Source organism: Maylandia zebra, linkage group LG6 (genome assembly GCF_041146795.1).
Source record: "Maylandia zebra isolate NMK-2024a linkage group LG6, Mzebra_GT3a, whole genome shotgun sequence".
NCBI lineage: Eukaryota > Metazoa > Chordata > Actinopteri > Cichliformes > Cichlidae > Maylandia > Maylandia zebra.
The window spans coordinates 118307-262485 of NC_135172.1; the positions used below are offsets into that span (position 1 = coordinate 118307).

The 144179-nt window shown below is 42.8% G+C and overlaps 6 protein-coding genes across 9 annotated transcripts in view; 2 read left to right on the forward strand and 4 right to left on the reverse strand.

The window, feature by feature from the left end:
- Window positions 1-16451: 16451 nt before the first annotated feature.
- Window positions 16452-46593, reverse strand: slc43a1b (solute carrier family 43 member 1b). The gene is made up of 15 exons (XM_014407288.4): window positions 46465-46593; window positions 44429-44587; window positions 44031-44214; window positions 43779-43834; window positions 43506-43582; window positions 37201-37293; window positions 36695-36828; window positions 35551-35693; window positions 34682-34828; window positions 34121-34156; window positions 22169-22301; window positions 21813-21942; window positions 21657-21730; window positions 19221-19344; window positions 16452-19126 (listed from the first exon to the last, which is right to left on the reverse strand). Exons 2-15 carry the CDS (start codon window positions 44580-44582, stop codon window positions 18905-18907), a joined length of 1707 nt encoding a protein of 568 aa, XP_014262774.1. The 5' UTR covers window positions 44583-44587; window positions 46465-46593; the 3' UTR covers window positions 16452-18904.
- A 3012-nt stretch (window positions 46594-49605) lies between these two features.
- LOC101463566 (tryptase-like) lies at window positions 49606-51118 on the reverse strand. The gene is made up of 4 exons (XM_014407265.3): window positions 51110-51118; window positions 50683-50923; window positions 49981-50126; window positions 49606-49908 (listed from the first exon to the last, which is right to left on the reverse strand). Exons 1-4 carry the CDS (start codon window positions 51116-51118, stop codon window positions 49606-49608), a joined length of 699 nt encoding a protein of 232 aa, XP_014262751.3.
- A 3513-nt stretch (window positions 51119-54631) lies between these two features.
- On the reverse strand, window positions 54632-75926 carry si:dkey-28b4.8 (sarcoplasmic/endoplasmic reticulum calcium ATPase 2). 2 transcript variants are annotated; one of them, XM_014407285.3, is made up of 24 exons: window positions 75616-75926; window positions 72638-72757; window positions 70829-70846; window positions 70637-70719; window positions 70278-70382; window positions 68842-68980; window positions 64725-64891; window positions 63191-63346; window positions 62965-63106; window positions 62569-62735; window positions 61939-62027; window positions 61716-61818; window positions 61437-61568; window positions 61043-61168; window positions 60748-60969; window positions 60528-60639; window positions 59039-59277; window positions 58743-58963; window positions 58454-58656; window positions 58216-58301; window positions 57027-57160; window positions 56838-56955; window positions 56624-56758; window positions 54632-56537 (listed from the first exon to the last, which is right to left on the reverse strand). In XM_014407285.3, exons 2-24 carry the CDS (start codon window positions 72753-72755, stop codon window positions 56355-56357), a joined length of 3198 nt encoding a protein of 1065 aa, XP_014262771.1. In that variant the 5' UTR covers window positions 72756-72757; window positions 75616-75926; the 3' UTR covers window positions 54632-56354. The 2 variants fall into 2 exon arrangements, with proteins under 2 accessions (XP_014262771.1, XP_014262770.1); XM_014407284.3 differs by having other exon boundaries at window positions 75309-75926.
- A 454-nt stretch (window positions 75927-76380) lies between these two features.
- Window positions 76381-82019, reverse strand: pold4 (DNA polymerase delta 4, accessory subunit). Its single transcript, XM_004562252.2, has 5 exons — window positions 81886-82019; window positions 80452-80587; window positions 80073-80150; window positions 77284-77395; window positions 76381-76587 (listed from the first exon to the last, which is right to left on the reverse strand). The coding sequence occupies exons 2-5, from the start codon at window positions 80558-80560 to the stop codon at window positions 76563-76565; spliced, it is 324 nt and encodes a 107-aa protein (XP_004562309.1). The 5' UTR covers window positions 80561-80587; window positions 81886-82019; the 3' UTR covers window positions 76381-76562.
- A 16445-nt stretch (window positions 82020-98464) lies between these two features.
- Window positions 98465-136327, forward strand: p2rx3b (purinergic receptor P2X, ligand-gated ion channel, 3b). Of its 2 annotated transcripts, XM_076884487.1 has the most exons (13): window positions 98469-98566; window positions 98654-98872; window positions 103656-103791; window positions 103870-103941; window positions 106939-107011; window positions 107147-107240; window positions 114655-114732; window positions 116576-116717; window positions 117273-117409; window positions 123099-123192; window positions 123455-123520; window positions 125906-125983; window positions 135883-136327. In XM_076884487.1, exons 2-13 carry the CDS (start codon window positions 98751-98753, stop codon window positions 135994-135996), a joined length of 1206 nt encoding a protein of 401 aa, XP_076740602.1. In that variant the 5' UTR covers window positions 98469-98566; window positions 98654-98750; the 3' UTR covers window positions 135997-136327. The 2 variants fall into 2 exon arrangements, with proteins under 2 accessions (XP_024655809.1, XP_076740602.1); XM_024800041.2 differs by having other exon boundaries at window positions 98465-98872.
- A 3910-nt stretch (window positions 136328-140237) lies between these two features.
- Window positions 140238-144179, forward strand: part of LOC106676865 (uncharacterized) — a 10574-nt gene continuing 6632 nt past the window's right edge. Inside the window, exon 1 of one of the 2 annotated variants that reach the window (XM_076884488.1) lies at window positions 140238-141224. In XM_076884488.1, coding sequence (XP_076740603.1) covers window positions 140882-141224 — 343 coding nt within the window. In that variant the 5' untranslated portion in view covers window positions 140238-140881. Of the gene's footprint in view, window positions 141225-141256 lie in introns of those variants that run through there. The other variant, XM_024801787.2, reaches the window with a different exon arrangement.

The window sequence follows — 144179 nt, forward strand, 5'->3', positions numbered from 1 at the left end:
ATCAAACCCTTAAGATTTTGTATAAGCCATCTCTGTCATCTAAGGTACAGTCATTATTCTCCCAATAGGTGTAATCACATGCAGAGGCTTGCTCTTGTATGAATTTTAAATCAACATTTGTGTCTAAATAGTCTGGGAGTGTAACAAGTGGCAGCTGTAGGGGCACAGATAATACTGCCTGCGGCGGTGGGAGCTGCAGCCTTGGCTGTCACGTCTGCTAGAGCATTACCTGTTGCTTCGTCTGTGTCAGCTGTACTGTGTCCTTTCGTTTTTACAACTGCAACGGCCGATGGTAGCTGTATAGCCTGAAAAAGTCTTTGAACAAAATCAGAATTTAGCAATTGATTTTCCATCAGCAGATCTAAATCCTCTCTGTCTCCACAATGTGCCAAAGTCATGCACAACGCCAAATGCATAGCGGCTGTCTGCGTAAATTGTCATACGCTTATCCAAATGGAGCTCACAGGCGTGTATTAAAGCCATGAGCTCTGCTTTTTGTGCTGAGTGAAATGGTAATGAGTGAGCCTCTAGTATTATGTCAGGCAATGTGACCACTGAATAGCCACAAAGAAATGAGTTGTCATTCGGCCTTGAACAGGACCCGTCCACATAAACCGTGGCTGAGTCTGGGATAGGTGTTTGCTCTAAATCTGGACGTGGTGCTGTGGATTCCTGTATACGTGTCATGCAGTCATGAACATCAAGCCTGTCTGAGCCATCCTGTCGGTCAGAAGAACACAGCATAGGATCAATAAATGTGCTGGCGAATCAGGTGTGCTGCTCGCTTTTATAGTGAGATTTGCATATGTTGTGTAGTTATGTTTGCTAGAATGGTCGTGACCTGGTGATTGGTGTGTAGAATAGTGTCATGTGAGAGTGTAAGCTTCTCGCAGTCCCTTATCATGATAGAGCAAGCTGCTACTGCCCTCAGGCAGGCCGGCATTCCTGAACAACCACGTACAGCACCTTTGAGTGGCGGAGGTCAGCACTCCCTGTAATGCATTGAAAGAGGCAGTCATTTCTGTGGACCACAGTATTCGAGGAGGCTTCTCTTTTTTTACAACAGTCACGCAGAATGTGGTCATGAAAAGAACAGTCTGGTATCCACTGTCTGCAATAGTTCACCATGCCCAGGAAGGACAACATTTCCTTCTGTGTAGTGGGACGAGGGACGGAGGTCACAGCTTTGACCCTGTCTGCAGTCATGGAACGTTTTCCGTGAGACAGTGTGAATCCCAAATATTGAACAGAAGTCTGACAGTACTGCATTTTCTTTGCTGATGCTTTGTGGCCAGTCTTTTGGAGGTGCTGGAGAAGCATGTGTGTAGCAGTTTGACATAGTTTTTCACTTTCAGCACAGAGGAGGAGGTCATCCACATGTGGATCAGGGTGCAGCCCTGGAGGAGTGAAGCTGTCCAGGGTAGCACGGACCACCATTGAGAAAGCAGCAGAGCTGTCTATCATGCCTTGGGGCAAACGGGTCCAAGTGTACTGCTTATTTCTATGTGTAAATGCAAATAACGGCTGTGTCTCTTCATGCACAGGCACTACTCCTGTAGTCAATAAATCTCCTATGATGACATCTAGAGCTGTGGCTTTTTCCGTGGAAATGGGACATTGCTTGACATATACTGGCTTGTTGTTTTTCATGAGCTGTGCGTGATTAGGTATAAAGCCAATATAAGGTATAAGGTAGATCTATGTGTCGACATCGTTTAGTTATCGTAGCCTATGTCTGAGTTATGTGACAAAATCACTGTTTGACCTTAGAGAAACAAAAGTGTGGCTTGTTGTATTTGTACACGTTTTTTTTTTTTTTTTTTTTTTTTTTTTGGCACAGTGTGTGACGTGGAATACCAGAAAAAAGGATGTTGAGTTCATTCTCTGCTGAGGGTCCAGCTGACACAGAGGATGTTCCTTCTCCATCATGTCGGTACATAGGGCAGAGAAAACATAAGCTGTTATCAGTGTCAGCAAACATTTCACCCTTTATGTTAAATGAAATACACAAATTCATTTTTGCTCTGGGTGTCTGCGGCTGCTGGAAAACTGAGCCACAATAAAAACACATATCTCTACTCTTATCCTTCCGTCCTCTGAAACTTCCTTGCTGTGCTGGAGCGGGTAATCCTGCATACATTAGTTTCTCACTTTCCTCTGAGCCTTCTACATCAAAATTCAACTTTATCTTAACACTTTTAGCTTTCGTGGTAGTATCTGCACTGGCCTTCAGTTTTACTGACCTGTTTTCTGGCGATAATCGTTCGGGATAGGGCTCCGGAAATAAATTAGAATGCATTGAACTTACAGTCCGTAAGTTGTAAACAAAGTCAGTCACATAAGCACTTCCACACGTTCTGGATACGTGATCATGGACGTCTTCACCGATTCGCGGACGTAGGTTACACGTAACCGGAAATGGGAGTTGTACTGAGCCGTTATTTGAGACTTTATTTTGTATTTTATTAATTTTTGGTTTTACAGGTACTTTAGATTTTTTATCGGACCTGTCTGTGGTCTTTGAATTATTCTGACCCATGTTCAGTGATTTCCAGAGGGGTTTACACGCTAGGAGGATTTAGGTTAGTATTTTCGCTGCGGCACAGCTGAGGTCACTTTAAATTTATTGCTAGCAATTTTTGTTTGGGTGAGCAACTCTCACTTAACGAGCAACTTCTCGCTTAACGAGCAACTTCTCGCAAAACAACAGGCAACTTCCTGTGTCTTTCTGCTTTTAATTTACTGCTTTTAACCCTTGAGACCCGTGTTTTGTTTTTTGTTTTTTCAAAAGAAAAATTAAACAATTAATTATTATTATTATTTTTTTTTACGTATAAATGTGTTGTGTCTTTCCACTCACTCCACTTGATTATAACTGATTTATTTATAACATTTTATATAAAAGAAAAACGAGAAGCACATTAATTCATAGTAATTTAACATAAAATTGTTTGATAGTGTTAATTTGGAAAGCCACAACTCTAGCGGGTCCACCAACACCACACAAGGGTTAATTTACTTTATTCGGGGACTGAGGAAGTCGTCAGTGTATCTCTCTGGATCACTAAGTGAAACTTCGTCAGCATATCCCGTTTTTTTATGGATCGATCACTGAGAGAGGTATAATACGGTCTTTATATAAATATGAAAGACGCATATTTACCTTCTGTCAGTCAATCCCACTTCTGACATCAAATTGAAGGAAAAAAATGTCCATCCCGGTTTTCCCTCCAAGGCACGAGCGATAAGCAGAGTTCTGTCCTTTCCTTCTAAGATTCCTAATTATTTAAAGTAACACTCAGGTATGCCATTCAGCGTGTTAGTACGAGCTTGGGAGCAGCTTGGGAGAACAAGAAAACAGAGACTGCTTCAGGTTGCCTTCCCAATCGACTCAAAGGTTTATTTAGTACATAACAGCTTATATAGAGGAAAAAAAGGTTCGTGTGTCAGCAGATTCTCAGTTCAAACCGGTACAGACCAAATAAGGAAACGTCTTCCTGCCTTGTGAGCAAAGAAGTATCCTGTGTGTAGTTTATCAGTTCAGCTACAATTTATGATCATCCCAGCAAAATACACTCCTAGACATAAAATACAGAGTTCTTTCATTAGTGAATTCTGAAACGAACCACCTGGCCTTTAACAAGCCTTTTTCTAAGAGATAAAGAAAAAGGGAGGATGGGAGTAAGGGAGTGATCTCTGTGGTGTTTTCGACCTTGGGGTACCATCCTGTGAGTCTTACACATTAATTCTTGGGTCAGAGAGAAAGAGAAAAACAACTAGTAAATGGGCCTTATTGAGTAACAGTTTCATGTATGATATCACTATAAAACAGTATCCTGTAAATGCTATCATGGTATCAAAATATCACAACATGCGCGTACCCGTGTGTCTATGTGAGTGCACGTGAGTGAGTGTGCATGTAGGTGTGGGTGCGTCATAACAGTCAAAGCACTGCGTGTGTGTCTCTGTGTATGTGACTTCCTGCAGGTCACAAAAGTAATCTCCTCACCCAAGCTACACCAAATTCCTCTACACAACAGAGAAAACAGAGTTAACATATTACAAACACGGAGACCCCCACCCAGGTCTCCCCTGGGGAATTTCCACTCAACATTAACTTCTCTTTGTCTTACTGTCACAGTTCAAAGTGGGGGAGGGCCTCCTAGAAATCTACTCCCAAATTCATGACACACTCAGGCCTTTATTGCATCCAGGCAGTGTCAGTGTCTCTACAATAATTCTACATCCTACCTAACACATTTCTAAACTCTCAAATAAGCACATCTTCAAGCGTCCTATTATATATCAACTACGCCATATCAAGTTATTTGTGGGTGTTGTGTATTCGATTAGATTTTACAGCATGTATGGTGCCTAAAATAAAGACACTTTAGTGAGTTTAGTCTAAGGCACTAACACTAAAGCATGTCTCACATACACAAATGTACATACGTACACCTCTTATCTTTGCAGTGTTATCACTTTTTCTGTTCACTCTGTACAAGCTCTCTGGACTTTACCAGACATGACAAGACATAGTCTCAAGTAATTCTATATTTCTACTGATAGACTCTAATATGTGCTGTTGTGTTCCGAGTGTTGTTTACTGTGTTTTCCACTGTGTTTAAATCCCGTCACATTTGTCTGTGCCTGCACAGAATAAACATTAAAGAAGGAGAGAAAGGAGGAGGAGCTCTTGCTGATGTTTTACTCACAGCTAAACCAAATCGTATAATACTGTTTATGGCACTGATGATTAGTATTTAATCATATGTGGCTGTAGCTCAGGTGGTAGAGCAGGTAACCTCTTGATCCAAAAATTGGTGATGGCCCGCTTGAAGCGAGAAGGGTCTGGCTGCAGCCACTGTGGAGCTCCACACTAGCCGGAAGCACGTGACCTCCACAGTAGCCGGAAACACGTGACCTCCACAGTAGCCGTAAACACGCATGGATACCGTGGAAGTCTTGCAAGTTGATCGCAAAGGTTGGTTAAGTCTTTCTTAAATAAATTTGCCGTTAGTGATTTTATAATTCTAGGAATCGTCTAGTTTTCTTACAATGATCATGTTGCCACTTTTTTTGCGTTACAACAACATTCCTCCTTATTTTAATGTTTTTTCATCGTGCTCCATGGCAGAGAAACACACAGATATGCTTTTTCCTGGGCCTGGTTTAAGTAAGAGAGCTGGATTAACGGCTTCTGTGGGCGAGAAGAAGCAAAAACCACATTTTGCATTAGAGTATGATTTATTGTTGGCGTCAGAGATGCAAAATAACGAATACTTCAATACTGTACTTAAGTAGAATTTTCTGGTATCTTTACTGCTGTACTTTTTTGTGCCTACTGTATACTTCTTTATACTTCTACTTCTCACATTTTAGCACGCGTATCTGTACTTTGTAATCCGTACATTTGTAAATCAGCACGCGTGCTTTGGACGCAAGATTACTTCAAAATTTTGTACATAAATGATATTTTAGACCCTGTACTTCTTGCTTCGACTTGACTAAAAAGTCGAGTCGGTGCTTTTTAAACAGAGGTATCTAAACTGTAGTAAGGAACGTGTGTACTTGTGACACCTTTGGTTAGCGTCAACACTGTAAATTTCATCACAAACAGATTTATATATTTATCAATACTTCTATTCATTATTCTTTTCTGTACAGCTTTTTTATTGCCCAGATTTTAGTTAGCCTCTGTTCAATTGACTGTTATATGTCAATAGAAACATGTCTCACAAATTAAAGTGTCTTGTAAAATACTTGTGGGGTTTTTTTCAAGGATTTTCTTCCCAAATCTATTACATGCCAACTGTAAATTGTTATTTCTGCTAAAACCTTAACTTAAATGTGTATATGGTGTTTATCTGTTTCTCTCTCTGTTTTAGATGCACACATCAATCTGAAATTCGGGCTTAAAGCCAGAATTGCAGGAATGCAACACGTGTTGCAGAGGACTCTTTCACTGCCCTCTGTGCCCCACTTTCAGCCCTACTGTCAGGGCAAAGATTGAGGAGCATCTAAGTGTGCATATAAAAAATGCTTTGCCTTTCAAAGGTATGTTTGTATTAAATATACTTTATAGTTATAAATATGCACTTTTTTAGGCACTTCTGCAGTATCTTTGTTGACTTAAAAGTTGCTGTTGATATTGTACAGTTCAGTGCATTCATCTGCAACAAAAATAGTGTTTTTATAAAATATATTTTTATTTACTTTTCACCACTTTCCTAGACATAAGTTTTGTGATCCATACCATTTTGCTTTCATTATTGAGGTTGGCTTGGATGTTTTTGTTAACATGTACAATCTGATTGTTAGACAAATTGATTGCATTCTATACAACTACATTTAAATTACATCTGTTTGTTTGTTTGTTTTTTTCTCTTACAGATAAAATGATATGCCGGTGCAGGCTGCCTTGTAGGACAACGGGACACTTTCACTGCCCTGTCTGTAAGATTACAATCATACGGCGTGGGGATATGGCAAGGCATTTATTGTCTTGTCAGCATTCTTCAATGCCAAGTCAGCCACCATTATCAGGACTGCTCCCCGCTGAACTCTCCGAGGAGACCCGTATTCCTCCGGCAGTACTCTTCGAGGAGCCCCGTTTCCCCCCCAAGGTTTTGTCTTCGGTATCTGAACCATTTTCTGAGTCTTTGTTAGAACATTCATTGGCTCTACCCTCTGAGTTCAATAAAACTGCTGCTGATGGAAAGTCCATGAAAATGACATGCCCTCACTGTGGCCTTACTCTTCATAGCTCTGGCAAGCTATTTGCAAACTGGAGAGAGGAAGCCAAAGCTGTGCTTGAAGGACAACACGTGCCCATTTTCAGACTGAAAAAGCGCAAGTTCCAGGAAGTCAGTCAGGTCAGTATTCACTTTAAACAGTAGTGTAATTACATGGTTAGTGACATTTGAATAACTGTTAAAAAACTGTTCTGCAACAGAGAAATAACTATGTTTTCATCCCCATTTGCCTGACACAGGAGCCAGCAGTTGTTGAAGATCTGCGTCCTGCTGTGCAGTGGGTTGTCCAAAATAAGGCACTTTTCTGTGGACATGTAACAATGCCCAAATATGTGTCCTTAAATCAAGAGGACCAGCAGAGGGTCTTAATAGACATGTCAGAGGAAGAAGACACTGGAGCAAGGGACTTGTTCCTCTTTGTTTTTCAGTTTGCAGAGGACATGGAGCTCTTTTTGAAAGCATGTGCTGATGAGCAGGGACTAAGGGTCAGTGCTATGTTTGACATGTGATGGACAAATGAAGGCACTGGCTGTGTTTGTTTGTTTAATATGTTGTTGTTGTTGTTGTTGTTGTTTGCGTAGTACAAAATTCCAATTAAACTTATTTCAAAATGTTGTTCACTTGATTCTGTGTCCATACTTATAATAAAGGATTACAGTGTAACAGCATTAAATGTAAATGTAACAGCATTTTTTTAAACTTGTAATTTCAAAATAAAAAGCTTATTGTTGATATTAACAGTAAAGAATTGCAATCAATAATATTTTTATACATTTTAAACATTAACACTCTGGGCTCTATCCTGGCCATCTGTGGACACTTCACTTATTCTTTTTTTTGACTACTGCACTGCAGTGGACCAAAACAATGACACGGGTTTGATCTTAAGGATCTAATAGTTGTGTGTGTTGTGCATGACATTGCCACACAAATATGTATTTGCAAGATAGAGTAGAATAAATTATGACGCATGAAATATTACATAGGCTGCAGGGAATTTCTGTTGATACAGCCTATTGCCCACGGACCGGTCCCGGTCCGTGGGCCTATTAGGGACCGCTCCTGTACAGGAGACACTGGACTAGATTGATTGACAATGGTCTACAGCAATCAGAACGCACAACACGATGTACTGTAAAAATAATAATAAATCAGCAAAACAGCAAGTGTCACTTTTGGCCACGAACAATTTAGGGGATGGTGAATTTTTTTTGAACAAACCCAGAGTGTTAAAAAAACACCCCACTTAAAACCATTTTATAGTAACAAAAACGCAATTTAGTTGTCGCTGTCAAAGTCGATTTAACCGAAGTTACGTGTTTACGGCTAGTGTGGAGGTCACGTGTTTCCGGTTACTGTGGAGGTCACGTGTTTCCGGTTACTGTGGAGGTCACGTGTTTCCGGTTACTGTGGAGGTCACGTGTTTCCGGTTAGTGTGGAGCTCCACAGTGGCTGCAGCCAGGTCCTCTTGCTTGAAGCTGACGCTCCGGTGCGTGTGTCACAAAAATGAACACACAGCTTCAGAAGCACTGTGTCGAAGCTTGATTCGTTTGGCCAGAGTCACGTGATCAGTGACGTCAGAGCTTCAGTTAGAGCCTAACTGCTTCGGTGTCTGATTCAATGGTTTATAAGGAAGCGAATCATTCGCGGGATTTGTGGAGTGTTTGATGGTGACAGAGAGCGAACCACTGATCATTCCACTGAGAGATTTGGAGCCAGCGAGGAATAGAGGAGGTTCTGTTGTGTGGGAGGATTTGGAGTTGATTTTGGTCGATCGGGTGGGTTTTCCAGCTTTGTGTTCTGGTTGTTTGCTTTTGTTTTGTGCGTGTTTATTTTATCTGACAACGGGAAAAAGGTAAAATGTCAAAAATCCTATTTTCATAATATAAATATCATTAAATAACTTTAGAAAAACTTCCATTTTACTCTTCACATGTAATGTTGTAAAAATATATATCTTATTTTTTTTAAATTAATCTTAAAATGTTAGTCTGCCAAATGTGCAGCAATTGAATTTATTTATTCTCTTTAGCTGATAGTTTGTGGGGCCCAGACTGTATAACTGCATCTCTACCAGTTTCTCTGCACTGCAGCCTCCTCTGTGCCATGTGAAGAGAAATTATCTCCACGAAAAGGAACAGGTTCGGCCATCGCACACTAGAACAAATTCTCTTTTTAAATAAAAATGAAAAAGGGTTGCTTTAAATGCATCATGTTTTTAATTTGCAAGTTCATAAGCATTTTCCTTTTCCAGTTCACAATCAATTCTACCCCCAGGTCACAAATATGTATAGGAAAATGTCCCTAACATAATATTATTTATAAATATACCCGTCCGGCGATTAATTGCACAAGTACAAGGAGGCGGGACCTCAGAGCAGAAGCATACTCCATAATGTGTTGTACATTATCATATGTATATTATATGTAATGTGGTATTTTTCAATTATTGTAACCAACATCAAGAAGTCACAAGCAAAGAAAGACCACACCATGGTGCATGTTTAAACAACGAGAGTTTACTGGTCAAAATTATGTATTAAAGAAATAAACAACATTTTTTTCACCCCCAAAAATACATGTTTAAAGCAACACAGCGGTGGCTCAATATCAGACAGAACTCCACTCTGTCGAGTGGGCAGTCATAATGAAGCGGTTGGTTTTATTTTGTGGATTCAAGCTGCTCTTCATATATTTGGCCACCAGATGTCACCAGAGAGGACTGTGTTGAAAAGCTTCGAGTAATGAACCGTTTTTCAATACAAGCTTCAGAAAGCTTCATTTGGCCATCACTAGTGGTTTGATCCCAGTCTGCCTGCCAAATATCCTTGGGCAAGACACCATTTACCATCATCAGTTCAATTTCTGTAACAAAATTTCCCAAATATGGGGTAAATAAAGAAAAAAGCCTTACATTGTTATCATCTTCTGAATCCTTCATTTGAGAATGAAGCTGCTTTGTTAGCCTAAGACAGGGGTGGGCAGCTCCAGGCCTCGAGTGCCGGTGTCCTGCAGCTTTTAGATATCACCCTGGGTCAACACACCTGAATCAAATGATTAGTTCATTATCATTAGTTCACATTCATTTGTACGCCTCTGGACAACTTCAAGACATGTTGAGGAGGTCATTTAGCAATTTGAATCTGCTGTGTTGGATCAAGCACAGGTCTAAAACCTGCAGGACACCAGCCTGAGGCCTGGAGGTGCCTACCCCTGGCCTAAGAGACCAGAGAGAGAGACTCTGTGGGTTTGCCTGAGCTGGAGACAAAGAATCATCTGAGTATCTTAACTTTGCTTTATTATCGAACAATCACTGTAAATAAACGTGCTGAGCTTAACCTCCCACATCTTGACTCCTCAGATCTCCTTAGTTATGACCAGTGTTGGTGAAGTTACTTGAAAAAAGTAATCAGTAACTAATTACTGATTACTTCCCCCAAAAAGTAATCCCGTTACTTTACTGATTACTTATTTTCAAAAGTAATTAATTACTTAGTTACTTAGTTACTTTTTAAAAACACGATTTACAACCTGAAGAGGTGATAAAGTGATAGATCTTTCAGCCCAATTCTACTTTTTCTGCATAATCCATCATACAAAATGTAATCAAATGGAAAAGTCTCTTTTTAAAACTTGTTTTATTAGTTTTAATCTTTTAACTTTATGCATCAAGCAAAAATTTAATTATATGCAACATTCTCTGACTGGAAGAAATTAGTTTAACATTTAAACCTATTTTCTGCACATTCCAGCACATAAAATAAAATATTTTTTGTGTTTACACTCAGTCTTTCAAATAGATGCAAGTAAAACACAGCAGAAAATAAATAAAGTCAAAGACTCAGCGGTCCTGTTGCTCTATTTTCACCTGTAAAGCAGGAGTGGGGTAGGCGGAGGTTTACCCTGGTGCAGGTGTGAGTTTCTCTGTGAGTTTCCCATTACGTCGTAGCTACTCGGTGCTTGCTTGGAGGTTTAGGGTTTTTTTTTCGCTGTAAAAAGAAGTTTTCTTCCCACGCACAGCGGACACTAATGTTTTTGTCACTTTTTATGGAATCAAACTCAAAGTAAGGTCAGTACTTCCACGCTTTAAACGCTGCACGCTCATACTCTCTCCCACAATCGATATATTATCCACTTTCAGTGTTGGGAAGGTTACTTTTAAAATGTATTGCATTACAGAATACAGAATACATGCCCCAAAATGTATTCTGTAACGTATTCCGTTACGTTACTCAATGACAGTAACGTATTCTGAATACTTTGGATTACTTAATATATTATCATGCTTTTTACAACAACGTGAATGTACTATTGCTGTGTGATTTATTACTATTACTGAAGGTCCGCGACTCCGAACTGTAGTAAAGGGACCTCTGACTAATACGGCGGGGTCCCTGTCGGCTCGTAGCCGAAAAATAGCTTTACTTTGTTGTGTGGGTCAACTTTTCTTGCGAGAGACAGAGAGAGGCGTTGAAAGGCTGCTCCAACGGAAATTATTGTTTTCGGAGGAAAACAGGAACACGGTGTACAGTCGAGTCTTAATAGCTTACTTACAGCTGGGCTCGTCAGGCTCTCTTCTTGGCTGCAGTGGTTATTATTATATTTACATGCTTCCAGCTCCCGTTTTTCCTCGATGACAACTCGTACCTTTCCACTCCCCTTTTTCTCCCTCCTCGCTCACAGACACATAACGTGTATGGCAGTGCATTCTCCCTGCAGCACGGACTACACTGAACATGATGCTACATTCTTTAGAGCTATGCTTGTAGCATTCTGCCTGTTAGCTTAGCACAACAACAACAACAACGAAAAGGCGCTCTCTCACCCAGGAAACACACAGTCGCAGAGAGAGAGAGAGAGCGTCGCCCTGTAACCATGGCAACCGTAACGCTGCCGCCTGGAACAACAGAACGTAGCTGTCAAACAAAACCCAAACAGTCCTGACCCGCGACAAAATGAAACAGGAAAGTACCGCAGTGTAATCCATTTATTTCAACAAAGTAACTGTATTCTGAATACCACCTTTTTAAACGGTAACTGTAACGGAATACAGTTACTCATATTTTGTATTTTAAATACGTAACGGCGGTACATGTATTCCGTTACTCCCCAACACTGTCCACTGTTGATCTGCACACAGCTGTTGTCACAAACGTCGCACTCGCTCACGTCACTGTCATGAGACATTCTCGCAAAAAAAATCACGGTTTTAGTAACGCAGGAACGCAGCGTTCCTACGGGAAAGTAACGGTAATCTAATTACCGTTTTTGCAATAGTAATCCCTTACTTTACTCGTTACCTGAAAAAAGTAATCAGATTACAGTCTGTCATAACCCATCTCTGGTTATGACAGAATGATTTAGCCACATCTCGACCCAGACCTGAATTTGCTGCTCCCCTGTCCTCCAAAAAGCCCAGCTGGATATACATAGGGACTACTCCACCATGTCTCTGGCCAACAAGATGCCAGCCTTCAGAGTTGAGGTATGTCTGTTTCCACTGTCCTATCACCAGCACGATCTGCTGCCCTGGTTAGAATAACCCCAAGTTCTGGTGGAGTTTTCCCGGAGGACTTCCTGAAAGGTGTGACAGAAGTTGGCCAGGCGTGGCTTTCTCCATTTGAGAGACACAGAATAATCAGAGAAGGTGTCATGGTCCCTGTGCCCCCCCCGGCCAGCCCAGTGTGGCCACAAGTGCTTGTTGTTTTTCTCTCGCTCGGAGTGTTTAATAAAGTGTTGTTGAACCGTGCTACTTCAGTCTGCACCTGAGTCCGTTCCACCTCCGTGACAGAACGGGGGTGGAACGGACTCAACAATTTAACAACACTTTATTAGACACTCCGGTGCGCTATGTACACGTGAAGGGGGGGGGGAACACCAGGGTCCCGGGGGTCAACAGGGGGGAAACACACGTCTTCACACTCGCTCCGCTCCTCGTCCAAACACTCCTCACACGGGCAACCCACTCACACTCACGGGGTCCAGGAATCAAAACGGGCAGGTCCAGATAAACCTATCAACATAGACGAGGGTAAGTCGGCGGCAAGCACGGGAACAACTAATTCACAATGAAGCCAGGCAATACTGACGAGGGTCACTCAATATTCCAGCGACGAATAGCTCAGAGCCCCAGCCTTAAGAGCCAGAGAACTGCAAGGTGCGTGGGCCAAGGGCGGGAGCCCAATCAGAGCTCTGCCCAGGCAGACAGGTAGGAGAGAGAGAGTGAGACAAAAACAACAAACACTTGTGGCCACACTGGGCTGGCCGGGGGGGCACAGGGACCATGACAGAAGGTGAGTTTTTTTTAAACAGATCTGCGGCATATAAAAGACAACACCCCTCAGGAAAGGTGGGGATACTGGTGGGCACGTTAAATAAAGGTAAAGGGGGTGGCACGGTGGTTAGCACTGTTGTTGAAAAGCAAGATGGGACTGGGTTCAGTTCCACCATCAGGCTGGGGTCTTTCTGTGTGGAGTTTAGCATGTTCTCCCCGGTTACTCCGGCTTGCTCCCACAGTCCAAAGACATGCATCTAGTGGGGATAGGTTAATGTGAATAGGTGTGAATGGTTGTCTGTGCGTTAGCCCTGCAACAGACTGGCGACCTGTCCAGGGTGTACCCCACCTCTCGCTGGGATAAGCTCCAGCAAACTCTGAAAAGGATAAGCAGAAGCAAATGGATGGATGGAAGTTAAAGAAACATTCCCTGCCAAGATTGTTGTTGCCAGATAAACTTGTTTCCCGGTCTATTTCATATTTTGTCCAAGCCTTAATTGATTCTGGAGCAGAGCAGAATTTTCCTGAGTAGAACCTGACTGCCACACTCAAGATTCCCCTGGAAGAATTATCCAAACTCCTTCAAGTTTCACAGTTGGACTGGACATGTCTCCTGGAAATGATCTCTCTCTCTCTATAAATCCAGTGCCCACTCAGAACATATCCAAGTATACTTTTGCAGTGCTAGTGTTAGGATACCCTTGGCTGAGCAAACACATCCCTCACAGTTAAAAACAAATATCCACCGCCTCTGTTATCATCAGCATTTGAACTGTTGTAGCGACCCACAATCTTTTCAAAACTTGATTTATATGATGCAAATCACTTGGTGTGAATCAGAGAAGGAGACATATAGGCCCAGGTAATGGGCCACCTCTTTTTGTCCCCTCTTGTGTCCACTCCCAGGTCATCCACTGAGCTCATACCTCCGAGTTTGCATATCATCCCAGTAATAATGTAATTCTTCAAGCTTCTGTTTTGGTTGCAAACATAAAAAAGATAAAAGATCCATCGATCCATCTTCTTCTGCTTTTCTGGGGCCGGGTTGCAGGGGCAGCAGCCTAAGCAGAGAAGCCCAGACTTTCCTCTCCCCCGCCACCTCCTCCAGCTTATCCGGGGAAAGACCAAGGCAAGCCGACAAATATAATCTCTCCAGCGTGTCTGCCCCAGGGCCTCCTCCAGTTGGCACATGCCCTGAACTCCTCACCCAGGAGGCGCCCAGAAGGCATCCTTATGAGATGCCTGAACCACCTCAACTGGCTCCTTTTGATGCGAAGGAGCAGCAGCTCTACTCTGAGCCCTTTCCTGGATGGCCGAACTTCTCACCAAATCTCTAAGGGAGAGGCCAGCCACCCTTCAGAGGAAGACCAGTTCCACCGCTTGTATCCGAGATCTCATTCTTTCAGTCACTACCCACTGCTCGCGACCATATGGGACGGGACGTAGATTGACCCGTAAATACTCGTTGATATCTTGATAAAAGATGAAAAAAGAATGCGTTGCTGCCTGTACAGTGTGTGCTCAGAACAAATCTTCCAGGTCTCCTTCAGTCGGTCTGCTCCACCAACTTCCAACTCCTGGAAGTCCTTGGTCCCACATTGAAGTGTATTTTCTCACCGGCTTGTCCCCTTGCTCTGGTAACACAATAATCCTCACTATTGTTGATCATTTTTCAAAAGCTGCACACTTGCTTCAGCTCCTGGTAGACGATGTGTTCATTGAATTCGACTGGACATAGTTTCAATCCAGGGTCCTTAATTTACAGCACTTGTATGAAAGAATTCTGCTCCATCCTCGGTGTCCAGGTGAACCTTTCTTCTTCTGGTTTCCATTCACAGAACTGCATCACTTCCCTTAATCAGTCCACCCGGAGCACGCAACTCACCTGGATTAAGTATGCACAAAACACCATGACACCATCAGCCCCTGGTCTCTTTCAGTTTGAAGCACTCCTCGGGTATCAACCTCCACTGTTTCCAGCAATGCCAAATCCTCTCCGCTGCTGTCAGCGGATCTGGAAGGCAGCTCGGGCAGCACTATTGTGGACCAAGGATCGAAATAAAAGTCGTCCAGACCAAACTCCAAGTTACATGCCGAGACAAAAGGTTTGGTTATCAACAAAGAAAATTCCTCTAAGAACGGAATCTGATAAAACGTCTCCAAACTTCATCAGACCGTTTGAAATTGAGGCTCTGTTTAATCCTGTGTCTGTCAGCTCAAAATATGAGAATCAATAACATGTTTCTCAGATCAAACCCACTCTTGGTTGGTTCAGCCTCAGTGAGCCAGCCTTTACTGGCCAGCAGATTATGAATGTTCGACATCGCAGGAGAGATCTACGATATCTGGTGGAGCAGGAGTGATATGGCCCAGAAGAGCAGTTGTGGATTGGTGTCATGGTCCTTCAGTCCTCCTGTGCTGGCTCACTCTTTCTATCTGTCGCTCCTCTCCTCTGTCTGTGGGAGTGTATGTTTGCATTATTCACACCTTCTGTTGTGGGGTCTGGTCCTCCTGTTTCCCCCCCTTCAGTCCAGCATGCCTGTGTTAATTAACTTACCTGTTGACAATCCTGTGATAGGCCTGGCTGCTGTTTAAGACCTTCATTTGACACTGAATCGTCAAGCAGGAAACAATCAGTTTTGATGGCTCATCTTACTTGATGCACCTCTTTGTTCTCGTCTGCTCAGGATTCCTGGATGTCCTCCTGATGTCAGTTACTGAGAGTGAGAAAAGATTTTCCTGTGGGAAGAGACTCTTTTCCTGAGCTGGTGCCGAGGAATCCTCTGACTACTGCCCATTCACTTTGCATTACGGCATTTATTAACATTTTTAACATTCACTGTAAATAAATGCACTGAACTTAACCTCCACATCTTTAGTCCTGCACATCTCCTCAGTTATGCCAGATGCACATGTTGAGTATTGTTTCTTTTGATTCCTGTTTATTTGGTAATGGTAAATGGACTGATCATTATAGAGCGCTTTTCTACTCTCCCGGAGTACTCAAAGCGCTCTATACAACATGCCTCATTCACCCAATCACACCCACTCATACAAGCACTTCCTTCTATACATAAGTGCAATCTAACCAACATTCATACACACTGCGATGGATGCATCGGAGAGCACCAAGAATACTTGGGCATGCAGACTGGGGAAGCCAAGGATCGAACCTGCTCTACAACTGGCTGGGTGTTCTGCTGGTAGTGGGGATTTTTCTCCTAAGAAACACTGGCCTGAACAGAGTAATCTGTTATAAATACCCTCAAACTGGGATAAAGTACAGCAAAAACAAACCACCACCAATGAGAAAGCCAGTCTGACCGGAAAAGCACAGTACAGTCCTAATTCCCAAGGTTTTAAATACTAGTGTGTTTGTGTCTTTTAAAATGTCAGCAATAAATCACATGTATGCAATGTAACAGGGTACAACAGCTAACAGTTTATTTCTCCCCACAACCTTTGTCTTTGCAGCAGGAAATCATAATACCAACTGGGTTGAAAATTATTCTCAGGATAAGTTTTTGTGACATGCTGAGTATTACAACAACAGTTTCTGATAATAGAAGAGTTAACTGTGGTAAATAGTTGAAGATCACACATCTGCAGCTGTTTACATGGGTAGAAGTTCACATTCAGTTATTACATATGCACTCAACAGCCTTCATGTTCTACAGAAATACACAACAAACTGGCAGCCAGTCGTGTCCTTTGAGTTGTGCTCATTGACAAAGACTCATTCACTAATGGCAATGTGTTCGCAACCTGTCCGCATTTAAGGATTAGGAAATATGAATAACGATGAGGAAACAAGGGGAAAGCAAATCCCCGTACCTGCATCGGTTAACCAAACCGACACTACAGTTACACTTGGTCCTTGGTCCTAGGATTTGATGAAGTGACCATACTGAAACAAAATATTTATGTTTCACACGTTTCCACACCTGTGTGTGCTCAAAGTAAAGAACATAAACTTCACTCACGTTTAAAAGGTAAGATGAAGCCATCCTAGTTACAAGCTGCCATCTGGCAGTCAGAGACAAGCTATTGCTTTTATACCCAGTGTGGGATGATTGTCAGTGATTCATACACATTATTTAATCCTGCTGCTTTCATGTTAGAGCCAGCAGTAGCTACTTCAACATAAGGAAGTGCCGACTGCTCAATCCTCGATTCATTTAGGAAACATCAGCTAAGAGAACGATTTCTCCACTTCGAGCAAAAACTCGTCTATAAAAAATGACTTAATTATGCTGAAGATGATCTTCTAACAGCGTGAAAGTTATTTTCATGAATTCTGTTACTCTCACTTCATAAAAATAAGACACTAACAAATCCACAGAAGAACTGAAGGAAGTTCTCCAAGCTGATGGAACAAAGGAACTGCCAAGTCCCTAAGGGCTGAGCACTCACCAGGTCAGCTCTGGCCTGCTCTTAGGCACAGGGCGAGGGTTGGCTTTGTGTAACTCAGATGTTACAGTCAAACAATCGCAAAGATTCAACAGATTAGTCATCTGACATGTGACATTTTGTCACATGTCATAATTGTTTCCAGCATGTAATGTTAGCACAGAAGTACTTCGGCCATGACTAGCCTTCAGTGCTTCAAGCCATAACCTCAAATGTCTGTATTTTAAATATAACTAAAGCCCAGAGCACAGACATTTATGTCTTCAAAATTAATTTCTCTGGAATTTAACTAGACCCTGTTCTTTGCAGTGGTACTGACTTCCTCCAAACCTCCTAGCCTAAGGGGACAATGAAATGTGCATGCTCATGCTAAACCTGGCTAATGTTTCAAATAATGAGCTCAGCAAATGCACAAGTAATCTCTGTAAGCCAAAAGCTTCGACTGCAGGATGCTCTAAACACTTTTCTTCTACAGTTTTTTCTACTCTCCAACCTGTATGATGTCACAGAGAGGGCAGGTCCCTAATATGGTCATCACAAGCACACACGTTTGGCTGTGAGCATGAAAGCACCACCCACCTGTGTTTACAAGGTCATCTTTCATGGGCACAGGTGCTCACTGCAATGATGCAATGACATTTCTTGTGCGTAAGTTCAGCAGTCTGTGTGCAGAGAGTCAGCAGCCACACACACAAAGACGCCATCATGCATGCGAGTGCTGCAGTGAATTCAAGCTCACGCAAGGAACTGTTGTTGAAACTAAATTCTGCTCACTCAAATCAACCCGACCACAAGGTTGGAGGGCGGGACCTCAGAGGAACAGGCGCCCTAATGTGATTGGTCAAGAGCTCTGTAACAGTTTACTGTGTCAAACCACGTTACACAGTGGCAGCAGCAGAAGTTTATAATTCTGAAAATAACGTTTGTGAACTATCAACAGTTCTTTTTCCATATTACCATTAACATAAATTATTTTCTCAAGATCGTAACAATATTGTCCATAATTGTCCTCAGTTACCAGGAAACAAGTGACTTTAAACCCACTTTAAATAACTAGAATATTTAAACAAACCAAACAAGCTCATAACTTGTGTAATAAGCATTTCATATCTGCACGCTTGCTTGAATTTCTACACTTGCATTGCTTTGTAAGCACAAGCCCACAGACCACCGTCACAGTTTAAACTACAGCTGGAAATGTTCTCATAAAACTGCTGCATGTGGTGAACAGGATGAAAGGATACAGGATGTTTCCCACATATTTCCAGGGTCATATGGGGATTGAAGCTCTTCTGAACAAGCCGTTCGTCACAGCCAACTCTTATTCTCACTCACGGAGTAATGCAGGATGTTATTTTTTGAAATATATGTTTTCTTTGGTTTGTGTGTGTTGTCCTTTTCATAATCAAGTTTGATTTATATCCTCAAAAATGAGCAAACTACTTACTAAGTTATTCATTTCATCTTAAACACCATTTGGCATGAGTTCATTAGCTGCATCCCCATTGGCTAGGGTCTTAGCAGTTCCACCGAATGACTGGGTTAGAGCAACATTTTCAGTCTTCGATTGGCCGGCAGCTGTCCTATCGTGTTCTGCCTTTGCCCTGATCAGGTTTCTCCGGTGATAGAACAGGTAGCCTGGCAACAGGAAGCCAGCAAGGGAGAAGATGAGAAGGCCCAGATTGATCTGTGGTAAGGAGACAGCGTCGGTACATGTTTCAAACCAAAGCTCTTCTAAAACCCGTTGTTGAAAAACTCCTCTCGGTGTGCACGTGTCCTACCCAGTAAGGATTTCCACTGAGGGGTCCCACCATCAATATGAACAGTGGTTGTTGAAGCAGGGCAAACGCAGCACTGATCATTGACTGCATACCTGTCAGTGTCCCGAAGTGGTTGGCTGGATATCTAGAAAGAGAGGTAGACGAGCTTCTTTTTCTCGTTCATTTGTATTCATTCATTCTTAAATTACTGCTAAAGTACACCGAACCCAACCCAAGGGACTCTCATGTATTAATGTATTACAGACAGAGCTCATGAACTCTGGCTGACTCTGGCCCTTTTCACAATCATACAGTCATGTACAGGGAGTGCAGAATTATTAGGCAAGTTGTATTTTTGAGGAATAATTTTATTATTGAACAACAACCATGTTCTCAACGAACCCAAAAAACTCATTAATATCAAAGCTGAATATTTTTGGAAGTAGTTTTTAGTTTGTTTTTAGTTTTAGCTATTTTAGGGGGATATCTGTGTGTGCAGGTGACTATTACTGTGCATAATTATTAGGCAACCTAACAAAAAACAAATATATACCCATTTCAATTATTTATTTTTACCAGTGACACCAATATAACATCTCCACATTCACAAATATACATTTCTGACATTCAAAAACCAAACAAAAACAAATCAGCGACCAATATAGCCACCTTTCTTTGCAAGGACACTCAAAAGCCTGCCATCCATGGATTCTGTCAGTGTTTTGATCTGTTCACCATCAACATTGCGTGCAGCAGCAACCACAGCCTCCCAGACACTGTTCAGAGAGGTGTACTGTTTTCCCTCCTTGTAAATCTCACATTTGATGATGGACCACAGGTTCTCAATGGGGTTCAGATCAGGTGAACAAGGAGGCCATGTCATTAGTTTTTCTTCTTTTATACCCTTTCTTGCCAGCCACGCTGTGGAGTACTTGGACGCGTGTGATGGAGCATTGTCCTGCATGAAAATCATGTTTTTCTTGAAGGATGCAGACTTCTTCCTGTACCACTGCTTGAAGAAGGTGTCTTCCAGAAACTGGCAGTAGGACTGGGAGTTGAGCTTGACTCCATCCTCAACCCGAAAAGGCCCCACAAGCTCATCTTTGATGATACCAGCCCAAACCAGTACTCCACCTCCACCTTGCTGGCGTCTGAGTGGGACTGGAGCTCTCTGCCCTTTACCAATCCAGCCACGGGCCCATCAAGACTCACTCTCATTTCATCAGTCCATAAAACCTTAGAAAAACCAGTCTTGAGATATTTCTTGGCCCAGTCTTGACGTTTCAGCTTGTGTGTCTTGTTCAGTGGTGGTCGTCTTTCAGCCTTTCTTACCTTGGCCATGTCTCTGAGTATTGCACACCTTGTGCTTTTGGACACTCCAGTGATGTTGCAGCTCTGAAATATGGCCAAACTGGTGGCAAGTGGCATCTTGGCAGCTGCACGCTTGACTTTTCTCAGTTCATGGGCAGTTATTTTGCGCCTTGGTTTTTCCACACGCTTCTTGCGACCCTGTTGACTATTTTGAATGAAACGCTTGATTGTTCGATGATCACGCTTCAGAAGCTTTGCAATTTTGAGACTGTTGCATCCCTCTGCAAGATATCTCACTATTTTTGACTTTTCTGAGCCTGTCAAGTCCTTCTTTTGACCCATTTTGCCAAAGGAAAGGACGTTGCCTAATAATTATGCACACCTGATATAGGGTGTTGATGTCATTAGACCACACCCCTTCTCATTACAGAGATGCACATCACCTAATATGCTTAATTGGTAGTAGGCTTTCGAGCCTATACAGCTTGGAGTAGGACAACATGCATGGAGAGGATGAAGTGGACAAAATACTCATTTGCCTAATAATTCTGCACTCCCTGTACTTATCCATTTTTTTAAACTGCTTTTAAAATTTGGGGTCTCTTTCTTCTCTAAGCTTCAACTTAAGGATGTTCCAGCTGACTAATTTGCTTTTCCACAGTGGTCTGATGTCTGTCTGTGTTAACGGGAACGTGAAGCTCAGTGATGTTGCTTGTTTGGTTAATCATAAGAGAGGAAAACAATGTTCTGTTGAAAAAACTGCTTTAGAGTTTCAGGGTTGGGGGATGGCTACAGCCTATCTCAGCCATAAACCCTGGAAGGTTTTGGCATTTTAAGTATGTTTCGATGGAAAAACATTTGTCTTTTAGTTAAGTAAAGAATCCAAATACTTGTCACAGCACTCGGCGATGCAGTTTAACAATATAAAACAAAGTTCAGCTGCCTGTGTGGTCATTTTCCACGTACAGTTGTACCGTCTATATGAGGGCACAGGACCCCATGTTAGGGCTGAAAATCAATATTTTAAACTCTGATTTCCTTGCCCATGCCTTCCTTACAGGGTTTCTAACTGTAAGCAAAATCTCTCACATTACATATGTTAATATATAAATACTGTAGCTTTGTAAAAGCCCTGTTGTTACCCACACAGCAGCATAGAGACCTCCACAGCAGGAGTGAACAAATCCTCTTACTATGGTATGCAGAATGAATGACACCATCTATCAGAGAAGCAAAGTCAGATGTTAACAGTGATACTCGGATGTGTCAGTGAGGACTTCTGAAGCTCAGGATTTTGCTAACCTGTAAGGGCAAATTGTCTATCAGGGATGTGATGCCAAAGGTGACCAACAGGAGGTTGGTGAAGATGAAAGCTCTCATGGCATTAGTGAGTTTCTGGATCTTCCTGTTCCTCTTTGAGGCATTCAGTTGGCTGAGAAGGACAAAGTTCAAGTGTCAAAAGAGGCTCATGGCTACACAAAAAGTTTGAATGTGGTGAAATCAAGATGCAGAGGTACACTGTGATGTTAGTGACACCACCAGGCTTCTCCTCTTTTATATCGCAATCCAAGTTCAAAGTTAACATTAAACCCATCCTATGTACTAAACACCAGCCTTTGGGTCTGTCTGTAGTATCTTATCCTGAACACTTTTCATACCAATTGTCTGTTTGTGTGTTTGGACTTTCCTCTTCACAGTCCTTCATCCTCCAGTCCATGATGTAGCCAATCAACGGACAGGTCAGTAGACACAGCAGCTGCATCGTACCGAAGACAGATGAGTAGAATCCAACTGGAGAGGACATTTATAGAGAGGGGGAGTCAATAAAAAGTGATTTACATGGGTAATATCATTTGCCCCATGGCCAGACACAACTTGAACCTATACAATGAAATCCATCAACAATACGTTAACATTAAATCTTTGGCACAAGCCATATCTCTGAGCTGTATTACTTTTCTTTACCACCAGTACTACAGCTTTTATTCCCGTCTAACAAACGTTGTGGGCCAATAAGATAAGATAAGATAAGATAAGATAGAACTTTATTAATCCCTCGGGTGGGTTCCTCTGGGAAATTCGACTTCCAAAAAAAGCACAGCAACGACCGAAGTTACAGTTACAGAATTGTTATATATATATACATATATATATATATATATATATATATATATATATATATATATATATATATATATATATACACACACACACACATATATAAATACAGAGACAAATATAAATAAAATATACGAAGGGGATAAATAGAATAAATAGGAATAAAAAATAAAAATACAAGTGAATTGCACATTTCAAGTATTGAGTCTATTGCACTGTTGACTATTTACAAAAGTATTGCACAAGGTATTGTACAGTGAGGTGAAGAGGCACTACAGCTTAGTTGTTCCCCCCTCCTTTGTCCTCCTGTTTCCCCTCCCTCTCCCCTCCAGAGAGGAGTTAAACAGTCTGATGGCGTGTGGGACAAAGGAGTTTTTAAGTCTGTTAGTTCTTGTCTTGGGGAGAAGCAACCTGTCACTGAACAGACTCTTCTGATTGTTTATGGCCGTGTGCAGAGGATGTCTGGCATTGTCCATAATGTCCATCAGTTTCTTTAATGTCCTTTTCTCTGCCACTGTCACCAGAGTGTCCAGCTTCATGCCGACCACAGAGCTAGCCCTCCTGATCAGTTTCTCCAGCCTGGATGAGTCCTTCTTTGCTGTGCTGCTCCCCCAGCACACCACAGCATAGTAAAGTACTCCAGCAACCACCGACTGGTAAAACATCCTCAGGAGCTTCCTGCAGATGTTAAAAGACCTCAGCCTCCTGAGGAAGTACAGTCGGCTTTGGGCTTTTTTATACAGGTGCTCTGTGTTGCATGACCAGTCCAGTTTATTGTCCACCCACAGCCCGAGGTACTTGTACTTGTTGACCACCTCCACCTCCTCCCCCTCTATCTGAACCGGCAGTGGACCTTCTCTGGACCTCCCGAAGTCCACAACCAGTTCCTTAGTCTTTGAGGTGTTGAGTTGCAGGTGGTTTGTGTGACTCCATGCGACAAAGTTCCTCACCAGACTTCTGTACTCCTCTTCCTGATCATCCCAGATACACCCCATGATGGCCGTGTCATCTGCAAACTTCTGAATGTGGCATAATTCAGAGTTGTAGCAGAAGTCAGAGGTGTACAGGGTGAAGAGAAGAGGGGACAGCACAGTTCCCTGTGGTGCTCCTGTGCTGCTCACCACTGTGTCAGACGTGATGTCCTTCAGCCTGACGTACTGTGGTCTGTCGGTGAGGTAGTCGGAGATCCAAGCCACCAGGCAGGGGTCCACCTCCATCCTGTTCAGTTTTTCCTGAAGCATACAGGGCCGGATGGTATTAAAGGCACTGGAAAAGTCAAGAAACAGTATCCTGACCGTGCCTTTTCCCCCATCCAGGTGTGAGTGGGCTCTGTGTAGGAGGTACAGGATGGCATCCTCCACTCCGACACCCGCCTTGTATGCAAACTGTAGTGGGTCCTGGGCATGTTGTACCTGTGGTCGGAGGAGGTTGAGGAAGAGCCGCTCTAGAGTCTTCATAAGATGTGACGTCAGTGCCACCGGTCGGAAGTCATTCAGCTCATTGGGCCGGTTCTTTTTGGGGACCGGCACTCTCCCCAGTCGCAGACTGAGGTTGAAGACTCGTTGTAGCGGCTCCCCAAGTTCAGCAGCACACGCCTTTAGCATCCTAGGACACACCTTGTCTGGGCCTGCTGCCTTTCTGGGGCGAAGCTTCCTCAGTTGCCTCCTGACCTGATCCACTGTGACACTGGGAGATGTTTGGGAGGAGGGGAGGGGGGGAGATGGTGTCAGGAAGGGGGGGAAGCGAGGGAGGCAGGAGAGTGGGGAGAGGACTCTGTAGTGAAGGTGAGGGTGAGGGTGGGGGGGTTGTGGGCTGGTCAAACCTGTCACCTAGGATGTCATCCTGTAATATCTTTAAATGTTGCAGACTCTTTCATTGACTGGACAGGGCCTGGAGCTGGAATTTTTCAGTGCTCTCGACATAGACAGGTAACCGGCATGTCAGCTTCCCACATGTCCGATTACCAGTGATGGGAATAACAGCGTTACTGTTTTCAGTAACGAGTAATCTAATTACTATTCCTATCGTTACAACGCCGTTACCGTTACTAACAAGAAACTGCGGCGCGGTCGCGTTACTATTTTACAGCAAACAGACGGTTGAAGCTGTCTGTAGTTTACAGCATCTTATATCAGCTGCACAGAAGTAGCTGTAAGTAATCTGGGTGCTGCAGCTTTAAGCAGCTGCGCTCCCGCGGACAGCGATCACTTTCTGCCCGACGATCACTTTTTGGCACAACACCTGGAGCTCAGGGGGCAAAACAATGGCATGAGTGCTGCTGTTTGACTGAGGAAGAATAAAGTAGTCGTGGTAAGCCGATCACATGACCACTTCAAGATGACAAAGCAACAAGGTGCCAGTTTTTAAATTGTGCTGATAGGCCACGTAAAACCAGACTCATGATAAACAATATATACGTGTGTTTACTGTCTGAGGACAGCGCAGCGAGACCTCTCTGCTAATGAGCAAAAAAGAAAAATCAAACCAAAATCAGCCCGTTCATGTTGGTGCAAAAATGCACCATGTTGATATGGCAACATGACATTTGGTTGTTTAGGAAGATTTAGGAGTGACGGCGAGAGAGAGAGAGAGAGAGAGAGCGAGTTTTGAGATGTGAGAGATTTGTGACATTTAGCGTGTTTGGAGTGTGTAGTCAATGTGTTGTCTTGTGTAGTTAGTGTGTAGTGTTGTGGATAGTGTTGTGTTGTGTGTCAGAACAATGAGGCGACTGCTGTCTCCAGGTAGAAACAGGAGTGACACACCTGCTGCTGTCAGACCTGCAGGTATCAGGCTGTGATGTTTCCTTTATAGTGGACAGAAATATTTGGAGTGACACAAATAATTTGTGGCATCTTATTGAAGAACAGCTGATTGTTCTGTAAACAGTTTGACATGGTTAAAAAAGGTAAATGGCTGCAAATCACTTTGTTGTTTGCAAAACTTGTGCGTATGATTTTAAAACTGACAATTTATATTTGCATTTAAAGTTATGAAATATGATTCAATAAACATGTTTGTGGTTGTTACAGTAACAAATATAACTTTCTACTCGGATTTTGTTGTTTGTCTGATTTTAGATCAATTGTGTTAATACAGTTTGTCAAAATGAAAACATGACTGTAAATTCAGACACGTGAGGTTGTGCTGAAAAGAATGACACCAAACAAGGCAAAGTAACTAGTGAAGGTGAAATGTAGAGGAAACATCAGAAGTAGTTACATCGTGGACATGCAATAATGCCACATGGTAACACTGGGAGGGAAGACACAGCTCACCAAAGTAAACTGCAGGTGGACTACCACAAAAAGTTTGAACATGGCCATTTTAAAGAAGCCAAGAAAGACAAACTGGCTGAAACCAACTGTCATGGTCCAGGTGAGTGCGGGGTTTTTCCACTCTGCTGGGCTGCACCTTCAGGCGGAGACTCCAATCAGCCTTCACAGCTCAATGCAATCAAGTCACCAGCATTTAAGACCAGCACTCACAACAGACCTTTGCCAGATCTTCAGCTAACTCGCTTTAGTCGTGGCCACCTTATCTTTTGCATTTCTACCCACAGTGTTTTCTCTCTGTCATAGTACCACGTCACACTTCACAAGCAGGAAAAATACGCATCTCTGTCTGGACGCTGGTTTTCTGCTATCAGGTTGCACTCCCTCCATCGTGGCCTTTCACCTACCTGCCCCCTGCCAGGGCCGTTGCTCCAAGTATATTCTGGACTCTGTCTTGACCACTCCTCACCCAGACCCCCTAGACACCCTCCTTGCCTGACGCCTACCACTGCAACACGTAAACCATAACCATCATAGCTTAATCTCTGGCTGTGATTCACTGGACTGCCACTGACTGCCTGTCTCTTCTCATTATAGTGACTCAGTGTACCTCCACCCAGGCCACTGCCCCTTTTCCCTCCCCAGGATCCGTACTTAAACTCTTGTGTAACATGGTAGACTAATGTACCTGTGTTAATTCAGCTCCATATTATTGTGTGAAGTTGCACTGGGTTGGGAGTGGTTTTGTGTGTGTCACATTTTTGGTGAGCCAATGGGTGGAATGGGGTTGGACTAATTAGAGGCAGGTGTACTTGATTGCACTGATACACTGGTCTACTTATAGCCCACACTACAAACACTGTTGTGTCGTTTTGTCTCTCTGTGCAGGTATGTACTGTGATGAAATCAGATATGTTTGGGATGGATGGGTTTTGTCCTATGAATTCTATAGTGAAAGTGTAGTTTTGTCTCTCTGTGCAGGCCAGGGCCTATTATATGCCACAGCCTAAAGGTAGCAGAGTTGCAGAGGCTGGAGTGACCACTGGCTATATGCTTGCAGGGTGGTGGGTCTCCAAGGACAACTTCTAACCCTGTTACAGGCAACACATGGAGTGTAACTGGCCGTGTGGCATAGCTGGCTCTGGCCTTGGGACTGTGTGTTTTTATTTGATTCATAAATGGGACACTGGACTGTTTTATCTTTTATCTCTTGATATATTTTGTCAATAAAGTATCTTTTAGAATTTTATTGACTGTCATCTTTTTGCCCACGACTGAGACGGTTGGTCAGACCTAGAATCTTTCTTTGGGTGTGTTACAACTGGCGTTGTCGACAGGATCTGGCTACCATAATCTGTAGTGGGCAAAAGCAAGATGACTGATCAGAGTGAATTACAGTCTGGCCCAAATAGAGAAGCACCAGTTTCTAGTGCAGGGTTTAGGCCCTTTGGTATGATCCCTATGTTTAATATGGTCACAACTAAATTTAGAGGGAAGGATTCAGATATTAGTCTAGGTGAATGGAAAAGTAATTTGCAGACAACATTTGCTTTGCAAGGAGTTCCTGTAGATTTTAGAGCAGAATTAACACTCTGTTGCTTGGAAGGCAAGGCTAAAAGAGAGATTTTAATTCTAGCACCAGAGAAGCGTAATTCATCTGAGCTAATTTTTAATGAGTTAGAGAAGTTGTATGGGGATAAAACAACTGCTTCGGTCCTGCGCTCTCAGTTCTTCAACGCTCGCCAAGAAACACATGAAGACATCAGTTCATTTGCACTGAGATTACAAGAACATTTTCTCAGGTTAAAGAGGAAGGACCCTAGAGGTATGAATGACGAAGATATTCTTCTCAGAGATCATCTGGTTGAAGGCTTGAGAGACACTGCCCTTAGAGGTGAATTCAGAACAAAAATTCTAATGAATGATCAGTTGACTTTTGCAGAAATTAAAGCAGAACTAATCCTGAGGGAACACGTTTATGGTGAAATGGTTGATCCAGTCCAGTGTTTTGCTGCCAAAGGTGAAAGATACAAGACCTGTAATGCTAAGGATATGGAACAGATCAAATCAGAGTTGTGGGAGGACATGAACAAGCAAATGACCACACAATTCAATGATTTATCACAGACTTTGATCAAAGAAATCCGATCAGAGCTTCATCAAGCTACACAAAAGACTTTGGACTGGAAACAGACTGACCAGTCCAGATCAAGAAAGAAAGGAGGGAGCAGACCCAGAGTCTACTCAAACAGCTATGATGAACAAGGTAGCCCCATCTGTAACACTTGTTCCCAGCCAGGCCACATAGCTCGGTTCTGTAAAAGCAAGCCTAGATCTGGATCGTTAAACTAGACGACACCACTGTGGTGGCCCAGACAGTGGGTTGTGTCGATGCCAATGGGCCTCAAACTGATGTGAAAAAACTGATTGGAAAAGTTCCTAAAGTCAGCTTGTGTCTTGATGATGTTCCAATACAGTGTATTCTGGATACTGGATCAAATGTGTCACTGATAAAGAACAGCTACTTCTCTAAACACTTTGGCAGTAATGGGATGAAATTGAAGGATGCAAGCAGCTGGCTGGTGCTCGAGGCTGCTAATGGACTAGATATTCCATACCTGGGTTATGTATTGCTACATGTGAAGATTGGACAGGTGGAACTCCCTGAATGTGGTTTTTTGGTGATTAAGGACCAATGTTTAACCGACAATGAAGGCGTCCTGGGTATGAATGTTATTTCAGTGTTATGAAAAAATGGATCAGGAGAAGCCATTAGCCTACCTCTCCTCTAGTGGAGCCGAACAGAGCTTGGACTACTGCTTTTCAGATTTGTGCCAGTCAGGCACGGTTTGCAGCTTCAGATGGGTCCATTGGGTATGTACGTACCATAAATCGCCATCCTATACAGATTCCCCCTCGGAGTGAGATGTTGGTTTGGGGTCGTACGAAGACTGGAGTGGATGGCAGGGATTATCAATGCCTGGTGGAACCTGTCGAGGTGGGTGAAGTCTTAATTGCTAGAACATTATCTACAGTCCATGATGGGAGGCTTTTGATTAGGGTCCAAAACCTTAATGACTCACCAATGTACCTTTATAGACATCAGAAGTTGGCTAAGACTTTTATTATTGACCCAGCAGATATCATACAAGAGAATAGTGTGAACATGACTCGTGTTGGTGTAAACACAGAGTGAGTATGGACCAAACGCAAGCCCTGCCCAAGGAGAAATGCATGTTCCCTGATTTAACTGGTCTTCATTTGTCCACAGAGGAATTGGAGAAACTGCAGGCTTTATTGCATAAGCACCGAGCAGTGTTTGCTGTGCATGAGGAAGATTATGGATTGACAAGCACCATGCAGCATTCAATTCCTACAGGCAATGCTGCACCAGTCCGTGAGCGCTATAGACAAATTCCACCAAAGTTATATCAGGAGGTGAAGAGTTTTATTCAAGGTATGTTGGATGCTAACATCATTGTGCCTAGTTGCAGTCCATGGGCTTCTCCGGTTGTGTTAGTCCGTAAGAAGGATGGGACACTTAGATTTTGTGTGGATTATCATAAACCTAATGCTGTGACCCATAAAGATGCTTACCCTCTTCCAAGAATAGAAGAGTCACTTGCCAGTTTGGGTAACGCAAAGTATTTTTCCACACTTGATCTTGCCAGTGGATATTGGCAGGTTGGGGTGTCCCCACCAGACAGAGAAAAAACAGCCTTCACTACACCCATGGGTTTATTTGAATTCACCAGAATGCCCTTTGGCTTGTCAAATGCACCAGCCACCTTCCAAAGGTTGATGCATGTATGCCTGGGTGAAGAAAACTTACAGTCTGTACTTGTCTACTTAGATGATGTAGTAATCTATTCTCCAGATTTTGACACCCACTTGGTTCATTTGGATGCAGTCCTTGGTAAACTGTCAAAGCATGGCCTCAAATTAAAACCCAAGAAGTGCTGTCTTCTAAAACCAGAGGTTCAGTATTTGGGTCATCGTGTTTCAGCAAAAGGGGTTGCTCCAGACCCTGACAAGATTAAATGTATTCAAGAATGGCCTATTCCAACTACTGTGAAACAATTACAATCATTTCTGGGTCTGGCAGGCTATTATCGGAGATTTGTGAAAGATTTTGCAAGAATTGCCCACAAGTTCAGGATGGAAAAGAGAAAGTAATTGCTTTTGCTAGTAGGAGTTTGAGCCCTTCTGAGAAAAATGATAAGAACTATAGCTCCTTCAAACTTGAGTTTCTGGCCTTGACCTGGGCAGTAACCAAGAAATTTGCTGAATATCTGTATTGTGTACCCTTTACAGTTTACACAGACAATAACCCTTTGGTACATTTGAGTTCAGCCAAACTTGGTAGCTTAGAGCAGAGATGGGCAGCACGCCTGGCTAGTTTTCAATTTGAGATCAAATATAGGCCAGGGCGTATTAATCAGAGTGCAGATGCACTATCCAGATATCCATCACCTGTAGTATCCGAGGCTACAGAGGGACAAAGGGAAGAAGTAGAGGTTCCATCCTTTAAACAGGTTGAAGTAAATGTGGTCAGAGCAATGTGTGTTGGCGTAAGCAACTCTAACCAGGAGGGTTTACAAAATGTAACCTGTGGTGTGCCTCTGTTTCCTGAACGCACGCCATCTCAGTGGTCTGCCTTGCAAGGGGAGGACTCAACGCTAAGAAGGGTGGCTCTGTTATCTACAGAGGGGCCATCAGCCAAATAAGCGTGAGAGGCAACAGGAGTCTAAACCTGTTCTGTCTTCTGCGGCACTGGGAACGACTGTCACTAAAAGATGGAGTGCTGTGTCGGACATCACATGATACCAAGGAGGTCGATCCAGTAGTTCAAATTTTGGTTCCTGAGGGTGAGAAGTATTCTATATGGCAACCGTACCATGAATATGCAGGACACTGGGGCCCAGAAAAAACAATATCCCTCATTAAAAGAAGATATTTCTGGCCCAAATTAAATGCTGATGTTATAAATTGGTGTTCCCAATGTAAGGCCTGTGTCCTGCGTAAAGCGGCTGCTGCGAAACATGCTCCGTTGATTCCCATTAAGACATCTGCACCCATGGAACTGTTGTCTGTAGACTTTTTGTCTATAGGTGTGTGACAGGTGAGACCTGGAGACTTGGGACCGCCCCTGGTGGGCGGAGCTGGTCTTCGCTCCTTTCATAAGCGCAGGTGTGGGCAATTGGGTATTCCTTTGCAAACCTGAAGCTGCGAGTGCTTGGTCCGAGTTGGGCAAGTTGGTGTTTCTTAACTATGAAAGTCTGATACGCGTCCTCCCCTAAACTTCTGTTAGAACGGTAGGTTACACAAAAATGTACCACTTGAGCTCTGGCTGTTGGCAGAGGTTTACAGTTATTTGCACCCTTGTAGGTGGGAAACATTGCTCCCGTGAGAACGGTATAGTGGACTTCATCGCCACTGACCCACATTTATTAGGGTGTGACACGAACTTGTGGACAGGTAACAAAACCCATTCAGTGGAGGAATATTCCTGTGTTTTATTGTCCAGCTAGTGATCTCCTGCCTTTTATTCACAGAGTACCGAGCTGCTGCTTTGCCAGGTGGATTTCTGGCTGCGGGCAAAGGACCCGACACATCAGTGTGTTTTAATTTGTTTTAAACTGGTGTAAGCCGACAGACTGACTGCTGCGGCTGTCGATGGTTTTGTTTTTTTGTTTTACTTTTTTTCTGTATCAGTAGGCACCACAGATATTGATTCGCAGGCGGTGAAGGCGCTGCAGGGAAAACAAATCCTTTTTTTGCCTCCCCGCTTTTGCATGCACAGCGGGGGGCCCGAGTGAAGACGGCACCGAAGATTTGCCTTTTTTTCTATAGTGTTTTACCCATTTGGGGTCATGTGTGAGTTGCTGTCCATTTTTAACCTGTGTGCTATGTCGATTTGTTTTTAAACTGTTCCCCGCAGCGCTTGTCCTGTCTCACAGGCAATCGTACAGTTTTATCGTTTTTAATAAGGTAACGTTTTTAATTGTTTTTAGGTGCTGCTGTTACACTGTTTCTTTTATTTTGTATTAAAAATTAAACTCTTTTAAACTGACTGTGCGCCTACGGCTCTGTCCTATTTTAAATAGGTACCTACCACGGGTCACAAACGGTCCAGAAGATCTGTATCATAATGTTTTGGTCATGGTGGATCACTTCAGTAAATTTGCTTGGGCTGCAGTTACAAAAGACCAGACTGCAGTGACGACAGCTAAAGCACTCTGGAGCAAGGTAATTCAGCCCTTTGGTGCACCGAGACGACTGCTGTCAGATGAAGGTCCTAACTTTGAATCGCAACTAGTGCAGGAGCTGTGTGAATTGTATGGTATAAAGAAGGATCATACAACACCCAGCTGGAAATGGGGCCTGTGAACGGCTTAATCGGACTCTTCTGGGGTTGCTGGGCACATTAGGTGAAGAGAGGAGAAACTGGCGAGATCACCTGCCTGAGATGATCCAGGTATATAACCATACAGTGCACAGTTCTACAGGATATTCACCACATTATTTGATGTTTGGAAGGCATGGATTTCTTCCCCAGGATCGGCTGATGGGCCTTACTGAAAATGTGGGCTGTTCTTCTGTAAGCAACTGGGTGCAATGCCATCAGAGACGGCTGCAGTATGCCTTCCGAAAAGCTCAAGACCATAGAGACTCTGAAATGTCCCGGCAAAAGAAATATCATGACCTGAAAGCAGATGCTCTTCCATTGCTGCCTGGAGAGAGAGTATTGCTACAGGACTTGAGAGCAAGGGGCCGAGGTAAGTTGGCAGATAGGTGGGAGCAGCGACCTTATGTCGTCATAAAACAAGCAGATCCTGATTTGCCGGTGTATGTAATTAGACAAGAAGGGGGAAATGTTGAGAAAGTGATGCATCATAACTTAATGAGACCTTGTTTGCTACCTATGCAACAAGATATGCAGAACTCTAGGAGTGAGGTGGAGACAGCCAGGCAGGAAGATTTAAAAACTGGAAATGCATGGCCACACACTGGTAGATCTCCAGCTGCTCCACCCTGGGTCGGGTTTTGGCTTCCTACAGAAATCCCCCTCGAGGCTGGCCCAGAAGGCATCGAGACAGGACTCATTCATCAAGAACCCAGACGGTCAACAAGAACAACCAAAGGACTGCCTCCACAGAGATTTGGAGACTAATATTTATAGATTACATGGTCATTGGGACAATGACCATTTCAGCAGGGAGGGGTGTAACATGGTAGACTAATGTACCTGTGTTAATTCAGCTCCATATTATTGTGTGAAGTTGCACTGGGTTGGGAGTGGTTTTGTGTGTGTGTCACATTTTTGGTGAGCCAATGGCTGGAATGGGGTTGGACTAATTAGAGGCAGGTGTACTTGATTGCACTGATACACTGGTCTACTTATAGCCCACACTACAAACACTGCTGTGTCGTTTTGTCTCTCTGTGCAGGTATGTACTGTGATGAAATCAGATATGTTTGGGATGGATGGGTTTTGTCCTATGAATTCTATAGTGAAAGTGTAGTTTTGTCTCTCTGTGCAGGCCAGGGCCTATTATATGCCACAGCCTAAAGGTAGCAGAGTTGCAGAGGCTGGAGTGACCACTGGCTATATGCTTGCAGGGTGGTGGGTCTCCAAGGACAACTTCTAACCCTGTTACAGGCAACACATGGAGTGTAACTGGCCGTGTGGCATAGCTGGCTCTGGCCTTGGGACTGTGTGTTTTTATTTGATTCATAAATGGGACACTGGACTGTTTTATCTTTTATCTCTTGATATTTTTTGTCAATAAAGTATCTTTTAGAATTTTATTGACTGTCATCTTTTTGCCCACGACTGAGACGGTTGGTCAGACCTAGAATCTTTCTTTGGGTGTGTTACACTTGCATCTAGTCATAGCACAAGAACAAGAGCTCAGAGCCGATCAAAGCAGGTATTGGCCTTTTACAAAACAGCTGCAATTTTGAATTGGCCAAGAAAATTGCATTTGGTTGATCTCTAGAAAATGAATCACGAAGTTCCCATGAAATCTGAGTAACTCACTGTTCAAGGTGCTTTCTTGAAGTCGTTTGAAATTGTAAGTCTAACATGTTCCTTCCACAGAGTAAAACCAATCTGAATCTTAAGTCAGGACCCAAACAGGTCTTGGTCCTGGGTCGAGTCTCAGTGGACAGCAGTCATGTGTGTGCACCATTAGAACTGAGTGTTTTGGTTTATACCTTGTTTTTCCACCTCCTTCTGTAGCTCCTCAGAGGCTGAAAGAGACAGCAGCAGGTCAGGGATTACCAGAGACGGGTTAACAGCAATTATTCTCATTAGCCGCACACTCACTTTGGCCCTATAAACAAGTGACAAATAAAAGAAACGCTGAAACCATGTTCCCTTTGATTTGATGATTTGGCTCCAATGTGCACCTTACAAGGAAGCTCATTGCAGATCTGAGTGATTGCCTTTATGCTACGGTGAAACTATGGTAAAGCAGTCTTTTCCAGATTGCCTGCATTCATGTGGTGAGAGGGTTTACTAAATGGTTTGATGAGAATAAAAATGATGTGAATTCTGTGCCATAACCTTAACTTTCACCCAGCAGAACACTAAACACTTGATATAGAGTTTTTTTAAAAACCACATAAGGAATACCAAAACTGGAGCCTATCCCAGCTGTCATGGGGCGAGAGGCAGGGTACACCCTGGACAGGTCGCCAGTCTGTCGCAGGGCCAATGAAATAAACCATGGAGCATTTAGATTTAAAAAATAGAAAATGGACCATTATTCTTACGGTTGGGGTCGCCGTGGGTGACTAGGAACTCCATCATCTTATTCATAGCACCCATGAAGAAGATGAGCCTCAGCTGTGTCATCGCCATGGTGATAACACTCCACAGGAATATGGGAGAACACACAGAATGACAGAGCGGCACAGACGCTGAAGGAGGAGACAAAGAGAGAAAATGTATGAATGTACATTTAGCTTTTGGTTCAGCAGATACAGACCTCAGAGCCGTGCAGGTTCCAGCCAAAACTCTTTCAGTTCACTGAGAGTTCAGGTCCATCGCAGATTCTCACACAGTTCATTTTGCTGTTCATGGTAGTTTACAGTGCACACAAGTCTTTAAAGACTAGAAAGCCCACGGGTGGCTGTAGCTCTGATGGCAGAGCAGGTCAGCCACTAATCAGAAGGTCGGTGGTTCAATCCCAGGCTCCCCCCTGGCTGTATGCCAAATATCATTGGGCAAGATACTAACCCCATGTTGGCCTACTGGTGGTGGTCAGAGGGCCCGGTGGCGCCAGTGTCCGGCAGGTGTGGCTTGCCATCACCAGTGTGTGAATGTAGGGTAAAGTGCTTTGGGGTCCTCAGGGACTGAGTAAAGCACTATACTAATGCAGGCCAGTTACCATTTTCCCATCACTTTCATCACTGCAGATGCTGGACCACTGGTCTGTCAACCACTGGTCGACTCTCCCCTCGTGAACAAGACCCTGACGGTGTTTTTCTGGACTCGGGGCAACACTTAACCCTCATCAAAGGCAAGGGAGCCATAGATGACCGCTCGGACGATGGGAGCTTGATTTTTTTGAGAATAAAATCACTGAGAGTGTTGGCAGCAAGCTCAACTTAAACTAAAGCCAAAATAACAAAACAAATACCTTGGGCTGTGCTGTGGGGGTCTGTGTGCTCAGGTACTGTCTGTCTGGATCCCATTGTGTCTTCCATTGCAGTCATGTGGGTGATATTCCTGTCCCCGGTCACGCTGTCCTCTGTCACAACCCCACTTATCTTCACCCTTTTACTGTTAAGAGGAAAAAAACACACAGAATGTAATGGGAAGAGTCATAATGTGCAATTCCCACTATCTCAAAGATGTTTTAAGTTGAAGACTTTTGGAGATACTCATAAAACGTGCCCGAAACCACAGCTGACGTTACTGAATCTGTAAAACTCAGAACACATGGGAAAGGTTCATCATGAAGCCTCGTGACAGCTGACATGAGTGGGTAACATGAAGTCACAACATGAGGAGCGATTCCCTCGTCAATATCTATATTAGTCTGAAGGCAGTGATTTATAGCCTAACCGACTGCAATGACTCTGTCCTCTGAGCAGCCTGTGCACAGCTGTCCCAGGTGTTGTTGTCACTCTTCTGTTCTCTGTGTTTTGTTCATGTCTCTTTCCATTGTGAGCTTTAGTCGACTCTCAGCGCTCTCAGTTCTGCATCCTGCACTCAGGTTTTTGTGTCGTCCCTGGAGAAATCTCTCAGGGAGAATGGAATCACCCCAAACTGGTACCGCTGTGGGAATCCAGGGAGCATCCACGCTCACCACTTCATGCATAATGGACCTTCCATGTGTACGGACATGTGCAGGTGTATATGCATGTATATGTATACATATGCATATTTAAGGTGTACATGTCTATAAATAGGAATAGTAGTGGTACAATAGTTATGTCAAGCTATATAGTTGATGTCTTCCATATTTCCAACCATATCCATAGTCACATACTGTGTATGCTACCGTTGTATGTAGTGTATTATCTTACTTTTTTCATTGATTGTACTTATTTGTATTTTTGTATTTCCTTCTGATATCTGTACCTGAGCTGAGGTGACGCAAAAACTTCCCCGTTGTGGGATCAATAAAGTCTTATCTTATCTTACAGTTCAGATATGATCACTACGCTCTGTAGGAGCAATCATACTGATCACAACTGTCTCATCATGAGACTTGTGTTCTACTTTTAAACGTCTGACACAGTTTCCAGTGTTAATTTGTCTATTCTGTTAAAACTGACGTGTATCTGATGTCTTCGGGTGCAGGGAAAGATTCAGTGGGCCAGTTCAGGAAGCAGTTTAGGATCACAGTGCACGCCATTCCAGCCCAGACCCACATGATGACCCGGAAAGAGACGCCAAGGTCATAAATCACCTGGAGAGGAGGAGGAGGAGTAGGACAGAGAAGCATGAGGGAAGAGATTTCAGGGTTGAGGTGAATAAAGGAAAGGTAAAACGTGTGCATGATGCTGCAAACTTGACCTTTAGTTACTGTTAATGTGAAATCTCACGGCAGTATCCTCCCTTTTATTTCCGCCCAGTGTTGTCTCTTGTTTATTCTTCTTCCTGTTTCCTGTCCACTGTACTCTCTGTCATCAGCTTTTTGGTCCTTCTGCCCCCTTTGCTTTCTTTCATGTTCCCTACAGTTTACAACCCTTCTGCTACAGTTTAACAAGCAATATCTTTTAGCTTTCAGCCAAGAAAGGTTTTCCACCTTTCAACGAGGTGTGTGAGTGTGTGTCTGTACCTTGACACCGGGGAAGGTGACAGCTGAAGAAGCATAGGAGCCAATCATCAGGGAGAGGATGGTTGATCGAATGTTCCCAAACATGTTCGGCAGCTAGATGAGAGAGAGAAACGATCGTGCTGTCACACGGAGCAAATCTGAGTTTCTGTCCAAGGACAAAAGCTTCAGAGCTTTCAACATTTTCTCTACAGTTGTACATTTTAATAAGTGACCAGCAGGTGGCGCTCTTAAAAGCTTTGTACAAACACAGGGGAAAAAAGTCGTGCCGTGTGTGTATGTGTGTGTGTCTATGGGTTCTTACTATACTGGTGGGGACCAAAATCAGGTCCCCACGAGGAGAGCAAACCAGACGTGTGTGTGTTTGGGTGTGCGAGTGTGTGTGTGCACACGTGTGTGTCACTCTAAGTATAGACACACGTGGAACAGTGCCGCCTCATGAATGTGGCTCAGTTACACTACAGGCTGTAATACTCAGTTGAAACTTGCATCAGTTTCATATATTTGGAGGATTACATTTAATACATCATTTGTCTTAATTTATTCAAACGTTACTTATGTAGCCAAGCGGCTACACTGTAACTCTGTAGTTACATTCATTCATTAAGTGTTGCTTAAACAACAAATTAGTGTAAGAGTCAGAGAGTGGAGGGATACATGAAGTGGAAATGTGAAAATATTTTTTCTCTACAGGAAGATGTTCAGTTGGTGGTTTGGGTGTAAACTGTACAGCTCTGTAAGACAGAGCCACCGTGACAGCATGCACTGGGCTGTAATATGGTTTCAGTTGTCGTTTTGAAGCATTGGAAAGCTGGTGTCAAATCCACACAGCCGTTCATAATTTTAGTCATGACTGCATTTACTCAGAGTTCACTCTATCTATAACTCTGCACTCTGGGGTGAGCTTGGATCCAGCCAAAGGCTCATCCTTTTGCTTTTCTACTGACTAACATCATCTTATTTTAACAAGCTGCACAGTGCATGTCAGGAGAGACTTTAATCAACACGTCCTGTGTTAAGTTACTACAGCGCCTTCCAAATGATTACGCACACAGAGTTTCAAAGGATTTTATAGGTTGTAGAGAATTGAAAATGGTCATTTGTTGAATTTGCAGCATTAGTAGATCAATTTCACTGACATCAAAAGTTATTTCAATCAAAAACATCTTAACAGGTCAAGTCACACAATAACACAGGACCCCTTATTTGATAGCAGTTTTACAATTCTTGCATCCATGGAACTTGTTTTTGGAAAGCTTCTGCTTGAATGTCTTTGCAGGATGTCAGAATAGCCTCTCAGAGCTGCTGTTTGGATGTGAACAGCCTCCCACCCTCATATTCTTTTACCTGAGGATGCTCCAAAGGTTCTCAGTAGGATTGAGGTCAGGGAAGAATGGGTTCCTCTCCTTTTATGCTGATAGCAGCCAAAGATGCAGAGGTGTGCCTCGTAGCATGAGATGGTGCATTGTCTTGCATGAAGATGGTTGTGTTGCAGAAAGCACAGTTCTTCTTTTTGTACCAGGAAGAAAGTGGTCAGTCTGAAACTCTCCCCGTGATTCCAGCTCAAAAACGACTCCACTACCTTTTAGCTGACGACGCAGCCAGCCATCCACCTCTGCATCCATCTGGACCATCCAGGGTGGCGCTGCACTCATCAGTGACCAAGACTGTTTGAAAATTAGTCTTCATGTGGTTCTGGGCCCACTGCAGCCGTTTCTGCTTGTGAGCATTGGTTAGGGGTGGCTGAATAGAAGGTTTATGCACAGCTGCCGGTCTCTGGAGGATCCTACAGCTTGACGTTCGCAGGGCTCCAGAGGCACCAGCAGCTTGAAATGTCTGTTTGCAGCTTTGTAATGGCCTTTTAGCAGCTGCTCTCTGGCAGAAACCTTCATCATTGTGCCTTTATCTGCACGAACCCATGTGTGCTCTGACTCAGCCACAAATCTCTTAACATTATGGTGATCACACGTAAATTTTCGTGAAATATCTGAGGTTTTCATTACGTGTCCAAGGCGGTCAACTATTTCACGCTTTTCAGCAGAGATCATTTTTCCTTCCTAAATTGCTTGAAAATGGAGGCCTGCTTAATAATGTGGAACATCCTCCTTTAGTAGTTTTTCCTTTAATTGGGCTCACCTTGCAAACAACTGATCACAGGTGTCCGAGATTGATTTCAGTGATACAAAGAGTCCTGAGACACAATCCCATCCACGGGTTTAATTGAAAAACAACTTATTTAATCTTTATAACACTTAAACACTATTTGCATAATAATTTGGAACGTGGTGTATATTGACTATGACAGTATGAAGAAGAAGCGTCTCTGTTTTGTCTCAAAGGCTCTGCTCGTGTCGTTTCCTGTGGATCAGCGCTGTCCTGCTCTGATCTTTACACTTACACTGTTGTAGCAGCAGTGGTCATAAGCAGCTGCTGTGTGTGTTACATATTTGTATCACAGATATGAATAACACACCTTCATTTCTCACACACCTTCATTTGAAGAACAACAGAAGCTGCACTTGTGTTCACAGACCATCACTACTGGAGGTGTTTCTGAGCCCAGTCCCTGATTCAACGGCACCATCGTGCCTGTTCTTAACGCACACACATCCATCAGTTCCAGGTTCGATGGTTGTGCTCGGAGGTTTCTCCACATTCTCAGAATCCTTTGCTATCACGTACAGTTTACGATGACACAGTCTTCACAGTTTCACACTGACGGACATTATTCTGAGATATCTGAACAGTTTCTAGATGCGGGGTTATTTATCTATTTTTCACTTCTGTTACTGACCTGTGGTCAGTTAACCTGACGAGTCACTGTTCTGTTTTGACTATGTTCACATGCTAATGAGACAAATAAGAGGAAATTGTATTTCTATTGTTATACATCAGAAATTTGTGAAGCTTTTATTTTGACATGTGCATAGACAGGAACAGTGGGGAAAGCATGGCTACACCTTTGAAATATTTTGAGTTGAATCCAAAATACTCCTTCAGAAAGCAAAAGTAAGTTCAGTCAGTTCTTTGTATATTAGACAATTAGTAATGGGGTGTTTGAGACATTATTTTGTACCTTCCTTGAAGTGCAGTAGTTGTAGGTCGTAGCTTCTGAGCTAATGATACAAGTGTACACTTGCCCACTACCTGCTTATTGTTCTTTGTATTAATATCAGATTGTATATCTACAGGATGCTTATCTTGAAGTCTCCTATGTTAGTGGCTAAATACACTTACCTGCTGATTGTATGACAATCATTAAGAGTTTAGTTTTATGTGTTTCTAGTTTCACTCCAGTTCAATGATGTCAGTTCAACACTATGTTCGAGGAGCAAGTACGCTCACCTCCCTGGCTCTTGAGTTTGGCTGGCTGTTCACGCTCAGGGAGTTCAACACATAGAGAGAGCAGTACAGTCACCGTGTTTTCCTCTAACTGTTTCTTTTTAGTATCGTTTACCTTTTTGGCCTTTTGTTGCTCCCATTAATCAAAACAAGCCATTTTTTTAAAATCAAATGATACAATGTCTCAGTTTAAATATTTAAAATCATTTTTATGTTATACTGTGGAAACAAAACATGGCTTTGTCAGAGTTACAAACCATTGAGTTCTGTTTTTATTTACGTTGCGTCTTAACTTCTTTTTTGAATTGGGGTTGTAACTATGGTGTCACAAGTGTTCACGCTGAAGGTGTCATGAGAAACACTCTTTGTTTACATAAATGAAATGAAATGAAACCGATAATATCGGAGAATTCAGCTATAGCATGCAACAGGCCGTCAGTTTCTTTGTTTGTACATTGCCCTCATTTGCCCCAGTGTAAATATCACTGGGTTTTATTTGTCTGTCTACAGCCTCAGGTTCAGCTGAAGTCATGCCTTCCCAGAGTAATGTTCCCATGTTGTAGGTTTGCCTTGGCTCTCCATTCTTATCAGCCCTCCCCTCTTTTCCATCGCTGTGTTGCCTCTGTGCACACACAGCTTATAAAGCATAAGCATGAAGTTCCAACCACAAATATCACAACACCAGCTGCAGGTCAGTTCCACAGAATGACACCAGTGGGTCTTTTTGTGTTAATTCATTGCAAATTAACATGAAGCACAAGCCCGTAGCTACATAAATCCGATAACTAGACAAGAATGTTAATATTGATGCATATGCATATGTATATACAGTATATGTATGGTATGGTATACATATCTATCTATCTATAAAATGAAAATGCAAAAAGAGTCATTGTTGTTTCACAGTAACATGCTGCAGCCACTCTGGATCGTGGCCGGCTGGTTTCTTAAATTTCTGCTGAATATTCAGTTTTACATAAACTAGCACACACTTGGTTTCATGTCTGATTTATTCCTTTTCTATTCTGGCTGAGCACTCAAAGTGTTTTACTGCAAGCCACCCGGCACGTTACTTCATGTCTTCTGGTGCTGTTTCTGACTGTTTCTGACTGTTTCTAACTCGCTCACATCATCACTGGATTTGTGGACAGGACACTTTGACATGTGGATGCTGGAAGAGCTGGGAACCAGTTATTATACGGCAGCTTTATCAAAGCTAAACAAGTGTTACTGACTATATATATCAGGTACTTATGTAAGAGCCCCCCCCCCCCCCCCCCCCCCCCCCCCCCACACACACACACACACCATTGTGTCTCAATAACTTCAGCCAGCATTACCCATATGGAAAAGATATATATAAATCTTATAAAGTTATTATCTCTCTTGTATGAAACTTGTATGAAAAGCATACAAGAGTGAAAACACATATAAGATCCCTTAAAAAATTATATAATGAAACTTGTATGTTTTGTATACTTACTAAAAACATATATGATTTACTCATGAAAGTGGCCACTTTCATGAGTAAATCATATATGTTTTTACGATTTCTTTTCCATATGGGCACACTTGGAACATTCACTTAGACACTGTTTTTAACCCTAAGATATCGGCTTGTTGCCCCACCTGACCTGAACCCTTAACAAACAATACACTCACCTACACACACCCACTCAGGCTCATGTTATTTTAGGTCTGTAGGAGAGAGACCAATGGAGTGAGGGGCTGACAGGGGCGTGGGAGGGTGTGTTGACCAGCCAGCTTTGTGATTGGTTGAAGGACTGCTGCTGAATTTAGAACAAGTTCTTGAAAACACACACACTCTAAGTATGTTCTGCATCTGACTGTGTGGACAGGTGGTTGGAGTTTGGACCTGGGGCAGATGGAAACGTAGGGATATGGGGCAGTCTGATGCCCAGCAGTGTATATATTGCATCATACTGCGAACTTTGTTCCATGTGCAAGTCTCTGCTTCCCATCACTGCTGAGTGAACTTGTTATAACTGACTTTAACTCGATTGACCCCTCGTGATAAATGTTTCTGGTGCCTCCATTCCGGCTGCAAAAAACTGAATATGCCATTTACCATAGACTTCTGCAGTCGCAGCTATCGCCATCTGGTGGTTGCAAGATAGAATGCAGATGCAAGGCACTTCATCAACACATCAACATAAACACAAAGCCTTATGTTTGTGTTCTGTGAAATCAGCAGCTGTGCGTTCATACTCATCTCTCTCTCTACCACACAGACCAGCACAGCGACTGCATCACTCTTTGTACAGTATGTCCACTCACAACACTGTGAACAACACTGTGAACAACACTGAGAGGCACGTGACACAAACTGAACGTCAAATTAGTTCCCCCGAAAGGTCGTGTTTGGTTGTCACTGATGGTAACTTACTCATCCCCAGAGGTTTGAAATGCCAGAAAAGGCAGTGTGAGTGTGTGTGTCTGTGTGTATGAGTGTGTGTGAGTGTGTGTGTCTGTGTGTATGAGTGTGTGTGAGTGTGTGTGTCTGTGTGTATGAGTGTGTGTGTGTCTGTGTGTGTATCTGTGTGTGTGTGAGTGTGTGTGTCTGTGTGTATGAGTGTGTGTGAGTGTGTGTGTCTGTGTGTATGAGTGTGTGTGTGTCTGTGTGTGTATCTGTGTGTGTGTGAGTGTGTGTGTCTGTGTGTGTGAGTGTGTGTGTATGAGTGTGTGTGTGTGAGTGTGTCTGTGTGTATGAGTGCGTGTGTGTGAGTGTGTCTGTGTGTGTATCTGTGTGTGTGTGTATGAGTGTGTGTGTATCTGTGTGTGTATCTGTGTGTGAGTGAGTGTGTGTGTATGAGTGTGTGTGTATCTGTGTGTGTATCTGTGTGTGTATGAGTGTGTGTGTATGAGTGTGTGTGAGTGAGTGTGTGTGTATGAGTGTGTCTGTGTGTCTGTGTGTGTGTGTGTGCGTGTGTGAGTGGAAATCGTACTGTGAGTGAAGTGAAGGTCAGGCAGATTCCTCCAAAACCATTCAAGGACACAGCCAGGAAGATGAGGCCCGACAGGACTGATGGACCAAACGAGAAATACCTTCAGCTGTGATGAAACCAAGTGTCACTTCCTGTCTACTTTCCCTGACCAGAGGTGGACGTTGTAAACATGTGGCAGTGTTATATCATAATGAGGAGGGAGGGTGGCATACTAAAACTACAAATATGTCTCTGCTAGAGTTTGCCTTTGTGTGTGCTGACGTGTTTCCTCACCTTCAGGGTCATACGCAGCAGCAGCTATTATGGCGCAGGAGGCTGCGAAACATGAACTGAAATACATAAAGACACAGACGTCTGAGTACCTCACATTTCACTCTATTTGACACTAAATCAGGCATCCCTGCCAAGCTGCTCAGCCCAACAGTTAAACTCACACGTGATGATGCAATCAGCCCTCAAACCTTTTCACTCAGAACATGAACTAAAGTTTAAAGTGTCTTTGATTGGTTCATTTAGCTGTCATACCTGCCAATGAGTCTCAGTGGTCGTGGCCCATATTTGTCCATCAAGATCCCCAGGGGTAATGTGGCTGCGCTCAAGAGGAAGGATCCGATGGTGAAGCCGAGATTCAGTATCTCCTCTTGTTCCACACAACTCTTCCAATCGTTGCCCTGCATGAAAGTCGCATTCGTGTCCGCAGTCTCGTTTCCTGGGACGGGTCATAGAAGAAGCAAATCAGGACGACCAAATAAAGACCCCGAGAAACTGCTTCAGCTACCGAAAGCACCTCGTGCCACAATATCCTCATTTCTAGCAAGGTTAAATACTGCAAGGCTAAAGTGAAAGAGGCGCCTGCTTGTGGATGATTCCTGCAGTGCATTGTTTCTTTTAATGAAACAGACGTCATTTTACAGCGGTCTTACCAGGGCAAAGGTGAGAATAGAAGCCTTCCTTCTTCAGCATGATGAGCAGCGAGGCCCAGCCCAGCAGCACAGCAGAGAACAGCAGGTTCTCTACGATGGCTGTGATGGCCATCCACCACCTCCTCCTGTATGCCTGTGACAAGCTGGGAGCCATGACGGCTGGAGATACAGGGAAGACGTGAGTGTGATTCCCTGTCTCTCCTGCACAGTGTCCCCAAACACAGCACTGGACTTTTTCAGATCACTGCTTAAATCAACTTCTCTGGCAAAACAAGTCATTAACCCAGAGTCTATATGTAATAGATTACAAGTGGGCAAGTTATTTACTTGGAGGTCTTTGTTTGTTTTACGTTTCTTTGTCAGTGTCAGACACAACGCAGGAACACATCTGTTACATATACATGAACCTAAACTTGTGGAGTTCTTGCAATGCTCTTTGTTGGACTTGATTCATGCAAAGCTATAAGAGTAGCTTTGCATGAATTACAGCTGAATGTGAGACACCCAGCGCGACTTGGCGCGACATCGCCCTTTGTTTGGTGAAGTCTTGTCGTGTTACCTTTTTAAACCGTGAGGAATCTTGATTATGAGTCAGTCACTAGTTACAAGTCGTCCCGCCTCCATCTGGACTCCTGTGCACCATCGTCAGTGTGGAAACAATAAACTCCTTTCACACTGCAGAGCTGCAGTTTGTGCTCTTCATCAGCCAATGAAACACAGGACAGCGCTAGCTTAAATATAGGTCACGTGACCACCACCAGTGACTGCATTTAATTACTCTTATTTCCTTTTGTCTTTTTTCCTCATGTCAAGGCGATGTGTATTACTTGTAGCTTTCTCAGCTGTTTGTGCTTCATAAGATGTTGTTTTCATTGGTTATTCCTGCTGTTGGTCATGGTCCTGTGACCTGTGACAGGTGATGACGAGCACGTGGGCCTGAAACATCAAGCACTAAACAAACTGGGAGTTCTGCAGTGTGCGAGCTGTTGGTGGTGGTCAGTTCCACGTGGTAGTGAGGACGTGCGAGGATGCTTTCCTGTTTGAGGGTCACTATATTTATGTTATTATTTTAAAAAAGCAGGTGGAGCTTCACCTTAGAGCTGTCACAAAAGGAATTATTGAGGGGGTAGGAAGGAGGAGGAGTTTGACCTCATATGACCCACAGTAGGAGCTATCGGGTGTCATCACGTTAGAGGGCATTACGCTGACTTTAACTTCATAGAGACTGACCCTGGGACTAACGTTAACCCTGACAACAGTGCCAGTAATGATGTAGGTCTGTCCATGTGTCAACATCTGCAAATAAGAGATCAGATCTTTATGAAGTCACAGTGTGGGCATATCCCTGATGTGGTCATATTAGCACACTGCTGTTCAAACCTTATGTTTTTGAGGGGCAGCCAATCAGAAGAAAGGGGTCCTTAAAAGAGACGAAGGGCTAAAACAGCATTTTTCAGACAGATGATGACCTGCAGAGCTACTTTAATGTGCAAGAATTAGACTGCGTGACTGGAAAAGAGCAAAAATAAGCTAACTAGATGTGACGTGGCAGAACGGTGGTGCGTTGTTTGAATTGTTTCCTCACATGAAGACGATTCCTGGCAGCCTGTCTGCGTGGGGTTTGCATGGTCCCAGTGTGCCTGTGAAGTACTCTAGCTTGTACACTGGTTAGCGTGGTACTTAAAGGACCTTGAGTGGTCAGTAAGACGAGCCCAGCATTAAATAACTGCCATGCTTTTGGAAATGAATGAGTAACTTGGTGCTGTGTCCACTGTGGTCTCCACTCGATGTGATGTTTCTGATCACTATGTTTCTTTTAATGCTGTTAGCCTGCTTTCATGTTTCAAAGACCTTTCTGATTGGCCAACAAAAATCTCTTTACTGTCAGCAGTTTTAAAATGCGGACACAGAGAGGACACGTGGGAACGACTGAACAATATTAATAGTTACAAACAAAGACGTGGTCCACATTCATCAAGCACGACCTCCACTGCACGTGGCAGCGTGAGGTGAAAACACACCTTAGAATGACTTACTTTACAAGCTGCTCTCCACCTGCAGTTGATCTGTTTCACACTTCTGCTCTGCTCCTCCTCTTCCCGACAGGAGAACGTTCAAACTCTCACGATGTTCGTCCCACTGTGCCGGCAGTATGTGGTGGCACATGTGTGAGCTCACATGGACTCTTTCTCTCTCTATAAATGGAGCTCAAGTCTCACCCACCCTCCTCCCTGACCTTAACACAGCACACACTTTTGGGCTTGCTCGGTCAGCTCGGCCATGATTTGTGGTTTGATCTGAATGAAGGCAGATAAAGTCTGCTGTCTATCAGCTGATGCATTTTTACACTTTCAGTGAAATTCTTACTCATTAAAAACGATCAGGGCTTCAGATTTGACAGTTTCACTCTGATCTCAGTACAGGGCGTACTGGCAGCTTACTCACTGGACCCACCTTGTGGTGAACTATAACACTGTTGAAATCTGACACCTGTGAGGGAACCACAGAAGTCGTCAACCAAGATTAATGTGAGGCGTTTGCATTCATCACACCTTCATCTTATGTATTCAGAACAGTGCCCACATGTTTCCTGCTCCAAGTCAGGTGGCTTTATTGTCATTGCAGCCATGTGCAGAGGTACAGTACACAGTGAAAGGAGACAACGTTCCTCCAAGACTGTGGTGCTACGACAGAACGATGCAGACTCACAACAGTGCAAAAGACTAAGCATTGTACAAAAAGTAGCTCTGTGTGTGTGTGTGTGTGTGTGTGTGTGTGTGTGTGCGTGTGTGTGTGTGTGTGTGTGTGTGTGTGTGCGTGTGTGTGTGTGCGTGTGTGTGCGTGTGTGTGCGTGTGTGTGCGTGTGTGTGTGTGCGTGTGTGTGTGTGTGTGTGTGTGTGTGCGTGTGTGCGTGTGTGTGCGTGTGTGTGTGTGCGTGTGTGTGTGTGCGTGTGTGTGTGTGTGTGTGCGCGCGGGGTTGTTTTGGACACTGGTTCTCATGAAACACTGTAATGCTGGACACTCTGGTGACAGTGGCAGAGAAAAGGACATTAAAGAAACTGATGGACATTATGGACAATGCTGGGCATCCTCTGCACACGGCCATTAACAACCAGAAGAGTCTGTTCAGTGACAGGTTGCTTCTCCCAAAGACAAGAACTAACAGACTTAAAAACTCCTTTGTCCCACACGCCATCAGACTGTTTAACTCCTCTCTGGAGGGGAGAGGGAGGGGAAACAGGAGGACAAAGGAGGGGGGAACAACTAAGCTGTAGTGCCTCTTCACCTCACTGTACAATACCTTGTGCAATACTTTTGTAAATAGTCAACAGTGCAATAGACTCAATACTTGAAATGTGCAATTCACTTGTATTTTTATTTTTATTCCTATTTATTCTATTTATCCCCTTTGTATATTTTATTTATATTTGTCTCTGTATTTATATATGTGTGTGTGTGTATTATATATATATATATAATATTCTGTAACTCTGTAACTTCTGTCGGTGCTGTGCTTTTTTGGAAATCGAATTTCCCAGAGGAACCCACCCGAGGGATTAATAAAGTTCTATCTAAATCTAAATCTAATGGTAACATTATGTAATAGATGCTGTACTCCAGGAAACATTCACATAAATATTTGTTTCCTGGAACAATGCTTCCATGTCTGACACCAAACTGGATCTACCAGTGAGTAACAACACTTATTATTGTAAGACATAAACCCTACAATATTACAGAGAATCCCCAACAATCACATGACCCCCTTTCAGCTAGTACTTGGAGAAAGTAGGAAGGAAAAACTCCCTTTTAATAGGAAGAAACCCCTGGGAGAAGCGGGCTCAGGGAGGGGCGGGGCCATCTGCTGTGAATGAGGGGAGGAAGACAGACGAAGACAGGCTGTGGAAGAGAGTCGGAGATTAATAATAACTAATAATTGAATGCAGAGAGATGGATGAACACATTGTTCGTACGATGGTCTTTCGTTCGGTGCATTTCAAGGTCCTGCACCCATCCGTCGGTAAACTGTACCTGGGCTTGTTGCAGTGACCTGAAGTTACTAAACTTCATGAGTGTATGCGCTCACTCCAAGAACCGTATGATTATAAATCTGAGCGTGGTGAAAGTTGGGCAGCACATGTTTTGTCCACTCTGTGCGCTCGTACGGGTCTGACCCTTTCACTCCTTTGATTTTTTCCTCGTATCTTTTCTTTGACTTTTCATCAAGTCTGTCTTTGTACGGTCCGGCATTGTTCTCCTTCGTTTTGTACATTCCTTTTTTGGGGGGCAAAGAAAAAGCAAGAAGGTATTGGAACCGGAGAATGAACGTTTTGCGGTGCAGCAAATGCTTGCGTTTGATGCATTGCTTTGATTGTTTTGCCACGAGTACCCAACATGCAATGTGCGAAAGTCACGTGGTCTGTCAATCTCTATACAAACATGCAATAAAACCATAAAAAACACTGTATGTTATCAAAAGATCAAAAATGATGAAACACAGCAACCCAAGCAAGATGATTAAAAACACTGGTTAAACCTGTCCAGTCCATCCCGTGACACATAGTATGGTCTCTGTTAAAGTGCGTACACTGTTCACTATTATAGTCTGTTCAGAGCGCTACGCTTCCACTACTGTAGATCTGTTTACCTCACACTGCTACATCTGTATATATGTAGCACATCTGTATATTTGTTCATAGTACACCTGTATATCTGCCCATCTGTACAGCAATACAGATCATCTGTATATCTGTGCATATGTATAAACAGAACATCTGTGTATATCTGTATCTTTGCTCTCTGTACAGTAACATAAACATCTGTATACTTGACTTATTTGTACGTAATGTGTTCACAGCTATTCCCACCTTTTATGCTACCCTTATCTGTATATAATCTGCTCCTATTGCACTTACTGCTCTTGCACTTCTGATTAGATGCAAACTGTATTTCGTTACCCTGTGTTTATACATGTGTAAGGACAATAAAGTTGAATCCAAATCATAACACAGTTAAAGGTGAGCCTTCAGTCAGGGTGTTTGTGGCACTTTGTTGAATTAAAAAAAACCTGTTTTATCTCTCTCTAAAGTTACAGCTGAGTTTGCACACAGTGGCTGTGTGTGAATAAGCAATAAGTGATCTGACTGCTGTTTGCATCCAGAGGAGCCCCCTGCTGGTCAGCAGAGACAAAAGGCGAGGCTGAGGAGATGGAAGAAGACAAAGATGAAGGAGTGAGCAGGACGACCCTCGCTGCTATTCGGGCAGGTGACATTGAGGTCACTGTTGGTCCCAGTGGACGTGAACGTCATGAAGCCCAGCTGGTTGGAGGAAATCCGGCTGTTGATCCAGGTCTGGTACTGGGATACTCTGGTGTAGACTCCTGGAAAATTCGGCTCAGCACAACCTTCCCCAAAACTGACGATTCCCGCCTGAATCCAGCGACCGTTCTGCTTGCTCACCGTTGGACCTCCTGAATCCTCCTTTGAGAGCAAAGCTGAGGAGAGGAAACTGTAGAAGGTGAAAATGTGCCAAACACAGGAAACAGCGATCACCTGACAGGAGTCCTTTCCTCCTGTATGTAGCCCGGCACAGATCATGTTGTCAGTGATGTTTCCCACTCCATAGTCACAGTTACACTGTCTGTTTCCTACAACAGGAACCTCCACCTCCATGAGGTTTTGTAGAGAAGGAAGGGACACTGAAGGGGTAAAATAAATATATCAGTTTGTAATAAATGATGTGAGTGATTAAATGCACCTTCAAGCAAAATGATGGCTCCACCAAATGTAAAGTGCAGTCATGTGTGCAAAGATGGAGACATGTGTTTGTCTGCTGGGTTTATAGCTCCCTGCAGAACACAGTCGCCTGGTTAACTTGTGTAGTGTAATGACCTCACTTCACCTCATTGTTTTAGAAGAAGCACAACAGCTGCTGGTTTTAAACGTGCTAAAAAAATAAACGTAACTTCACACAGACATTAGATGGACGTCAACATGTAGTACTGTCTAATACCACTTGGGGGCAGTGTCAGCTACACAGAAAGTATACTTTCTTTCAACCAGGGATCTTTGTGACTCGGTGCAGATTCAGTACTTCCAGACTGGTTAATTCACATAATGATTCTTTCTTGTTTTGAACTCTCGACAGATTTAACCTCATGGAAACATTTTATTGCTCTAAATATTTCTGAGACAGCACACTTGTTTCCTGCATTATAGTCAAATTTCTCTGAAACAGTCAGATGTCTTTATGACCTCCACTCCCTATATCGGCCCAGCCGGTGACCCAGCTGTTAACACCGCTGTAGAAGGTGCTGCTTGAAGCTGCCAGGCAGACGGGAGAAACGTAGTTGGTGAAAGCCACCGGTGAGGAGAGCTGCAGGAGGCAGATGTCGTTGTCATTGGTATCAGAGTTGTAGTTTGGATGGATGATGATCTGTGTCACTGTCTTAGACGCTGACGGCCCAGATTCACAGTCAGGCCACTCAGTTTGGTGCTGAGATCATCATGAGACACAAACAGTACACAGTTATTCTGATTGTTATCTTTGCTATATTTTCAAAAATATATAATAATCTCAAAAGTAATGCCTTGGAGTAGAAAATAGTAATACCTTATTAAAATTTAAAACTAAAGTACAGTATTTGAATGTGTGTATTGTGTCTACTGTTTGTTAACTCACCATATTCATAATGGGTTTGCGGGGTTAGGGGTGTGTGTGTGTGTGCCCCCCCCCCCCGTACCCCTACCTAAATATTTATGCCATTTACACCATCAAACTTAGATAGCTAAGGATGAAGAAACTTTTGTTCTTTAAAGAACCATTTGTAATAGCTGAAGAACCATAGCATTTACAGAGAGTAAATGGGACAATGAAGAAGGAGGATTACCTTCACATTCTTCAACATAAACTAAAATCATCAGCACGAAGGTTGGGTCTTGGGCGCAGTTGGGTATTCCAACAGGACAATGACCCCAAACAGACATCAAAAGTGGTAAAGGAATGGCTAAGTCAGGCTAGAATAAAGGTTTTAGAATGGCCTTCCCAAAGTCCTGACTTAAACCCCATTGAAAACATGTGGACAATGCTGAAGAAACAAGTCCATGTCAGAAAGCCATCAAATTTAACTGAACTGCACCAATTCTGTCAAGAGGAGTGGTCAAAGATTCAACCAGAAGCTTGCCAGAAGCTTGTAGATGGCTACCAAAAGCGCCTAATTGAAGTGAAAATGGCTAAAGGACATGTAACCAAATATTAGCACTGCTGTATGTATATTTTTGACCCAGCAGATGTGATCACTTTTTTCTGTTAACCCATAATAAAGTCATAAAAGAACCAAACTTCATGAATGTTTTTTGTGACAAAGAAGTATCTGTTCCAATCACTCTATCAGAGAAAAATCAGAGTTTTAGAAATAACAGGACACTCGGTAGAGCCATTATATTATATTCTTTACAAGTGTATGTAAACCTTTGACCACAACTGTATCTTTGTTTTGTTTTTAAAAAAAAATCAGATTGTGTGAAATATTGTTAATGTCATTCCAATAGCATTATTCTGACATAGGCTATGTGAATCTACTTAACATCAAGACTTTATGTAAGCAGTTAGTATAGTGTGATAATCGAGGGTCATTAGTGCTTTGTTAAGTTGGGACACATTTTTTACAAAATGGGCTGGGAGTGAACAATGTGTAAATTCGAAACCTCTGCAAAAACAGGGTTGCTAAAACATTAGAGATTACACCACGGTTATGGTGGGGAAGTCTCCCTTGTCTTCACCAAGATTGTTTTTGTTCCCTCAAAATTTGGGGTAGCCTTAGATCACTTCTATCCTCTTTAAATAATGTATTACAGCATTCATTAATGCAGTATAGCTAATAGTCTGCAAGGCTTAATTCTTGTGTTTGTGTGGTCGACAGATAAAGGAGGCGTTCAAGAGAATAACCACTGTAAGCCTTGAATGGCTACACTTGACCATTGCACCCCAAAACTGATGGATGTCATTTTATCAAGGGGAGGAGCTAAAGGAGTGAGAATCAGGCAGATCAAGGACATGCTTCTTGAGGTAGGACAACTCTTTAGACTTTGGGTATCTTTGAAATGCACTTTGTTGGCAGTCACCCATGTAGTTTATACGCATACTTTATTTTTTCTTAAATAGCACAATACAATCGAAACACACAGAGAAGTAGCCATCTGCTGCCTTATCACTTTCCTTGGAGAGAAGGACGAGGGCCTGTTCATGGAGTTTGGTGTAAGTAATCCAGCATTTTGTGTGTGTGTGTGTGTGTGTGTGTGCGTGTGTGTGTGTGTGTGTGTGTGTGTTTTCCATTGATCATCTGAATTCATTAAGATTCAGTAAGTATAAAAGTCTAATCTATAATTCACTAACCTATTTTTTTTAAAAATTTGCTTTACAAGGACACCGAAGAACTTAAGGCAGGTGATGAAAACTGCCATCATCAGTGACCGGTACACCCCTGGATCTAACCATAAGACTGCAACCATTGTGGTGGAGGAAACAAAAATCATGGAGGGCCAGAATTTCCCAAGGTGCTGTGTTTTGCTCATGGGCATAATATATGCTCTCAATCTGAGCTAATGCAAGGATCTGAAATATACTTTTGAAGTTGTTCAGAAGCTGTTCCTTGACCTTGATGGAACCATCATTATGTTAAAGATGTTGACTCTGTTTCAAAGATTGTTAACTGTTTTGAATCCTGTATGTGTAAAATTGATCTTAAAGGTGTTTGCTGCATTGTGTCATAGAAAGATGCAAGATCTTGTAAAGTTTGGTAGGCATTGAAAGTTAACATTTACTGAACACTTGCATGGAAGTATTACTGCAACAAAATGTTTTCTAAGTAGATTTTTTACCAATTGAACACATTTGTTTCTGTGGTGTTAAATACATAAAGGCATATTCTATAACTTGGCTGTGATGGTATAAATCTAAATTTCTGGTTTATTTTCACTTTTTAAGTACAAAGTGTTGAAATGCCTACTGTTAAAAAATAAAAAAGTTATTTGATAAAAAAAATGTTGAATGAATTCCTTTCTTAAAAGCTATTACAATAAAAAAATGAGAGAAAGCTAAAATGATGATAATAATGATGAAAATCAGCAACTTAATATTTTAAATAATGAACTTTAAAAAATTGTTTTTGTAATTGCTGTAATTAATTACATAACATTTAAAAATCATTTCAAATAATGTGGAAAAAGTAATTGGAGGAACATAATTTTTATGAGTAAACAACTTAAAAATATGTTTTTAAGCTACCAAATATTACCTAAATGGTAATTAAAATCACCTTTGATTATGGAGGATAATTTAATTCCCGTAACTCAATATAGTTTGTTGGTTCAATCTAATTTCAACATAAGTTATCATAACTCAAAAAGAGTAATGGAAACTGTTGCGTTCATTTTTTTTGTTGAGCTTAAACAATAGTTTTTAGAGTGATATCTCTACTTTCAAGATTAGGCTTCAAACTTTCCTTTTTGCTAAAGCATATAGTTAGGGCTGGACCAGGTGACCCTGAATCCTCCCTTAGTTATGCTGCAATAGACGTAGGCTGCCGGGGATTCCCATGATGCATTGAGTTTTTCCTTTCCAGTCACCTTTCTCACTCACTATGTGTTAACAGACCTCTCTGCATTGAATCATATCTGTTATTAACCTCTGTCTCTCTTCCACAGCATGTCTTTATCCTGTCTTCCTTCTCTCACCCCAAACAGTCGCAGCAGATGGCCCCGCCCCTCCCTGAGCCTGGTTCTGCTGGAGGTTTCTTCCTGTTAAAAAGGAGTTTTTCCTTCCCACTGTCGCCAAAGTGCTTGCTCATAGGGGGTCATATGATTGTTGGGTTTTTCTCTGTATCTATGAGGCGCCTTGAGGCGACTGTTGTTGTGATTTGGCGCTATATAAATAAAATTGAATTGAATTATGAAACTATGTGGTTATGGCGTGCCATGAATGACCTGCCTGCATCTTACACCCTGCTGAACTCTAGATTCTGTCAGTGTGCTTAAAGCTTCTTCATGTGCTGCTATCAGTGCTTCTGTGTGTTTTTAGTCCAGCTCTATCTAAACGTGCACACACACAAACACACACACAAACACTTTACCCTAACATTTTAGTGATGGTCAAGCAGAAGGCTGACAGTAATTTGAGATGCAATGACCTGAAAGACACTGTGAGCTTTTTCTAATCCAACCTTTATTTCAGGTGTGTTCCCTTCACTTCTTCTCCGTGGAGGACGGGGGCAGCAGAGGAAACAGCGATAATAACAAAGTACAGAGTAAATGCAGTTGATGCAATGTCGTTGTTTTAAAGAGATGGGGTGGCATCTGCAGAAAAGCTGCTCATTACAGTCTCACTCTTTATTTTAAACCAGTTTTTAGTCTATTGTGAGAAAAACTATAAATTGAAATGAGAAAAAAAAGATTCTGTGCCAAACAACAAAACCTCCAACAGCTTCACACTTCTGAGAAAATCAGTTATACCATGAATAACACAAATACAAAACCCCTTAAATCAGCTCTTAGTGCGAATCTTAATGATTTATTTCTCTACAAAATGACTTGATGTCAGAACATTAGGGCTACTTTCTAACTCTTCCTGTCCGTTCAGTAATGATATTCCTCCTAATGAAGGCTGCATGTGTTACATAATGACAGCTAAGTTCAAGACTTCATGGCATCGCTGGACAAAAAGGCAGACCCTCGTTCAAATCTGTGTTTACATCAAACTGAAACGCTCCGTGTGATGTTCACCAACACAGACACGGCTTCTGTGGAGGAGAGAGGACCGACCTGAAAGAAACACATGACGTGCTGACTTTGAATCCCTGACATCCAGAACCAAATCAATCACACACAAAGCAGGGAAAGCGCGTCAGGTAGAGGCCGACTGGCAGCACAGCCGTACTGAACACCAGTATTTGTTAACTGAAGAACTTATTCTGCCCTCAGCCTGTCTGAGAAGAGCCAACGAACGCCACGTCAACTTCAAGACAGTCAGCAGTGTCAGCATCGATACACAGAAAAGACAACAGAGGACAGTCGGCCATCAGAATCAAGGTCGTATATGCTAGAAGGGTTAGCCTCTGATAAATATGTGCATCCTCATCAGGGTTGTCCCACTTTCACTCCCGGCTGCAGGGAGACGGCACGCTTCTGCAGGATCAACTTTAAAACTCAAAGCCAGAAGTGTGTGACGTGCACTCACATGCATTTGAAACGCTAGCCGTCCTCACGGCTCGGATTAGTTTCCCGTGAGGACGTCCAAACAACAGTGCAGACTATGAAAGCAGCCGGCTGGCGGACTCTGCTGTTCCAGAGGCAGGCGGCCTTATCGTGGAGCACACATTATTACTACGTGAACAACAGTGTGGATGGAGAGCCTGCGTGTGATTCTAATCCACTCGTTTCCTCATAAAAGTGCTGTGTGAAGCACGGTAGCATCCACACAGCAGGGAGCCGGGAATGTCAGGAGAAATATGGAAAACACCAACACACACTGTAAGCTACACACATGCACCAAACCTCAAACACTAACATTTCTCTCTATTTCAAATTACATGAAAGAATAAATCAGATCCAAGTTCACACAAACCAACAGCACTGTTTGGAAGATTGTAAAGAAACCGGCGGTGAGCTGTGACGTGTCTGTGGGTGTGACGTGGCGACACAGCAGGAACGTGGGAGGAAGTGTGAACTCAAAGCAGACACACAGCACCTTTATCGGTGAGGCTGTCACACACACTCTTTCTCTGATTGTCTCAGGGTTACATGTTTCCTTCGTCGCATCCATCACCTTTGCTCGTGCCTCGTTTCCCCACGCCCCACCCTTACACCTTCCACACCCCTTTCCCCTTCTTTCACCGTGTTTGTGCGTCCCCGGCAGCCCACCCACATCCCTGTCACTCCCAGAAGATGTTGGTGATGTCAGAGTCCAGACTGAAGATCCAGATCACCAACGGTGCAGAGATCAGTACGAAGGACCAGGACACGCCCTCAAGCGACTGATGGAGCCTCATCACCGCAGCACCAACCGACCCCACGTTGGCCCTCGCCCTCTGCTGCTCCTCTTCCTCTTCTAAAGTCTTTGGGAGACGTGGATTTCAACAGAGAAGTGTTAGAAAAGAAAAGTGTTATGGTGAGACAACCTGCTGACGTCACTTGTTCTGACCTGGATGTGGCTTCCTGGCTCGATGTAGTTGCGGGCCAGTAACTTGAGGGCCTCATCCATCAAGATGACAGGAAGGGACAGCTTCAAAACCACCACCCACTGCGTCCAGGACAGTGGGCGTATCTGAAATATCACCTGGAGACAGAAGCATCGGCGGTTCAGCTCTGCGGTCATAGAAAAGGACTGAACGTCCAGGACTGTCTCTGGTGCTTACCGGCAGGGGGTCCACATATAAAATGAGGAAGTGCAGGGCCATGGACAGGCAGATGGCCCCCACCAACCAGGGGTTGGACCACGGGGGCATCTTTAGCAGGGACTGGTTCTCGGACAGACTGGACAGCCCAAAAAAAGCGAATTACTTTCCTCTGCCATCGTCACCTCTCACCTGACTGTCTTTTCTTACCTGTTCAAGGCGTTGCACATCTCTATGGTGACCAGCACAGACAGAGCCATAGTCATAGGATAAGGAGACTCAAAGACCGAACACTGCACTCCAGCAAACTCAGCGTGGCCTTCGCTGCACTGCAGATAGTGGGACTGTAGTGGGAAAAAGCCAAAACAGCATTACTACACCCTGCAGGGGGCGTACGGCTCACGAGGTGGAGCAGGCGCTCTGCATAGTGACGCTGATGGTTGGACCCCTCCAGTCTGTGTGCCAAATGGGCCAGATGCTGAACCCCAGGTTACTCTCTGCTTCACTGGTGTGTGAACGCACAGAAACGAGGCAGTCAGAGTGCTTCATGAGGACATTTACGCTGTATCACAGTTTGTCTGATGTGCGTAGAGCTCATGTGGTAACCTTTGACCTTTGAAGCATCAACAAACAGACTGCCAGTTCAGTTTTATTCATACAGCAACAACAACAGCAGGTTGATCCTGTTCATCTGGACGTAGCGTTTCGTCATCATCAGGTGACGTCTTCAGTCTCAGCTGACTGCAGGTCTCAACCTTATAAGCAGTACATCTGCATAATGACTGAAACCAGCCCTGAAGGAACAATGGGCTGGGAGCTCAGCTCCTTCATCACAATTATGCAAATTCTCATGAGCATTGATGAACAAGCACAAACCTGCAGTCAGCTGAGACTGAAGACGTCACCTGATGATGACGAAACGCTACGTCCAGATGAACAGGATCAACCTTTGGAGAGTGAGTTACCTGGATGACTGAGCGTGCATCGAGACAACAACATGATACTGTAAGGCAGACGAACAAATAATAATGATGGATTGCATTTATACAGCACTTCACAAAGCCACTATTCATTCGCTCTCACATTCACACACTGGTGGAGGCAGCTACATGTAGCCACAGCTGCCCTGGGGCAGACTGACAGAAGCCAGGCTGTCATATCGCGCCATCGGCCCCTCTGACCACCACCAGTAGGCGGTAGGGTAAAGTGTCTTGCCCAAGGACACAACGACCGAGACTGTCTGAGCCGGGGCTCGAACCAGCAACCTTCCGGTTACAAGACGAACTGCCCACTCTTGAGCCACGATCGCCCCACAAAAAACTGTCTCTTCAGGTTTGCAGTTGTGCTTATGTTAGAAATAAGGTGCTCTTCAATATTTGGGAAGATGTAAGATGCTTACCAGCTGATAGAAGGTCAGTTTGGGTCCATCGTGGGCTGCCATGAACCACCAGGCAGCAGCTCCCACTGTGGCAGCTCCTACATAACCTGTGGACAAACACAAGTCACTGCGGTGCACTTTCAAAGCAGTTAAACACGCAGAATACAGAAATCCTGTGCTGTGCATGTAATTTAGCTTAATCCTGGTTCAAACATGAAAGGGACGATGCTCCCAACATGGCAGGAGGTGAGCCACTCACATCCGATGATGAGGTAGCGGCAGAACAACCAGCTGGAGATGAGCGGCTCCTTCGGGGAGCGAGGAGGACGAGACATGATGTCCAGGTCCGGAGGGTTGAAGCCCAGAGCGGTTGCTGGGAATCCATCAGTGACCAGGTTGACCCACAGCAGCTGGACGGGGATCAGCGCTTCAGGCATGCCCAGTGCTGCTGTTAGGAAAATACTGCGGACAGACGGAGAGCAGGGATCAGAGAGGAGGCGTCTGGTTTACCACAAACACAGGTGGTAACGCCGCTTCTTCCTACTCACCAGACCACCTCTCCTATGTTGGAGGATATCAGGTATCGGATGAACTGCTTCATGTTGTTGTAGATGGCTCTGCCCTCCTCCACGGCAGCTACGATAGTGGAGAAGTTATCGTCAGCTAGGATCATCTCGGAGGCAGACTTGGCCACCGCTGTGCCGCTGCCCATGGCGATGCCGATCTCTGCCTTCTTCAGCGCCGGCGCGTCGTTCACCCCGTCACCTGTCTAAACCGTCCAGAACCATTAGGTGACAGCAGCAGACAGCCTGAGCAGGCGATGAGCACACGCTCGCTCTCTCACCATGGCCGTTATGTCGTTCAGGCTCTGCAGGTACTCCACTATCCGACTCTTGTGGGCCGGTTCCACCCGGGCGAAGCAACGGGCCGTCTGACAGGCCTGACGCTGCAGGTGTGGGGGCAGCTCGTCAAACTCCCGCCCCGTTAGGCCCCCGATGACCCCCGCGCCCTCCTGCTCTTCCTCCTGCTCTGTGATGATGCCCACTCGCCTGCAGATGGACAGCGCTGTTCCTTTGTTGTCTCCTGCAGAAGAAGAAGAGCGGCGAGTCGTCAGAGTCAAGTTCCGTTTAGCTCGTTCTTGTGTTGGTTTCCTACACACAGACTTTACTTGGGTGGGGATTATTAACAGGAAGTCGCCTGAGTCACTTCAGGCGCTCTGGCTGGGATTTATTTATTAGTCGGTCCAGTGTAGCGCAGATCACAGCTTACCTCGGCCGTCAAAGGCCAGTTTGAAGCATCTACGTCTAATTACACCAGAGGAGGCTGTAAACTTTCAGGAGCCTCAGACGTGTATCACAGCATCGTTATCAGGCCTAGGACACCAGCACACCCTTCTGGGGAAATCAAATCAAATCTCACTCAGTCCATGAGACGTTACTTCTTCTCCAGCAGTTTCCTCACCTGCCACGAAAGCCTTGTTTCAGATTAATGAATGCATGTCGTCCTGGGACCATGCAATGAATGTGCGTACCAGCAGTGGCACTGGTTAGATAAATGCTACTTATGTGTTCTCACTGGCTGAGATGGCTGTTTAGTCAAACCCAGGTTTGTTTCTGGCATAGATCACGCCGTCAGCTGTTCACCCGTCGTCTCCTCGTCTCAGCACCAGCGACACAGGTTGGAACAGTGAGTGTCTAAAGAAACTCAGGATGCTCAATTGTTGTCAGCAGCATCATGGAGATGCTCCTGACATCCTTCAACTTGCAACAAAAGCAGCTGACTGAACACGACAGGCAGAGGAGGTAGGACTGTCAGTCAGACCTCTTTGACATGGATGGAGTCAGGACCCCATCAGGCCATCGGGCTTTGTGAAGAATGCTGAAGCGCAGCTCACAGATCAGGCACAGTAACAATAAACTATCTGTTTGCACAGTTTTGCCGTGCGCTCTGAGCACACGAGTGGTCAGATCGGTTTATTTGCAATCAACAAATCTGAAAAATAAAGCCTCTAATGTGTCCTTCTAACTGTAACAGCTGAGCTGAGGCTGGCACGCTGTGGTCACTGTGTCAGGCCTGCCAATAATGCTGTGCTGCCCAAAGACACGGAGTGGGCGGAGTCAGGGTCACGTGACAAACAGCTGATAGAAACTGTGGTTGCTTTCAACATCAAACCGCCATAGGCTCAGTGACTCCATTTAAGGCCACGGCCGTATCAGGTCCACCTGATGTGCGTCCTCAACAGTCGACATTTCCACTGATCCACGGTAACAGTGCTGCCTGTATTTACACATAGGAGAGAAGAAGAGCTGCTATCTGGAGGTGCGAGTGAGTACCTGTGATCATGATGACTCGTATTCCAGCCTGCCGACACATTCGCACCGCGTTAAGCACTTCTTTTCTCGGGGGATCCAACATCCCCACACAGCCCACAAAAGTCAGGTCCGACTGGGAAGAACAGACGACAGAAACCTTTACGTGTCTACAGCGTGATACTCCCTTTCATCGCTCAGTCGACCTGACCACGCGTGTGACCTAACAAGGCCCAGCTCTCACCTCGTAGTTAGCAAAGGCCGCTGAGTTCTCCAGGTTGAGGCGGTGGATGTCAGGAGGCGCGTCCCTCGTCGCCATGGCGAGACATCGCAGCGTGTCTCGGCCCGTCGCCCACTCCCGTACGACGGACAGGAGCTGCTCTCGAACCACCGGGCTCAGAGGCACGCGAGCAGAGCCGCTGACTCTGACGTAGCTGCAGCGTTCCAGGACGCTCTCCGGAGCTCCCTGAGCAGAAGGATCAGAGCGCTCAGTGTCGGCTGTTCCTCCATAAAAGTGGAGAACCAGCGTGTGCACCGACCTTAACAAACATCTTGGCTCCTGCAGCAGATCTGGTGAGTTTGTTGGATGAACAGAACACAGACATGGACTTCCTGTCTCTGGAAAACTCTAAAGTCAGCTCTTTCTTCATAAGCTGCTTAATCACCTGAAAACAAACACGAGCACATGTTTAGTAAGACTCCGCCTCACCGTCATCAGCACAGCGATGCTGCTCTTTTCTTTCAGGTCTCTACAGGTTTTTCTTTGCTGTTTGTGGCGTTCTTCAGCAGACCACCTTCACATTACACGATTCCCAGTTTGCTTACTGGGTAATGATGTGTAAGACAGAAGCAGAGCACGGAAACAGACCCCAGTCCTGCTTAAAGCTGGGGCAGACTTTCTGTTTCCACGTCAGCCTTCAGCCGTGCACTTACAGAGCAGCAGGCGGTGGCTCGCTCAGCAGGGCTCAGGCCTCTCAGGTCAGTCTCAAACGCGTTCATTTTCTCCACCAGACAGCAGAGGGCAGTCTCTGTCGCCTCCCCGACCTTCTCATACGCTCCCTTGGCCTGGATTACACACACAGAGACAGGACGCTGTTTCTGCCTTGTTTACCGGCCAGTTTAGAGCAGCACGTGTGAAACAAGTCTCGTTCCAGTCCCACTCGGGCCAGAACCATGTACGGTCATCCGTGACGGTCTGTTTGCATTTCTTACCTCATTGTAGTCGAGCGATGAGTCATTACACAGCGCACAGATGGTGGCCATCTCCACCAGGCCTTCATACCGACTGCACTTCACCGCTGAACCATCCTTGTAACTGAACGACGAGGAACACAGACAGGAATGTTTTTAAACCACAGCGAAAAGAAGAGATTTCAAAGTGTGAGCTTGAACACTGAATCGTCACAGTTAAGTAGTAAAGGCTAAAGACACTCACACGTCCCCTTCAGGGGCATACGTAGATCCAGTCACTGTGAACTCGCTCAGGCTGCAGCGCTCCCCTGACACACTGTCTACTACAAACATCTACACACATGCAGGCACACACAGACACACATTACAGGAGCTCATTAGTCCAGGTTAGAACATGTTATTTGACCTCATCTGTGACGAATGCTCCACGTTTTTCTCCTGCTGCTAAAATCTGTCGAGGCCTTGCTGTGCTACAGCAGCACTGATCTGATGGACATAACGGATTATATCATCAGAGTGAAAGCATTAAAAAGCAGAGGTCAGTAACAGACACCTGCTGGGTCTCACGTCAGTCACTCAACTGGACTGCTCGACCTTTGTCGTGGTCCCTCACATATCACACGCATGAGACTGGAGTGCAAACTAGACTCCAACTAACCCAACATGGAAACAACCGGAGAAGTCTGCAGGACCGAGGCCAGCAGCTTGCATCCAGGAGCAACATGAAGACGGTGTTTAGAGACAAAGCAGTCTGAGACACATCGAGTGTTAGTGCAAAATTACGAGCTGTTAATTTGTAAAAAGTAAGAACGTGCACGCTACAGCAGGCAGAGGCGTACAGCAGTTTAGGTACTGGGTCCCTCTCACGTCTTACCCTGCAGACTGACATCTGGTTGGTGGTTAGTGTTCCTGTTTTGTCTGAGCAGATCACAGAGGTGCAACCCAGCGTCTCCACTGACGGTAAGCTGCGGACTATGGCATTCTTCCGAGCCATTCTCCTGGTTCCCAGGGCAAGGCAGGTGGTAATGACTGCTGGAAGGCCTGGAAGGGAACAAGCAGAGGAAGGAACTCTGTTCACCTTCGTATCCTAGCGAGACGTTTACAGTTTCCTGTCTGAGACCACTGAGCTGGTGCTGCGTGCCTTGCTTAAACAGAGATGGCTGGTCAGTCTGTCAGCACAGATCTGGCCATCCAAGCAATTTAACACCCCCAAAATGAGATCTGAGAGAGATCAGCGTGTGACAATTAACTGCGATGTAACAGGCCTGACCTTCTGGTATGGCAGCCACAGCCAGGGCCACAGCAATCTTGAAATAATACACAGCCCCTCTCAGCCAGCTGCCTCCATGGACCGGGTCATTAAAGTGTCCCACATTGATGGCCCACACAGCCACGCAGATCACACTGATGACCTGCAGGGTGCACCAAAACAGAGTTACTTGGACTCCTGTTGTTAATAAAGACTAAACATCACAGGCGGACGGCTCGATCCTCGCCTTGGACAGCTGCTCTCCAAACTGGTCCAGTTTTTGTTGCAGTGGGGTCCTCTCGGGGTCAGTGGAGGCCATCTCATCGCGGATTTTCCCAATCTCTGTCTGCACCCCTGTTGCCACTACGACTCCGATGGCTCGGCCAGCTGCAATATTGGTACCCTGAGCAAAAGTTCAGGCTGTCAGTACACAGAGCAGCAGAGCTCACACTCATGCTGCTGAATAAAACATCAGTGGCTGCTGTTCTTTGACCACAGAGACTGCCTGGTGACTCAGCAGCCTTTGAGGCACACACACACACACACACACACACACACACACACACACACACACACACACACACTCATAGATTCGTCCTTCACCTGAGCCCAACACACACTACTAAGTGTGTGCATACTGCAGGTTTTAGATTCAAAGCACTGTCTCATGCCATTTTATCTTCTTAGTACAGAAATAAATAAACCAGTAAAATGAAGAAACAGGTGGATGTTAGACGTTTCTCTGCAAACAGTCAGTTCTTTCATTTTATCCCTCCAGTTTGGCTGTGGGTGTTAAGAAAGCCTCCCGCTTTGTGACGTATTGAACGTGGTGAGCAGGCATGGTTACGCCTGGCACACTTGGGCCTGGATGAAGTCGTTTCAGACTGCTATGATTGCTAGCATCACCACGTATGCAAGTCTTGGAGCGATGTAGTGCCCCGACACCATAAAACTGAAGCAACTACCAATAGGATCATGCTGGCTGACATGTACAAGGGTAGTAAACTAATTAGATTACCAACACCAGCAACTCTTATCTAAAAGCAAAGTCCACGGAGTAAATCACTTCATATGAATGCTTCCTCAATGACAGCTGCCTCCATAAAATTAATGAGTTAACTAACAAATCTATGAGCCTCATTTTACACCACGTTGGTCCAAACTGGAGGGACTAGTTTTAGCGGCGGATTAATCCACGTTTGGCACTGAAGTGGGTATTTGTGGTAGTGTTGCTGTCAGAACAGTATGTGGATGGAGACAAAGGAATATGTTGTAAATGGTAAAATGGTAAATGGCCTGTATTTATATAGCGCTTTTACTAGTCCCTAAGGACCCCAAAGCACTTTACATATCCAGTCATCCACACATTCACACACACATTCACACACTGGTGATGGCAGCTACATTGTAGCCACAGCCACCCTGGGGCGCACTGACAGAGGCGAGGCTGCCGGACACTGGCGCCACCGGGCCCTCTGACCACCACCAGCAGGCAACGGGTGAAGTGTCTTGCCCAAGGACACAACGACCGAGACTGTCTGAGCCGGGGCTCGAACCGGCAACCTTCCGATTACAAGGCGAACTCCCAACTCTTGAGCCACGATCGCCCATGTTGGGATAATGTTGTAGTTCAACAACATTATCCCTTGAATGATGGTTCCACAGTCGGTGGTCAGGGCCGCTGCACATCCTCTGTGTTGATTATATCTGAATTATACAGCATGTCAAAGCGAATCAAAAACCAAGAGGACAAATGTGGGTGTGGCCTATGAGAGCCTCACAGAGAACAGCATGTTCTTCTTGTCCTGGTTGACAGCTCTGGGATCGGGTACAGGGTCGTTGTGTTTGAGCACTGAGACAGACTCCCCGGTCAGAATGGACTGGTCCACCCTGAGTGTGGTGGAACGGATGGATGTCAGCCTGATGTCAGCCGGCACCTTATCTCCAACTAGAGATGAAACAAAGGAACAGAGTACAGAGAACATGCGGTTATTCAGCGTGCTGAATCGTCTAATGTTAGTCATTATGTTTGGAGATGAGTCGACAGCAGCGTCACACAGTTCAGTAAGAAGAACAAAAGTAGCCACACAAATCCCAGAGCACAGCTGGGTCCTTTCCAGTAAACTCAGTTCCCATGCTCTGGGAGGCTAATACGTTTACTACAGTCAAAGAGACACTAGATCACCCAGTGCACGCACACGCACGCACGCACGCACACACACACACACACGCACGCACGCACGCACGCACACACACACACACACACAACCCTGTTTCTTCTCTCTGAGCAGCCTGAAATATCAGTGAGTATCTGGAGGATTCAACAGTTTTCTTACTGGGTCAAACTACAGTTCTCTGTGCGTGTGCCTGTGTGTGCGTGTGCGTGTGTGTGCAACCTAGTATCATGGCTAAACCTGTAGCAGGCACGGCGGTCCTCTGTGTCCACGTTGCTTTGCCTCTGCACAGGCTGCAGCGGGGCAGAGGATACAGTTACAGTTTTTTACAGACGCTAGGACACATTTCCCAATACTTAGGTCACTTTTGCAAAACTCCTCACACAGTGAGCACAACAGAAGTCTATGTGGGCTAAACTGAGGATCAGTTATCATTGTTTTGGCACAAAATGCATTCAATGACTACATCTCTCAAATTTCATGAATCATCTTCTCACTCAGACACAACAACTGCCAATAATCTTTGTACGTACAGGACACTTTGCATGTGCTTACATACTGTTTTCAAAACTGTTAAACTCATGGCCAAAACAATAACACAATGCAAAACTTACAGTTTTTTACAGACGCTAGGACACATTTCCCAATACTTAGGTCACTTTTGCAAAACTCTTCACACAATCCTCCTAACTGACCTTCAGCTTGGCAAAGCAGTTCATTTCACATTCAAAATGCACTACAACTACCAAAACACTTCATTCAGGTCTCAAATAAACTCATTCTTCCAGAACACTAGCAAAGGTTGACAGCCGACAAACACACTTTGTCACCCACAAAACAATGACCTAAAAAACACTAACAACATGTTACACAGTGTTTTCTTGTGTAAAACAAGGACACATCTCTGTTTATAATTTCAATATATGTTACTGGAATGAATCAGACATCATGCAGAATTCGTTAATATTTGTTTATGTATTTTTATTTTTTTGCACTAAGTAATCCCAAAATACAAGAATTTGTATACACACCATCCACTGATACACATACAGTAGTAATGCTAATCTACTCGGTCTTCTCCATTTGGCCACAGGTTCTCATCCACATCACATCTTATGTCATCTAGGGCAACACACCTAGGAAAGAATCGTCTGGCTGCCAGAATTGAAGGAGTTGAAAAATTGAAGGAGTAACACCTGTGTAGATGTTCATCTACAATGAGAATCAGCTGTGGCTGGTTAAACTGCATTTTTAGATTTAAAATATGTTTCAATAAAATATTGCTGTTGAGTTTTGCTCTTTTCAAGTTTTGCATTGTGTTATTGTTTTGGCCATGAGTTTAACAGTTTTGAAAACAGTATGTAAGCACATGCAAAGTGTCCTGTACGTACAAAGATTATTGGCAGTTGTTGTGTCTGAGTGAGAAGATAATTCATGAAATTTGAGAGATGTAGTCATTGAATGCATTTTGTGCCAAAACAATGATAACTGGTCCTCAGTTTAGCCCACATAGACTTCTGTTGTGCTCACTGTGTGAGGAGTTTTGCAAACGTGACCTAAGTATTGAGAAATGTGTCCTAGCGTCTGTAAAAAACTGTAAAAAGACAGCAAAACGGATGCTGTAAACCATAGGTGTCAAACTCTGGCCCGTGGGCCAAATTTAGCCCGCAGCCTAATTACATTTGGCCCGCGAAGCCATACCAAATTACTATTAGAGCTGGCCTACTGGTATTATACAGCTAATATATATATTGTTTAGTATTAAGCTTTGCTTGTTCCATATTCAGTTTTTCAGCAAAACGTGTTTGAGTCCATAAGAAAAGATTCATTCTTATATCTGGAGGAATAAATATATTTCAATAAATATTAACGTTAGCCCGCGACTTTGTTCTAGTTTTGAATTTTGGCCCACTGTGTATTTGAGTTTGACACCCCTGCTGTAAACGGACCAAACGTCAGTCAGGAGAACAACTGAGATAATCCATCCACAATACGAGGTTAGTCACTATTATACTGCAACAACATGGGAATAGAGCAGCTGCCAGAGAATTCAACATTAATGAATCAATGGTACAGAAGTGGAGGAAGCAAGAAGAATGAGTTTAATAAAGTTTGATTTATCTGACTGCTTTGTTTCGCTTAATGTGCCTTATAATCCCGTGCACCTTATGGTCCGAAAAATGCATACTGCACACTGCAGTTTAATGTTGCAAAGCACCTCTTTTTAACTTCAGTGGATATTATACATGGTTATGCTCAGGATATGTCAGCCCATTTCTACTGGAAATGCCTTTGGGTTAAACTTTCAGCAAGGAATTTGCATTTGCACTGTTACATTTTTATGAAGCTTTAATGTACATAAAAACCAGCTTCTTGTTTAAGTGAAAATAAATGGAAGGTTGTCTTTTTGCGCTAGTAATGTTGTGGAGTTGTATTTTGTCTCGCATCAATTATATCGTCGGTTATATCGTTATCGCAAATTTTCAAATATATATCGTGATAAATATTTTTGGCCATATCGCCCTGCTCTAGAGCCAACACGGTTCACAGATGTCGTGTGAGAGCAGAGAGTGAACGTGTCATCAAACCACAGCCTTTGCTGTTCTCTGCGTCACATTATTTGAAGCCTTTTGTCTTCGACGTTCATTCCAATCACATATTTTCCATGAAGGGTTTCCATGACGATAGCAGCTAAAGGACAGGGCAGAGGTGGCAGCCATGTCTTTGGAGACGTTGGCCAGAATGTTTAAATAAAGATCCTGCAATGTTATTTCAACAATGTCAAAACAATCATGCAGTGGAAATGCGCTGAGCTCAAACACAGACGTCCTTCCACCCTCGCTGCAGTGCTGCACTCGACTGCACTGCAAACACATACACAGTCTGGGCCACTTCAGCTTTAACAATATGAAACCTGAGACAAACAGAAGGAAACCACTTTATAAAAAGTGTGTAAGCCTGCCAACAGGGCTCCCTCTTCAATCATGCTTTCACCTCCCCAGTCCTAAAGATCCATTCTGATGTAGCTGCAGTAAAGCTTTGAGGCTGCAGTATGATGCTTGGTAGCCAGTGCTCTCTAACATGTCTTTATAGGCTCAGATACACGACAGTGAGCACGATGCACCGACTCGTGAAGGTGAGCAGAAAGCTCTCAGGTGCTATTTAATGGGAGCTAACATTATTAGCATGCACTCATTTTGGCTCACAGGAAGTGCTGAACATAACGTGTGACGTTCCCACAGGAACAGAGGAGCGGTCACGTGCACTGCTGCAGGCAGCCGGACCCAGGATCAGTGGACCACAGAACGGCGGCTCAGACCCAGAGCTAAGAGTCTTTGTGAATCCTTGATTCCTCTTTGACCGTGTCTGTTCTTGGTTGTCTTTGCTGTAGTAAATACTCTGTGTACTCTTTGTAGGGCTGTTTTAGTTTGGTCCCCTGTGTTTAGAGGAGTCTCTTCTTTACGGTTTCCTTATTAAGTTTTTTATTATTCTTTATGGTGAGGTTGGAGTTCTCGTGGTCTCGTGTGTTGTCTGAATCCTCGCTGCTGTTCCTCCGGGGATTTTGGTTTTCAGACTTTTCTATTTTCTGTATTATGAGCATTAAAAGCTTATGTCTGTCTCCTGCATCCTGCATTTGGCTCATATAAGATGAATTTGCCATCCACACAGCAGAACCTGACACAATCTTGACAGATGCATCTTTGAATCTCATGATTTCGTTTACCTGCCACTTCCACAATATCTCCAGGAACAATGTCTCGGGCTCTGACTCTCTGGACGCTCTTCTTGTCCTGTCGGTACACTTTGCCCATCTCTGGCTCGTACTCCTTCAGAGCTTCAATGGCGTTCTCTGCATTACGCTCCTGCAGGACACAGTGGCACGTCAGTTTTCAACATAGCTCATGTATGTTGGTATGTGGGCATCAAACATGACAGGAGATCACACACACACACAGAGGCCTAATCCAGGAAACAGAAAGCCAAAACGTGATTAGGTCTTTGGTTCTCTGTTGGTTATTTCCTGTTGACCTACAAACACAGCAGAAAATGAAACCGTTCAAAGTCCCAGGTATCAGTGACAGGAACCACCAACCTTTTATGAAAGGATTAATCAACAAACCTTTAATTGTGCTAATAAACTCCTGAAAGAGCGCTCAGCTCAGATGTCTCTGTTACAAACACACATACAAATGTAATACATGGAAGATGCTTTAACCATGATGCAGTACTTTACACTGCGTCCAGGAACAGGAAGAAAGTAATCCAACCTGTACAAGTATACTGCCCTGGTGTTACCATTAGCACGGTGTCTTAACTACAAATCAATTATTAATTCGATCCATTAATTGAAGCCAAAAAGCCAAATTAAGTTCAACTAATTATGACCTAAGCAGGGCTTTACAGGGTGACAAACTGCTGCTGCTGGTCCCAGTCCTGGATAAGCGGGGACGGTTACATCAGGAAGAGCATGTGGTGTCACATCAGTGCCAAAGCAAACATGCAGATCCATCTGCTGCGAGACCACTCGGGGAGCAGCTGAAAGCAAAGGCGCCTGAACTATCGACTCGTGGACAGCAACAGTGTAACTGCTTTGGAACAAATAACATCTTCGTTTTATAGTTTTTAGTTCATTTTCCAAATAAGCAATAATCCACTGCAGACGTTAGCGAGTGCACCAGCTCTCACAGAGCGTGGCATTTACAGTTTGGAAAAAGCATCACTCGAAGTGACACGAACACGTTTTTAGCTGGTTATGTGGTGGAGTAAATGAGGTCAGTGCGCAGCAGGCTACACATCGTTTATTTTTGGAAAGATTCAAGTGAGTAGCTTTTCTCAGGCTCGTCATACAGTCACCTTTTAATGGCAGTAACCTTAAGTGTGTGAAGTAACACAGTAACATAACCCAAACTGGTGAGGAAGGAGGTGGTTTCCTAGTGTTAAAGTGTGCGACTCAGGGCCATGCAGCCCAGATACGCACATATACAAACTGTAAGCAGCCACATTCTCTTAAATGGCAGAAATGAAAACATCATCAGCTGCCACAACACCTACACAGCAGTCTGCTATATGATCCCAACATTTAGAGATTCAGTCATACTGTTGCCAACATGACCTTATACTGATGAGACAATCAGCTGTGCACACACACACGGGCTTTACCTGCCATACACCCACGATAGCATTTGCAATGAGGATGAGGAGTATGACGAAAGGTTCGACAAAGGCTGTGATCGTCCCTTCACCTTCTTCAAACCATGCCAGGGTCTGGTGGACAGAGAAGCCACAGACAGGTGAGGGCCTACACACACTTCATTTACACTCTGCGTGTATAACAGATTATATGAATGAAGGAAAAGCAAAATTGTGACTCAAAAACCCAAAATAACTTCAGACCAAAGCCAGTGTGCCTCTGCATACCAGCATGATTAACCTGATATATGCTGTGTTATTCACACAAACAAGATTCATGAGCACTTTAACTGTGGAACTGGTTATGATGAACTTTGTGGTTTCCTTACGAATGAGATACATGCAGCCAGCAGCAGGATTCGAACCAGGAGATCCTCAAACTGCTCCACCACCAGCTCCCACAGGGACTTCCCTGCATGGACCAGTGCAGAGGAGGAAGAGGCAGACTGAGACTGAGAGGCACTGACAGAGTGAAAAACCTGGTGTCAGAAAGAAAAATACTGCAGAAGGAGATAACTCACCCTCTTCAGCTGGTAACTCTGGAAGCAAACAAGTAAAAAAAGAGGTCGGTCATTTGCAAAGGGAATAAGAAAGACAACAAAATGAAGCAAATGGGTCATCTGCTGTACACAACACAAAGGACACAGCTACAGTGACTGCCTGCAGAATTCATGAGATTCAGCCAAGTTACGAAAAACCAAGTCGATAGGAATAAATCAGGAGATGCCTCCGTGAAAACCAACGTGTGCACTCTACATGAAGAAAGACTGAGCGTGAAACCTGTTTTTTTGATTGATGAATGATGGGAGGAGAAAAGGAGACGGTGTGGCTCTGCTCGTCTGTAGAGTACACAGAGCTAGTGTCAGATAAAACTGCTTCACAGTTCAAATGGAGAATGACCACAACATCCAGAAACACATCCACGTTACTTCAGTGCATGATGGTGCGTGTCCCTGATGTTTGCAGGGGTGCTTTTGCAAACATTCACTTACATGGCAAAGCTAAGAGAGCTTCAGTGACTCAGCTGTGCTGGAGACGCTAGCTGCCTGTACTAACAGGACCCTGCGCTGTCTGATGACCACATGTACGACACTGAGAGCTGAGCCAACTACCCCTGCTTTAACCCCGCGTTAGTGAGACTTTCTTTAAGGTGGCCTGTTGGACATTCTCATGTGATGTGAGAACGTAATCAAACTGTTTTTGTGACGTCAGGATACTGAACCCTAACATTAACTGGCAAAATGCTAGCTTACAATCAGCTGCTGTTGCTGAATCATTTCCAAGCCTTTGGGTCACATGTCTCTCTCTGCTTTAGATTTTTACTTCCTGTTACAACAGACAGTTGTGTTTTGTGTGGCCAATAATTAAACACTTATGTGTTACATCTTATTTCACAGTGCAATCTTCAGACACTTCCAGCACCAAAATAATAAAGCACACTCTCTGTTGAATCACCAGCTAATTATATTCACAGTACTCAGTCCCTAGCTTAGCTTAGCTCGTAGCCAACTTGCTAGTAGCATGGCCTCTTCACCTGTCACCTAAAATTGAATTGAATTGAACAAGTAAATCAGCCATCTGAGAGAAAGGTTTTTATGAGGTTTTTAAGCTACGGTGGGACCTGATTATTTTAGACCTTGTATGTGATAAGCAGGATTTTGAATTCTGGATTTAACAGGGACCCGACACAGGAGAAATCTGCTCTCTTTCTACTTCAGTTTGATCTGAATTAAGAAGCAGAAAGTTAGCGGCCATCTAGGTCTTTATGTCTTTAAGACATTCCTGCAGTTTAACTCATTGGTGTGTGTTATCTGGCTTCATGGACAGATAGAGCTGGGTGTCATCTGCATAGCAGTGTAAATGTATGCTATGTCTTCTAATGATGCTGCCTAAGGGAGACAGAATTGGTAAAATTGGTCAAATGACTTGATGCAGCAGTTGTTGTGATTTGGTGTGACTTATAAGGCGTGCTATGGATGCGGCTCGTCGTGATGATTCGGCAGAACAACGTCTATCTTGGCCACTGCATTGAAGGTGACTTGGCAACAGTGTTGCTTCCAAACCAGCACCTGCTCCTATGTGTTTTTAATGTATTATTTCTAAGTTTATGAGAATACATTAAGTTGTTGAAGAGATCATTACACAATAATTGATGTATATTTATGAGCACAACATTTATTAATGGTAAAAATATAATTAATATTATATCTGTACCTGTAAGATCACAAAGTCGGACATGTAAGGGAAACAATACGGCTCTCTAAAGTCTACATGGTACCAGCAGACTATGAAACACCAAACAAAAGGCCAGTAATGATTTCCATATTTACCATTGGGTCCCCATCTCTCTCTGTTCTTCTTCAGCTGCTCACAGCTCAGACCTGTAGATTCATTTACACCAAAGAACCCCAAAACCTCCTCCACCGTCTTAGTATGAGCATTATCCATCACTGTGGTGAGAGAAGATGTCAGTAATAAGAGTATCAAACATTTACCACCAATAGTCTATTTGTACATAGTTATATTTGCCTCCTTTCTCATTTTTTTGCATATTCGTCACATTGACTTGCTACAGATCATCAAACAAATGTTACTGTTATACTGTTCAAGTACAAAATACAGTTTGTTAGATTAGGATATCTGTTGTTAACGGACAAACTCTATCTACACCTACCTGCCCTGTGTGACAAATAATTGCCCACTAAAGCTAATAACTCTGTGCCACCCTTGGCAGCAGGAACTGAAATCAAGCATTTGTAATAACTATCAATGTGTTTTTCACTTCACTGTGGAGGAACTGTGCCTCAAACCAGCATGAACACCCTGTTTGAGGTCATGCCAAAGCATTGCAATTGAATTCAAGTCCCATCAGAGGTGGCCTTGCTGTTGCTGCACAGCCCAGGTGTGTTTGGGCTTCCTGACACTGATGGATGGACATTCTCCCTCAGGTTCTGGTCGTGGTCAGAATTCAGCCAGGTCCTGAAGTAGCAAAGTAGCCCCTGACCGTCACACTAGCACCACCATGTTTGACTGTTGCTACCATGATCTTTTTCTGAAATGCTGTGTTAGCTTCACTAACGCAAGCCCTGTAAAAAGTTTGTCTCATCAGTCCACAGAACATTTTCCCAAATGTCTTGGGAATGAGCGAAATGATCACTGCCACTGTAGATCTCCCACAGATGCAACGTTTGCTCTCTGTCTTATTGATGAATCATGAACCTCAACTAGGGTAAGTGAGGAAGCAGTTTACATGTTGTTCTTTTGTGTTGAGTCGTTGATATGCTATTAGTGTAACTCTGATGGGCCGGATGATCTGATATCGTCGTATCGGTGTTGTTCCCAGATCATCATGAAAATGTTCCAGGTTCAACATTGCAAGTGACCAATCACATTGTTGTGACGTTATTCTTTTGCGCGCCAAGCCATTCGTGCATTTATGAAATTCCAATGTTGCAAGGACAATATCAATTCTGCTCAGCATTTATTAAAGGGTCAGGGTCCGTTGATCGGCGGACAGAGGCGGTTTCTCGCAGCTTAAGTACAGTTTTTTGTTTTACGGCGGTTTTTCCCGAAGTCGCAAAAGTATGACGTCACAACATTGGTCACTTGTTGATCCTGGAACAACATTTTCATGATGATCTGGGAACAACACCAACACGACGATATCAGATCGTGCCTGATGGGCCAGCCATTCCTTGGAAGATTCAGCACTGTTCCAGGTTTTCTTTATTTGTGGATAGTGGCTCTCACTGCGGTTCGCTGGAACCCCAAAGCGCAGAAATGGCTTTGTAGGCCTTCCAGACTGGTACATATAGATGACTATAGATGAAAAAGACTTAGCATATTTAATGTTTAAATTAAACCAGTAATATTATACAATTATAAATAATGTTAATAGTTTGCCACCGTTCATTTGCTTTATGATTTAGGTTCTAAAATAACAAATGTTTAAAAATGAAGAGATTGCCTATTATGCCCATTGTAGTCCAGCACATCATGTCAGAGACCAGGAAACAAAGCATTACCGTATTTTCCACATTTGAAAGAAACTTGCTGGTTCAAAGTGTTTCACAGCATGGCAATAGAAACCGTTCCAGCATCAGATGGCTGGGGAATCAGACGTACCGTACAGCCAAGCAACCAGGCTAACTGGAACCCGCAGAGACAGACGAGCCCATGAGACGGGAATTATGGTCATGGGACACAAGCTGGCACTAAAACAAATATCACACTGGATGCTGTTTTATTTCTGCTGTATGAGTCTGGTCTTCTCACGAACCCTGTGTGGATTTGGGCTTCCCAACTCCATTAACAAGTGTGACAACTTAAGGCTGAATTAGATGAAGATTGGAGGCCTTTTCCACACAAACCATCTAATGCACCAAGAAGGTTTTCAATAATTTAAAGGATGCCTGTTGTCCCCATCATCCCGGCCCACTAATCATCACCATGCTGTGTGCTGCCTGTGACAATCAGGAAACTTTGAAGTGCAACATGGTAAAGCACATATGCGCAGCCTGTCACAAAGACTTTATTCTCAGGATATTATTAGTTGTAGACGCTCCAGGCCAGGCTGACACAGGCCCGCGTTAGATCATTACTGTCTTCTGCTGCTCTATAATCACCTACTATCCGTCTGAAAATAATAAATATAATCCAATAATATTCCACACAGATTTCTACTACCACACACTATAATAAAGACACTTCTGTCCATTTGGTTAATGTTAACATTTAGCATTCAATATTTGGCCGTTTTCCCGATGAGCCTGGCCTAAATGCTGGGTTATATTGGAGATGTAGCACTGATTTGTAATGGCAACACAATTAACTGCCTATAATAATACAGTATGAAATGACTTGTGAACAATCACTGCACACTGAAATCTGTCGAGCTATAGAGCAGCAGTTAGCCAGGGAGCGACAGAGTCGCGGCTAGCACGCTCGGCAGCTAGCGTCCGTTTGGACGGATAATCCTGCGGAGATGAACAGGTTGCTTACCAGTCCGTGTGTCCGCTGCCCCGGGAGTATCACAGCACCATGCCTTCTGGCTTTACCTCCTCACGGCAATCAAACAAAGGTGGCAGGAAGTAATTTTTAAACAGCCTGTTCCTTTTCTCTTATCTTATCACAACAGTCTACAGAGTTACGTGACAGCCGCTCATGAGTGAAAAATCATCGTCAACAGATTTCCACTGCAACAGCATCCAGTCGTTCCCGAGCGGCTAAAGGTTGTATGTAAAACAAACACACCAGTGAACCGAGGCCTTTTAAAGGCTTCTCTAAATATGATTCAGGGTTAGTTTACCTATGCAGTACAGTAGTTATCGTTCTCCTGAGTACAGGAGGAGAGCGGCTCCGACAGCCAAACGGGCTACAGCATCCACCGTTATCAAGCTAGCCTCTCACTCACTAACTACATCATCCGGTAAAATCTTTCAAAGTAAAGACCTCTCCTAAAGAAATGACACAGTCTGTGATAAAATATAAATGAATATTTTACAAGCTAATGTTTAAATGACACTTTCAACGCTTCCCAAGTTATGCACAAACGATATCAACACGTTTAAGCCATTTAGTAAATCAAATTTCTCAAAGATCTGGATATACGGGCTGAAGCTAATCCAATCATAGGCCCGGGAATAAAGTCGATCACGCATGTAGACGGTCATTGTCCCGCCCACCGAAAGATTTACAACCTGAGTGCCCCGCCTCTGATGGCAGCCCGGAGCCTCTCCACCAATCAGCAGGTCGTGCGACTGCTGTCGCTCAGCTCTTCGAGTGACAGCCAATTAGCACCGAATGTGTGAGTAAACAACAAACCAATCAGGCGGCACGGAAGGCGGGCTAACATGTATGCAGAGCACTGACGCTCCATTAGCCCTACTCACCTCTCATCCTCTTCAGACCAGGAATTAAAAATCCAGCAGTTATAAAAACCCTGAAGCAAACAGGTGTCAGATTACAGAGCACATGGAAGAAGCCGAGGGAATTGATTTGTCCTTCATGTGTCTTTCACTATTTATTTCAACAAACAACATTAAACTTGCATAATAAGACAAGAATAAGTCAGTTTGGGTTCAATGTGTTTATTAAAAATATTACAAGCTACTAAACCACACAAAGACAACGGCAGGGTTTAGTCGCTGGAACATGGTTGCTGTTGTACAGATTTGTTTCTTCCTCTTTTCCTTTTCATATAAAACGCTGACGTAAAAAAACCCTGGTTTTGACTGCAGTTTGTTTGTGTCCTCCTCAGAGAGGATATCCACTCCACAAGCTGAAAGACAGAGAACACAATCGTCACTCAGCCAGTGAGCAAAAACAATGAAAGTACACTTGACAGTTCTCCAAGTGTTCCATCCATCAGTGATTGGCTTTGTAAGAAAACCTTAATCATGTTTAACTTGTTTTATGTGACATCTTCAAAATGAAGCTTTTTTATTCAAATCCATTAATATTATGTTATGAAAAATGCTGGCAGCTGCCAGTGCTGCCCTCCAGCCTCCTAGCAGATACGTCTATGGTATAAATGTGAAAATCTTAGGTGATTCTCAAAAAACTGCTGAAACGGACTTTGAAGATCAGGGAGATTCGAACTCATCCGGGATTTTTAGCAGATGCACGTGTATCTCCAGAGCCTACGTCACCTCGTTCTTGAGGTATTGTCCTCATGAAGAGGCTTTTACAGCTGAGGGGCACTTCTCTACATCTCCTTAGAGATAAAAAGAGAACATTTTTAACAAAAGAAACAATGTGACCTTTAATTTGCACACTATGTTTGTGTCTGTTACGAGGTGATGTGTCTGGAACCTGATGGCTTCATGAACCCTTCTGACACAAATCAGCTTTAAGCTGTCAACATCTGGGCTGTCACTCATCCTTCAGTAATGTTTATGACCCATCATGTTGTGGTCTTTTCAAATATTCTGGGGATACAAGTGTGTGTGTGTGGGTGTGTGTGTGTGTGTGTTACCCCAGGTTGTACTCTGGGTCGGCGTGGGTTTGTAGCAGCAGGTCTCTGATCTCCTCAGGTGGGTTCAGACCATGAAGCTTTGCTCTCTCCCACCTCTGCAGCCTGCTGATACCTGACACAGACACATCAGGATGAATCATTCAGTCACTTCAGTCTGTTTTACTGCTAGCAAAGAACGGACCCAAAACTAACGCAGTGCAGTGAGCATCAGGACAACAGGCGAGCACACACACACCTAGCAGGATTACTACGGCTTACATCACTCTGGTCACTCTGCGTTGCTGTGCTAATATGGCACAAAGCACTTGAACATCCCATTTTCTATTTGCACAATGTACATTTTCAGTTTTTTAATCTAAATGTACTTATTGTTTATAATGTTTTGCACAGTCGAGGATCAGCTCAGGACACGTTTCTGTGTCTGTGCACGTCTGTGGTCCTGCCTACAGACTCGTGGGGCAGTTGTCTTCTGCGGGCGGTCACGTCATTAACTGAAGTTGAGGCGTGGCTGCTTCGATCAGCAGGTGTGGAGGCACAGGTAGTAGTTGCTGTGTGAGTCTGCTCCAGAAAATGGAGTCCCTGAAGTAGACCTCCCCACCATGTTTTTAACTTTGGTGATTGAAATCCAAGAATCCAGTCTAATTAGCACAGATTACATTTAACACAAGCATTTTGTTAACCAAGCATCTTTTTGAAGCCATTCATCCAAATTTGTTTACATCTCACTAGATCAAAGCAACATGGTGGCAGCCAAAATGCTTAAGTTGAGAAACAAATGGACTGGTCTCACATACGGCCTCTCTGCTCCACTTATACAGACGTTTACCACGAGCCTGTCACATAAACTCACATTTTGTTCATGGTTTGTCCAACAGACAGACACACAGTCACACTGCAGTGGATGAATAGTGTGCAACTCCCTGCATGCTGATTCCTGCCTGCCCTGCTGAAACACCAGTGTCTGTCCACAGTGAACCAAGATTTACATTGGTGTGGAGAGAGTGGCGACCAAGAAATGAGCCCTAATCCCAAAACATCTTCAAGCTCGACTGAAATCTGTGGCTGTCAACATGAAAACATGCCTTGTGGAGAAAGGCTTCACAGTCACGGGATTTTTGGACTACCTCCAAATTCTTAACTTCACCTTAAATCAGCAGCTTGAAACTTGGACGCAACTGGGACTTCCAACAGTACAATGGTGCCAAACACACATTACAACTTTGTTTTGGAATACATAAAGCCCTGACCTCAACCCTACTGTAAATTCGTACACTACGCTTAAAACCCAGCTCCGTGCCAGAAAACCAACCAATTCAAATGAACTCAACCAATCCTACCAAGAAGAGTGGTAAAATGCCCAGCCACAATCGTGCCAGCAGGCTGACGATGACTACCAACTGCGTCTGGACGAGGTACGACTTCCTAAGAGAAATTCAACCAAATACTAGCAGGGTGTCCATATATTTTTACCTGAAATCCCAAATAAATGGAAAACTTGCAGGGCAATAATTTCCAGAGGAGTTAGGGGGGTTATGACCCCCCCAATAATCAGACCCAGCCAATCAAACCCCCCCCCCCCCAATAAAATGATGAATTATCTTGCATAAATAGGCTGTTGATTTTCTTTACTCATTTCAGTTATTACCAGGAAAATAGCTGCATGTTTAATTATCTGGGAATTTACCCAGATTTATTTATTTATTCAGACAGAGCTCTTGACCGCCCCAAATGTTCAGCACAAAGTTACACCCATGAAAACTTGTATACCCAATTGTTGTTTTGAAGTTCATTAAAGGTGTAAGCAGTGTAATCATTCCACCTGGAAAAGGAACAGTTCAAAGGAATCAGCCCCAAATGATCATTTCACCTTTGGTCTTAATAAAGGTAAATAAACGTCTGACCACAGCTGCCCTGTTATAGTGATGACTGGGGTATGTCAGCGAGCGTAACAGATAAGGGGGATCGGGGTCATTTCCTGTTAATTAGGCCCATCAGTGTGCATTTTTGACAGGTTGCATGATGCTGCAGCACTAAGGTCTGATTCCACGATATCGCTCATTGTCTCCACTACAATCAGGCAAATTCATTACAAGCTGCAAGGTCAAACGTGTGTGAGTGTTGGACGTGTTTCCTCTCTTTGTTGTGATCGCTGTTGGAGTCGTAGTAAAAAAGTTACTGCACATGTTAACCAGAATCGTAACAGTAATGCAGCACGTTACTTAATTACACCCAGGAGAAAGACATTTGTTACACTACTCACTGCGTTACTTTCATGTTACTCTGTCTCGTAATCATCATTTAACAATATAAACCTACAGGCTACCCCACACACCGACACACATCCCTGTCCCAACGAGGACACGCGTGATCGTTCTCTTAGTGTTTAGGTATGAACACAAAGCAAAGCTGGAAAGCAGCACAAAGAGACATTACAGCGACATTACTGTAGAACGCTGCAGACGACGGCTCACTTCATCACAGGGCCGGGCTTCACTCCGCTTTAACATCACTCTGGGTTCTTGGCTAGCTTAGCGTTAGCATCCTGTCTGTGCAGGTGTTAACACCATGGTGCAGCTGATTCTGTCCAGGAGCAGTCTCCATTGTAGCATGGCACTCTCATCCTTTTGTGCAGTACAAATCGACACAGCCCCCAACGCAGGCCGAGCCATTATTCTCCTGCGAATCAAAACCAGCTGATCGCAGCGAGAGCGCAAGAAGCGATAAATGGGATCAGCTAACGATTCCAAGGAGCTGGACTGCTTCTCAATCTACCACAGCATGAATCTTACCTGTGCAGGGCCCAAAACTCCAGTCGAGGTCAAACTGTCGGAGCTTCTCCAGTTCCTCCTCTCTAACTCGGTCAGCCTCTGCTTACAGGAAGAAAGGGTCATGTGACAACAACACTCACATTAACATCAGGGTAAATATACTGGATGGATCTGCAATTTGGAACTTTCATAGAACACTCGTGCAGCAGGTTTTTGGACATGTTTAGACAGACAGGTAGATGTTCATGTGAGGGCAGTAAGCAAGCACTAAACTGATGAACCGAGGGTCACCGAGGGTCAGCATGAGATACATAATGACTATTTTTATTTGTGAATCATGGAAAGCTGCGTTTGCAGGGAATCTGTTTACAGTGACACCACAAAGAGTGCTGCTCTTCACCTTTCTGTGGGGAAGGAGGAGGAGTTGGGCTCTTCTCTCGCTTCCCTCCTTTTCTGGATCTCTTCACCACTTTGAACGAGTCCGTGATAAGTCTGCGCTTGGTTGTCATGGTGACCGATCCACAGCAGAAACACACCTGTGCAATGGGTTTTTGTTAAAAAGATGGAAGATTTCACATAAGAAACTCTCCTGCGAGCTCACCATCACTCCCTGATGTGATAAGGGCCGCCAAAGTGACGCGTTCAACTGCCAGTCAGCTATCGAGCAACATTTTCTTCAAATGAAAAAGAAAACGCTCGAGCCTAATGACTGAATCCTATATCTATTCACAACCTAAGAGTCGTGTTAGTAGCTGCTGCCTCATCACGCTCACCTTTTGTGTCTAAAAGTCTTTTCAGGTTTTTCCAAAGCTGATTGTTGGTATTTAAGCAGTTCTAAACGAGTTCTTGGCCCATCATTTGTGAAACGTTTCTCTCATGAATGACATCAAGCTATTTGTAGACAGAAAGAACATCTCTGTCACGAGGTAGAAGCTCTGATCAGTTCTTGGCTATCCAACGTCTATATAGCTGAATTTATGTAAATGTAAATATTTATATTGTAAGTGGTCAGTAAGGACTCACTGATTATAATTATACCTGCAAACAGCTCATTCTTTATTACCACTGTTTCAATCAGGAATAATTACGCAGTAATAGCGAGTCACAAGATAAAACGGTTTAACCCACAGTTAGTGGGTGTATCACGGCTCACGTGTGTAATATGCCACATGTAAGCTTACATGTTGTATTAGCATGAAGCTGCAAAACCGACCGTTGATTTTTCTAAAACACATGAAGGCGATTATAAGCAAGCTCGTTAGTTTGGCCTTTGCCTCTAAATTCGACCGAAAAAGTGAACAATAATGATAATAATCATAATCATAACAATGACTCGTGTAGTTTTTGAACGCCTCTGACGTCACGCCCATGCAGTGACGTGTTGTGAAAAGTAGAAACGGGGACCACAGGTACGCCGCACAGGACTCACGCATTGACCAGCTATTACAGGTTTACTACCACCTGCCGATGACATCACTCCGTTTAGTTTCAGACCACTTCACTGATTTCAAGAACACGGAAGAGTCACAGTGTCCCTACTTTTCCACATCCACGGGCGCAGGAAATACGGTTCGCCGTGAAAAACACGTTCGTGTTTCACCGTCAATCTAAGGTCCAGCTTCACGTTTTAGCCGCACATCCTTCTGTGACCCAGCCTATTTATTTACGTGCGCTGTGATGGACATTTGTTTTGGTCTGTATCTTTTCACTTAGCCTAATAAATCATGTTGAGCTGTAGAGTGCACCCTGGCCTTCTCCTGTGACACGTCGTGTGTTTGGGCGGCCCCTGTCAGCCCCACAGAGGCAGGAAGACCCGAGTGTCCTTTGAACTTACCTTGTTGTTTAAGCGATAACAGCTGTTTGAAACAGATCAGCGCTTTCTCTTCTCTCAGGCTGCAGCACTTTCTTCTTCTCCCATCGTCACTGCGCTACACTGAGCCGGGGTCACTCCTTTGCTGCCACCTGTTGTTTGCTCTGCGTACTGCAGATCAGTGTGTTAAAGCGATGGGAATTCCGGATCTATTTAGAGAACCGGTGTTGTGCCAAAAAGTGATTGTCTGCCAAAAACTGATTTCCGGTATTTGCCAAAAACTGATTGCTCGTATTTAAACTGCTATAAGTAACTTGTTGGCCTATAATATGTGAAACATATGTCAAATGCATCCCTCATGGATGACACAAAGTCATATTGAGCCACAAACAACATTCGTGTAACAAGGTAGAAGCCGCAATCAGTTTTTGGCAGCGACTTTTATAGAACCTTTATTTATGCAGTTAAAAAAAAACTCATTAACATTAAAAATGTCTTTTGTAAGAGTAAGACAGCAGAAATGGCAGCAAATATTACAATAGTTCTGTAAAAATATTGTAAGTGGGGAAAAAGGACCGGATTGGTTATAATGTGAGTACAATAACACAGAGTTATAAAGATACTTGAAAAAACAGATAATCTTTTAATTCTATATATAACCCCTTTGTAAACGCTGTTCACCGAAGTCTATTTACCAACATACGTAAAGATATTACACATAAAAAATACACGGAAACATTGGAAATCACTTTTTGGCACAACACCGGCTCGTTCGGCTCAGTTCACTACAAAGAGTCGACTCTCTCTCTCTCTCTCTCTCTCTCTCTCTCTCTCTCTCTCTCTCTCTATATATATATATATATATATATATATATATACATATATATATATATATACATATACATATATAAAGCTCTGACTTGTATTATGAGTATGATCCACATCAGCCAGGCCGCTTTGCTCGCTAAAACACTGGTGTCGGCACATAAGAACGCTGTCATAGCCTGTCAACAACGTTGATTAGCTGCGTATATACGAATGTGAATCGCATCATTGGCTGGACTATGGGATAAGGTGGCATCGTTCTAATCCCATACAGGAGCAGCCAGTCACTGACTAACACTGCAAAACAGAATTATTGAAGTTTTAATTTAATTTCAATTCAGGTTAGATTTTTCTTGTGCGCAAAGCAGATTTTCTGTGCGCAGAGACCGTGCCAGCAGTGCGCAATTGCGCACGTGTGCAGCTTAGAGGGAACATTGCTCCCAACCAGGGTTTTAATATTTTTGCATTTTTCATTAGTTTTTATTTTTATTTAGTTTTGACTTCAGATTTTCAATTTTATATTAGTTTTAATTAGTTTTTACCAGTTGTTTGCTAGTTTAGTTTAGTTTTTATTTTTTTGAAAATCCTTAGTTTCAGTTTAGTTTTGATTAGTTTCAGTTATAGTTTTAGTCGTGTTTGCAATAATTAAGTGTAACAAAATCCCAGTTTCATCATATCAGTCATGCTCTTCTGCTTATCCTTGGGTATGTTACTATTCCAGCTACCATACCCTACACCCTGGACAGGTTGGCTGTCTGTCGCAGGGCTAACACGCAGAGACAGACAACTCACATTCCCACCTATGGGTTCTTTAAATAAATAAATAAAGGCAGATGAACAACCATTGATACCAGGCAACTATAAAATGTATATCTTGGCCCCAATGAGACTATTAACTCTTGCAGCACCGGGTGTTCGTAATTTTGGTTCAAGTGAATTGATAAACTTTTTGAAGGCAATTGACTCACACAGTTATGTAGATGTCCCCGTCCTGTTGTCTCGGGATGCATCACGCTGCCTTGCCTGGGGTTAGCTTCTGTTTCTGGGGATGAGGGTTGAGTGTGCTCCCTTCTCAAGGTAACCTAGGTTAGCCTTCTTGTGTGAGCTTTTCAAGTGCACTTTAAGGTTTGTGGGATTTTTTTCCCTTTAGAAATGTCCCTCATAATTTGTCTCTTTCCACTACAAGACACTTGCTTTATCCAAAACACAGTCATATTCAAAGTAATCCCAAATTGGACTCTGGCGCTTTCTCCCGACTTTTCCTGACATGATTCTGCGCGTGGACGGAGCAGCAACACAGACGACTCGACTAACGTGCTGCCACCTGCTGGCACAATGAGACAGCAAGAAAAAAATCTGGAAACTAAACTTCATTTTCACCCTTGACTATTGTATGACACGCACACATCAATGAAAACTAAACACATTTTTGCTATAAATTCAGTTAATTTTAATTAGTTTTGTGAACACTCATTACAGTTTTAGTTAGTTTTCCTTTTTTTGTTTTTATTTTTATTTCCGTTAACGAAAATGTTTTTCACTTCTAGTTTTCGTTATTTCGTTAGTTTTCATTAACGTTAATAACCTTGCTCCCAACCGACTCTTCGGGTTGTTTTGTTGCTATAATTAATTTATTATCAACAACAGTATACAATTCTAATTACTAATGTAAAAAAAAAAAAAACCTTGTGGTTTTATTGTTTATACATGAATACATGCGGTGGCCCCTAGAGACAAAGCACATACAAACTCCAAAACATGTACAAATTCTAAAGCACAAACAGAGCTACCTAGATCACTTAAATTACACAATTGAAAGCATATGTGTATTGTTTGTGTATTTATACACAAACACTCATATATATATTCAAATAATTTTTAAAAAAAGTTCATTTACCTGTTACTACCACACACCAAATCCGGCCATTGGTACTTCCTGGCTTGTGTTGGCACTAGGTAACAAAAGCTCACCACTGCGCCCTAGCATCCTGGAGCACTTCTGTTGTGTTTTGAAGTTTGTACGTGTTTTTCAACTTTGTATGTGCTTTGTCTCTAGGGTACCGTAAATATACTTTTATTTATTCACTCCACATAAAATGTAATAAATAAATCATATAATACAAAAACTATTTACATTTCAACTTTTAACTATTTAAATTTTCAGCTTTTTCCTTTTAAATAAATTTAAAGTGAAACAACACAAAACACTGCAAACCACAACACAATTAAATATAAATTATAATATGAAAACAAAAAGAAGATGCACATTCTCTGTCATATGGACCTGCATGAATAAACTTTCTGAATCCTTTATCACCTGCAACTGAAAATAGCTGTGGATGATTACTATACCTTTCTAATGTAACATTGTTGTCCCTGGCTCTCTCTCTCTCCCTCCCTCCCGCTCTGTTCCTGTGCTACTGCAAGTGTAACTACCGCCCCTCCCCCCTCTTCCCAACACAAAGCACAAGGCTCGCATGCAGAGTGAAGCAGAAAAAAGTGCGAGAGAGAGAGAGAGAGAGAGAGAAAAAAACATGGCTCCCAATAAGGCTCGCATCATTCACTTCAAAGAGCCGGCTCTAAGAGCCGTTTCGTTGGCGACCAACACATCACAAGTTTTCCGCTGTATCCATGCAGGGTACGTGTTTCCGGCTACTGTGGAGGTCGCAATATGGCGCTCCACAGTGGCTGCAGCCAGACCCTTATCAAAAAAAGTGTGAGAGAGAGGGTGAGAGAAAGAAAAAAATACATGGCTCCCAATAAGGAACCGACTCGCGTCATTCACTTCAAAGAGTCGGCTCTAGTATCCGTTTCGTTTGCGACCGACACATCACTAGCGTGTTAAGAGTACACTTGTAAATATGATCAAATCTTTGTTTCACTCAGTTTATCTGGGAGAAGAAATCCATTATACCAGATTTAGCTACCTCATTTCCATCTGCAGTCTCCGGGCAGGTCAAGCAACAAATATAAATACACAAAATTACAATATATGGCCTGTATTTGTATAATATAAAGAAATCAGTTATATGAACAGAAATGGGATTGACACTTCCAACATAATACCGCAGACAGCCCAGTTAAAACCACTTTAAAACCACATAGACTGTAATGCAGCCCCATGTATCAATTACTATTTGGTTAAAGGCTGAGCAGACCAACTGGCAGGGATCCTCACCAGGCTGTCCACCCTCTCCCTCACTCATGCCACCGTTCCCACCTGTGTGAAGGCCTTCACCATCATTCTCACCCCTAAAAAGACTGGCATAGACGGCCTTATTAACTAAAGACCTATAGCCCTCACGTCTGTAGTCAGGAAGTGTTTTGAGCGGATAGTGTCTTAGCACATCAGAGACTGCCTACCTACTGCCTCCCTCAACCCCACAGATTTCATTCAGCAGACAGATGCCTCTGGAGTAGGCACAGGAGCAGTACTGCTGCAGGAGAGAGAGTCTCGATAATCCACTGTGGAAAAGGAGTGTCTTGCAATGAAGTGGGTGGTGGAGTCACTGAGACACTATCCCCTAAGCAGACATTTCATCCCGGAGACAGACCACAGCCCTCCAGTGTCTACACAAGATGAAAGAGACCAACATGCATGTTGCAACCCTACGATTTCACAGCATTAAAAAAACAAGGAAACACATTTGTGGGTTAGTGATTCCTTATTATGTTCATTAGGTAGTATTTGATTCACTGCTCGTGCAAGGTGAAGAGACAGGGGGACTGGCCATCCTACCTGTGTCAGGAAAAAGAACCTGAGTTAGAGCTGATAGAGCGGATCTTGCAGAGTCATGTGAGAAAGAGTGGAATAAAAGAAAGCTTATTCGGGTCCCTGATTAAACAAAAAGACAGATTTGGAAAGTCGAGTAAAGCTTTCAGAAATGATAAATATCCTTCAAAAGTTCTTTGACTAAAATCTCTGAGCCAGTGTTGTGGGAAAGGCAATTGTCAGTCTCAGTGAGCTTTGTCTCTGTTTCTGCTAACTCTGGTTAAAAGTGCCACAAAAAAGCTTCCAAATGAATATGAACATTTATTCAGACACTGAACTGGTCTCATCAATCTTTCATTCAGAGCCCTAACTGCACTGATTATAGGGGTGTGGTATAATCTAGGAATAACTTTAAGAATAATTCTTATCATCATAATCAGAATTTTCATAATTTCTTTGCTCCGTTGGGAAACTCACCAATTCCAGATGTCATCACATCAATGAAAAACAAAAGACTGGACTTAAGTCCTTATTTGGACCCCCATTAGCTCCAAGACTGATTACAATGTTTCCAGTGCTTCAGTCACATGGAAGCATGGAAGTGATGTTTTCAATGAAAATGATAGTTCTGGTGTTGAGCATTAAGCTAATGAAAGCAGCAACCTCTCACTGTCTCTGAGCATAAATCAGAAAATCAATACAAATCTGTTCTGTGGTATTTACTGCTCTGCGCCTGTAATCCATCCAGCCTGACACATCACTTACACATAATCTCATCTAAGGTGCAGAAGAGAGAAGTGCTGTCTCTCCTTTGTGGCTTATACAGTAAAATGCAGGAAAAACATGTGAGAGACACATTCTGTGGAAATGAATGTTGAGTTTTTTGTGCCATGATGTAATAATGAGCTTCACAGCTTAAAGTGGAACCAGGCTCTGTCTGTGCTGTCCGTGCTTTTAGCGATGTTGCTCCCTTTTCTCTTTGTGTAATACTACACCGTTGCTTAGCACATCTTCTTGATTTTTTATATATGTACGCATATGCTCAAACTAAATGATCAATCAGTATGTGCACTGCTGGCTCTTTAGAGGGCTGCATGCAAGGCTCTCTGCTTTGGTTGCACACCCATAATCCTTCACTCTGCCTAACCCAAGTCAGATCCCAATGGACACAATTATGGTGCCATGAAGTCCACTGTAGGTGGGACAAACCAAAGAGCATGATCATAAGCCTTCTCCAAATTTACACATTTAGAGTAATTGGGTAGACTGCCTCATTTTTATGGCTGTCAAACATAAAGAGATAATAGTAAACCTTAAAACGGTTATTTTAAGTGTAGGAAATGCACATTTGTTTTTTCCTGTTTACACCAACAATCCTCTCAAAGATGTAAATGGACTGATTCTCATATCAGTACTCAGAGCACTCTTCCCACGCAGAGCTGCGTTGAATCTAACGTTCAAACACTAACACAGGACCTCCCCTATCCCGAGCTACAGCCACCTCGTGTGAAATCCTTTGACCCTTTTAGACAGTTTGGACATAAGGGATGAGCAATCACTATATGATCAGATAACCATGAGAAACACAAAGAGATTCTGTCAGTATAAAGTTATCAAAGACAATATTTTATGCTCGTGACTAAATAACAGTACAGTATTCTCAGGTTTAATCTGCATAATGGATGAGGGTTGAAGTTCTGCTAGTAATTGTGACGGGTTCCAGTTATAGACTCCAGGAAATTAGTCTAATATCCATGAAGTCAGGAATACATGGACATGTGGGTGTGACTGTGCACTTGCATCAGAAATTCAAAGGTCGTCCGCCTGACTGGAAACGAAGCAGCTTTCTACAGTTTTTCTTTGACATTTGTGTAAACCACCTCTCCATCCACATCGTGATCTTTTTGATCTTTTTATAACCAGTCGCTCAGCCCCACGACGCTCTACACTAATTCAGCCTTCAGTGCTTCTGCAGCTTTTTGCTTCGTGTCCAGTGTCAGACCATTATCGACTCCTAGTAAGTGACTGCTTTGTAATGGAGGCATTCAGTGAGTTTCAATGGCATTACATAAGCAGCTATTAAATTAGTGGGAAATACTATCTCCTGGATGTGGTTTGTGGTGTGTATCTGGATGTGGAGACTGATCCACAAGCTTGAAAGTAGCCTCTCATACAAAATGACTTCTGCTCTCTTCGCTTTGGTGAGCCTTTGACATAATGGACATCACAAACCTTGCATTGTTAAATATTTATTAGGGAATTAGTCAGTGCTGTCCTGCACTGGCTCTGTAAGTGAAGTCATATTATGAAGTTGAAATGATTCAGTTTGCATTCGATGTTTTCGTGGTTAGGGTACAGTGCCAGCTATGAGAGTGTGTAATAAACAGCCATCAGCATGTTAAAGCTTTACAGTCAATGATGCAAATAGAAATAAATCAGCTGTTGTATTTTGTTGTATTTCCATTCTTTTCATTTTCTTTGTTGTAAAGCACTTTGTGATTTTTATCTGCGAAAAGCGCTATATAAAAAATTTTTACTTACTGACTGACTGCAACTGTTTGAAAGGAAAATAGGCCCCTTTCTAACAGTTTTAAACTGGTTTACTTGCACTGGTTTCCAGTAAATAGGTGTGTTAGTAATAACAGGCTTTACTCATCTGGTTTCCCTGTTTGTACGTCTTGGTCTCAATGTTAGCTACTTCTGGTTTTATTTAATGATGATAATGTACACTTTATTGATCCCCGTGGGGAAATTCCTCTCTGCATTTAACCCATTCACTCAGTGAAGCAGTGGGCAGCCTTTGGGTGCCCGGGGAGCGGTGTGTAGGGACGTTACCTTGCTCAGGGGTACCTCAGCTAGTTTATATTGTCTCTTCTCTCTGGGTACTCTGGCTTCTTTCCACAGTCCAAAGACATGGAGTCCATGGTGTTAGGTTAATTAGTGATTCTAAATTGTCCATGGGCGTGATGTGACTGCGAACGGTTGCCTGTCTCTCTTTGTTACCCTATCACTCAGAAAAATTATGGTTCTTAAATGGTTCTTCAGATGTCTTCATGGTTCTTTAAAGAACCATCATACGTCAAAGAACCTTTTTATTTTGTGGATGGTTCTTCAGCTATTACAAATGGTTCTTTAAAGAACAAAAGGTTCTTCATCCTTAGCTATCTAAGTTTGATGGTGTAAATGGCATAAATATTTAGGTAGGGGTAGGGGGGGGGGGGGGGGGGGCACACACACACACACCCCTAACCCCGCAAACCCATTATGAATATGGTGAGTTAACAAACAGTAGACACAATACACACATTCAAATACTGTACTTTAGTTTTAAATTTTAATAAGGTATTACTATTTTCTACTCCAAGGCATTACTTTTGAGATTATTATATATTTTTGAAAATATAGCATAATATCCTTGAATCGCTACCTTATCGTGGTGGAGGGGTTTGTGTGTCCCAGGGATCCCAGGGGCTATGTTGTCTGGGGGCTTTTGCCCCCTGGTAGGGTCTCCCATGGCAAATTGGTCCTGGGTGAGGGACCAGACAAAGAGCGACCATATGTTCTGGACACTTGGGTAAAGAGAGGGGCTGAGCTGTCAACTGATCACCACCTGGTGGTGAGTTGGATCAGGTGGCGGGGGAGGACGCTGGACAGACCTGGTGCACCTAAACGCGTAGTGAGGGTGTGCTGGGAACGTCTAGCAGAGGGGCCCCAGTCCGCGAGATCTTCAACGCACACCTCCAGCAGAGCTTCAATAGCATTCCGAGGGAGACTGGGGACATTGAGTCCGAATGGACCATGTTCAGCGTCTCCATTGCCGAAGCTGCTGCATTGAGCTGCGGCCGCAAGGTGGTTGGTGCCTGCCGTGGTGGTAATCCCCGAACCAAATGGTGGACACCAGAGGTGAAGGGAGCCACCAGGCTGAAGTAGGAGTCCTATCGCGCTTGGCTAGCCCGTGGGACTCCGGAGGCAGCCGACAGGTATTGACAGGCCAAGCGGAATGTGGCTCGGGCAGTGGCTGAAGCAAAAACTCGGGTGTGGGAGGAGTTCGGAGAGGCCATGGAAAAAGACTTTCGGACTGCCTCGAAGAGATTCTGGCAAACCGTCAGGCGTCTCAGGAGAGGAAAGCGGTGCTCTACCTGCACTGTGTATAGTGCTGGCGGAGCTCTGCTGACGTCGACTGAGAAAATTGTCAGGCGGTAGAAGGAATACTTCGAGGACCTCCTTAATCCCACTGACACGTCTTCAGAGGAGGAAGCAGAGTCTGGGGATGAGGGGAATGACCCGCCAATTTCCGGGTGCGAGGTCACTGAGGCAGTTAAACAACTCCTTGGTGGCAGAGCCCCTGGTGTTGATGAGGTCCGCCCCGAGTTCCTGAAGGCTCTGGACGTTGTAGGGCTGTCCTGGTTGACACACCTCTGCAATGTTGTGTGGAGATCATGGGCAGTACCCGTGGACTGGCAGACCGGGGTGGTGGTCCCCATCTTTAAGAAGGGGGACCGGAGGGTGTGTCCCAACTACAGGGGGATCACACTCCTCAGCCTCCCTGGGAAAGTCTATGCCAGGGTGCTGGAAAGGAGAGTTCGTCCGCTAGTCGAACCTCGGATACAGGAGGAACAATGCGGTTTTCGTCCTGGTCGCGGAACACTGGACCAGCTCTTTATCCTCTCGAGGATACTTGAGGGTGCATGGGAGTTTGCCCAACCAGTCTACATGTGTTTTGGGGACTTGAAGAAGGCATTCGACCGTGTCCCTCAGGGTGTCTTGTGGGAGGTGTTGTTGGAGTATGGGGTGTCTGGCCCATTGCTACGGGCCATTCGATCCCTATACAACCGTTGCAAGAGCTTGGTTCGCATTGCCGGCAATAAGTCGGACTCGTTCCCGGTGGGTGATGGGCTCCACCAGGGCTGCCCTTTGTCTCCGGTTCTGTTCATAATTTTTATGGAGAGGATTTCTAGGCGCAGCCAAGTGGCGGAGGGCTTTCACTTTGGTGGCCTCAGAATCTCATCTCTGATTTTTGCGGATGATGTGGTTCTGTTGGCTTCATCGGGTGAGGGACTCCAGCTCGCACTGGAACGGTTCGCAGCCGAGTGTGAAGCAGTGGGAATGAGGATCAGCACCTCCAAATCTGAGGCCATGGTTCTCAGCCGGAAAAGGGTGGAGTGCCCACTCCGGGTCGGGGATGAGTTCCTGCCCCAAGTGGAGGAGTTCAAGTATCTCGGGGTCTTGTTCGCGAGTGATGGGAGAAGGGAGCCGGAGATCGACAGACGGATTGGGGCTGCAGCTGCAGTAATGCGGACGCTCCACCGGTCCATCGTGGTGAAGAGGGAGCTGAGTGTAAAAGCGAAGCTCTCAATTTACCGGTCGATCTACGTCCCTACCCTCACCTATGGCCACGAGTGACCGAAAGAACGAGATCGCGGATACAAGCGGCAGAAATGAGCTTCCTCCGAAGGGTGGCTGGCCTCTCCCTTAGAGATAGGGTGAGAAGTTCGGCCATCCGGGAGGGGCTCAGAGTAGAGCAGCTGCTGCTCCACATCGAAAGGAGCCAGCTGAGGTGGTTCGGGCATCTGACAAGGATGCCCCCTGGGCGCCTCCTGGGTGAGCTGTTCCAGGCATGTCCCACCCGGGGGAGGCCCCGGGGCAGACCCAGGACACGCTGGAGAGATTATATCTCTCGGCTGGCCTGGGAACGCCTTGGTGTTCCCCCGGATAAGCTGGAGGTGGTGGCTGGGGAGAGGGAGGTCTGGGCCTCTTTGCTTAGGCTGCTGCCCCGGTGACCCGGCCTCGGATAAAGCGGATGAAGATGGATGGATGGATGGATAGCATAATGATAATACTAGTTATTGTAAACTTCACGTACATAACCTAATGTCAGCTAGACCGAAATTAAAATTTAATATACAGTGGGGCAAAAAAGTATTTAGTCAGCCACCGATTGTGCAAGTTCCCCCACCTAAAATGATGACAGAGGTCAGTAATTTGCACCAGAGGTACACTTCAACTGTGAGAGACAGAATGTGAAAAAAAAATCCATGAATTCACATGGTAGGATTTGTAAAGAATTTATTCGTAAATCAGGGTGGAAAATAAGTATTTGGTCAATAACAAAAATACAACTCAATAATTTGTAACATAACCTTTGTTGGCAATAACAGAGGTCAAACGTTTACTATAGGTCTTTACCAGGTTTGCACACACAGCAGCTGGTATTTTGGCCCATTCCTCCATGCAGATCTTCTCGAGAGCAGTGATGTTTTGGGGCTGTTGCCGAGCAACACGGACTTTCAACTCCCGCCACAGATTTTCTATGGGGTTGAGGTCTGGAGACTGGCTAGGCCACTCCAGGACTTTCAAATGCTTCTTACGGAGCCACTCCTTTGTTGCCCGGGCGGTGTGTTTTGGATCATTGTCATGTTGGAAGACCCAGCCTCGTTTCATCTTCAAAGTTCTCACTGATGGAAGGAGGTTTTGGCTCAAAATCTCACGATACATGGCCCCATTCATTCTGTCCTTAACACGGATCAGTCGTCCTGTCCCCTTGGCAGAAAAACAGCCCCATAGCATGATGTTTCCACCCCCATGCTTCACAGTAGGTATGGTGTTCTTGGGATGCAACTCAGTATTCTTCTTCCTCCAAACACGACGAGTTGAGTTTATACCAAAAAGTTCTACTTTGGTTTCATCTGACCACATGACATTCTCCCAATCCTCTGCTGTATCATCCATGTGCTCTCTGGCAAACTTCAGACGGGCCTGGACATGCACTGGCTTCAGCAGCGGAACACGTCTGACACTGCGGGATTTGATTCCCTGCCGTTGTAGTGTGTTACTGATGGTGACCTTTGTTACTTTGGTCCCAGCTCTCTGCAGGTCATTCACCAGGTCCCCCCGTGTGGTAATGGGATCTTTGCTCAACGTTCTCATGATCATTTTGACCCCACGGGATGAGATCTTGCGTGGAGCCCCAGATCGAGGGAGATTATCAGTGGTCTTGTATGTCTTCCATTTTCTGATGATTGCTCCCACAGTTGATTTTTTCACACCAAGCTGCTTGCCTATTGTAGATTCACTCTTCCCAGTCTGGTGCAGGTCTACAATACTTTTCCTGGTGTCCTTCGAAAGCTCTTTGGTCTTGGCCATGGCGGAGTTTGGAGTCTGACTGTTTGAGGCTGTGGACAGGTGTCTTTTATACAGATGATGAGTTCAAACAGGTGCCATTCATACAGGTAACGAGTGGGGGACAGAAAAGCTTCTTACAGAAGACGTTACAGGTCTGTGAGAGCCAGAGATTTTCCTTGTTTGAGGTGACCAAATACTTATTTTCCACCCTAATTTACGAATAAATTCTTTACAAATCCTACCATGTGGATTCATGGATTTTTTTTTCACATTCTGTCTCTCACAGTTGAAGTGTACCTCTGGTGCAAATTACTGACCTCTGTCATCATTTTAAGTGGGGGAACTTGCACAATCGGTGGCTGACTAAATACTTTTTTGCCCCACTGTATTGTTAAAGTCACTAAAATGGCGCCTGAAGCCTGTTGTGGCGTGAGCTCTGTGTCTGCTCTAGAAACTCTGAAATTCTGTAGATCTGAGCCATACATTAAATACTCACATGAACCTGCACTTTGAATTCTGTATGAGCTGTATAAAATACAGCTATGCATAAGTGTTTTGAATGAATAATTAGATTAGATAACTCTTTATTGTCTAATATAGAAATGAATAGAAATGTGACATGAGAAGGTGTGTCTTTGACTGTACCTGCATAACTTATTTTTGGACTAGTTGGCAAGTTATGCTCTGGTCATTTGATGTTTCCAAGCTAATGTTCTTTTGTAATATAGTTAAATTTTCTTTGTATATTTCATTTATCCACCATTATACATACAAGCTAAGAAGAGGTCGTTATACTAACAAGAGGTATCAACGCTGGGCCAAAGTTCAGCACATGGTTAAAGTTTGTAATCCAGCCAGGGTGTAAATATCACTCAGCAGCCAGAGCTGAAGCAGGTAGCATCAACACATAAATCTACTCTACCCGGCTTAAATCACAAGACCACCTCTGACCAAAAAGCTGTAGATTTTTCTTGTTTGCACAAATTAATCCAGATTCACATTAATTGTGTTCACAGCTCCAACAAAATGAGGAAGAGGAGGGGGAGAAACACAATTAGGTTGAATTACAATTGTATGGAAGCTGAGGACAAGGAGAAGGAAGCTTAGGATGAGGAGGAAGAGAAGCAGCAGGAGCATCTTTAGGGATCCCTATGATGTCATTGAGGTTTGTTTCATTAATATGGTCCTCTCACAAAGAAAGATGACTTGTTTTAGTCCACCTACTTCCTGTATTAAATAGTGATGTGCAAAATGTTGTGAAAAACCATGGAGCAGGTACGTATAGTGCATCTGCAGGTAAATGAACATCAAATCTCTAAGACAGACTGAAATCTGTATATTTATCACCCTTATGATAAAACCCATGTCAGCCATTGGTTTATGGACTTTGTATTTTGAAGCCTCAACATTTGCTTTATTGCTGTTGCTATGTTGGGACCATATTAGGATGAGGGATCAGAATCTGGAGTCATGCACACTATTGTTTCATTTAGTGTGTATCCATAAGATTCGTACAGCAGATCCAAGTTGTGCCTTGAAAACAGGAAAGTCGTCTGCATAGAGGAGAACTGTAATAGCAGGCTTGTACAAAGTGAGGCTTTGTGCTCACATTTGCTGCAAACACTCATTTTACCCTGTTTTGATGCAGAATTCATTTGAAATCAGGCAAGAACTGGACTTATTTTTTTATAATGTGTTCTTGTGAATTGATTGTGTATCGCATATGTTTGATTTGACTTTCTGCAAGACAACAGTCGTCCGCTGGCCAAAAAAGTTTTCCAAATACCTCCACGTGATCTAGCCTGGATTTAGAAAAGAATAGCAAAAAACATCTGCACCTCCTGCTTCAGATGCAATTTGTGTTTCTGTGTTCAGAGGCAGTGGCGAGAGGGGAGACCTCGGGTCATCCAGCTGGAGAGCCTGACCAGGAGGAGTCGAACATTAACTCAGCTCTTCCAGGGCACCCTGCAGACTCGGCTGTTGGCATCGGCGAGGGATGACGTGAACGCCAAACTGGAGTCCATCACAGGTCAACTGCAGGTATGCGAGTCAGACCTTCTGAGGAGGGTTTCACTTTTCTCTCTTCTTTATAATTGACTCTTTTCTCTCTCTTTCAGCTCCTTGTCTCAGAGTGGGAGGGATTTGAAGCACAAAGGGAGGAACTTGTCGTTTGGTTGGCTGATATGGATGTCCGCCTGAGTGAGGTTGACCAGCTGACAGGAAACACCTGTGAAAAACTGAAACAACTGCAGGTGTGGGCTTGTTTTGATATGACATATATTTGATATGATACATACGTCAGAGACATTGTCCTAAACTGGACTAACAAAGGACCATGAGTACAACATGAAACGTACATTACATAACGTAAGGCTGAAGTTCATTGATCATTTTAATCATAAACTTGTTGTTGAAATGTTTTTACTGAACATGCAAACATCTGCTGATGAAAATGTGTTGATTTATTGGTCTGTTATGAAGCTATTGCTATTTCTAATGTGTTTTATCACTTTCTGATGTTTTATTAATTAAACAATATATGCATTAATTGTTGTGTTATCTGTAGATATAGTATTTATATATATTTATTTATAGTATAGCAAATATATTTAATTATTACTGTTTAAAACACTAATATGTGACATGTATTAGTAGTGATGTTGTGCTGAGGGTTAAAATGCCTTTTTGTCTTTTGGTAACTGCAAAATGACAATAAACCATTAATATGTCTATGCTGTGCTCGTATTTATTTTTACCCTACTCAAATTCAATTTATGATACATTTTATTTTGAAAGATTTAAAATGTTTTTTAAAGAACCATTTGAAGGATCTTTTTAAAAATGGTCCCCACTGTCTTCCTGTCAGTTATTTTCAAGCTTTACTCTTCCCCCCATAACTGATGTATCTAATCTCATTAAAAAATCTAAGTCATCAACCTGTCAACTTGACCCTCTCCCTACTGTGTTAGTTAAAGCCTGTCTTCCCTCGTTAGCTCCTCTCATAACCAATATTATTCATTCCTCCCTGAACACTGGACTTGTTCCTGAAGCACTGAAAAAGGCTTCTGTTATCCTAACTCTCAAAAAGCCTGGTGCAGACCCCAATAACTTTGATCATCTTCGCCCAATATCAAATCTCCCCTTCATTTCAAAAATTCTTGAAAAAGTTGTCGCCGCCCAGCTTCATTTACATCTCAATGACCATAATCTCTATGAACGATTTCAATCTGGTTTCTGCCCCAATCACAGCACAGAAACTGCTTTGTTAAGGATTACCAATGACCTTCTGATGGCAGCTGATTCTGGTCTCCTATCCATCCTCATCCTTCTTGATCTTAGTGCGGCGTTTGATACCATTTCTCACAATATTCTCCTGAACCGGTTAGCTTCCATTGGTATTAGTCACACCCCCCTTGCCTGGTTTACCTCATATCTCTCAGACTGCACTCAGTTTATCCAATTTAAATCCCATTCTTCAACTCTCTATCCTGTGTCTGCTGGTGTGCCCCAGGGTTCAGTATTGGGACCTCTTTTATTCATTACTTACATGCTCCCTCTTGGTTATATATTCCGAAAATATAATATAAATTTTCACTGTTATGTCGATGACACCCAGCTCTACATTTCTTCTAAACCCAATTCATCCCTCCCACCTTCCTCCCTCTCAAACTGTCTTATTGAGATTAGACCCTGGTTCTCCTCCAATTTCCTCAAACTCAACAGTAATAAAACTGAAGTTTTACTTGTTGGTTCACCATCTATCTTATCCAAATCCCACAGTTTTTCCATTAACATTGAAAATTCTCCCACCCTTCCCTCCCCTCAGGTTAAGAGTTTGGGTGTCATACTTGATAATACTCTTTCATTCCAGTCTCACATTAATTACATAACCCGTCTGCTTACTTCCACTTACGTAATATTAACCGACTACGCCCCTTCCTTCCTCCCCATGCTGCTGCCGTCCTTGTTCATAGTCTTATTACGTCCCGTATTGATTACTGCAATTCCCTCCTATTTGGTCTCCCTAAAAAGTCCCTTCATAAACTCCAACTTCTTCAAAATTCTGCAGCTCGGGTCATAACTTGCACTTCGTTAAGTGTTCATATTCCCCCAGTTCTTCAGCAGCTTCACTGGTTGTCCGTAGAAGCCAGGATAAACTTTAAAATCTTACTTCTTACATACAAGTGTCTCCATAAATCTGCTCCTTCATATTTGTGTGACCTGCTCCATATCACCACTGTTTCCCGCCCTCTTAGATCATCATCTGCTATTCATCTTACTGTTCCATCCTCACATCTCATCACTGTGGGGAGCAGAGCTTTCAGTCGCTCTGCTCCTCGGCTCTGGAACTCTCTTCCTCCTGTACTAAGAAATATTGACTCCCTCTTCACATTTAAGACACAGCTCAAAGCACATCTGTTTGAACTGGTTTATTTGCTTTAATGCTGATTTTATCTGTTGTCACGCTCTGTTTTGTAATTTTAACTTATTTTATGTATTTTATGACTATTGTTCCTTTTATTAATTGTGTTTTTTGTAAGGTGACCTTGGGTTTCTGAAAGGTGCCCTCAAATAAAATGTATTATCATTATAATTATTACTATTTAACTAGATTTGTCTCATTACAATCAAAAACTCATATTCAGTTTGACATATGTTCCCACATGTTTGCTGTTCCTGCTGAAATGAAGGTAAAAACAATAATAACATTTATCTAAGTAATGAAACTGGACACATTTTCTCAGTAATAGGATTAAAACCTTTTACAACATCACAATTTGATTCACACAGAAAATGTCCATCATGCTCTGAGCAGAGACAGGAAGAGAGAGAGAGAGAGAGAGAGAGAGAGAGAGAGAGAGAGAGAGAGCGAGAGAGACAGAGCGAGAGAGAGAGAGAGAGAGGAAACGAGATTGGTATTTTGCATGAAGAGAGGAGTAATGGCATAGAAAGGCGCTGCTAAATGTGCTGCTCGTACTAATTACTCATTTTTCACGACACATGAAGCCTGAAGTAACGAGTGAAGAGGAGCAGCTGAAATTAAAAGTGACTGAGCTCCTTCACACAGTGATGAGCTGCAGCTCCTGCGTTCTGTCTTGGATCTAAATCTGTCGCTATCTTTCCTATTTTCAGATCATCTGGAGTCAACTTCCAGCTTTTTTTATTTCGATTCTTCACACAGTGGAATTATTTTTCTAACAAAGGCTTGTCAAGCACAAATACTGCCAGGATGTGGTCTTGCATCACAGACTTCTTCACCTATGAAACCACTAAGTCGGTGGTTGTGAAAAGTTGGACTATTGGAATCATCAACCGTGTTGTCCAGCTCCTCATCATCACTTACTTCATTGGGTGAGTGTTTGCTTGGACTTGGACAGTACCGACATTTATCTGGTTGAATAAAACATCATAACACAAACATGTATTTTAAAGGCTTTGCTGTTCAGTGTTCTGGATTAGTTGTTACATTAGGAAGGTTTAATTCTTCACTTTATTACTTTATATTTTATTATCTTTATAAAGCCACAGTTGTGTTGGTTAAATACATCGTTCATGTTTTACATAAAACCTCTTTGTTACTAGGAAAAGTAACCCATTCACTCAGCTGTAAAAGAAAGCTAACGAAGCATGCTTAATCATCCAAGTAAGGAAACCCCAGAAAGTTGATTTGGCTCATTTGAACGTAGCATTTTGAATGGTCATGATCATGAAACTGAGCTCACGAGCCATTGTTAGTCAGTGTACTAGGTTTGGTCTTCATACAGATGTACTGTAAATCTAACAAACCTTCATGTATTACTACAGTTTGTGGCTCTGAGAGTTAGTGTCTCAGTCCGAGTACTTAGGAATTACAACTGATTACTCGCTCTAATTTAAACGTCAGCAACTGGTGAAAAAATTGAAATTGAAACTTGATCCTTTTCGTCATTTGAGGCAAGAAAGATGTGATTTGTATGCATGCATGCTCTGCTTATGCTGGATTCTGTTCATCGTGAGCTTCCTTACACACTCTAAACCTCTTACTGTCGGGTTGGGTGGTTATGTCGTAGACTCAACCTCTGGTATGTTCTTATTTATCAGGCTATTCTTATTTACAAACTAGCACCCATCAAAAAAGTATGGGAAGCTACTGTTTTGGGTGCCAAGAATTGTTCTTCTTTCTCAGAGATTCACAGTAAATTTGGAAAAAGAGCATGCAGCTCCTTCCTCCTGGAATCAGCTGGGGAACCAACTGGTCTCACTCAATGAATTTAAAGTAAATGTAAACAACTTGAATGCAGTTAATTCAGGCTCTTTGACTGTGCTTTACTGTTGTATGGATATGCATGCTCTATTAGTTTATGCAACGCATGATTGTCCTGCTGTCCGTCTTGGCCAGGTAAAAGAGATTTTTAATGTGAAGAGTTTGTCGTTTTCCTGTTTTCATAAAGGTAAAAATAATAATAGCAATACTGTGGAGAACAGTCAGAATTGTTCTTTTGGTCCATAGCTGATGAAAAATGGAAATAGCTTCTTGGTCTGAAAGTACCTTGAACACGAATTATTTGTAGTAGCCAGCAGGGGGCAGAATCCTCTGGTTCTGAAAAGACTTGTACATATTTTCCTGTGACTGTAGAGGTCAACAAACAGGATTGTCCAGTCCCACTGGCTAATGTCTTGCAATTAAGAAGTAATTAGCCTCTGAGCATGTGGTGTCCACACTTACCCTGCCTTTTTTTAATCACAGTCTCCAACACTGAGGTGCTGATGTGAACATTCTGAGCTTAGCTTCCTCACTAATGCTTTTCCAACCAGTTACTGTGAGAAGCCACTTTTTTTATGCCCAATTTCTGTTGGAGTCTCTGTCATGCTGGAAGCTAGCCATGTTTCCTCCTTCAAGCACAGGCCGGGGAGGACTGGTGGCAGCTATCTTTTACTCCAGCTCATGAAATAACCAAAGACCCAGACAGGAAGCAGGAGTTTACATTTGGAAGCTTGACTCTAAGCCTCGAATACACTAATTAAAAAACTCTAAAAATAGTTTTGTTTGTTGCTTTCTGTTGTTTATCCCCTTTAATCAGAGTTTCTATTTGAATTCTCTTTTACCTGATTTAATGCTCATTTCAGATAAAATAATTATAGTGGGTGATTAAATTTTCATATAGGTACTGAAATCAACAGCCTAAACACTGCATTTAATCTATTATTAGACCCAGTTGGCTTTAATCACACTCTGGGCCTCATTCTGACACAAGGCATAGGAAATGGACATTAGTGAATACTGTTTAATGTCTGATCTTTTCTTAATAAAGTTTACATGTGCAAAAATGGACTACAAGAAAAAAAAAGAGAACCTCAAATCAGAAGTGCTTGACTTCCTTGTACAACTTACAGACACGGGCCTTAAAACAGATAGCTCTAGAGAGCAAATGGCATCTCACTAATTTAGAAATTCGTTTTTTCTTTCTTTTTAAGGCCATCAGTGAAGATAGGACTTATTTATCACTGAGTGAAGTAAATGAGTACATCTCCAGGTTTCTCGTCAGAGCTGTAACCAGGCTGATGAAAACTCAGAGCGCTGTTCAGCCCAGCATTCCTTTATCCTTAAACAGTAACCACTCCATCAATTTCTTCACAGATAACATTTTAACCATTAAAGAAAGAAATATTGATGACCATCTCACAGACATTATGTCCAAAACTTTCATTACTACTGATATTTATTTAGACTCGTTTTCTTAGATTGTTTGAGTAATTTGATTACTTCCTCCAACATATCTTTTAGACCCCATTCCTACAAGACTGCTCAAAGACATCCCACCATTAACTAATCCCTTTATCTTAAATATGATCAAAATATCTTTACTCCCTAACTTCTCTTAATATCACGTGACCAGCTGTCTTATATATCTCTGACCTTCCTTTTATCAATTGTTGAACGAGTAGTTGTAAAACAACTGTTCATCTGTAGATATATGGTTTTGTTGAAGTCAGTCAGAGCTCATCACAGCACAGAAACAGCACTAGTGAAAATACTGAATAATCGTACGGCCTCTGACAGTGGACTCATGCCTGTGCATGTCCTGGTAGACCATCGCTGATCTCAACATTGTACTGCACAGATTAGAACATGCCGTGGGTATGAAGGCCACTGCAGTGGTTTGAATCATGTCTATGTAACAGACTCCAGTGTGTTTATGTAAATGTCTTCTTCACATACCGAGGTTAATTATGGAGTTCCACAGGGTTCTGTGCTGAGACCAGTTGTCTGGCCATCGTGGCTCAAGAGTTGGGAGTTCGCCTTGTAATCGGAAGGTTCTCGACAGTCTCGGTCGTTGTGTCCTTGGGCAAGACACTTCACCTGTTGCCTACTGGTGGTGGTCAGAGGGCCCAGTGGCGCCAGTGTCCGGCAGCCTTGCCTCTGTCAGTGCGCCCTAGGGTGGCTGTGGCTACAATGTAGCTTGCCATCACCAGTGTGTGAATGTGTGTGTGAATGGGTGGATGACTGGATGTGTAAAGCGCTTTGGGGTCCTTAGGGACTAGAAAAGCGCTATATAAATACAGGCCATATTTACATTATTTTACATTATTACTGCTATGCAGATGATACTCAGCTTTATCTGTACATGAAGCCATATGAGACACACCGATTAGTTAAACTACAGAAAAAAACACTAATAGATGAAGAAAACTGAACTGAATTGTTTATGCTAGCGATTCCTTCTTAGACTTAGTCTCTCCTACACCGATTGGCACATAGGATAACTAATGACTTCCAACGACTCCGGTCATTTGTGGTTAGCTCAGCTTCCCAGATGATGCCAACAATGTTCAGATCTTTAACGTCTTCACTTCAGTCTACGACATGGTTGCTCAGTAGCCACTGATGCCTGTCCCAAACCCAGAGGTTAGAAGGAATGGGCATGCACCCCGTAAAAAGTTATCTTGCTACAGAATCAGCTCATGATATCTCGATGTTAGGGATTAGTAGACTCCATTTCTAATTTGATATTAGCTGCTGCTGTTGACTGAAGCCAAAACTGAGCATGAGTATCACGTTCTGTTTTTATTTATTTATTTAACATAACACAAAAGGTTTTTAACCTCCTAAGACCCCAACTCTTCCATGACATGTATTTTTAATTTCTCTTTGATATTTGGACATATTTGGGCCCAATGAATGTAAAAACAAAGAATTACCAGATTCTTTTTTAACCTTATTTTTGTTTTTAAGAAAAATAAGAGCCACATATGAGGATATTCGTTTTAAATTTTGATAGAACAGTAGCAGTATAATGTCCTCGTAAGTGGATGTCAGGCCCATGTAGAGCAAAATTGAGTATTTTAGCCTAAAAACCCCAAAATGTGATGTCCACATATGTGGACGCCAGGTCCTAGGAGGTTAAGCGATGAAAAGGCCTGTACAAAGCATTTCAGAGGGTCGCCAGATTTTTTTTAAAGTTGAAAAATTCCAAACTCTCAGGTGACGTCTTGCAGTTCTGTAAGTAGAACATGCAATAAGTCCAAATGGCTTTGGTGGGAACGGACGCCCATAAACCATCCGTTCTAACATGCAGTCAAAACTGTGTAAGGGTTCATTTTAGACCTAAACAAGATGTTTTATTAAACTGACAGTTTTGCTGCACACACCACAGCAAACAAGCACCAAAGGTAAGAATCCAATAAACCTGAATACTTAGTGAACTCTGTCAGAAAACATGGTTTCCATTGGTAGTATGAATCCTGTTCTCCTGGCTGAAGTCTCACATTTAACAACTTCTGTTTCTTAATGTGGATTTTTGATCTTTATACTGCCTCACTAGAGGCTAAATCACACTGAGAATAATGAGAATAATATGAGAGTAATCACACTTGTCTGCTCTGCAAATTCTCATAGTGACTTCTCAATAGGTCATTCATTTCATTATTTATTTCCAATCAAAAGACCTCAACTCTTAATTATTCTGAAAAGAAAACTCTGAGCTAATGATCACAGATTAGCAGATCTAACTGAATTCCTTTGTAGTGTCTTACAGCGAGCATTTTCAGTGCACTATCCCTGATTGTAGCTAGTGGCAAGAAGGGTTGTTTTTTTAAGTATAATGATGCTTATGATTACATTTTGGCATGCGTCACTCTCTATGTAATGTTTCAGATGGGTGTTTCTCACTGAGAAGGCCTACCAGATTAGAGACACGGCGATTGAATCCTCTGTGATGACCAAGGTCAAAGGCTTTGGAATCTACAATAACAAGGTTATGGATGTAGCAGACTACGTCACTCCTACACAGGTGTGTGTGTATGGACGAATGTAAGGACTGACTGAGTGAAGATGAGATACTGACAGACTGCATTTGTATCTCCTGCAGGGAGCTTCGGTGTTCTGCATCATCACTAAACTGATTACTACAGAGAACCAAGTCCAAGGATACTGTCCTGACGTAAGTCATCATCACCACGACTAACAGATCATCACTCAGTCCTGGGGCTCATTTACTTTACAGATACACAAAGCCAATGTTGGCTACGTGCTAGTTGTAAACACAATGCTTTCCCTTTTGGAAAAAGCAGTAGTATCTCACCCTGTACAAAAAAGGACAGCGCTCCATTACTTTAACCAGCTGCTGTGATGTGATATAAAGATATAAAGGAATTTGCTGCATTTCTAACTGAAGTCACGATAAAATATGACTCCTTTCTTATTGTTGGGGATTTTAATATTCATGTGTGCTGTCCAGATAAGCCCATGGTTAAAGACTTTTTGAATCTTACTGATTCCTTTAATTTAGTTCGATGTGTGTCTGCACCCACGCAACAGTGTGGCCACACTCTCGATCTGGTTTTAGCCTACTCATTGCCTGTTTTTAATCTGAAAGTCTCCGATCCTGTTTTTTCTGATCATATGCCGGTTCTGTTTGACATCTCTTTATCTAGAAATGAATTCAGGGGGCTTGTCCCTGCAAAGACATCTCGTTTGTTAAATTCTTCCACGGCAGCACGGTTCTCCACCTACTATAATCAGTTCTCCATTCCTGAGACACTCCAATACGTAGAGGAACTCAGTTTTTGGTTTCATACCACTTGTCAGACTGTCTTGGATATTGTTGCTCCTCTAAAAATTAAGCATCCTAAGACAAAGCTTGAACCCTGGTTGAACGATGAAACCCGTGCTGCGAGGCGTGAATGTCGTAGGGCTGAGCGGAGATGGAAAAAAGATAACTTACAGGTCTCTTTACAAAGTTTAAGAGAGTGCTGGGCCTTATATCAGCTTACAATAAAAGAAGCAAAGCGGAAACACTTTGCAAATATTATTATGGTGAATTATCAGAAACCACACATATTGTTTAAGTCAATTGAGACTATTTTAAGCCCTCCCTCTGCTCTTAGTTTTGAGCCTTCACTTGAAATGTGTGAAAGGTTTCTGCACTTCTTTATAAACAAGGTAGCCTCGGCTAGGGCGCAGATTATTTTGCCCACATCTGACCCCTCTGATCTTCCAGTTTGCTCAGCTGTCTTTCAACAGTTTGAGTCGGTTACTCTTGCTCAGCTACAGGAGGTGGTAGTTCATTTAAAGCCTGTAGGCTCACCTTATGATCCTATCCCTCCCCTTTTTCTGAAAGAAGTTTTTTCTACCATAGGTCCAACCATTTTAACCATTTTAAATAGCAGCCTTACTTCAGGTGTGGTTCCAAAGAATTTCAAAGATGCAATTGTGCAACCACTTCTTAAGAAACCTGGGCTAGATACAAACGCTGTTGAGAATTTTAGACCAATATCTAAGCTGCCCTTTTTATCTAAAGTCTTGGAAAAAATTGTATATGACCAATTGATCTCATACTTGAATGCACAAAATGTTCAGGAGATTTTTCAATCTGGTTTTAAAGCAATGCATAGCACTGAATCAGCACTTTTAAGAATTTTTAATGATATATTTTTATCATGTGATTCTGGTGAAAGTGTCATTCTTATTTTACTCGATTTAACTGCTGCATTTGACACTGTAGACCATGAAATTTTAATCTCACGTTTGGAGCAGTGTGTCGGTATAACAGGTGTGGCTCTGAAATGGTTCAGGTCTTACTTAACAAACCGAACCTTTTCAGTTTGCTTAGGAAACTGTGAGTCCTCCCGAGCTCCGCTGTCTCACGGAGTACCACAGGGTTCCATTCTGGGCCCTATCCTGTTGTCACTTTATTTACTTCCATTGGGCTCAATTTTTAGAAAACACAGACTCTCGTTTCACTGTTATGCAGATGACTGCCAGATTTATGTTCCTCTTAAAAAGAAAGATGGGTCGTCTGTAAATCGTTTACAAACATGTCTGGAGGACGTCAAGTCGTGGTTGGCGCTAAACTTTCTTTGTTTTAATGGTTCTAAAACTGAAGTAATGGTGTTCAGACCTGCCTCCACTGCTGTTCCGTGTGTTGATTTGCAATCCCTGAAATCATTCTGTAAACCAGAGATTGTTAATCTGGGTTTTAAAATGGATCCTGAGCTTAAGCTTGAAAGCCAGATTGGGTTGGTTGTAAGGTCTAGTTTCTTTCATCTGAGGCAACTGGCCAAAATTAAGCACTTTCTTACGAGACAGCAATTTGAAACAGTAATCCACGCTTTTGTAACCGTTCGGCTGGATTACTGTAATTCTCTTTATTTTGGGGTGAGTCGGTCTTCTGTTTTTCGACTGCAGTTAGTCCAGAATGCTGCTGCACGCCTTTTAACTGGCACTCATAGATACGAGCATATCACCCCAGTTTTATATTCACTTCATTGGCTGCCCGTGCATTTTAGGATCCATTTTAAGATGCTTTTATTTGTTTTTAAATGTTTGTCCAATGCTGCCCCTGTGTACCTCTCTGAGCTTCTTCATCCATACATACCTTCCCGGTCCCTCAGGTCGGCAGACCAGCTCCTCCTGAGTGTGCCCAGGACTAATCGTAAGCTCAGAGGGGATCGGGCGTTTGCTGTGGCAGCACCAAAATTGTGGAATGAGTTGCCTTTACATGTTAGACAGGCACCTTCCTTATCTGTTTTTAAATCACGTCTTAAAACATATTTATTTACCTTGGCTTTTAGCACAGCAGGACTTGTTGATGTCTCTTAATACGTTTCTTATTAATTATATTACTTTTAATTTTAAGATATTTTATATGTAATTTAAACTGTTTCCTCTCTGTTTTATATTTGTAGCACTTTGGTCAACATAGTTGGATGTAAAGTGCGTTATAAATAAAGATGCTATGCTATGCTATGCTATGCTATGTGAGTGGATTTAGAGAGACGTCGGTGTCAATACAACTGCTGCACATGATGAGAAAATTAAAAATTAATTATAAAATGTATGCACGTATTTGAGGGATGTAAAAAACTAAACACTGTACTGTAAAACAGCTGTGATGCAGCTTTAATGTTCTCTTCACATGTCACTGTATTTTATCCAGAGTGAAAAAAGAAAGTTTCTTTGTACAGACGACAGAAACTGCACAAAGCACATCAATAAGCCGGCAAGTTATGGTGAGATACTTTGTCTTTATCATGCAGTAACAATATTTCACGTTAAAATGATCTGTTGATGACTAGATTTATGTGCATTAATATGTTGAAGTGTTTTACTTTGGACCTTGTACCTGTATTTTCTTTTCTACTCAGGAATTGCTACAGGGAGGTGTGTTCCTTTTAATGCCATGATCAAGACGTGTGAGATTAAGGGTTGGTGTCCTGCTGAGATCGACACCATCAAGCCGTAAGATGATGCTCTGCATGTGGTAAAGAGCTTTTTAGTAGTGATGTGTCGGTTGCAAACGACACGAGCCGGATCTTTGAAGTGAACGATGCTCCTTATCGCGAGCCGTGGGGTTTTTCTTTCTCTCTCTCTCTCTCGCACTTTTTTCCGCTTCACTCCGCATGCAAGCCGTGTGCTTTGCACTGGGCAGAGGGGGGAGGGGCAGTAGTTACACTCGCAGTAGCACAGGAACAGAGCGGGAGGGAAGGAGAGAGAAAGAGAGCCAGGGACAACAACGTCACATTAGAAAGGTATAGTAATCATCCACAACTATTTTCAGTTGCAGATGATAAAGGATTCAGAAAGTTTATTCATGCAGGTCCATATGACAGAGAATATGCATCTTCTTTTTGTTTTCATATTATAATTTATATTTAATTGTGTTGTGGTTTGCAGTGTTTTGTGTTGTTTCACTTTAAATTTGTTTAAAAGGAAAAAGCTGAAAATTTTAATAGTTAAAAGTTGAAATGTGAATAGTTGGTTTTTGTATTATATGATTTATTTATTACATTTTATGTGGATTGAATAAATAAAAGTATATTTACGGTACCCTAGAGACAAAGCACATACAAACTCCAAAACATGTAAAAACTGTACAAAAGACAACAGCGGTGCTCCAGAATGCTGGGCGCAGTGGTGAGCGTTTGTTACCTAGTGGCTACACAAGCCAGGAAGTACCAAGTTTGTATGTGCTTTTTGGAGTTTGTACGTGTTTTGTCTCTAGGGGGCACCGCATATATTTATATATAAACATACATAGATAAAACCACTTTTTCTTTTACATTAGTAATTCCTTTTGTGCAAAATTTTATATTATTGTTAATAATAAATTAATTAAAGCAACAAAACAACCTGAAGAGCCGGTTCGGAGCTGAAAGAACCGGTTCTCTAAAAAGAGCCAAAAATCCCATCACTACCTTTTAGCAGGCTTTCCCATATGGAAAAGATATTTATAAATCTTATAAAGTTTGTATCTGTCTTGTGTGAAACTTGTACGAAAAGCATACAAGAGTGAAAACAGATATAAGATCCCTAGAAAAATTTGATAAATGAAACTTGTATGTTTTGGATACTTCCTGGAACAATATCTGAAAGTAATGAGAAAGTGGCCACATGAGTAAATCATATAAGCCTTATATGATTCACTATATGAAGTAGGCCACATCTGATGCAAGTTTTTACTATTCCTTTTCAATTCAATTCAATTTTATTTATATAGCGCCAAATCACAACAAAAGTCGCCTCAAGGCGCTTCATAGATACAGAGAAAAACCCAACAATCATATGACCCCCTATGAGCAGCACTTTGGCGACAGTGGGAAGAAAAAACTTAACAGGAAGAAACCTCCGGCAGAACCAGGCTCAGGGAGAGGCGGGGCCATCTGCTGTGATTGGTTGGGGTGAGAGAAGGAAGACAGGATAAAAGACATGCTGTGGAAGAGAGACAGAGATTAATAACAGATATGATTCAATGCAGAGAGGTCTGTTAATACATAGTGAGTGAGAAAGGTGACTGGAAAGGAAAAACTCAATGCATCATGGGAATCCCCCGGCAGCCTACGTCTATTGCAGCATAACTAAGGGACAATTCAGGGTCACCTGGTCCAGCCCTAACTATATGCTTTAGCAAAAAGGAAAGTTTGAAGCCTAATCTTGAAAGTAGAGATAGTGTCTGTCTCCTGAATCCAAACTGGAAGCTGGTTCCACAGAAGAGGGGCCTGAAAACTGAAGGCTCTGCCTCCCATTCTACTTTTAAATACTCTAGGAACAACAAGTAGGCCTGCAGAGCGAGAGCGAAGTGCTCTAATAGGGTGATATGGTACTACAAGGTCATTAAGATAAGATGGGGCCTGATTATTTAAGACCTTGTATGTGAGGAGCAGGATTTTGAATTCTGGATTTAACAGGAAGCCAAAACAGGAGAAATCTGCTCTCTCTTTCTAGTCCCTGTCAGGACTCTTGCTGCAGCATTTTGGATTAGCTGAAGGCTTTTCAGGGAGTTTTTAGGACTTTCTGATAATAATGAATTACAGTCGTCCAGCCTGGAAGTAATGAATGCATGAACTAGTTTTTCAGCATCACTCTGAGACAGGATATTTCTAATTTTAGAGATGTTGCACAAATGGAAGAAAGCAGTCTTACATATTTGTTTAATATGTGCGTTGAAGGACATGTCCTGGTCAAAAATGACTCCAAGGTTCCTCACAGTGTTACTGGAGGCCAAGGTAATGCCATCCAGAGTAAGAATCTGGTTAGATACCATATTTCTAAGCTTTTCAGGGCCGAGTACAATAACCTCAGTTTGATCTGAATTAAGAAGCAGAAAGTTAGCGGCCATCCAGGTCTTTATGTCTTTAAGACATTCCTGCAGTTTAACTCATTGGTGTGTGTTATCTGGCTTCATGGACAGATAGAGCTGGGTGTCATCTGCATAGCAGTGTAAATGTATGCTATGTCTTCTGATGATGCTGCCTAAGGGAAGCATGTATAATGTAAACAGAATTGGTCCTAGCACTGAACCCTGAGGAACTCCATAATTAACCTCAGTGTGTGAAGAGGACTCTCCATTTACATGCACAAACTGGAGTCTATTAGATAGATATGATACAAACCACTGCAGCGCAGTACCTGTAATACCTACAGCATGTTCTAATCGCTCTAATAGGATATTATGGTCGACAGTATCGAACGCTGCACTGAGGTCTAGCAGGACAAGCACAGAGATGAGTCCACTGTCAGAGGCCATAAGAAGATCATTTGTAACCTTCACTAAAGCTGTTTCTGTGCTGTGATGAGCTCTGAAACCTGACTGAAACTCTTCAAATAAACCATTCCTCTGCAGATGATCTGTTAGCTGTTTGACAACTACTCTTTCAAGGATTTTTGATATAAAGGAAGGTTGGAGATTGGCCTATAATTAGCTAAGACTGCTGGGTCTAGAGATGCTTTTTGAGTAAAGGTTTAACTACAGCCAGCTTGAAGGCCTGTGGTACATAGCCGATTATTAGAGATAGGTTGATCATATTTAAGATCGAAGCATTAATTAATGGCAGGACTTCTTTGAGCAGTTTTGTAGGAATGGGGTCTAAAAGACACGTTGATGGTTTGGAGGAAGTAATTATTGAAGTTAACTCAGAAAGATCAATTAGAGAAAAAGAGTCTAACTTAACATCAATGGTACTAAGAGTAGCTGTAGATAATATTACATCTGTGGGATGATTATTGGTAATTTTTTCTCTAATGATAAAAATGTTATTTGTGAAGAAGTTCATGAAGTCATTACTAGTTAACGTTAAAGGGATGGTTGGCTCAACAGAGCTCTGACTGTTTGTCAGCCTGGCTACAGTGCTGAAGAGAAACCTGGGGTTGTTCTTATTTTCTTCAATCAGTGATGAATAGTAAGATATTCTGGCTTTGCGGAGGGCTTTCTTATAAAGCAACAAACTATCTCTCCAGGCTAAATGATGATCCTCTAAATTTGTGACATGCCATTTCCTCTCCAGATTACGAGTCGTCTGCTTTAGGCTACGTGTTTGAGAATTATTCCACAGAGTCAGGTACTTCTGATTAGAGACCTTAGTTTTCACCGGAGCTACAGTATCCAGAGTTGTACGTAGTGAGGAGGTGAAATTATTAACAAGATAATCGACCTCTGTTGGGGTAGCGTTCAGATAGCTGCTCTGCTCTGTGTTGGTACAGGGCATTGAAGATGATAACAGTGGGTGGATTATATTCTTAAACTTAGTTACAGCGCTTTCAGAAAGACATCTACTGTGATAAAGTCTACTCTCCACCACTGTGTAATCAATTATTGTAAATGTAAATGTTATCAGGAAATGATCAGACAGGAGAGGGTTTTCAGGAAACACTGTTAAATGTTCAGTTTCTATGCCATATGTTAAAACAAGATCTAGAGTGTGATTAAAGTGGTGGGTGGGTTCTTTTACATTTTGACAGAAGCCAATTGAGTCTAATAACAGATTAAATGCCATGTTGAGGCTGTCATTTTAGCATCTACATGGATGTTAAAATCACCCACAATAATTATTTTATCTGAGCTCAGAACTAAATTAGATATAAAGTCTGAGAAATCAGACAGAAACTCTGTGTAAGGCCCAGGTGGACGATAGATGATAACAAGTAAGACTGGTTTCTGAGTTTTACAGCTGGGGTGGACGAGGCTAAGCATCAGGCTTTCAAATGAATTAAAAGTCTGTCTTGGTCTTTCATTAATTAATAGGCTGGTGTGAAAAATTGCTGCCACACCTCCCCCTCGGTCTGTGCTTCGAGATTTCTGATAGTTAGAATGACTCGGGGGTGTTGATTCATTTAAACTAACATAATCATCCTGCTGCAACCAGGTTTCTGTAAGGCAGAGTAAATCGATTTGTTGATCAATTATTAAGTCATGTACTAACAGAGACTTGGAGGAGAGAGACCTAATATTTAATAATCCACATTTCACTGTTTTACTCTTTGGTTCTGATGTGGATACTGTATTGTTCTTTCTTTGTGATTGTTTATGTTTAAGTTGTTTGTTGCTGGTTTTTAGTTTGTTTTTTGTCTTTTTGGAAGCTGACACAGTCTCTATGGAGATGGGTTTTTGGGGGGGTAGCAGGAGGAGAGAAGCTGCAGAGAGGCGTGTAAGACTGCAACTCTGCTTCCTGGTCCCAACTCTGGATAGTCATATTTTGGGGAGTTTAATAAATTTGTCCATATTTCTAGAAATGAGAGCTGCTCCATCCAAAGTGGTATGGATGCCGTCTCTCCTAACAAGACCAGGTTTCCTCCAGAAGGTTTGCCAATTATCTATGAAGCCCACATCGTTTCTGGGACACCACTCAGACAGCCAGCAATTTAAGGAGAACATGCGGCTAAACATGTCACTCCTGGTCTGATTGGGGAGGGGACCAGAGAAAACTACAGAGTCCCACATTGTTTTAGCAAAGTTACACACCGATTCAATATTGATTTTAGTGACCTCCGATTGGCGTAACCGGGTGTCGTTACTGCCGACGTGAATTATGATTTTACTGAATTTATGTTTACCCTTAGCCAGTAGTTTTAAATTTCCTTCAATGTCGCCTGCTCTGGCCCCTGGAAGACAATTGACTATGGTTGCCGGTGTCTCTAGCTTCACATGTCTGAGAACAGAATCACCAATTACCAGAGTTTGACCCCCGGCGGGTGTGTCGCCGAGTGGGGAAAAATGGTTAGACACATGAACGGGTTGGTGGTGTACCTGGGGCTTCTGTTCAGGACTATGCTTCCTCCTCACCGTCATCCAGCCGCCCTCTTTCCCCAGCTGCTTGGGGTCTGCCGGGAAACAGCTAGCGGGGCCTACGCTATCTTCGGCTGCACCAGCTACAGGGGCCTGGCTAGCTACGGGTGAATGAAGGGTTCGAATCAGAGTCTCCAATTCAGTAATCCTGGCCTCCAGAGCTGCAAATATGCTACATTTGTTACAGATATCATTACTGCTAAAGGAGGCCGAGGAGTAACTAAACATCTGACACAATGAGCAGGAAAGTGCAGGAGGGACAGGTGAAGTAGCCATGGTGCTAACAAGTCGGCTACGAGCTAAGCTAAGCTAGCGAAACACCAAAGACACAGTGAGCTGGTAGGCGTACACCCGCTCTGACTGCTATGCTTATAAAAACACTGACAGTGTGAGAGGTCGGATGATCTGATATCCTCGTGTTGGTGTTGTTCCCAGACCATCATGAAAATGTTGTTCCAGGTTCAACATTGCAAGTGACCAATCACATTGTTGTGACGTTATTCCTTTGCGCGCCAAGCCATTCGTGAATTTATGAAATTCCAATGTTGCAAGGACAATATTAATTCTGCTTACTGTTTATTAAAGGGTTACGGTTAGGGTTAGGGTCAGGGTCCGTTGATCGGCGGACAGAGGCGGTTTCACGCAGCTTAAGTACAGTTTTTTGTTTTACGCCGGTTTTTCCCGAAGTCGCAAAGGTATGACGTCACAACATTCTGATTGGTCACTTGCAATGTTGATCCTGGAACAACATTTAGTATGATGATCTGGGAACAACACCAACACGAGGATATCAGATCAACCGTGAGAGGTCACAGTTATCCTGATAGCAAGAACAATTCTGCAACACTATGATCCATGACCAGTGAGACCAATGCTCACTGGTCAGTGTTGAAACTGACCTCCCAACCCATTGTTCCTTCAGTGCTGCTAGTTTCAGTCATCATGCAAATGTCCCGTTTATAAGGTTGGAAACCTGCAGTCAGCTGAGACTGAAGATGAAACGTTTCTCAAACATCCAGATGAACAGAATCAGAGACAAGTTTTATAAATCACTAACTTTGGTCCACCAGTGTAAACGAGGGGGGAAAATAGACTTTTAAAAAAAATATTTCAGCACCCCTACTGTAGTGTCTGTAACACTATTAAACTGCAGTTTTGTGTATTATATTTTTCTAGCTTTATTTTTATAGAAATGCAGAGTTTTGTTGGCCGATTCTGTTTTCCAACGTTTTTGTTAGTGTGACCAACCAGTTTGTGTTTATACTGGTTTTCTTTCTAATAACTAGAAGGAAATATGCTTATCTTTAGTGTAAGGTATTATTTTCATAGCTAAAGTAATGATTAGAATTACAACTTTGCCAAACTGCAGCAGGTTATAGATTTTTCTGCTTTCATCCGTCTTATTTTACTTCACCCAACAAAAGCAGTTGCAGCAGATTTATGTAGCAACATTTGTATCACATACCTACAAGATGCCTTAAAAGATACCTGTTTCTCTTTTTCATTCGTGTCTTTCATTTTCCTCATAACTGGATCCTTTATCTCAGGGGCGGGGCAATCCACTGTCCTGCAGGTTTTAGATGTCCCCCTGGGACGGCACACCTGAGGCTTGGAGTTCCCCACACCTGCTTTATCTTATTGATTATTTGTGCTAGCCTGTGGCTGGCTTCAAGCTCCAGCTTTAGTTTTAGCCACTTTGCATTTTTTAGCAATTAAAATAACCATGTTCAGCTGCATGAGTATAATATCTGATTAGGTTTGTTCTTATGAACATTATCACAGTGGTTCCCCTGCATTTTACTTTGGTCTGTGCATCTTCACTCACAGTGAAGAGCTTCCACACTAAGGACATATCAGTGCGTGCACGGCTATTTGCATGGGCTGCTGCGTGGGTGCTGTGCATGCATGAAATGGATGAGCTAATAATTGGACAAGCATGATACAAGCGAGCCGGTCACCAGCCGAGAACATCGTCCGGTTCTCGTCCCCGGCAGTCAGTCGGTGCATTTTTTAATTAAATATATGTTAAGTAAATTCTGTCTTTCCTGTGACTCTGTGTGACGTTTTCATGTTTGTCTGTTCTCCCCTATGCAGCACACCAATGATGGAAACAGAAAATTTCACCATCTTCATCAAAAACAGCATCCGCTTCCCGACCTTCAACTACACCAAGTATCACACACCCTTATATGTTGACATTAAGGCTCGTCTGTAACATCTGTTTGTTTGTTTAACAAGGACAAATTATTCTGTTTTCACATTATTGCTCACTTTAATGAAGAAATGTTATATTCAGACTACTGAGTTGTGAAGAGAACGCTTTATCCCCGATAACTGTCACTCTGAATGCACTGGCACTAACACTGGAGTTGACATTTGCAAAGCATTCAATGCAAAACACTGTCAGCTCTGCATTCAAGCCAAGGATGCAAAATGAATATGAATCAGTGTTGATATAACTGCACAGTACCGCCAATTTAAAGGGAAAATTAAGGACTGTGAATAGATGGAGAGATCAGTTTCACTGAGCAGGAAAGGGTTCTGCTGTTTTTGCAGGGATGAAACCCCAACAGGTGACATTAATTAGCTAGCATTAGCATCTGTGTAATTCACTGTTTCACTCATGCTTCAATGTAAAGTGTAATGTTAGCCAAGCACCAGACTGAGCAACGGCAGCCTGCTCTGACAGGATGAGACACACTGGCTAATTCAGTTGAAAGCTGTTATGTCATTATCACAGAGAAGTGTGTGCTACAGGAGGAGTCTCCATCTTTGTGCATACTTGTCACGTCTCAGATCATCAGACATATTTTATATTAGCCAAAGATAACTTGTGTGAATACAAAATGAGGTTTTTAATGATTGTTTCTTTTATAAATGTAACAAAACCGTTCAAAACTGGCCTGTGTGGAGAAAATCGCCCACTAAACCTAATAACTGGTTTTGCTACGTTGGCAGCAAGGCTTGGAATGAAGAGTTTGTGATAACTGGTCACACTAAAGCATCTCAATCTGGCAGAAGTCGGGAATTTGACTTGGTGTTCAGAGAATGACTTCCTGGTGTGTTTTGGATGTCCTGCTTGCACCGAGTGCACAGCTTGTTGGCTGAATAGTCTGCTTCAGGACTTTTTGGTAGTGACCAGACCATCACACCACCATCACCACTATGTTTGATGTGTATTTTACAAAATGCACATCATACCAAACCTTTAATGGGATGCAAACCTTCCAAAAGAAATACAATCTTTGCACCACCCCTTGAAAATTGCTTTGTAACCCTTTCCACACTGACAGATATCAATGACTTTGATTCTGAGCTGTTTCTTTAGGTACTGGCATGCTGCTGTTTGAGAACTCTTAGGCTACTTCACTTTGTTAGACAGGTAATCAGGTAATTTCTTGAATCAACAGTTCTGGCTTTAATCAGATTTGAGTCGAACAAAGTGAACTCTGCTTTCCAAAAGAAGCGGTTAACCACAGTAGTACATAATCGAACAACATTTATCCTCCGATTAATAAAATCATGACTTAAAAAACACATTTTGTATTCAGTCAAGTTATGTTTGTCTAATATTACATTTTTTGATGATCCGAAACATGCAAGTGTGACAAATATGAAGCAACTTGAAAATAAGAAAGGGGGCAAATACTTTTTCATGTCACTGTATCTGTTCAGAGTTAAGCCACAATTATACTTTTGTAAAAGTCAATCTGAAAATGGCACAATTATAGTTCAGAGACGCTTTGGCATGTGGCCATTATGCACAGCTGTAGCATGTACTTTTTGGTGATCATTTGGTGACATTACTGAAGTCATTTGCAAACCAAAACATGCAGTAATATTTTAGACATTTTCATTTAAGACAAAGGACTTTGTACCAGGCCAACTGAGAGGAAATGTACTTGTCCAAAGGGCAGGTGCCACAAAAGTTAGTGTCGAGCCCAGAAATGATTAAATCTTACTGTTAGAATGATTGTCATATTTAAGGCTGACATATTGATGTGTTTGTTGGCAGAGGGAACTTCCTTCCTAACATCACGAAAAAATATATCAGTGAGTGTAACTTTGACATGGTCAACAACACCTACTGCCCGATCTTCAGAGTGGGAGATGTCGTCCGCTACGCCCAGCAGAACTTCACTAATCTGGCAGAACATGTACAGACCAAGCCTGTGTGTGTGTGTGTGGGGGGGGGGGGGGTGTCCACTGGTTTTGGTGGGATTTTACCAGGATGGAAACTGACTTACGAGTGCTGGTTAGCTATTGCTTTACTTCAGTTTTATGCAGCCCTAACTATAAGCTTTATAAAGAAAAAACTTAATAAAGCCTAATTTTAGAAGCAGATGAGGGACTCTCTCCTGAACACAAACTGAAAGCTTGTTCCACAGGAGAAGAGCCTCATAGCTAACAGGTCTGCCTCCCATTTAACTTTTAGAAACTCTAGGAACCACAAGTCAGCCTCCAACCTGTTTGGTAGTGAATAGTCTTTAAGAGGCTTCATAGTTTCATAGTGCAAATGCAAACAGAAAGCAGACCTTAAAAGTAGTTCTTGGAGGAGCTGCTACCAGGTCGTTGCCCACAGGTGCTGCAGGGAGTCAGCTGAACTAACCCAGTGACTGAAAAGGAAGTCGTTTACATGTGTCAAAGTAGCAAGACTGGACCTGAAGTGATTGTGTCACTTACACAATAAAGCCTGTATGTACTTCTGTCAGGGAGGAGTGATTGGAATAAAGATCGGCTGGATGTGCGATCTGGACAAGTCGGATGACCACTGTAACCCCTCGTACTCATTCACCCGACTGGATGCTATGTCACAGAACAACACTGTCTCACCTGGCTACAATTTCAGGTATTAATGCCAAGAAATATGCAGACTCTGACTGACCATGAAACTCCACATTTACAGAGGAAATATGAGACTACTATAAATATCAGAAAAATCAAAATCTCTGATTTTCTCAGCTGCAATTATAATCAATCAATCAATCAATCAATCAATCAATCAATCAATCAATCAATCAATCAATCAATCAATCAATCAATCAATCTTTATTTATAAAGCACTTTTCATACAAAAAATGTAGCACAAAGTGCTTTACATAGTTAAAAGCAGCCCACCCCACCCTCCAACTCACTCCCCACACTCTCATTAACATAAATGATGTGAATACACACATATCTCCCCCCCCACCCCACCCACCCACACACACACACACACACGCACACACACACACTTAGAGAGTGAAATTGGGCTGGGCACATATGAGCCAGGTGAGGAAACACTATCACAGGGAGCCGTCTGCACCGGGAGCCGGTCACAGACCTCCAGGCTGGGCACACAGCAGGAGGAAGGCGCAGGAGCCCCCCAGCCAGGCTGAGAGGACCCCCAGAGCCCCAGCAGCCACGGTCGATCACAGCCCCGGTGCAGAGAGCCCCCTCCGAGGAAACACTGGAGATATGCCACAATAGGATATATACAGGGTAAAAAGATAAAATAAATAAGAACGGGTTACAATATAAATATAAATAGAGTAAGAAGATAAAAAAATGGATAAGAATAAAATCAATAAATATTAGGTAAAGCCTGAATTAATAATAGAATAACAGGATAGAATAAATAAGCATAAAATAAATAAACGCTAAGTAAAAGCTAAATTAAAAAGGTGGGTCTTGAGCCTGTTCTTAAAAACATGTACGTTCTCTGCGGCCCTGAGCTCCTCCGGCAGGCTGTTCCACAGACGAGGACCATACCACTGAAAGGCTGCCTCTCCGTGAGTATGTGTCCTGACTTTAGGGACAATCAAAAGGCCAGTACCAGAGGACCTCAGGGTCCGCGAGGGTTCGTATGGTAAAAGCAGATCTGAGAGATAAGAAGGCCCAAGACCATTAAGACATTTAAAAACCAATAAAAGAACTTTAAAATCGATCCTGAAACACACGGGGAGCCAGTGCAGCGATTCTAAAACCGGTGTAATGTGGGCCCGCCCTCTGGTCTTCATCAGCACACGAGCTGCAGAGTTTTGCAAGAGTTGTAAAGTTGAAATATTCTTCTTAGGAAGACCAGAGAGCAGGGCATTACAGTAATCAATGCGACTGGTAATAAAAGCATGCATCAGCATCTCCGTGTTGCCCCGAGAGAGAATAGGGCGGACTCTGGCTATATTTTTTAGATGATAAAATCCAATTTTGGTCACATGTTTAATATGTGGGATAAAACCAAGCTCAGAGTCAAAAATAACACCCAGGTTTTTCACTTGTAGCGAAGGACATAGTGAAAATGCCTCTAATTTAGACAAGAGTTTCTCTCTCTGAGCCTCAGGACCGACGATTAAAACTTCAGTTTTGTCCTGGTTAAGCTGTAAAAAGTTTTCTGCCATCCAAGATCTTATATCCAAGATACAGTTAAAAAGAGCATCCATTGGTCTGGTGTCATCAGGAGACACGGAGATGTACAGCTGAGTGTCATCAGCGTAACTGTTAAAGTTATAACCACTGTTAGGAAACTGGTAAATAGACTGGTGCTAATATAGGTATTTCCTACTCCAGTTAACCACCCGACACAAATTCATTCAGTGCTGTGCCTAAGCAGCACGTCTAACACTCACACATGCTCATTTATCCTCTGATGAATGCATCAGTATTCCAGTGTCTTTAGAACAGGTACTGTCAATATAAATGCTGACAATTGGAAAAAGACACAATTCATTAGACAGTTTAAAGTTTTTAGACAACAGAAATTACAACCAACAAATGTACGGTCATTTACAAGATGGTAGGTTTGATTAGGAAAGTCAGCGTGCAGACAAGGTGTTTGTGTGGAGGACCCAAATGCAGATGCATGGAGGCGGGGTGCGTTCAGCAAAAAGCAAGCTGTTTATTGGCTGATGATGAAGATACCAAGTACAAACATAAAGTTCACAAAGGGAATTTAAATCTTGGACAATCCTGGGAACAGTGAACAGACAAACTGACAAAGGCCAAGACAAGTGTGGAGAACACATCACAGGTGAACTAGACTGCAGCAGATGAGCCAAGGGAAGCAAAAACTGAAAACAAAGCACCACGACAACAGCTCACTAACATCCAGCAGGAAATGTGAAAACTGAAATCCTGCTGATATTTAGGGCAGATCAAGCCTAACCGGACTGCAACAGCCTGATGAATCTGTCTGTGTTCCATGATGCTATAAAAAATGGATGGATGTGTGCACGTTCACTATAATGCTGCACTTCTCTCTGGATAAGCTGGACACCCGATACTTTAAGAGTGCCTCAGTTTTCTGTTGCATGTCTTGATTCTGGAATAATTAACGGAAGCTGTGAGAACTTTGAGGACTGTTCTAATATCTGTCCTTCAGCCTGCACTGATATCTTGGACTCCACTCAGACTGTCTGCGCTAAGCCATTGTCAGAGCCATGGTTCAGTGAACATAGGTGCACCCTTAGACATGATTGTAGATGTGCTGAAGGTAGATGGAAGAAGGATAGGATGTATGTTTCTATAAAGATACTTAGGGACTGTCTCTCTGTTTACCAAATAGCCACAAGCCTAATCATATCATCAGTACAAGTAATAATGTTGGAGCTTAGTATGTGTGAGGCAGTAGGTGACGAGACACAAGACCTAATAGCTGAAACTTGGTCAGTAAAAAATGCCAAAAAAATCGTCAGTGTTCCTCCTGTGTGCTCAGCTGTCTTGGAGCAGTTTGAGCCTGTTTCCCTGAGTTAAGGATCCGTGGTAGTTCATCGCCTAAGATAATCACACTGCCCATCAGATCGTCTCCCCCCAAACCTCCTTAAACATAATTGGGCTTTATATCCAGAAATTAATTGACACTTTGTGTCCCATCATTTTTTAAACAGCCTCTTCTTAAAAATCACACTGTGGACCCAACTGTTCTGGTTAATTACAGGCCAATCTTGAAGCTCCCCTTTCTTTCAAAAGTTCTAGAGACAGTGATCTGCTTACAGTTGGAGGCTCACCTTGATCTTAATGAGATCTCTGAAAAGTTTCCGTTTGGTTCTAAATCACTACACAGCACTGAGACAGCACTTTTGAATGTTTTAATGACATTTTCTTAACTCTGGGTTGTAGCAGCCCTGCTGCCCTCTTGATGTTGAGCCTTTTATCCTTTCACTGTAAGACAAATGTTAAAAACCTCGGTGTGCTGTGATGCTTCCTTCAAACTGTGTAGGCAGGTGAGCGCAGTAGTCCGATCTAGCTTTTTCCATCTGAGACAGGTAGCCAAGGTAAAGCCAGACCTTCCAGCTAATGTCTTTCAGTGTGTTATTCATCTCTTCATTATGTGAAGATTACTGCCATTCTCTGCACAGGCCTCTCTTTATCATCTCCAGTTGGTCCGAAATGCCGCCGCTCGTCTGCTAACTGGCATTAAAAGGAAGGAGCCTGTGACCCCAGTGTTGGCCTCTCTACACTGGCTTCCTGTTCCTCATAGGATCCAAATTTAACTTTTTGTTTTTAAATCACTGAACAGTCGAGCCTGCTCTTACCTGTCTGAGCTCCAGAAAGAACCACGAGGTCCAGGTCAAAACGAATGCTATCCATTTCACAGTCTTAAATCTGGTGGCAACAGAGCCTTCTCCGTGGCAGGTCCCAGACTCTGGAAGAGTCTGCCTCTACATATTAGATCTACACATGTTTGGGTTAGCACACACTGACCCAAACCTCTCTTTGTTTTAACAGCCTTAGTCATTGTTGTTGTAGTTGGTTTTTGTGTCTAATGGTTTTATTCCTTCTCTTTTATTGCATCATTTTTGTGCATTTTAATTTGTAAAGCATAATGTGCAGCATGAGCAGCACTGTGGTAGGCAGTGAGCAGAGGGCCCAGTAGAGGACGTCGGGCCCTCAGGCCACGATCATGAAATCCATTTCTAATTGTTTGGTCTGAGACATTGACACTGGTGGCCTGCTGGAGGGCATCCTGTGGAGCTTTGGACATGCTCATTTTCTTTGTCCTTGCACAAATGAGGAGATATCAGTCCCCCCGATCGGTTAAAGGCTTCTACAGCCCCGTCCAACTCTCCTAGAGTAACTCCCTGTCTCCTGGACTCTCCTCCATGCTCTTGAGACTGTGCTGGGAGACACAGCAAACCTTCTGGCAATGACACATATTGATGTGCCATCCTAGAGGAGTTGTACTACCCGTGCAACCTCTGTAGGGTCCAAGTATCTCCTCATGCTACCAGTAGCAATGCTCACCCTATTCAAATGCAGAAATACTGATAAAACAGTCAGAAAAGATGAGGAGGGACAAATGTCAGTGGCCTCCACCTGTAAAACTATGCCTGCTGATTATTTCATTAACACCAAAGCTGCTGAAACTGATAAACTCCTTTGGTACTCAACTGACCAGGTAATTACCTCAGAAGTTTAACTGACTGTACTCTGATAAAAACTGTTCTTTTAATTGTATTTTGGAGCAGTATATTTAAGTTACGATAAGGTACGATCGTGGCTCAAGTGTTGGCAGTTCGTCTTGTAATCGGAAGGTTGCCGGTTCGAGCCCTGGCTCGGACAGACTCGCTCGTTGTGTCCTTGGGCAAGACACTTCACCTACCGCCTACTGGTGTTGGCCAGAGGGGCCGATGGCGCGATACGGCAGCCTCCCCTCTGTCAGTGTGCCCCAGGGCAGCTGTGGCTACACCTGTAGCTGCCTCCACCAGTGTGTGAGAGTGAAGTGAAATTTATTTCGGTCAACAACACAGATTATCATTTTACATAAAAGTACTCAATCATACAGCCTGTGGCTTATAATTATCCTATCCTTTACCCCATAGGAATAATCAAATCCTTAGCCAAGAAAATAAATAGCATTGACAAATAAGTTATATAACAGTTTGAAAATAAATCAATGATAAATCAAGAAATGAAATCAACACAAAGTTATTCATCAAACCAAATTTCCATAAGCTTGAATGATACCAATTTTTAAATTCTTCCTGAAAAATGACAAAGAAAAACACATCTTCAGTTCATCATTAAGTCCATTCCATAATTTCACTCCCAAAACTGGCACATCTATACCTAACATTGGTTTCCACTTTAGGTATTTCAAACTTATAAGACCCCCTCAAATCATATTTTCCATCTCTTAGTTTAAACATACTTAGAATACAAAGTGGAACATTCTTTTTCATCACTCGATATATCATTTCTAAAGTTTTACAATACATAATGTCCATGAATTTTAACATAGATGATCCTACAAAAACTGGTTGGTGGACTCCCTATACGCAACTTTATTTATTATTCAGATTGAATGAATAGTGGAATTGTAAAGCGGTTGAAAAGCACTATATAAATGCAATCCATTATTATATGTGGCCAAATAGCATTAAGTAAAAACTAGCTTTAATTGTGGCATATAAAAACAGTGTTTGATCTTTGTCTAATCATATCTACATGTCTACAAGAAATGTGTTTTTTTGTCTTGTTTTATTGATCATTCATGAACCTTCTAGTAAATTGAACAGAATAGATGTCACTATAAGAATGATGTGATGTTTCTTTCTATTTAGATTTGCAAAGTATTTTAAGATGGAAAATGGGACTGACTACCGCACTCTGGTCAAAGCCTATGCTATCAGGTTTGACGTCTTGGTCAATGGAAATGTGAGTGTGTAGTTTCACTGTCAGTTCACTGAATAAAGAAGTTTACATCCAGTTACCTTTATTTCACAAACACATTAATGATACAGGAATATAAATATGTGTGTAATTTTTTAAAATATATTTTTAAATGATACATCTATAGTCTTGATTGTCATGTTTCTGTTGTTGTTTGTGAATAAAAGAAGAAAACACAAAACACCAGGACTTTTTTGTACCGATCTTCTCCAGGAAACTGAACCTGACTCATACTCTTGTTTTGCAGGCAGGAAAGTTCAACATGATCCCTACACTCATTAACATGGTTGCAGCCTTTACATCAGTGGGAGTGGTGAGTTAACGTTTAGATTTAATCAAATCGTTATAAATGTTTAATTCAGGAGTTTTGTTAAGATTAGTCAATTCTAAAAAGCAAAAGTTTTCCTCTTATCTTTTTCTACCCTTTAAAAAGGAAAATGGAAAGCCTGACATAAAAAATTTTGGTCTAAGAACTGAAGGTGGCTTTGAAGCAGCTTACACCTCAAATGTAAGCCAAAAATCAGGAAGGGGTCTTTATTATTAAGTGGAAAAAATCCAGAGCTACTTGGCCCTGTGTGAAAAGTTCATTGTCCCCTAAGCCTAACAACTGGTTGGGAATTTGAACAGATGTGCGGACATTCTCCATCATGTTTTGGTAAACAGCAGAAGTCGTGCTTCCATTTACCACAGCAAGTCTTCCAGGTGCTGATGCAGCAAAACAGCCCCAGACCATCACGCTGACACCAACATATGTTACTGTGGTATGATGTTTTCTGAAATGCTGTTACTGTTACTCCAGATGTAATGGGACACACACCTTCAACATTTGTCTCGTCAGTCCACAGAGTGTTTTTCCAAAAGCCTGGGGGACCATCAAGATGTTTTCTGGTAAACAAGCCTTTATGGTTCTTTTGCTCAGCAGTGGGTTTCGTCTTTGAACTCTGCCATCTGGGCAACAATGGCCTGCATGGCGGAGTCATGAACACTGACCTTAACTGAGGCAAGTCAGGCCTGCAGTTCTTTGGATGTTGTTCTGGGCTCTTTTGTGACCTGCTGGATCAGTCGTTGTAGCACCTTTGGGGTATCTTTGGTCAGCAATCAATTTTTCACTCAGAGCCATGTAGGTTTGGGTTTTATTTCCCCGTAATAATAAATACCTTCATTTTGTGTACTTGTGTTATCTTGGTACCTGGACTGGTTCTTACAGAGCACTTTTCCACTATAACTGCTTTTTCTATTTAACATTCACACACATTCATTTTCCAATGGATGCATCAGAGAGGAGCTTGGGGTTAGTATCTTTCCCAAGGACATTTGGCATGCAGACTGGACCAGCCAGGGGAACAAACCACCAGCCTTACAAGTAGTAGGTGACCTGCTCTACCACCTGAGTTACAGCCCCCCCTTAAATTGGTGTGGTGATCCGAAACATTTAAGTGTGAAAAACATACAAAAAAATAGGAAATCATGAAGGGGGCAAACATGTATTCGCACCACTGTGTGTGTGGTGTCCCTATCCCATGAAAATAAAAGCCTTTTATTACATATTAAAACCTATCAGAAGTTCCTGGACCACAATCTTTCCAATTTTCTTTATTACTGTAATTCCCTTCAATGACCATTATTGTTTCTTCTTACTTTCTAATTTAGATTTAAAGAATGTTTTGAAAATGCTCATGAAAGTGAGTTCATGAGCATTTTCTGCATCTGAAATTAGAGAAGATCCATTAGTGTCATCGTTGTCAGTCAAAAATATATCAAACATCTGCAACTGCTTGTTTTCAGGATGAAACAACCAACATGTGCAACACCGCTTCATTTTTCCAAATTAAGGGACATTCATATCATTAGTTTATTTGCTGTTGTTTTCTAAACTTACAATAGATTTTCTATGTTTAGACCCGAACTCTTTCATGGCATGCATTTTTAAACTCTCTTTGCTATTTAGGCTGTTTGGGACCTGATTAATGTAAAAACAAAGAATTACCAGATTTTTTTTACCTGATTTTTCTTTCTGAGAGAAATGAGATCCACATATGAGGATATTTGCTTTAAATTTTGATAGAACAGAGGCAGTATAATGTCCTCGTAATTGGAAATCAGGCCCTTGTAGAGCAACATTTTGTATTTTGGTCTAGATATCCCAAAATGTGATGTCCACATATGTGGACGCCAGGTCCTAGGAAGTTAATATATTTATTTAGGCCACTTATATTTGGAAGCCAGGATTATTAAATAAATACATAATGGGTTACATTTGAGGTGTGATTAAAAAAAGTCCCAAATTGATGAATATTGACAAAAAGGTAAAGCATCCATGATGCTTCACACAAAATTTTGGTTAGGTTGGAAAAGAGGTTGATTTTATTTCTCAGTAGAAGTTCAAGGTTAGTGGGGAAATCAGTGCTCAGTGTTCAGAAACAGACAGCTAGAGAACAATCTGAAAATAGCAGCTGTGCTTGAAGATGTCTGCACATGTCCTAGAAAATGATCTTAAACTGGTGATCATCAAAAATTCAATCAGGTTAGACTTTTGATTTTTATTGGCCTTAAATACCAGAAAAAATGAACTGAAACTAAATGGAAATGAAGCTGTGGACCAAGGGGTGGTGACAAGTGACATTTTGGAGGTTGAAGGGGCTTGCTTGTAATTATTATTATTATAATTATAATTATTATCATTATTATTATTACGTAGGGAACAGTGCTGTGTGACATCATACTGCTCAACTTCCTGAAAGGTGCGGAGCAATACAAGGCCAAGAAATTTGAAGAGGTAAAATACCCAGCTCTTAATCACGTTTTAATGTGCACGTTATCTGATTTTTATTGGTGACCATGTTGCTGACATGTAAGGTTAAAACATTATTACATTAAAACACAAAAAGGCTCAAAGTTCAGCAGAACGCAATTTGGAAAAAGTGCGTTTTAAAAAATGTTTTTAAAAAGGACACCCAGCTTGAACCCCTTTCACTTTTGGCAATTCATTCAAATTCTTGGGGTCTTAGATCATATTTAACTCTTGACTCTCTTTTCTGAACTAATCAGATTTCAGGCCTGCTTAAAGAACAACTGTTGCGGGTTCAGATATTGAGGGTGAACACAAAAACAATAATGGTCCAGAAGAGCTTCGGTCAAACAATGATTTTAATGAACACATGCGTGGGGAGATGAATACTGCACACAGACAGCATCGATCTCCAAATGGTGGAGCATTACTCAAACTCTTATAGCCACTGTTGACCCCCACCTAGTCGTAAAAGCCTAAACATTCACATTTTCCTAACTCCTAGCGAGCCTGACTTATGGCCTTGGCTCCCTATTTTGTCTGCCTTTAACAACGGTGGGAGTGAAGCTCCCGTGGAATGTGCTCTGTCTCCTCTACTATCAGAAAAAGCAAAGTCCTGACTCTCTGAAAACAGTATTTCTTATAACTATAACAGGGAGTGCAGAATTATTAGGCAAGTTGTATTTGTGAGGAATAATGTTATTATTGAACAACAACCATGTTCTCAATGAACCCAAAAAACTCATTAATATCAAAGCTGAATGTTTCTGGAAGTAGTTTTTAGTTTGTTTTTAGTTTTAGCTATTTTAGGGGGATATCTGTGTGTGCAGGTGACTATTACTGTGCATAATTATTAGGCAACTTAACAAAAAACAAATATATACCCATTTCAATCATTTATTTTTACCAGTGACACCAATATAACATCTCCACATTCACAAATATACATTTCTGACATTCAAAAACAAAACAAATCAGCGACCAATATAGCCACCTTTCTTTGCAAGGACACTCAAAAGCCTGCCATCCATGGATTCTGTCAGTGTTTTGATCTGTTCACCATCAACATTGCGTGCAGCAGCAACCACAGCCTCCCAGACACTGTTCAGAGAGGTGTACTGTTTTCCCTCCTTGTAAATCTCACATTTGATGATGGACCACAGGTTCTCAATGGGGTTCAGATCAGGTGAACAAGGAGGCCATGTCATTAGTTTTTCTTCTTTTATACCCTTTCTTGCCAGCCACGCTGTGGAGTATGGGCAGAAATCTGTGCCATCAGAAACTGAATTTGAATAAGTTAAATTTGAATTTGAATTGCTGACGACACAGTGGTGTTGGGTGCCATCTCCAACAACGATGAGGCGGCCTACATGGATGAAGTGAAGAATCTGGCATCGTGGTGCCAGGACAACCACCTCCAGCTGAACGTCAGCAAGACCAAGGAGCTGGTGGTGGACTTCAGAAGGGGTCAGCACAGAGACTACAAGCCCATTATCATCAATGGAGCTCCAGTGGAGAGGGTGCAGTCCTTCAAGTATCTTGGTGTCCACATCTCCTCAGACCTGACATGGGCTGCCCACATTCAGGTCCAGACCAAAAAGGCTAGGCAGCGCCTGTATCACCTACGACAACTGAGGAAGTTCAGGGTCTCTCCAAAGATTTTCTATACAGGCGCTGTGGAGAGCATCCTCACACAGAACATGACATCGTGGTTTGGGAACAGCTGTGTGAAGGACCAAAAAGCTCTCCAGAGAGTGATCCGTACAGCAGAACGCTGCTGCAGGATTGCTCTCCCCCCGCTTCAGGACACCTACACCAGGAGATGCCGGACTAGAGCAGCGCAGATACTGAAGGACCCGTCCCATCCTGGCAACAAACTGTTCCAACTTCTGCAATCTGGTAGAAGGTTCCGCATCTTCCGGGCAAGGACAGAGAGACTCAAGAGGAGCTTCTATCCCCAAGCCATCCGTGCTCTAAACACACACACCCGCCCGCTCACATCATCTATAATTGACTGAGTCAGGACTCTTCCAGACACTCTAAACCAAGGCACAATGTACATTTCAATTCCTTTAATTTTAAATATGTTTATATTGTCTATCCTGTAAAATAGTCAGATATCTATTCATATTAATGTACAGAATTCACCTGCTTGCTGCTACTACTGCACATTCACCCAGTGTATATACTATATGTGTATATATATATAATGTTCCTCCTCTACACCCCCCCCCAATTTTTGCACATGTCGAGGAGCGTGTCAGGCTACATTTCACTGTGTGTTATACTTGTATAACTATGCATGTGACAAATAATAAAGAACCTTGAACCTTGAACCTTGAATCTGAATTGTAACTTGAATAAATGCTTTTGAAAACTGAATTTGAATTAGTCTAATTTGAAATTGAATTTATGGTTTGAAAATGATCATCACTAAATTGAAATTGAATTTTATATTTTGAAAATGAATTGATTTGCTTTGAAACTGCATTTTATCCTTTAAAAATTCAGCTCTCGAATAATTTCAGTTTCACTTCTCACCATTCAGTTTCAGTTCCAAAATTCAGTTTTTTGGAACTTACATCCGGTTCCGGTTCAAGCGCAGATTAATAGAACTACGTTTTACTTGCGGACCGAAAGTACTGACGGGAATTATAATTTCACCCTCAGATGAGCCAAGCTACGACTGTCAGGGAAGGTGATGTAGGTTCAGAGCATATGAGAGTGGTTAAGTTTGTCTCTTGTCTAGATGAAGGCACAAGAGGGATCAATGGCAAGGCGTAGAGATTCAGTATCTTCAGTCTTCAGTGGACACTCCATTTCTGGCACAAAACACCTGTAAAAGATGGTCGATTTAGGAGGTGACCCGACAACTTCAGCCTGTCAAACATAGTAATGGAGCAGTGTGTTTTAAAAAAAAAAAAAAAAATCTAATTAAGCATGCACTCAGTACCCTAAAAATTATTATGGTAGTTAAACACAGTGATAGTTGTATATCACATTATATCACTTCAAACAGAGGTGATCCAGTAATGCTGCACTAATGAATTAGACTAACTATTCACTTTAGCTAAAGTTATGAAGTTAGCTAAAGAGTTGGGATGCTGTGTAAGACATAAATAAAGCTAAAATGCAAAGGTTTGGACACCGTTTTGCATGTTTCCCTACTGTAGGGGTCTCTGCAAGCATACAGAGGGGGTACTCTGAGAGGGTCCAAGATGACAACTTTGGAATTCTACTAGAAACAGTCGATCATATTTGTTTGTCAAAGCTGAATTCAGGGCAAACTACGCTAAATTACCGTTTTTAGCTAACAGCTACAATAAGCATAACAGTTACTGTATGGCTATCATTTGTTAACATGACGCTTGTTCTTATACATGTAATACATTTATTACCAACCTAAGAGTTCATCCGCTGGTCATTCGACATGACGAATGACTTCTGAAGTCTTAATTCAGCTCAAGACGCTGTAGATTCCCGTCAGTAACACTTTCGGTCCGCTAGTAAAACGTAGTTCTATTAATCTGCGCTTGAACCGGAACCGGATGTAAGTTCCAAAAAACTGAATTGTAGAACTGAAACTGAATGGTGAGAAGTGAAACTGAAATTATTCGAGAGCTGAATTTTTAAAGGATAAAATGCAGTTTCAAAGCAAATCAATTCATTTTCAAAATATAAAATTCAATTTCAATTTAGTGATGATCATTTTCAAACCATAAATTCAATTTCAAATTAGACTAATTCAAATTCAGTTTTCAAAAGCATTTATTCAAGTTACAATTCAGATTCAATCTGAGCAATTCAAATTCAAATTGAACTTATTCAAATTCAGTTTCTGATGGCACAGATTTCTGCCCATAGTGGAGTACTTGGACGCGTGTGATGGAGCATTGTCCTGCATGAAAATCATGTTTTTCTTGAAGGATGCAGACTTCTTCCTGTACCACTGCTTGAAGAAGGTGTCTTCCAGAAACTGGCAGTAGGACTGGGAGTTGAGCTTGACTCCATCCTCAACCCGAAAAGGCCCCACAAGCTCATCTTTGATGATACCAGCCCAAACCAGTACTCCACCTCCACCTTGCTGGCGTCTGAGTGGGACTGGAGCTCTCTGCCCTTTACCAATCCAGCCACGGGCCCATCCATCTGGCCCATCAAGACTCACTCTCATTTCATTAGTCCATAAAACCTTAGAAAAATCAGTCTTGAGATATTTCTTGGCCCAGTCTTGACGTTTCAGCTTGTGTGTCTTGTTCAGTGGTGGTCGTCTTTCAGCCTTTCTTACCTTGGCCATGTCTCTGAGTATTGCACACCTTGTGCTTTTGGGCACTCCAGTGATGTTGCAGCTCTGAAATATGGCCAAACTGGTGGCAAGTGGCATCTTGGCAGCTGCACGCTTGACTTTTCTCAGTTCATGGGCAGTTATTTTGCGCCTTGGTTTTTCCACACGCTTCTTGCGACTCTGTTGGCTATTTTGAATGAAACGCTTGATTGTTCGATGATCATGCTTCAGAAGCTTTGCAATTTTGAGACTGCTGCATCCCTCTGCAAGATATCTCACTATTTTTGACTTTTCTGAGCCTGTCAAGTCCTTCTTTTGACCCATTTTGCCAAAGGAAAGGACGTTGCCTAATAATTATGCACACCTGATATAGGGTGTTGATGTCATTAGACCACACCCCTTCTCATTACAGAGATGCACATCACCTAATATGCTTAATTGGTAGTAGGCTTTCGAGCCTATACAGCTTGGAGTAGGACAACATGCATGAAGAGGATGATGTGGACAAAATACTCATTTGCCTAATAATTCTGCATTCCCTGTATAATGCATCATAAACAATATCATTCATTCACAATAAATCAGCAGTCTAATGTAATACAAATAAGTTTAACACATGTAATAGTTATCACCTTCTTCTAATTCAGGAGAATGCAAACTAAAACTACATAATAGCTTCACAATCCTTAATCAGGGGCATAACATGGCGTAAGATAATATTATAATCTCACACAACCTTACTGTAAATGCAACAAAAACGTGTGAATAATAATGGATCCAAACTGCAGGCTGCTGAAGTGGAGGGTGAGTTTATTTGCAACCAAAAGGTACAACAGACAGGGTGGCGAGGAACAGAACGGTGAAAACTCTAAACTGGGAAAACTAAATAAAACACTAACCGGAATACGAACGTGACTTGCAGGGAGAATGACCAGAGAATCAACACAGAAGGGTGGAAGGGAAATAACACAGACGAACCAGCAATTACTATGACAGAAGACACAACTTAAATACACTCAGAGAACACAGGGAGATTACATACAGGTGGGAACACAGCTGGGAGTGATTAACATGACGAGACTAGGGAGGCAAACTGAAAACACTCACATAAGACACAGACCTTCACAATAAAACAGGAACTTACACAAGAAAAGACACAAACTAAGAAACGCGGACTAGATACAGGAACACACGGGAAGAACAGAGTAAACACTAACCAGAGAATTAACAGAACCACAATCACGAAGAGAAAACACAAAACGCTGGGTCAAAAGGACCCAGGATCATGACAAGTTTCTTATTGTGATAGCCCGGTCCTGTGTGCAGCTGTGTTCTCTTTCCCTGCTTATCTCATGTGTGTGTATTTAAGCCCATAGTTTTCCTTTTTATATTTTGTGTCTAAGTGTTTTGCTGTGCGGCCCCTGTTTAGGACTACCTTTAAAACCTGGTTTCTTCAGCCAGCTGGACTTGCTGCCTCACCTAAATAAAGGTGTATTTTTGTCTATTATTTACCACGACACTAGTGATGTGTTGGTCCCAAACGAACAAACTCTTAGAGCCGGCTCTTTGAAGTGAACGATGCGAGCCGGCTCCTAATTGGGAGCCGTGATTTTTTTTTTCTTTCTCCCATCCTCTCTCTCGCACTTTTTTCGGCTTCACTCCGCATGCGAGCCTTGTGCTTTACGCTGGGAAGAGGGGAGAGGGGCGGTAGTTACACTCGCAGTCAAAGCGTTCTCACTCCCGAAGCGTAACATGTCGACGTTTTGTCACGTCCCGCGGCGTTCCTGAGGAACGCGAAAGGAGACCTTCGGCGTTCTTATGGTACGCGGCGGGTCATGGCTGGAATCCAGTGCAATGACGCTCCCGCGGTAATAACCCAGCCCTAAACCTAACCTTATCCCTAGCCCTGACCATAACCTTATTCCTGACCTTAACCAGGACTTTAATGATGTTAAATAGCGTGTTTCTAAGCTATTTGAAGAAAAAGAGCAAACATGTGTAGATTCAGTCCAGACGGTTCGCATATTTCCTCTTTTTTCCGAGGTCGTCATTTAGGAACGTGGTGGGTAGCCGAAAACGTAATATGGTGATGATTTGTCACCTAGCGTAAAATGTTACGCTTTGGGAGTGAGAACGGGTTGTCGCAGTAGCACAGAGAGAGAAAGAGAGCCAGGGACAACAACGTCACATTAGAAAGGTATAGTAATCATCCACAACTATTTTCAGTTGCAGATGATAAAGGATTCAGAAAGTTTATTCATGCATTGAAGCCTATGTATGCAATTCCAAGCAGGAAACACCCTAGGCCTATATGACTGAGAATGTGCATCTTCTTTTTGTTTTGTTTTGTTACGCTTTAAATTTGTTTAAAAGGAAAAAGCTGAAAATTTAAATAGTTAAAAGTTGAAATGTAAATAGTTGTTTTATTGTATTTTATAATTTATTTATGACATTTTATGTGGAGTGAATAAATAAAAGTATATTTACAGTGGCCCCTAGAGACAAATCATGTACAAATTCCAAAACACAGCAGAAATGCTCCAGGATCCTAGTGGCTACACAAGCCAGCAAGTACCAACGACCAGATTTGGTGTGTGGTAGTAACAGGTAAATGAACACTTTTTAAAAAACCATTTGAATATATATGAGTGTTTGTGTATAAATACACAAACAATACACATATGCTTTCAGTTGTGTAATTTAAATGATCTAGGTAGCTGTTTTGGAAGTTTAGTTAACGCTAGAAATGTGTTTTTGTCACGGCGGGGTGCACCGATGTGTGTGGAAACAGGACCCAAAAGCAGATGACGACGAGGAGTAGTAAGGTTTTAACGGAAAAGTGATCCTTTAATGATAACGGCAAGGAAAAACCAGGAAACCAAAGCAAACTGTCAAAACACTAAGAAACAAAACACTAAGAGGTACTAAGACCAAAAACTATAACTATAACTGTGGTGGAAAATAACAGGCTAAGACTAAGACTATAACTGTAACTCTGGTGAGATAAACAGACGACCCGACAATGGCATGCAGAAAACAAAGGGCTTAAATACATACATGAGGTGATCAGGGGAAGTGGAGACACATGGGGGAACAGCTGACTGACATAAACCTAATGACAGGACCAGGAGAGGAAAGCTAAATACAATGAACAAAGAACACATGACACTGTCAGAATAAAACAGGAAACACTAAAACTAGACATGACAATACAAACTTAACAAACCTAATGCGTGATGAATGATACAAGAACCCAAAACATAGAAAACCAGAGGAACAATAAACAATAACTGCCCAAACTAAAGACAGATAGGAAATGACACAAAACTAATCACATAACAAAATGAGACAAATACAAACATGAACTCAGAGTGCTGGGTCAGAGACCCAGCCTGTGACAGAGCCCCCCCCTCAAGGGCGGATTCCAGACGCCCGAAAACAACCAGAAAACAAACACAAAAACAAAACCACAACAACCCACCCAGGGCGGGCGGAGGGGGACCAGGACGGAGGGCTGGAAACAAAACCACAAAACACAAAGCGAAAACACAGAGCAAACACAACAAGGGCACAAGAGGCCGAGACCCAGCTCCAGGAGGGCGACCATGAACCCGGCAGAACAGGAGTGAATGGCGAAGCAGTTCAGGTGGCCGCCCCGGAGGTTGACAGCAAAACAAAAGAAAGTTCAAAAGTTCAGGCGGCCGACCAGGAGGCCAACGGTCCAGCAGTCCAAAATCCATGAGCTCAGGGGGCCGACTCGGAGGTCGAGAGCACAGCAGGTCAGAGGTCAAAGGTTCAGGGGGCCGACCCGGAGGTCGAGAGCACAGCAGGTCACAGTTCATCAGTTCAGGCGGCTGACCCCGATGGCAACGAAGTCCAGCTGACGGCCCGGAAAGCGGCCGGCGATTCCGAGGGGCAAAACGTGGCTTGGGCAGCGGCAGCACAGCCGCGGGACCAGGCGAGGCCGACACAGAAACAGAGGCCGATGCTGGACCAGGCGAAGCAGAAGCCGAAGCCGGACCAGGCGAGGGCGAAGCAGAAGCCAAGGCCGAAGCCGGACCCAGCGAGGGCGAAGCAGGAGCTAAGGTCGAAGCTGGACCAGGCGAAGCACAGGCCGAAGCTGGACCAGGCAGAGGCGAAGCAGGAACAGAGGCTGATGCTGGACCTGACGATGGCGAAGCAGAGGCAGAAACTGGACCAGGCGAAGCAGAGGCAGAAGCTGGACCAGGCGAAGCAGGAGCAGAGGCAGAAGCTGGACCAGGCGTAGCAGAAGCTGAGGCTGGACCAGGTGAAGCAGAGGCAGAAACTGGACCAGGCGAAGCAGAGGCAGAAGCTGGACCAGGCGAAGCAGAGGCAGAAGCTGGACCAGGCGAAGCAGGAGCAGAGGCAGAAGCTGGACCAGGCGTAGCAGAAGCTGAGGCTGGACCAGGCGAAGCACAGGCTGAAGCTGGACCAGGCGAAGCAGAAGCCGAAGCTGGACCAGGCGAAGCAGAAGCCGAAGCTGGACCAGGCGAAGCACAGGCTGAAGCTGGATCAGGCGAAGCAGAAGCACAGGCTGAAGCTGGACCAGGCGTAGCAGAAGCTGAGGCTGGACCAGGCGAAGCACAGGCTGAAGCTGGACCAGGCGAAGCAGAAGCCGAAGCCGAAGCTGGACCAGGCGAAGCACAGGCTGAAGCTGGACCAGGCGAAGCAGAAGCCGAAGCCGAAGCTGGACCAGGCGAAGCAGAAGCCGAAGCCGAAGCTGGACCAGGCGAAGCACAGGCTGGAGCTGGACCAGGCGAAGCAGAAGCACAGGCTGGAGCCGGACCAGGCAAAGAAGAAGCACAGGCTGGAGCCGGACCAGGCGAAGCACAGGCTGGAGCTGGACCAGGCGAAGCACAGGCTGGAGCTGGACCAGGCGAAGCAGAGGCAGAGGCTGGACCAGGCGTAGCAGAGGCAGAGGGTGGACCAGGCGTAGCAGAGGCAGAACCAGGTGACAGTGAGGCAGCCACAGGTGGTAGCTGGACGGGCTCCTCGGGCCCCCCAGCTGACGTGGCAGGAGGCTGTGTAAGTTGCAGCAACACACAGTCTATAGTGGGTGAAATGAGTTTGTATGAGTTCTCAGACTGAGGTGTGGCAGAACCAGGCGAGGCGTCGTCCTCAGGCTGAGGCGCAGAAGCAGCAAGCGGTAGCAGGTGGCGGCACGGGAGCCGCAGGTGGTGGCGCTGCAGCCACAGGTGGTGAAACAGAAGGTGGCCAGACGGGCTCCTCGAGCCCGCCAGCTGACGAGGCGTGAAGCTGGACGGGCTCCTCGGGCCCTCCAGCTGACGTGGCATGAGGCTGGTGCGGTTCTCCTGAACCCCCAGCTGACGAAACATGAAGCTGGCTGGGTTCTCCTGAACCTCCAGCAGACGAAACATGAAACTGGCTGGGTTCTCCCGAACCTCCAGCAGACGAGACATGAAGCTGGCTGGGTTCTCCCGAACCTCCAGCAGACGAAACATGAAGCTGGCTGGGTTCTCCAGAACCTCCAGCAGTCATAATACAATTTGTTTTGTCTCACTCGAACTGAAGATCAGGGGTCTGGATCTATAATGATACAAACTCTTTTTCTCTCTTTCTGTAGGTGTCCGACAACCCATCCGAAGGCAATGGACTGTATCGTTCCCAACTGTCTCTCAGACAAACCATGACAAAGTCCAATGACTCAGGGGCATTTTCTATTGAACCTTACAGCTAAATGGACAGCATACGTGTTTATTTCATGTTTTATTATCCAGCAGTACCAAGGTGAAACCATGTCTTTATGTTGTTAGAGATAATACGTAGAATGCTGAATTATTGCTGCTTTGCACTGATTCAAGTTGGATACAAACAAGGACAAAGACATAAAATGAAAACAAAAGCATGACTATCTTTGCATGACTATCATTTGGCATGCGACAGGAGCTCAGGATTTCTGATGTGGTCTGGCTTTTGAAAAGAAATGAGAACTGACTGAAGTTACCGTTTTAACAATAAAGTTAGAAACAAGATAACTGTGATGAACTGGTTCTTGTTTAGTATTTCTATTGTGATTTCCACTCTCATTCATTTACTAGTGATGTGCGGATCGATCCTGAAATATCGATTCCTCCGATACCAATCATTTATGTTCTTGAATCGATTCTCACATTAAAATATCAAAATTTTAGTAATTTAGGGTAAATTTGTAGTTTATCATTAACAAGAACACAGTGGAAAGAAACTATAACATTCTAATTGCCTACATTCAAAGGAACTACTTCCTCTTCCGCCTTTCATAGTCATGTGCGAAATACGGCTGTATAAATGTCTCGCAGCCCCTGGTGTGCGCACTCACAACAATGGCTGAGCGTAATTGTGTGGACGTATTTTACCTCCACAAACTTACCAACCTTGAGACCTCAGAATCAGGGAGACATTCAAAAGGGCTGTTTATTACAGTGTTTATTTATCGGATAAAATACGTTAAATGTCACCGTTATTATTGGCCGGCCCGGAAACAGCGGGGGTGTCCAAATTCAGAGGCTGCTTCCACCTGAGGACCCGGCCTTCGCGGTCTAAAGAAAGCCAGGTAGTACCTCACGAGCTCCCTCGGTGGAGTGAAACTCTGCCGTCTGCTTCTTGCTCTCTAAAATATAACCGGGCGCTGACGTAAACTCTCGACTGTCTCACACTTTGTTTATTTAGTTTTATTCAGCTGTGTGAAAACCCGGAGGAACCCTCCCGAGGGATTAATAAAGTTACATGTAATTTAATCTAATCTAATAACTTTAATCTCAGCCAAACCAATTTAATCATGAACAAATAAAACACTGAAAAAGCCAAACAATAACATTTTTAAGTTATCAAAGTGACTTATATATCATGTTTAACCCGAGTAGCGAAAGACCGCGGGGGTTTGAAGACGATGTGTCGGTCGGCTCAGATATTTGAAGTTTACACAGCTACATTCTGAAAATATGTTAAAAGTTTTTTTGCGACCCAGAAAGAGAAATAAGAGTAATATTAAAACTAAGTCGCTGCCTCCATTGTTGGAAACTGGAATTGGCTGGGCCGCGCTATGAATTCTGCGATATGGTTTTTCAATTTTGTTGTCCGGGTGGAAAATTGGAGAAATTCAGGAGAATGGTGGCTCTGGGAGATTTTTGGGAGGGGCACTGAAATTCGGGATTCTCCCGGAAAAATCGGGAGGGTTGGCATGTATGGTTGTGGCAACATCACTAACCTTGTCAAACACCTCAGAGTAAATCATATCACAGAATATGACGAGCGTATGTTGAGACGAACTGAAGAGGACAGGGACAGGTGCTGCTAGGGCGAGACAGACGTCTCTCATGGAGTTCTTTAGTGCTGCAGGCAGGCAACGTGTTCAAATATGCACAACTTCAGGTTTTTATTTCTATATGATGAACTCTGCATTATTAAGTGATAAGAACAAGTAATCTGATGTCCTGTAATCATTATGACGCTATAATTTGAGATACAATTAATAAAATAAGTTTTTGTACAAAGTATTGGTAAATGGCCTATATAGCACTTTACTAGTCCCTAAGGACCCCAAAGCGCTTTACATATCCACCCATTCACAAACTGGTGATGGCAGCTACATTGTAGCCACAGCCACCCTGGGGCGCACTGACAGAGGCAAGGCTGCCGGACACTGGCGCCACCGGGCCCTCTGACCACAGTAGGCAACAGGTGAAGTGTCTTGCCCAAGGACACAATGACCGAGACTGTCCAAGCCGGGGCTAGAACCGCCAACCTTCCGATTACAAGGTGAACTTCCAACTCTTGAGCCACAATCGCCCCATCGGTATCGGATCAGTATCGTCGATACCACCCTGAATATTACTTGGTATCGGATCGGAAAGGAAATCAGTGGTATCGCACATCACTATCATTTACGGTGTGTAATATAGACTGATTGTGGTTTGGTTAGATGACAGCAGATACGACCTGATATGGTTTTTCAACCATAGTGATGGAAAGCTTGGTATCCTTTCTTCATCTTCTTGTTCTTCTTTGTGCCACAGTGGGTCACCTGCCTCCATCTTGCCCTATCTCTACCATTCTTTCCTGTAACATCAACCCTCTGTGAATCTTTCCTGCAATCTACCTTCTTAACTCCTGCGTGGCAGCTCCATATTCAACATCCTTTGCAAAATATATCTACCACCACTCCCCTGCAGATGTCCGAACCTTTTCCCTTTAACTTTGTCTCCAAAATGTTCAACCTGAGCTTTCCCTCTGATGTATTCATGTCTAATCCTAACCAACCTCGTCACTCCCAATGAAGACCTTAGCATTTTTAACTCTGTCATCTCTAGTTCTGCCTCCTGTCTTTTTGTTGGTGCATTGTTAATTTCGTTGACTAATAATTTTCATAATAGTTTTTGTCAACCTTTTTTTTCTGACGAAAACACAACTGTGATAACACGATGACAAAAACTATGATGAAACTTATTGACACTTTCATCGAGTAATAAAAATGAGATGTAAATGTTCTGGAGTGATGAGATCCAATTAAAACTAATTAAGATGTGTAGAAAGAGGGGATGAGTTTGGAAGTGATCCAAGCAGAAGTTATCTCCCTATGCAGTAAGGTTAGTTTGGTAGAGATGCTCCCGTGCTCCCTGTTTCTCATGAAAAGGTGACAAAATGTGAATACCTGGAAGTATATAGTATCAAATGTGCACATTCCACATTTGATGAAAAAGCAGATAAGATACTTTATAAACCGTGAGGAGCAACTCTCACTGGTTCAAAACACTACGTACTTTATGCTTTAGTCAACTGAATCAACTTCAGATTCACTGTAGCTCTACTATATTTTATTCAGTCAACTAAAAATAGACTCAAAGAATTTAGATGCCTTAATTAATTGAGTAAAACTACATCAAAGTTTTCTGTCAAAATGAATGCTGCTGACTGTTAGGGTGCCTGGGTCATCAACGCAGTTTTGAGTTTTCATTTGGTTTCTTTATTAGAGCTCTGTCTTCTGGTTTCTGTCTGTGTTCCATAGTTACTCTCTCTCCCCTGGCTGCTGTGTCCCCTTGTCAGGTCTGCGTCTTTGTGTTATGTTTCCTGTTTTACTTTGAAGTCCGTGTCTCATATTTTGCCTCATTGCGGTTTATTTCAATCAATCAATCAATCAAAATTTATTTATATAGCACATTTTTAAAGACCGAAGTACACCAAAGTGCTTTCCAGTAAAATCATGATACAGATAAAAATCAAAATATAAAATATAAATTACAGATATAAATAAAATATAAAATAATTACATAATCTAAATGCAAAGCTAGATGTAAATTACACTAATTCACCTTGAATGCCAAGTTAAACAAATACGTTTTTAGACGTGATTTAAAAGACTGAATGGAATCTGATGCGCGAATATGAAGAGGAAGAGTATTCCATAACCTGGGTGCAGCAAAGGCAAAGCACGGTCTCCTCTGGTCTTCAGCCGAGACCTAGGTTGCACTAAGAGCAGCTGGCCCGATGATCTTAGCGCTCTCTGAGGGCTATACAGACAGAGGAGATCAGCTAGGTAGTCAGGTGCCATATTGTTAAGAATTTTATAAGTAAACAATAAAATTTTAAAATCAATTCGGTATTTAATAGGAAGCCAGTGTAAATTTGCCAGAACAGGGGTGATAGAATCGTACTTTCTAGTGCCGGTCAAGAGACGTGCTGCGGCATTTTGGACCAGTTGCAAACGCTGAAGAAGAGAAGATTGTAGACCCAAGTAGAGAGAATTACAATAATCCAGTCTTGAAGTGATGAAAGCATGAATGAGTTTCTCCAGATCTTTGTGTGGTATGTAAGGTTTAGCCTTAGAAATTAGGCGTAGTTGGTGAAAGCTGGTTTTTACCACAGTAGAGACCTGTTTATCTAGTTTGAAGGAGCTATCCATGAAAACTCTAAGATTCCTGGCAGTATCAGTGAGGCGGTTAGCAACAGGCCCGAATGTGCCAGTCAGTTGTCCCAGAGGCATATTTCTATCAAAAACAATAATTTCTGTCTTCTTTTCATTTAAAGTAAGAAAGTTACGTGATAACCAGTCTTTGACATCGCTCAGACAATCAAACAGAAGATGTAGTGAAGATGAAACATCCCCAGTCAGGTGGAGGTAGATTTGAATATCATCAGCATAGCAGTGAAAAGAGACATTATGTTTTTCAAAAATGGAGCCCAAGGGCAGCATATACAGAGAAAGCAACACAGGACCCAATACCGACTCCTGGGGCACACCACACCGAAAAAGGGCAGAAGAAGAGGAATATTTTCCCATCATGACAGAGAACGACCTCAAACATTTAGTGAACAATTAAGCAAATACAGGTAATCTGCAATAAATTACAGGTAGTAAGAAAATAAACTACTAACTCTTTTACGCTGCGTCCGCACCTACACGGGTGATTTTGAAAACGCAGCTGTTTCGTCCACGTAAACGGCGTTTCAAATCACTGAAAACTGAGATTTTTTAAACTCCTTTTTTGCGTTTACGTGTGGACGAGGAATACAGAGTTCGTCACGCAGCGTCAAAGGTATGTGCCTTTTTTCACGTCACGCTGTGGCCACGTTATTGTTTACATGAGATGAATTGCAGAATGGCAGATATTCAGATCAACAGTATTTTGTCTCTATCTGCAGGTTTACACACAGTTACTGTCCCTCCATTTACAAAGGCAGAGGCGTCACAGTGTGATTGTTTTACACACAGTAAATTTCCCAGTGTTAAATCAGCAGTGTTAAAGTGTATTTACTCTAATAGAGTCATTATAACAACAGCTGGAGCAAAACGCCCCCCAGTGTGGGTGATGATTCCTGGAGTTAAAAGAGACAGTGTCAACGTTACTCTAGAAAGCTCCTCCCACCACAGACTGGTTTTCAAACCAAGAGGATTTTTCACGACGCCATTTTCTTCACATCAGTTGCAGGGTAAGTTGTTCATATTTACTTTTTTTTTTTTTTTTAATTCATATTTTTATTAAGGTTTCAAAAGCAGGCATTCACAGTATGTACATCATGTAAGCATTCTTCATACTTAGGTTATCTGCCTTAAATACTGAAATAGTATTTTAATTTACATCCAAGTCATAAGGGAAGAATACTTACAACGATAGAAGTAATTGAAACCATCACATAATCCGAAAATCAAAAAACAAAAAACAAAACTAACAAACCTAAGAAAAGAGAAAAAAAACAAAACAAAACAAAACAAAAAAAAGAAACAAAAAACAAAAAAAACAAAACAAAAAAAACAAAACAAAAAAAAAAACACGGATGTGTTGGTATGGGGTGATCCTATAAATATATATACATACATCATAATTATTGGTTTGTAATAGTAAAATCTGGCCTATGAGGCGTGATATATTTAACCCAGTTTTCCCAATATGATGTAAATTTCTCCAGCTTGTGGTTAACAGAAGCTGTTATCTTTTCCATGTTATAAATTTCCATTGTGATTTCCATCCATGTACTTATGTTTGGGCTCTCTGGGGATAACCATTTTCTGGTGATATTCTTTTTACAGGCCACCAATAAAATATTTATTAAATGTTTATCATATTTAGGCCATTCCTGAGGTATATATCCAAAGAACATAGTCTTACTCTCGAGAGGTATTTCATGTTTAAAGATATCCTGTAAGGCATTATGTATTTCTCTCCAATAATCCCTCAAGATTGAGCAGTCCCAGAAAATATGGTAATGATTTGCACTTTGATTTCCACAGTTCCTCCAACAAGCAGGGGGTTATCATCATAATGAGACTTCTGAGAAGGTGTTATAAAGTATCTAATTAGGCACTTCCAGCCAAATTCCCTCCACTTTTGTGAGCTGGTACACATCCACTGATATCTCCATATTGCCGTCCATTCTTCCTCTAATATTTTTATCCCTCCTTCCTTCTCCCATTTTGTTCTAATATATGAAGTCGAATGTGGTTTCAAATCCATTAGACCCTTATAGAGACATGATACAATTCTATCAATAGTTTCTGAGTTATAGCTTTTTATAAACAGTTCCATCAAGCGTGTGTTTATCATTGTTACGTTTCTCATCTTCGTGTCGGCATAGTGCCTTAACTGCAGATATCGATAGAAGTCTTCTTTTTCTAATGAAAATGTTTTTCTAAGCATGTCAAAGCTGAACAATTTTCCATCCTTCATTATACTGCACAGGGCTGTTATGCCCTTACCTGTCCAGTCCTTGAATCTAGAATCCAGTTCATTAGGTTTGAACTCTGAGTCGTAAGCACACCATTTAAGAACTGTAATATTGGTCTCGAGTTTATATTCCTTTATAATAGTTCTCCATGTTTTAAGGGTCCTTTTCACCCACATGTTATCAGTATTTTTTATATAGGTTTGTAAGTTATTGTCAGCTAGAGTTGCCTGAATAGGTATAGACAGCATTTGTTCCTCAATGGTTTTCCATTGGGCAGTGTATGATTGGTTACACCAGCATATTATTGCTCTCATCTGCGCTGCAAAATAATAATATCTGAGGTCAGGGAGGCCCCATCCTCCCTTTTGCTTAGCCAGCTGTAGTGTTTTAAGGCGAACCCTTGGTCTTTTACCTTGCCATATATATCTAGATAACATTTTATCCCACTCATTAAATTGACTTTGGTTAATCTCTATTGGTAGGGTTTGAAATAGATACAAAAATCTTGGCAATACATTCATTTTAATAGAATCAATTCTTGAATTAAAACTAAAGAAAGGAATTAAATTCCATCTTACTATATCTTCCTTTATTTTTTTGTATAAGGGTAGGTAGTTCTGTTCGAATAGTTTTGTAAGGTCTTTCGGTAAATTTATGCCTAAATATTTAAAACACTCCGTTTGCCATACCAGAGAGTAGCTACATTTTATTTCTTCTGGTGGGCTGTAGTTATATGAGAGTAGCTGGGTTTTACCTATATTAATTTTATAGCCTGATAATTGGCCGTATTGTTCAAATGACTGCATCAGCTTGGGTAAAGAATATGTTGGGTGTCCAAGGTAAATCAAAATGTCATCCGCGTAGCAAGCCAGTTTATATTGTGTCCCTTTGATAAAAATTCCCTTAATGTCCTTATTTTGCCTGATGGATTGAGCTAGTGGTTCCAAGTATAGTGCAAAAAGTAACGGTGACCATGCACAGCCCTGTCTAGTGCCCCTTTTTAGGGTAAAACTGTTGGATAGGCATCCATTAATTTTGATCCTGGCTGTAGGATTATCATATAATGCTTGTATCGTTTTAATAATCATATCATGAAAGCCAAATTTATATAGTACCCTGTAGAGGAACTTCCAATTGACAGAGTCAAAGGCTTTTTCAGCGTCTACACTCATCACAATTGCTTTGATTTTGTGTTTTTGTATATGGTCCATAATGTGTAGTGTCTTTCGTATATTGTCCTGTGTTTGGCGTTGATGTATGAAACCTGTTTGATCATTACATATCAGTGTTGGTAGGAACTCTTCTAGCCGTTTGGCCATGATAGATGTGAAAAGTTTATAGTCCACGTTAAGAACAGAGATTGGCCTGAAAGATCCACATTCCATTTTATCTTTGCCTTCTTTTGGTATAACTGAAATAATTGCCTCCTTCCAACTGGGGGGCATTTGTGCCTTTTTCAAAACCCAATTCAATGTAGGCAGTAAGACAGGTATCAGTTCCTTTTTAAATTCTTTATACCACTCTGCCGTGTAACCATCTGGTCCTGGTGATTTACTTAATTTAAGCCTATTAATTGCAGCTTTTAATTCTTCCTCAGTTATATTCATTGTCATTGCTTGATTTTGTTCTTCATCTAGAGTGGGTAAGTCTAGAGAGTTCAGAAAGCTATCCATCTGAGCTTCAGTCCCGCCCGGGGCTTCAGAGTATAGGGTTTTATAAAAT

What these genes read in the sequence shown, in the direction of transcription:
- si:dkey-28b4.8 (XM_014407285.3), bottom strand. Translation starts at nt 72,755, where the DNA reads ATGGATAATGCTCATACTAAGACGGTGGAGGAGGTTTTGGGGTTCTTT. An exon ending in ACCAGATGTCAGTCTGCAGG is followed by an intron (nt 62,028 to 62,568) that starts GTAAGACGTGAG and finishes GCATGTGTGTAG; the next exon opens with ATGTTTGTAGTAGACAGTGT. An exon ending in TATGCCCCTGAAGGGGACGT is followed by an intron (nt 61,819 to 61,938) that starts GTGAGTGTCTTT and finishes CTCGTCGTTCAG; the next exon opens with TTACAAGGATGGTTCAGCGG.
- slc43a1b (XM_014407288.4), bottom strand. Translation starts at nt 44,582, where the DNA reads ATGGCTCCCAGCTTGTCACAGGCATACAGGAGGAGGTGGTGGATGGCC. An exon ending in TGCTGCGTATGACCCTGAAG is followed by an intron (nt 43,583 to 43,778) that starts GTGAGGAAACAC and finishes TTGGTCCATCAG; the next exon opens with TCCTGTCGGGCCTCATCTTC. An exon ending in TCAGTGGAAATCCTTACTGG is followed by an intron (nt 19,127 to 19,220) that starts GTAGGACACGTG and finishes TCCTTACCACAG; the next exon opens with ATCAATCTGGGCCTTCTCAT.
- pold4 (XM_004562252.2), bottom strand. Translation starts at nt 80,560, where the DNA reads ATGACAACCAAGCGCAGACTTATCACGGACTCGTTCAAAGTGGTGAAG. An exon ending in TCCTCCTTCCCCACAGAAAG is followed by an intron (nt 80,151 to 80,451) that starts GTGAAGAGCAGC and finishes TCCTGTAAGCAG; the next exon opens with AGGCTGACCGAGTTAGAGAG. An exon ending in GAGTTTTGGGCCCTGCACAG is followed by an intron (nt 77,396 to 80,072) that starts GTAAGATTCATG and finishes TGTCTGTGTCAG; the next exon opens with GTATCAGCAGGCTGCAGAGG.
- p2rx3b (XM_024800041.2), top strand. Translation starts at nt 98,751, where the DNA reads ATGTGGTCTTGCATCACAGACTTCTTCACCTATGAAACCACTAAGTCG. An exon ending in ATCATCACTTACTTCATTGG is followed by an intron (nt 98,873 to 103,655) that starts GTGAGTGTTTGC and finishes GTAATGTTTCAG; the next exon opens with ATGGGTGTTTCTCACTGAGA. An exon ending in ACTACGTCACTCCTACACAG is followed by an intron (nt 103,792 to 103,869) that starts GTGTGTGTGTAT and finishes TATCTCCTGCAG; the next exon opens with GGAGCTTCGGTGTTCTGCAT.
- LOC101463566 (XM_014407265.3), bottom strand. An exon ending in GGCCGATATAGGGAGTGGAG is followed by an intron (nt 50,127 to 50,682) that starts GTCATAAAGACA and finishes TTACCCCTTCAG; the next exon opens with TGTCCCTTCCTTCTCTACAA. An exon ending in GAGGAAAGGACTCCTGTCAG is followed by an intron (nt 49,909 to 49,980) that starts GTGATCGCTGTT and finishes TTGCTCTCAAAG; the next exon opens with GAGGATTCAGGAGGTCCAAC.